Genomic DNA, 144,179 nt, shown 5'->3' with positions numbered 1-144,179 from the left:
CCATTTCCAAACATGAAGGATAGAAAGGTAATGGAGACTAGCCATCATACAGTTATGAAGGTGAAATCAAGCCTGACCAATCTGATAGAATTGGCAGCTCTACAGAGAAGGAATTTGGTTTCCTTGTGGATAAACAAGCAAACCAGAAGCCAGCAATGCACCCTTGCAGGAAAATAATGTCAAAAGCCTCCTGGGGATGCATTAGGACAAGTGTTTCCACCAGGTCAAGGAAAGTGATCCTTCCCCTCCACTCAGCACTGATAAGGCCACATCTGGAGGTCTGGGTCCAGTGCTGGTTTCCCCAGTACAAGAAAGATATGGACTTACAGAAGTGAGTCCGGTCCAGGGCCGTGAAGATGATTAAGGGACTGGAGTGTCTGACATAAGAGGAGAGTCTGAGATTGCTGCGAGTGTTCAGCCTGGGGAAGAGAAGGCTTAGGGGGGATCTTATCCGTGTGTACAAATATGCAAGAAGGGAATGAAGAAGAGGGAACCACTGACAGGGCAAGAGGGCACAGGGCAAAGGGCACAGATTAAAACACATGAGATTCCATCTGAAGACAGGAAAGCACTTTTTTACTTTGAAGGTGGTCAAATGCTGGACCAAGTATCCCAGAAATGTTATGCAGTCTCTATCCTTGGAGATACTCAAAACTGGACTGAACACGATTCTGGGCAACCTGCTCTCACTGACCCTGCTTGAGCAGGGGTATTGGACTAGATGACCTCCAGAGGTCCTTTCCAGCCTCAGCCATTCTGTGATTCTGCTTCTTTACGTCAAAACCATCTTAGTATTTGAGTTATTTTCAACGGTGTTTAAAATTCTTTGAAAAAGGTCTTCTGGCATTATGAGTGGTGTGGGAGGAAGTTTAAAACAGGAAAAATGTTCTGATAGCAGTCTTCATTTGCTTGTTTATAGTAGCTAGTATTTTGTTTATTTTCTCCCTTTCTCTATAATTTCTATCTTGGGAGACAAAAACAATTGGAATTTGGTGTATTTAGATTGCAAAAATTGACAAAGATTTCCTTTGACCCTGGCATGCCTATAAGAATATTGGAAAAAGTGGTTAAAATACATCTATTAGGACTACATGAATAGGTTTTAAACACTAAGGATAGACATCTTTATCTAAAGTTGCTTATGATTTCTTGTTTTGCAGGAAGGATTTGTTTGATCTGTGCTAGAAATATTTTGGATATGCAAAATGTTTATTCTAACCATGTAACAGCATGTTCTCTGGATGTATGCGGAATTTAAGTATAGTGAGTTGAAAAATGAAGTCTATTCATATCTGTGTATATATCTATCTGGGTGTGCATGTGTATGCTTCATAACAAAAAATAAGAAACTGGATATCATGTGTATTTTAATGTCTATAAATACTTATAAATATTTAAGGTTACATTTTGCCACACAACAGAAAGTTACCTCTAGGCCAGTGATAATGAGAGGTTTATCTTTCCCTTTAAAAGAAGCAGTGAGAAAGCTGAAATATTACTCTTTTCAGACAATAAAAAATAAAAATAAGATACAGGGGAAAATATGATCATAGCAGTACTTGAAAGGTTAGTTTATGGTTTGAGCAACTACAAATACCTGCATGATACCAACAAGTTGACAACTCATTACTGCTGCAATCATATAAAATAACTATAAAAACAAATGGCATGATTAGTGATTTTTGCAGTTAGGTGCACACGAAGAAAAAAAATAATTAAATAATCATGTAATCAATGACACAAACCTACAGTAATATCACTGCCAAATCATCAAAGTAAGTTTCTGCTGGAGGCAAAAAGGTCCTATTCATAACATTCATAAAATGACAACTTCTTCAAAGGAGCACTAGCATATGTGTTAAACCAATAACTTTAGTCTGCGAATACCATTCTAAGTTTCTCACTTGGTAGAATACTGTGTAACAGCAAAATCTAGGCTATTACCACAGAAAAGATGCAAAGCCATTTAGAAGTGGGAGACATTTTTTGATGCTTCAATTAAGTTTATTTTTGTAGCTAAAATGTGACAATAAGAGTCATTGGTTTATAAAACACTTACCCTGATGTGTAAATGGTAGCTGAAGTCCCAACTGCTTTCAAAGCTGATCGACCTTTGTGTAGAGATTTTCCAATGCATCTTTCTTTCTATTATCAACTATTTTCATACATTTCTGTAAGAACATGCAAATTATAGAGATATAGCTTTCAGCAAATAACTCCTTTATAGTTCACTGAATTACAAGATAAAAGGAAAACATTCATAATCTAACTTGAATGTCATATGCAGTTACATTTTACTTAGTTATCCCTCTTTTAATGCACTAATTTGTATTTCACTAAGCCATGTCAATATAAAATAAAACTGATTTTTCAGAAAGTCATGCAGTGTTGACTTGAAGACCCCTTTTGGATAAGTTTTAATGAAACTGCTGAAAACATGTGTCTTTTTTCTCATTTGGATTTCAAACAATGGCTTTTGTTATGTCTTCTCCATTAAAACAAAAACCACTTTAGTAGTTGTTTCTTCTCTTCTCTCTAAAAGTATTTGTATACAGTAATCTCTTAATCTTCTTTTGAAAAACTGGACAGACTGAGCTTTTTATTACCCTTCCCATTAATTATGGGGTTTTTTTCAGTACTGGGATTGTTTTTATGTCTGTGTCTTCCCTAAAATAGATGTTTTGAGAACTCTTAAAAAAGTACAGACTAAAGCTAGAAAGAGTATCTCAGCACCTCAACAAGGATATATACAGATGCAAGATACACTTTATTTATGCTATGGTGTAGTGCATGCTAAGGACATATTTTCTGAAAGTGTACTGACAAACTTTCAGGAATTAGAGGCTGGAATGTAATTGTTATAATCCCCAATCTGCCCTGTTATATCCCATTTCATTAGTCATATCACATGAATTCTGGGTTAGTCTACTACCAAACTACCTCTGAAGAATCCACAACTTTTCCTTCGAGACAATTTAATCTGAAAATTCTCTTACCTTTGGGAAATTAACCTTTTTGAAGAACTAAGTGTATGCATTACTTGTTGAGGTGCTTCTGCTTTGCTGTATTGAAGGCAACCAATGCATGATGGCCTTTTTCTTATAGCACAAGCCGCAGTTCAAGAATTAGTCTTTAACCATCACAAGGAGTTCATAACAGTGTGGAGGATGTAACAGTGTATTTCCGAGATGAGGAGCAAGAATCAGTTAAAGCCTGGCCTGTCACACAGTAAGACTTGACAGAATAATCACTTCTGTTAAATGGGCTCTACCTGCTTTCTGAAATTCAATCGTAATAAACCTAGAAAACCAGTGTAGCTAAACTAAATGCTGGAGAGTATGAAAAATGACAACTGGAGAAAGAAGTGAGGACCAGAAGAGATTTGGGACTGAGATAGGAGATGTAACAGCAGAGTCCTTACAGAGCTAAAGCTCACGGGGAATGCTGTGGAACCCTGGGGCTTTGATGTCTGAATGGAATTGGCTGGGGAAGGGAGATTCTCAAAAGAAAGAGATTTTTCTGACTGCCAACAGACCTGAAACCACCAGTGAAAACAAGAAAATCTTGAAAATGAGATTCACAAGTTTGCAGGAAGCTACATTTCCAAGAGGGAACAGATACAACTGAGACTAGCAGGTGGCTGGGTCACTTAGAACAGCTCTGATTAATCTTAAGTTGGAAAAGTAACTGTGATACTTTGGCTGATTTTTTTTGCAAAAGATCCAACGGTTATTTGAGTCAGTTTTTCCAGGCAACAGAAAATATTACTGTAATATGTAGCGTTTTCTAAGTCCAAATCTGGCGAAGGTGTATCAACTGGCAAGAACTCACCTACCACCCAATCCCCAAACATTGCTCCTCAGAACCTGTGAAATGCAGGCAAAGCTGTTTATGTAGCATCCCAAACCATCCCACAGAAACACGGCTGAGTATTCCACCTAACAGGAAACTTCTTTCTCACCAGTGATGACACTGTTGGCTCATCTCCAGTGCTTTCTGCTTTTTTACATTTCGTCTGGCAGAGACAGTAGGAGGAACTCCAGAAAAATTTTGTTGATTTTTTCTTTGGAGTTGACCTTTATACTTCGGTAATTTCGTATAGCATTTATTCTAATCTATGTCATCATTAATGGAGACAAGCCAAAGGATTTCATACTGATGCCTAACCTAACCTTCCCCGCTTTGTCCCAGAAAAACACCACCAAATGCAGAGTCACAGACAATAAATGGAGGAACTTTCTTGATCGCTAATCTTGCCCCTGCAGTTCTTTGTTCCATAGTTTGAGACATTATTTGCTTGGCAGTTCATTGGTTTAAAGACACTTATGATTGCAGTCCATCTGTGGGAGCTAAGGGACTGACTCAGCAGCACTCCGACTCCAATGTTGTTTTGTGTCTGTCTGACTTCTAAGTTGTACCTAGAGGTTTTCTAGTTTCTTTTTAGTGTAAATAGAGTACCAAAACATGTCTCAAGTCTTTGATTATTCCTCCCTTTCCTTCCCTCTTTACTGCTTGTTTGGGAGAACTTACTGTCTTGCGGCTTTAGTCAGCTCTAGGAATCTGCAAGAATTCAGATGATGACTCCTTGTGCTTTTTAATTTTTGGACTTGGTCCCCACATATGGTATGAGAAAATACTAAATTTGCCAAAACTTTGAAGTAGAATTGTCTCACCCTTTTCCTTACACAAGGACAGTAAAAAAACCAAACTGGTGTCTTAAGTTTGGTTTTGCTATACCACAAAATATGAAACCTCCACAAGGTAGTTATTTACAAAGGAAAACCTCAAATCTCCTGGGAAAAGGAGACTGAAATTAAAAGTTTGAAAGAAACTGGAACCTGACAGTTGTGCCCTTGCAAGAGCACATATTTCTCTTCAGCCTTGCTGTCCATTACAGCAACTTTCAGTAGCTTCCTGGGTTTCCACAAACTCTACACAGTTACCTCTGTGTCTCCTGCCTTCTTTTGCTTCTGAATCTTAACTTTGGACCTACTTGTTGCTTCAGAAAAGCCCCTTTCTCTTTTCAGGAGCAAAACTGTTTATCTCAGTGCTTCATACTCCCATTCTACTCTCTGTCCTTGGCTGCTTGCCCTATGCTGCTATCCAAGCGCTTCTCTGCACTTGGTTATGCTCAGCTGCTCTCCAGGGAAGAACAAACTTCTCTTCCCTCTTCCTTTCTAGAAGACACATCATGAAAAACATGGCAGACAGGTCAGGGCACCTCTATCTCTTTTGCCTAGGCACAATCTTGTTACAAAACACACAATTTGCATTTATGTGGTACAGGATTGCATCAGGTGTCACAAACAGGCTGAAAGACCATCGTGGTTGGATCAGGTTTTGGTCACCCTGAAAACAAGAAGGCAGAGCACAGGAAGTAGATTCTAACTGATATTGCTAAAGATGAATATAATCTGGTTGCACAGACATAAGGGGACACAGTCGAAAAGCCTGGGTAAGTAAGGGTAAATATCAACTCAGGGAAGAAGCTTTGTTCCTGTGGCATGACAGAGATCTATTATCTTGATTTGACTATGTGCTTCATGTTCTTTTTTTTTCACTTAAAAAGTCAACTGTAGTCAGTAGTACAGGTGCAGGAGAGAAGAAAATGTTTATGCTGCTTCAATAAGGGAAGAATGGGTTATGGAATAGCTGGATGAATTGCAAATACTTTGAAGGCCTATCAGAGTAATACAAATGTGTCTAATAAAAGCAAGGAGCTAGTGATTTCTAGGCTAGTCCATTTAATTTCAGTTCCAAACCAAACAAACTTGCTGAAACCCAAAATACAAATATTCTCAAGCAAATAGAATATAACAAGGAGATAAGTAACAACCAAGATGGACTTCTCCAAACATGCTACTTGTTTAAAAAAAATTACTCCTCTGCTTTGACTAAGTAGCAAACTTTTTTGGAAGGGGGGAAATTGGCAGATATTATCTGTCTTGTCCAGTACTACTTAAAAGGCATTCTGATGAGGAAGCTAGGGAAATGGCAACTGAATCACGCAGTTGCACAACTGATTGGAAACATATATCCAGAGGAACAGTCATTCATGTTTCACCATCAGACTAGCAGCTAAATAAAGCAGGTTTCTATGGGAATCTCTCCTGCACCTATGAGTGTTCAACGCTTCTGTTAGTGATTTGGATGAATGGCTGCATGCGTTTTTGAGGCAAATTTAGAATTCAAGATCATCTTGACAACTCAAAGAAATGGTCTGATAAAAACATGCTGCAATTCAATAAGATAAATGCAGAAATCTATCTTTATAGGGAAATATTTGTCTGTACAAATATAGCTTGAGGGAAGATGCACAAATACTTCAGAGCAGAATGTACAGTTATAGTAAATGACATGCTCAAAATGAGGTAATTCTCTCATATTGTTTCAAAAAGGACTTTGATAAATAAATAAAAGTCCTGTGAAATGCATGAAGTAGGTCTGTGCTATCTGGTGCTATATGACTGAAGTTTAAAAAAAATGATCTGCAGTGAATTCTTGAAAGAAAATTGTATATTTAATTCAGAGAAAAATATGTAGAAGAAAGCAGTAAACAATAGTAATAATGAAAAGATTTCTTTAAAAAATATAAACTACAATAAGAGCAGACACCAATGAAAAGTGTCGAATAAAAAAAAAAAAAGGAGAGTGAGGTTCAGGGAAGTTCACCTCAAGTTGTTCATTTTCCGTGGCTGCAAGATATTAAAGAAAGATTGGACAAATGTTTGGCATATCTGATTTTATCTTTGGCTGGGGAAGAAGACTTACATGAAGGCGAGGAATAATTAGAGAACTACACTGCTTTCTTTTCCCACGCACTCCATCAATAAAAAGTTGGGTTGGAAAAAAATGTGTGTAAATATCAGGTATTTTCACTAATTGAATCCATTTTGCGCAATGATATTGCAGGTCTTACCCCCTTGAGAGCTTATTTTGAAATGCTCTGCAAATATTTGAAGATGAAAGGGGAAGCAGTTCTCTAAGTACAGAGTATCACCTACTATCTGGAAGGATTTATACACACAATAGACTGTACTGTCTAATTAAAAATTTGTGATTGTTAATACTTGATCTCAGAGCTCCGATTTGACTACTTAAAGGTTGTTTCTGGATGAACGTGGAATAAATGGGCAGTCATTCTCAAAGGAAACTTTCTGAAGTCACTGGGCTCCAGCTAAGCACTCTAGCAAATAGTAATGCTGAACAAACAGGCAATTTTATAATAATTTTAACCTCAAGATAGCTTTTGGATATCAAACTTTTTTGGCTACTATAAACCCAGTTGCCTCTAACATAAATAAGGTGCAGTTAATTAACCTGGTAAGCAGATATCAGCTAGGTCCACTGGAACCGGTCAACGGAAAAAGACAACCATTTCTGATTAGATTCAAAGCCTCATGTGCTGTAAGCAAGCTAAACCTGAAAAAAAAATCTAGAAATTAAAAGAATATAATAATTTTATAGAAGGAAAACAATGAACATATGAAAAAAGCCTGGATTTTGGAAAACAAAGTTTTTAATGTAACGGGGGGGTCAGGGATTTATTGTTATTGCTCATACCTTCAGGCCTGGTTCTGCTGTCTTCCATTTATGAGTTTTGGCCATTCTAATAAATCCCTTTGTAATAAAAAATGCTTTCTGTTGACCAGTGACTCATATTCCAGTGAGTTTTCCATTTTATAATATCACATTGAAGCCCTTCACAGCCTACTGATTTATTATTAGTTTTTATTTTTGTAAATAATTTTACTGAAGTATATCATTAATTAAGCCAATATGGCATAAGCATCATTGTTCTATTGCTAATTGTATCACACATGTCTGTAGTGAATATCTTTTGATCTCATCTTTCCCTAAAAACAAGATTCAGTTTAATTCCAAAAATTCTCTTGTGTATTCGTGATTAAACTTTAACTTCTCTACGGTGTAATAAGGACTTAAAAAGTGATATTTAGCATAAATTTTATAGAACAGCGTCTTGTAACATCAGGGAAGCAATAAAAGAGCACTGCTTACAAAGCAATCTATATCTCATTCTTCTACTTAAAAACTCACATGGGGATTGTTAAATAATAATGTATTATTAGGCATTCATCATACTGGATTCCCAGTAGAGACAATTACCCTTTTGTTTCCATTGGAAACCAAATTATTCTTTGTGGTGATGGGTCTTATGCCTTAGCTATGTTCCCATGTCTGATACAATTTTGGAATAACTCAGTTTGCAGCAGAAGTTAGGAAGAGTATGAGTGGCTTTGGCATGACACTACAGTCACTGACTGGGAAGCAAAAGCTTCCTGACCTGCTTCACTGACAGTAGTCAAAATCACTGACACAAACAGCTTGATAACATCTCATAGCTTCTTTTCTGTTTTGTTCTGTCTCTTAATCTTGTTTTTCATACTAATATTTTTGATCAGTCCCTATGCTCTATTTCTGGAAAATAAAAATTGTCTGGGATTTTATTTGACAGTATTGTCAAAACCCAGGATATCCTGCAATCAGGGTACCTTGGAAACCAAAGGTGAGATACAAAGTCTTATGACCAACTGTCTGTTCCCTTAGCGCCTGGAGCTACGTATAGTCTGTTACTGTCACGTGGGTTTTGGCCTTGTGGCATGTACAGTCACAGTCACAGAAGGGAAGAGGGATAGGACAACAGAAACAACTGTCTGTTTCCTACGTAAGAAGTGACATGGCACACCTTGGTTGAATGGTTTCTCAGCTTTGCTAGGAAGTGCTCTTGGCTGTGATTTTCTCAAACGCATCTGAAGGAGCTGTTCAGCTTTGCAGAGAAATATTCATTGAACCAGGGAAAAATTAAGAAAAAAATAGATTAATTGAAGCAGACTTTGGAGTCCAGTTCCTCTCCTTCCCAGGTGAATGCCCTCAGGATTTCACTCTTTCTTCCATTCTCTTGTCTCATGAATATTTAATTCTACTATGTAAAGTGGAACAGCTTAAATGGATGATAATGAGAAACCTAATTTTCACCCAAGATGGTAGACACAATCCAAGTAAATCAGTTCTCTCAGAAATGGGTGTTCTGAAAGTGCAGAAGATAAAAATGTAAATTTTAATAGTTAAATCTACAGAGCGGTGAGGAAGCAGCCCTGGGCAAGATGCTTGCCTACAAAAGTCTTGAGAATTGCTTGTTTGGTGATCTCTCTGGGAGATAGTGATTGACACGTAATAGAGAAAGGAGCAGACCTTTAATCTCAGAATCTCAGAATCACAGAATAGTTCGCATTGGAAGGGATCTTAAAGATCATCTATTTCCAACTCCCCTGCCCTGGGCAGGAACACCTCCCACTAGACCAGGCTGCTCAAAGCCTCATCCAGCCTGGCCTTGAACACTTCCAGGGATGGGGCATTGACAGCTTCCCAGGGCAACCTGTTCCAGTGTCTCACCACCCTCACAGTAAAGAATTTCTTCCTGATAGCCAATCTAAATTTCCCCTCTTGCAGTTTGAGGCCATTACCCTGTGTCCTATCATTACACTTGCATCCCAATCTCTTGCATCCCAAGCAATACTGAAGTTAGTGGGTGTACTTTCTCCCATTGGATCTACTGGGGTGCAGTGAGACTGCCTGTAGGATGCACAAGGGAGAAGACAAATGTCCTGTGTCTGAATTATGACCAGGCTTAGACATGAGACAGATGTCTAGTAGAAGGTGAAATACATCACTCCTGATCCCATCCAGAGTCTGAACTTCAGGTTTCTTATTTGCAAAAACTAAGTGTCCTCTGTATTTTGTTGTCTTGAGAATTGGGCAATAAGTGAAAAGTGATTTAGATGGCTTTGATCTTGATATTTACTTCCAACTTTTGCCATTTACATCTTTTGTGGATATAATCCCGTGCCTATGCTGTGTGTTTTACTTTGCTCCAGCTCATGAGACCCAACAGCTCTGTCTGTATGCCTGTAATACATTTTCAAGAGGAGCACCAAATGTGAACTGCTTTGAAACATCCTGCTTATGAGCGTTTTTGATAAATGGCATTTAATTAAACCATTTGTAAGGCAAAAGTACCATTCAAATAAGAAACATATCTGGCTTGTTATATAATTATTTTGTTGTTATATTTATAGAGTTGAAAATTCAGAAACCTGAAAAATGTTTCAAAAAACATTATTGTTATACCAAAAAGGGACACTTGCTTTGACACAGTTGTGTTTGTTATGATATGTGTTGATCATACGGAGTATCATTAGCAACCATAATATTTTGCATAGCTTTGACACCATTACTCCATAAAGAAACTTCTATTTTTTCTCCAAAACTTGCTTCTCTTATAAAGTGAAAGTACAAGGAAAAAAATATAAATATACTAAAGTTTCTTATTAACTTAAGGGCCAGTTTTCAACAATTTTCGCTTATAAGAATTTAGAAATAGGAGTAATGTGAAATAATTATCCCAAATTTCTTTCCTTCTAGGCCTGCCTCTCTTCACCTACTTTGGGAAAAGGGCCAGTAAGGACTGGAAGCACATTTGATCTGTGTTTTGCATGAAAGAAAATGCAGTAGAGGTTTTGGAGCATAGAGCATACAATTTTAAGTTGCTTAGTGAAAATCAGGCTGTGTCATGTTTAAATATGGCCTAAGGGAATTTGGTTGTATTCTGTATAGCTGAAACTGATGTTTCTGAAATTTCTCACACCTCCGCAAGAAGGGAAACCACTGAATAGCCAAACCATTCATATAAATCTTGTTATGGTCAAGTATAATTCCCATCTCTCTCTAATTTAGAGGTAGAACTTGAAGCTGGGTCTCCCACAGACTGAAGGAGTGGCCTTGCCACTAGTTAATGAAACTTTTTATTTTGTATATATGAAGCAATCAGTCATGAAAGTGGAGCAGATCCAATTATGAATTTTAATTTGTATAAAATGCAGATAGAACAAATGACTAAATGTAGGAACTGCTAGAGTCTAAACAGTTTCATAGCTATATGCTGAGCTGCTATAGTCCCTATGGGGCTGCTATAGGCCCGATCCATTCTAGTTGGATTAGCTGTCATCAGCTATCTCATCTCAGAACTCAGTAAGTTCATAAAAATTTTGGCTTCAGTCAATCAGCATCTTTCAACAAAAGTTATTTCACAGGAAAATTCCTGTATCAATTTTAATTATGACAGATTAAGTCTGCTAAAATGTGATACTTGTTTGGTTGACTAAGTGAAATAAGTCAGCATGTTTGGTAGAGATTCAAATTCTGTCCCTGATTATCTGTAGGATAATAAGCTACAGGATGTTTATGCAAGTTTGGGCAAAGTTACATGACAGTCCAAGTCAAGGAAGGAAGGGAAAAAGAAAGAAAGAGACAATGAAAAAGACAGTGCAAGAGAGAAAAAGAGAGAAAGACAGAGAAAGAAAGAAAGAAAGAAAGAAAGAAAGAAAGAAAGAAAGAAAGAAAGAAAGAAAGAAAGAAAGAAAGAAAGAAAGAAAGAAAGAAAGAAAGAAAGAAAGAAAGAAAGAAAGAAAGAAAGAAAGAAAGAAAGAAAGAAAGGAAGAAAGAAAGAAAGAAAGAAAGAAAGAAAGAGGAAGATAGAGAGGGAGGAGGGAGGGAGGGAAGGAAGGAAGGAAGGAAGGAAGGAAGGAAGGAAGGAAGGAAGGAAGGAAGGAAGGAAGGAAGGAAGGAAGGAAGGAAGGAAGGAAGGAAGGAAGGAAGGAAGGAAGGAAGGAAGGAAAAGAAAGAAAGAAGGAAAAGAAAGACAGAAGGAAAAGAAAGAGAGAAAGAGAAATATGATGCAAAAGTTTGTATTACTGGCATCAGTTCTAGATAAAGTATGGATTGGTAGGTAAAGCTGAAATTTCATTTCCTAAGAGGTGTGACTAGGGAAGGATCTACATTCAGTATGAATGTGGGTTTTTTTCCAAGGGAGAAAGGAAACAGGCTCAAAGAATAATGATATTTTTGTGGCTTCTCCCTACAGCAAATAGGAGGTTCCTAGAAAGAGGAACAGAAAGAGGTTAGCAGGAAGAAGTTATTTCAGCTGACAATTCAGAAACTCTAAGGTGTTCTCAATTGCCCCCCGGAGTAGCTCATCTCTTTTCATTAACAAGAGAAAGAATGTAGCGAGACTTGTCTGAAACTAACCTCTGTTAGTGCAGTGCAGTAATATATGCATTTGTACACAGTCTTTCTGACTTCTGGAACCCACCACACATTCAAAATGATGCAAATTTTTATAGGAAGAGAATGAGATTTACATTATATTCACTTTCCAGACCAAAAACATCAAGGGAAAAAAAGTATTCTACAGAAATATTCAGGCTCTCCTTCAAACAATACTGCCCTTCCAAAATACAACCAGAGTTGCTTACAGCTTGCCAAAATTTCAAGTGAAGCCTCAGCCTGCACAGGATCCCATGTGGGAACCATGCACAGTTTTGCAGCCTTCCTGTTGGAGCTTGGTAGGGCCAACTGACCAGAAGCTAGTGGGCTGATATGGGCAGCTGGAGGGTAAATGTCTGCCTCTGGCAATATTCTTCCTTCTTGGTTGGCTTATGGCTGCTGAAGTGAAGGGGTGGGTTTCCTTCGTTTAGTGTTTTCACCTATTGAGCCAGCAAAAGCAAACAGATTTATCAAAGACGTGCTATTGGTAATGTAGCATCCCTGGTAGTATACCATAACATAACATCTATTCTTTGTCACGTTATGGGGATGAGTGGGGTTATCACTGATGCATTGCTGTTATCTCCTCCTCTTAATTTAGGAAGAATACTGATTTGGAAGCCTGGCATGTCTAGGTAGCAGTGTCTGAGAAGGCAAAGTTGTATTCTCACAGAATACAACCCAGTAAACAAATCTCATCTGGTTGCTTAAGGCTGAAGCCCAGCAGCACTTCCCTTCTACAAATAGAATATCTAGGTAAGCCCTAAGTAGGATGCTATGACTTAAGACCGGTCAACCTGTTACATCAGTTGGACCACTGACACCGCCTACACTCACCCGCACTAGCCTCCCGTGCTGGGCTAAGCCTACAATACAGGCTCTCCCAATTTCAACAGTCTTGGCTCCAGTAGTCGTCATCTTTGTGAGCTCTTGGGAACTGTCCTTCTCAGGACTCAAAATAGCAGGAAGGCTCCATGCACTATGAAGTCTTTCAAAATATTATGGAAGCCCTGACTGCAGGCATTTCAAAGAAATAATGGAAATAATGGCTTTCTTATTGTGGACTTAAGCCCATTTTTTTTAAGATGGTCTCATGTTTGTTCATTCGTCCACATGCTCAGCTGGTGTAAATCAGCTACATGCTTTTGAAATCAGTGGAACTGTGCTGAGTTATAGCGACAAAGAATCAGGCCCTTCACTTCATAAATACAGTTACAAAATCATTTGTTAAAAACAAGGCACCTGAGGATTCTGAGAATTCCCTGTTGGATTTGGCAGAAATATAACCACTTGGCTTGTCTGGTATCAATCTGATTCACAGTCCGGTTAAGAGAGTGTGCCAACGGAATCCTCAAACATAGAGGCCATTTGTCTTTTCTCTCACAATAAAGGTGTGTTTCTTCCTCCTGCTTCTTCTCAAATGGATCCCATCAAGTTTATTCCCATGTTGTAGAATGTCTACCTTTGCTATTATATTTTAAAATTAGCCAGTGTATTAACACACCATTTCAGGACTGAAGCATTTCAGGAAGTAACAAAATAATGAAGCAGATCCACTAAAGGCCATAGGCTGCCAAATCCCAAATTATCATTTGAAATGCTCAGCAACAACCCAACCACGAAAGTGGATAAATAGGTGCTCTCTCTCCCATTTTGACCTGGCAATTCCCTAGGCATATTTAACAGAATTGTGTTGTGGACATCCCATATTGTCTTTACCAAGGCAACAGCTCAGATGCCTCTTGGAGTGAGTTTCCAAACACTGGATAGAAGGAATACAGTGATGGGCCAGTCTGGTAGGTGTGTGTGAGTAACTTGTTTTGCTAATCTTGGATTCTTCTCAAAATGAGTTTATAGATTCTTTTCTTCCTTCCTCCTCCTTCCACCCCCCCACCTCCCCCCCATCTAGAAATACAATGGTAGGAAGGAGTTTATTTCTGACGTAATTAAAATACTTGCAGAGGAAGTAAGAAGTCAAGGTTTATTTCTCTCTTCCACTTGAGGGAAGTCACTTCTCTCAGTTTCCAGGAGAAGCATCTTCCTTCACTCTCCGAGCATAAGTTCATTGTTAGATCTAGTCATAGATCTGTGCTTAAAAAGATAGCACGTGTTTGCCAGGGAATTCAGGTGAATATTTCTGGCTTTCCACAAAGACTTCTCTTTCTAGGTGAATCATATACGCTACAAGGAAATAATCTTATCAACATTTCTAGTCAAAATTTGAACTCTTACATTTCTGACTAACTACAGAGTAATCAGGCAAGATTGTTAACAAGATACTTACTCTAATCAGATTAAAAGTCCTACTGTTACCTTCTTTAGTCTAAGAAGCCCATTAAAAAAAATGAATTACTAACATTATCATTCTCAGTTAAACATGTTTAACTGAAAATTTCCCTCAATTTTATCTTCAGTTTCGATTTAAGTCACTGGAAATTCTTACTAACTCTTCTGATCAGCTAACTACTGTGAATTTCACGTGTAGGCTGATATATTCTCCGTAATTACCATTGACAACTCTTCGGTTGGTACCTAACATCATTGCAAACGTAAGCAAATCTTTTGTCTTTTAGCCCAGCTAATCAGATACTGGAAAGTCTCAAAATACATTTAGATGACATTTTACCATATACTGGAAGTGAGTATTTTATTCTTTTGGATAGCTTTTGTAAATATTAGCTACATAACTTCTACTTCCCATTATAACCAGTCTTTTTCAACACGACATCTGATAGTTGTGTTATGTATTGTTCTGGATATGACCTGACACACTCAAACTATCAGTTATCCATAAGATTTTTTGCATACCCAGTCTAGTGGGGAATAAAATGTTATATGATATTTCAATGACTCGGTTGCTCTATCAGAAGAAAAGTAGATGATTTTTTTCTCTAACACATTTTGGAAAGGAACATACTTTAATGGTGTTTTAGAAGATCAGCCATATTCATTTGGAGCTAAGCTTATTACTAAGTCAATCTTTTAAATCCTGGCTTCTATGCATCTGATAACAACATAGACATAGCCCTTCAGTATAAACAGTGCTCCTGTTTAGACATACTGATGCACTGAAAGACATGTATGTCTTTCAACTTCTCTTCACAACGTCTCACCCTATTAAAAGTATATGGATTGACCTTATCTATAAATGATTTATTTAATCTTCAAATTAAAACAACGCAGTCATCTTATTTACCTCCCTTGACTTCAACAGTTAGACGAAAGCACTGGATTGCATACAGAATCTATATGCAGCTTTTTGTAATGTATTATTCAAGAAGTCTGCCATTAGCTACAGCATATATTGCAGTACCAGCTGCTGTTGCAACTTAAACAGGGAACTGCCACTTCTCCACTCTGTGATCAGGAGCACGCGCTGGATCAGTTTATGTAATAAAGGAAGGATCTGGCATCAAGCTTTGCTCAGGTCTCTTCTAGTAGGGCTGTTATAAGCTCAGAAATTCACTATGTGATATGCTTCTCAGCTGAAGTGCAAGGCCTTGATTTCTCCTGTGTATCACAGTCCTGCAGATCAAACTGTCTGGCTCATGGAAGTGACAGAGTAGCTGCGAATGTGAGAGAGAGAGAGAGAGAAACATTCTACCAGACTGAGAATAGTGCCACAGCATGAATGTTGTCAGATTAATAAGTAGCACAAATGGGAAGGCTGCAGACTTCTAAACCCTTGACATTAGCATCATATTTACATACTGCATTTTATAAAATCAGCCAGACAGAAGTGGCTTCTGCTACGCTGTTTTATGCAATGACAACATGCTCATCCTAAAGGATGACTCCTTGACCATTCCCACTTCCTAGCTCTTGGAATGCCTTTTGTAATATGTTGAGGGCTAAAACATCACAAGGGATAAAATATTAGGACCACTTAGCTATCGTGTCCTCCACAGTATATTTAGAAACAGTTTGGACAATGGATACACAGTTTTGAATGACCCCACTTACATCTAATAGCACTTGTCTCAAATGAACATGTTGCGTGTTATGAATCTTCAAGGAGGCACATACCTTCCTTTCCATGGAAAGGGAAGGATATAAAAGGCTGAAAGGCTCTTTACAGCTATTTACGTCTTTGATCAGATGGTGAGCTGTGTTATACGAGGGTAGGAGATCAGCAGTGGGTGAAGATGAAAGTACTTTTGCAGCAAGGTCAAAAAAGGGAACAACAGCTTGGAGGTGAGAGACAACAGAGACAGAGGAAGAACAGACAAGAGGAAACTCTTCTGTCTCAAACAGGACAAGGTCAAGCAGACCTGTAGCAGGAGTCATGAGGGTTAAAGGTTCGTAGAAGGGAGGTCTGTGGCAATGCATTTTTGCTTCTCGGAAGTTTAGGAAGATAAAAGAAACTCCATCTCACTGCAAAGAAGAAAGGATGAGGCAAGAGAACACTTAAGGTTCTGACTCTGATGTGGAAAAGGACAACATGCCTAGGTCTCATATTTTTGTGACACCAAACCAAGTGAAAAGTCCACCAGCCTGAGTACAACCATCATTCAATAACAGCAAGATGCCTCTTTCCAAAGACATGTAACTTAGCATCGTTCTAGCAGCATTCCTTATGATCAGGGCATCACAAAATCATGCCACAGGACCTGGTGAAAGAACAACCACCTTGTCTCACAGTATCAAAGGGCACTAAGGTGGGGATTTAGAGGACTCCAAGACTCCATAGGTTCCAAATATTTGCCAATCTAGTCAGACCAGAGCAGTTGTTCTCCCTACTTCTAGCACACAGAAGTCATTCTCACAGATTCACTAAATGGGCAACTCCATAGATGCCCATGCCTGTGTGGGCCTTGGCCTGCAGTCAGAATGACAGTGATGCTGGCAGAGGCTTCCTGACGTAAAGAAATGTCTCTTGTAACAAGCAGGAAGAGACAAGGGAGTGTTTGAGAATGGTGCCTGGCAGGATAGGTCTACAAGGCATAAAAGGCCCATCAGGTTTTTCTGTCCTTTCCCAATGGGCAAATTTTCTTGATGGCTTTCATAGAAACCCCACTTCCCACTTATTAAAACTCGTAATTTTAATTCATTATTATGAAGACAGAGGAGAAGCAACCCTTACTTTTATTAACCGTTCTTTGGACACAGGTTACTGTTGTAGGTGAAAATTTATTCTTCAGCTCCCTTGAAAGGCCAAGCAGGGGCGTTGCCTCTATGTGTATGCCATGACTTCCTCTGAGCAAACTCTCCAGATCACAGCCTGAAAAGGGCCTCCGGGCACATAAATCTCAAAGGCTTTGAGAGACTCCAGATGGCCTCAGTAGGAAAGGGTGGCTTTTCTTGATGTATTCTCGTTGCACTTTAACTAATGTGTCCTGGCCAGTAAGAAGGCCTGGCCTAAATGTAAATCTTCTCTGCTGTTTTCTGTTAGTTTTCCAAGAGGGCAGCCAGTCCTTGAAGTTCTGTTAAGTATGGACTGGTTTTCAAAGCCAACACCATTTGTACTTGCCAAAAGAAAAATATTTTCATCTTGGACAATAAGGAAATATTTCTGCACTTTAAAACATCATGTTTGTTCTCCTGACTTCAGAGAGCTTTTAGCTCCCCAGCTTCCACCTATCCTCCCCACTCTTGGTGGAGTGCAAGAGCCACTGACCTGTGCCTTGACCTGGGCAAGGAGGAGCCCTGCTGCAGCTGGGGAGCATTTCATGTGACCTTCGAGTCATATGAGGAGAACAAGGACAGTGCAGAGATATGTGAGTCTGGGCAGCGAGCACCAAGGGACAGAAGGCTAGCCAGCCCCCACAAGCCTTTGGTACCATGGCAACCAATAGTAAAAAATTCAGAGGAAAGTAGGTGGGATGCTATATTTTAGTCACTTACTTACAAACAAGAGATGTTTTTTGATAAAAGAGAACAGGGAAGACCTGCGTGGGCTGAGCAGCCTTAAAAAATTGTGATGGCAACAGAGGGAAAGCCTCCACAGGCAGATAAGGCAGAGAAGGGAAAGGAAAAACTGTGTCAGAACAAGGAAGCAGAGTTGTTTGGGAGGGGTATGGGGGATTATGGGGCTTGCATGCTGCACATGCATGCGGGAGGGTCTGGGACGAGTGCTGGAAACTACCATACTCATAGAAGCTCCAAGGAGAGTATGTGGATTGAGCAAGGCCATAGCAGGCTGGAAGGAGCTTGCAATCCTCCCTGGATTGCAGGGAGGGAGCAGCAGCACTTGGTGCTGGTCGAACAGAGCAGCTGCGGTGTGGCCATGCTGGGGGAGGGACACATCTCATTCTGCACATTGGGTAAAGTGCAAGACCTTATTTCTAATTTATCTTTTTTTTTTTCTTTTTGTATACTTTTGGTTGCTCACTTGGGAAAGTAACTAAATAAGTCACATGAAAGCTATGCTGTTTCATGATTACAAACACTGTCTTCTGTTAGCATTGGAAGCACATTAATGTGAAGTAGGGTGGATATTTGTTTCAGAACTATCTAGTTATCTGTCTCTAGGATCTTTTTACATTGCCTGGGATTAATAGCAAGGATCATATAAAAATTAGTCATTAAACTTTTTTAACCGAGTTTTAAATTTGAAGATGATATTTTTGCATGCATTTATTTAAATTTATTTCTGCTTTGACTCTTAAAATAAGTGGTTCATTTTTGTGACACTGGTGGCATCTGTTTTTCTAGTCATGATGCTTTGTAAGTCTTTTTTTAAAAGTTATATTTGGGACAAACTTCTTCACATTAGGGATGGAGGTCTTTAGTGTGTGATAATTTCATTACTGGACAGGTGGTCTGTGCCAGTCTTTGTTTGTCTTTCCTCTTTGATCAAAACCAAAATTATTTTGTTTTTAAAAACCCCATATATGCAGCTGTCATGTGTGTCCCATTCTTACAAGCTCTTTAAACTATCTAAAGCACTCTTTTTATCGCAGTATCAAAGTACACAATGTTTGTTGGGCAGCAGGGATGATAACTAGAGTCCCTTTCATAGGGCCATTGTCAGTGAAGAGTATTCCCAGAGTGGTTTTGCAATAAAGTATATAAATTCAGAAAGCAGCTTCCAAAAGTTACTATATTATCTTGACCATGTGTCTGCAAATTGAGAACTAATAGGTTATTCCTTATTATGACAATTCTGGTAACACCAAGTGGGGCTTTCTTCAGCCATGTATGATACAAGAAAAGCATATGGTGTTTTGGTTTTTTTTAATTCTATTTATGGTAATGCAAATATGAGATACTAAAGTATGCAAGCAATCAAGGGAAAGTGAAATTAAATATAATGCAAGTACCGTTGATGGCAATTTTATTATATTGCAGTGGTGGACTAACTTGCATTGACAGGCTAACACTGCACTGAGTAACACTTGTGTTCATCACAATAAATCTGAGGTGTAATTCATAAAAGAAATTATCTTTCGGTAGAAATCAAATTACATTAGCACCTCGCCAGAAGAGCCTCTTTTTTTCCCAGATAGCTGCATTAGCGTCTTTAAAATCAGCTTGTTCAGCTTAAATGGAAGTGTGCTTGTACTACTCTTGGATCCTTTAGTGAAACGCACTGGGGAACTGAATGTTGTCAGCCAGGACCTGGACCTGCTTTTAAGCTCTTTGTGTCAGTAACCATGGAATGCTGTGAGGTCAGACAGCACACTTAAATCGGATTTATCTCAAACCAGGCTAAATAAGAACAAACAAAAGAAGTATTTATTTACCAAATAGAAACACATGATGCTGTTTGCAAACATCTAGAAATAAAAAGAAGTAAACATGCATCTACCTAGTGTTTTAGCTTCAAGGTCCATTCCACCCTGCAGAGGTCAGCTTGGCAGCTGAGAGATGCTTCACAGCCTTCCTGTCTGAAGCCTGTTTTCTAAGCAACCCAACTTTGTCCAACTGCATTCATGGAAGTAGACCCTGGATTTGCTGTTCCTACTTCACAGATATCGTAATTCTCCTGCTGAGGTTTAACAGAATGAAAGTTGCCTCTGCAAGACTCAGGATTTTGGGCAAAGTTTCAACTTTCCTGCCACCAGAAAAGTGTCTGCTTTATCTAACCTGGAAAAGTTAATGTCTCTTGGGTATGATCCAGGGCTAACCTTATTTTTCCATACAGCAAATGAAGGATTATTTTCAAGGTGAGCTGAGCGAGCAGCTAAGTCATTCACTATAGGGCAAAAGCATTTCCTGCTTCCTAAGTCAATGACTGGTTTCTCTGCACAATGACCCTGATATTTTCTTGAAACATATAACCGGACAACCACACATTATACTGACATATACATTATACTAATACTGCAGCTTTTTTCTGACTTTTTATTGAAAGACAGTTTCAACAGACATGCCTTTGGATGGTTGTGGATTTCAAATGTATTTCTTTGAGCAATAGTGTAACACCAGAATAAACTACACACCGTGATAAGTCTGTTAATAAAGTAAGTTTCTAATGAGAGATAATTTGTGCCTCATTCTTCATTTCTGGTTATCTATATAGAACTTTTTAAAGTTATGGTTCAGTTGTCCTTTCAGGCTATGGGAGACACTTTTTGTAACATTGTCAGTGAATTTTTGAAAGACAAGTCAATGAAATATGAGGATTTTCACAGCAAACAACATTAGCCTAGTTCAGACTATGCCTCTATGAAAAAGAAAGGACCATAACATATGAGCAGGTAAGATTTGTAAACATTTTGGTTGCACAAAAAAGGTGACATTATTTGTTTAACTTAAAAGTATCAGCTTGGGTTAGAACCCTTTCTGCTTTCACAAGCAATTGATCTTCACATCTATCACAGTGTGCCTGAATGCTTGGCTACAACCCCGCGCTTAGCAGCTTATGCACAAATGTGTTGCATAGAAATGAGAAGTGGCAACCTATGCAAAACTTGCATCTACTTTTCCATCTGCTTTTCTTCTAATTTGTGTCTTTTTCCTTCCTTACAAGGTCTGAGCAGATTCTGCAGAACTTCAGGCAGAAAGCAGTTTGCATACGCAGGTGCAAGCAGAATGACATTGGAGAGAAAGAGCTGCAATTCAATTATCTCTCTTAGTTAAATGCTGAGAAAATCTGTGATCTGCGGGGATTACTCAGAATGCCTTAGGAGGCTGTAAAAACCTTACTCTGATAAATGTCGCTTTGAATATACCATCTAACCTTCCTGTGTGAAAAAAAGGTTTTTCTCTCGCGTCCCCCTGCTAAATTCTGGCAAGCTCTTATATTATCTAAAGCCACTAGCATTTCTGCAGCTTCAGGAGACGATCTACAGAATCCCAAGGAATCTATGCTAATGCACCTCCGGGGTTTGGCTAGGTTTTGTGTTCCTTGCAGACTGCTCTGGGGATTGTATACGCTTCGTGCCAGTGTGTTGATGGATGTTTTGTGATGCTATATAAATATTTCCTTACTTTTTCCATTATATTAAACATTACAGGTGGAGAATAGGTATTCCATGTCTCAGCTAGGGTGATTATTGTGACAGGCCTTATCAGAAAGGCCAAGTTGAAAGAGCTGCTTACACTTTAAAATTCACTTCCATTTAGGACACTAAAAAAATGCTGAGAATGCCACATCTACTTATTCTTTGTTTATACACTTCATGGCTGTGCCGCTTTCCCTAAATATTCCATTATTAAAGCATATGGATGTATGCAGAGAAATCAGTATCACACTACAGGACACAGCTTTGTTATAGCTCATTTTCAGTAGGGTGCCTGGTGTAATAATTTTCAAGTTAAAAAAGGCACTACATTCTATTTCTGTAGGGCCACAAGAACGGGATTTTATAGAGAGCTATTCCCAAGGGCAGGCCTGTGGGAAAAGTTGTAAGAAACTGGCTCCCACCATTGTATTGTCCAGCAGACCAAAAAAAGCAAACAAGCAAGTCTCTTCCTTTCTTTTTAAAGAAACATGTATCATTGTAATTCTGTTATTTAATCTCTATGTATTAAGAGTAATGTGCCTGAATAAAAACCATGCAAATCTTATTGCAGACAGTTGCAGCATGGCCAAAAATGAGATTGCTTTCTCCAAAAAGAAATGATATAACACTGTCCCAATTCATTGTGAAGAGGCCAACAACCTCGGTCCCTTTAAAAATCTTTTTGAGTGGCCTTCTAGTACTTCTTTTAGTTACAGCCTTCTTTTAAAAAGCAGTTCTATTTCAAGATGCCCATTTAATAACGCATCATTCAAAGCTAATGACATTTTGTATTGCAGTAGAATTTTTCACGTCAGGATTTTGAATCAGCTTACAAGTACTTGCTAAAGCAGACTGAGAGATTGTATATTAAATAGATGTGGATGGAAGAAAAAGGAACTTTGAAAGAGATCCGCCATCTCATGTCTTTCCCTAACTTCTGGTTGTGATTATTAGGGCTAGTGAGAAGAAATTTATTTTCTAAAGGTTTTAGATTATTTAAGGGTACCTACATAATGTCTTTCAAAATGCATATTTTCCCATTTACTAGAAAAACATACAAAAGAAGAAGGACAAAGAAAAAATATTGCATTTTTTTCACAGATCACATTATTTATATGTGTTTTTTTATTATGCACTTTTAAAAATAAATACATAAAAACACCACCACCACCAGAGCCCATGCAGCTATGAAACCTAGAAAGACTTAAATCTGCTTCTTTAGAAGGATTGCCTGGACTAGGAGAAATGCCAATTTATTAAAAAGGCATCAAAACCACAGTCTATGCTGGGGAAAACAATGACAGAAAACATGGCTCAAAGAGAGGCCAGGCTGATCCCCCAGGTACAAATGCCAGTTCATTCCTGTGGAGCAGGCACAGACCTCGGCAGAGGTGGGGCATGGGTCCGAGGGATGTGATTTACCCAGCCTAGAGCTCTGGAGACTGAGCAGGAGCCAGATTTGTGTGCCTTTTACCACACAGTCTGAGGGCTCACGCAAACAGGAAAGATACTGCCCAGCCTCAAATGCTGACAATCTAAGTATGTACAAGAAGGACTAAGCTGAGATCAAAGGATATTTAGAGGATTTCAAGGGTCTGGACGCAGCACCACCTCTGCTTTATGCAAGAATTGAGATAAGAAATCTAGTCCAGGAATAAGATTTCGGGACCCAAGCCATAAACAGTGCCAGGGCTCTCCTGAAAGCCAGTTGGCTTAGAATCATAGAATCATAGAATTGTTGAGGTTGGAAGGGACCTTTAAGATCATCGAGTCCAACCTTTAGCCTACCCTGACAAGAGCCACTTCTAAACCATGTCCCTAAGTGCCCCATCTACCCTTTTTTTAAACACCTCCAGGGATGGTGAATCCACCACCTCCCTGGGCAGCCTATTCCAATGTTTAATAACCCTTTCAGTGAAAAAATGTCTCCTAATATCTAATCTAAACCTCCCCTGACGTAACTTGAACCTGTTTCCCCTCGTCCTATCACTTGTCACCAGGGAGAAGAGGTCAGCCCCCATCTCTCTACAACCTCCTTTCAGGTAGTTGTAGAGGGTGATGGGGTCTCCCCTCAGCCTCCTCTTCTCCAGGCTAAACAACCCCAGCTCCCTCAGTCGTTCTTCATAAGGTTTGTCCTCCAGACCCCTCACCAGCTTTGTAGCCCTTCTCTGGACACGCTCCAACACCTCAATGTCCCTCTTGTAGCGAGGGGCCCAAAACTGAACGCAGTACTCGAGGTGGGGCCTCACCAGTGCCGAGTACAGGGGGATGATCACTTCCCTAGTCTGGCTCACCACACTATTCCTGATACAGGCTAGGATGCTGTTGGCCTTCTTGGCCACCTGGGCACACTGCTGGCTCATATTCAGCCGGCTGTCAACCAACACTCCCAAGTCCTTTTCTGTCGAGCTGCTTTCAAGCCACTCTGCCCCAATCCTGTAGCGCTGCATGGGGTTGTTGTGTCCCAAGTGCAGGACCTGGCATTTGGCCTTGTTGAACCTCATACCATTGGTCTCAGCCCATCGGTCCAGCCTGTCCAGATCCCTCTGCAGAGCCAACCTACCCTCAAGCAGATCAACACGCCCGCCCAGTTTGGCTCACCCACAGGAGCCTTCTGAAGGTACCGAGCCAGGCTGTGGTATGGACGATGGTGGCTTTTTTCATCCCCTTTTTGCCCAAATCCTCTTGGATAGTTTTTACTTCCTTGCTAAGCAGTAAAACCCATGGCTAAATAAGACTAAACGGAGTTGGAAAAAACACCCTTTTCATTATCCAAGTCTGCACAATAATTATTCATTAAAATTAGTTTTTCTACTTAAAGGGAAAACTGTTTTTCATATTCTCTTTGGGCAGTCTCAGAAGACTACTCCTTACGAAAAGATCCCTCAAGCAAAGCAAAACAGTAGACAACAGAAGCCTTTCTTCGAACTTTGGTTTTTATATATAAATGTAATGTTAAAAGTGTAAACGTAAGCAGGAATTGTGACAGATGATGCAAACTGTGTTACACAATGCCAGTGTTTTGGCAAGGTGAGAGACAGGTTCAAAAATCCTCTTCGGAATTTGGACATGTTACCTCCAGCTCAGAACAAGCAGACATCAGGGAAGGAAAGCTGAGAGTAACTTCACTCTCTGGTTTCTCCTCAGGTTCCATCTCATTTAGCACATAATAAATATTTTAGTTCTCTCCTAAATTCTTTTTTGAAACGAACGAGTCAGTTCTCGCTCTGTGACATAGCTCAGGAAGAGCTTTGATCCAGTAATGATTTCTCAGAGTCACTCTGGACAAGATCTGAGTATCCCTGCTCTGCACTGCCTTTAACGCTGCCTCAGCAGGTTCGGAGTCCTCAGCTATCTCTCCTCACCTTTACTCCATACCTCAACAAATGCATCAGCATCCTACCATGCTGTTGGCCTCTGCGGCATTCTCTCTGTTATTTTAGATACTTTCAACAGAAAAACCACAACAAAGTGATAGCTCTTTCATGGTTCAGAGGGGTACCACAGGAGATTCAGAAGACATTCAGAGGAGGGCCGTGGGCCAAGTGTTATTCAGCGTGCACACAGCTTGTGTGCTTCAAAGAGCATCGCCATCTGCAGTGAGAACGTGACCCATGCTGCACAACTTGGCCTGGGCTTCAGGGAATGCTCCCAGGGGACAATGTCACTGACAGCGTAGACATAGTTACAGCCTAGTAAAGTAACATGCGCTCTAAGTGAAAACTACTCCTTAAAAAATTGGGTGCTGTTTCATGGGCAGCTTCAGAGTTTCAGCTGATATGGGTTGCCCACTACAGCACAGCTCAAAATGTCAAAGTCATAGGTTTCAGAAACCAGTTGCTGCAATGCAGGAGAACCCCTATGCCTCAAACACAAACGTAGCTCTTTGAAGTCTGAAGCCCTAACCCTGTACTGTGTGTGGCTGGATTAATTGAGGCCAAGAAGAAAATTCTCCAAAATTTTTTAATCTCTTTTATTAATCTCTTGCTTTCACACAAAGAATAGACAGACTGACAGACAGACAGACAGAAAGAGGGGGAAAAGTTAGTTCTGATTGAACTATATAAAGGCATGAGAGAGACAATTTTTTTCAGTGAAACATATCCCATAGGCTAAGGTGAATAATTGCATTTAATACTCCCTTCCCCAGGCATTAATAAAATGGATTTGGGGCAGCCTGTTCCCTCTCTCTTTCCCTTTCACTTTCAGCACCGCTGATGTGAAATTTAATCTTATAAAACTTCTATGGATGACTATTTCTTAGATTAAACTCAATGTGTATGCGAATACCTGATGGGAGTTCTGAGTATTCTTGTGATTATGAGGAAATTATTTCCGTCTGGCATCCTTAAAATAATAGCTGATATACTCTAACAGGAAGTACATTTTGCATCTCAAATGCAGAGTAACTCAAGCAATTAGTGAAGCGCTGCTAACTTGATAGGCCGAGCTCATGTTAATTGGTACTTCTGTATGTTTCAATGTAAGGTTCATTTAGTGAAAGAGGGTGTCATTTTTCATTAGCACAAAGTGGAGGGTTTTTTTTTAATCAGATAAGACCCTGTGAAAATTAAAGGAGCTTCAACACAATCCTTACACTCCTTCTGAGGAAAATGATCTGATCTAGCTTGTTAGCAAGTAATGCTTGAATAAAAGTTACTTCTATTTGAGATCTAGTTATTTTTAGTCTGCCTGCACTCTAGTCTAAGTTTATACAGCTTCATTCACTCAAGAGAAGTCGTTAAAGGTTTTTTTTTTGAGGGGGATGGGAATGGGAGGGTGGGAACAGTGTAGTAGTAATTCCTTAGTCATTTGTGGGCTTCCTTTCCTACTGAGTAAGATATTTATACTTTCTATCTGTAGTTGTCAGTTTAACACATTATGGATTTGTAGAACAATTTTGTTCATTTAAAAAGGATCCAGTTATGAAAACTGGAAGAATCACCATTTTATAAATTAGAATACATTTATTGTGTTGACATACCTAATCCTTGAGATGAGCAAGGGAAAAAAGAGTTAACAAGCTAAATATATCTGAAGTGGCTACTGCTGGCTGTTCCTTGCAGTATTCCAGAAATGTTCCATATGGAAGGAAGCAGATCTGATATGTTTTTTCAAGAGGGAACCAAAAAATAAGAGGATGAAAATAGACAGCGAATCTTCTGTCATAATTAGAAGCATTTGGTCCCTCAGGTCTGAGAACTAAAGTTTGACACGAGAAAAAGACTAAGTTTCCGAGGGAGGGACAGTAGGGACGAAATGGAGATGACAGTAATACTATCAGTCTAAGACAGGAGAAAAGGTTGTCAGTCAGAATAATGAAAAATGTGAAATCAGTCTTTAACGGTAAGATTTTTGAAGAATAAATATGATTGTGGTTTTTAAGTTGCCTTCATAATTATTATTTTTTTTAATTTATTTTGTAGTATTTCTCCACTGGAAGGATAGAGATTTAACATTTATGTACAGAGTTTATAAATAACTGAGTAATTCCGTATATGAATGGTCTCCTACAAATAATTGTAATCATTTGCATTAATGCCATATCTTAATCCAATTTCAGTTCCATTGCAAAAAAAGTTTGGTTTTGATTTTCAACAGAAGGCTGTGTGTCATGATCTCAGTTAATGGACCTGGATATTCCTCTTCCACCTAGCCTATCATGGCTCTTTTTCTCTATTTTTTTCCCTGCTTGGCCTCTTGATGTCACACACATCTTGCAGCCTAGGGAAAGTCTTGTGAAAACCTACACTCAGACCTTATACCTGCATCCCCCTAGGCTGAAGCTGTATGCCTGCAAGCATGGACATTGCAGCCTGCCAGAGCAGATGGAGGTTGGCTCACCCAGCCCTCCTCCTCGTTCCCGGGTCCTTGAACCCAGCTCTGCCTGGGAAGGGCCCTTGTGCCTCTGGGACTTACTGGGTTCTCCTAGCAGCCTTCCCCTTACTGACCCGGCTGCTCCTCCACTGTGGAGAGGAGAAGCATTCTGGGAGCCAGAAAGAGCTAAGTGGAAGGACATAATGGAGGCATTGAATGTTGAACAGCTTGGTAGGGATGAGCAAAGGAGATGAGGCTAAGGGGAGGAGTGGAGATGTGCAGGAACATGTGGTTAGGGGCAGTAGGAGATAGGGGGGAGGGCTGAGAACACCACCATTGAGGACAGGGCAGAGGATGGTCACTGAAAGCCTGCCAGAAACTTGCTTGTGGAGACTTTTTCAGTATTGCTTGTGGAAGGGGGAATGCTGGGAGCCTGGGGCACACTGTGATTTATGATGCCTGGTGCCCCTACCAGCCAAGAGCTGTGGCGGCTCTCTTCTACCCACTCCTATGACCTGATTGCCACGGAAAGGTTTCCTTTTCTCCCAGCTTTCACTGAGATCAGCAAGAGCCTGAACACCAGCTGAATGGATATTTCTCTCTTTCTGTTTGAAGTCTGCTAACTGTTAAGCTGCCCTGAAATGTACTTTTGATCCTGTAAGCTTAGTGAAGGCAGGAGATAGGGCAGGATTGCAGAAAGGCCTTGATTTTCTCTTGATACTTAGGTGTTACCTCACTAAGTAGATTGACAATTTGTACATTCCTTGGTCTACAATCTATCTCACCTATAAATGTACTGGCATTTCAGATTTTGCCATACTTCAGTGCTTGTTGTGGCTTCTAGCAATAGGTGATCTGTACATATTTTGTATTTCAATCAATATATTCTTCTTGCCTGAAAAGTTTCAGACTTTAAGTGACAGATGACTTACATGCTGACAAATACATTGAGATATGAATAGAAGGAGTTAAGGTACACAGCTCAAAATCTCAAAATCTCTGCTTTGTGTCAGGGTGTGCTTTTCAGAAGTCATGGAGAAGAATGCTATCTGTGGTCTTCAGTGGGTGTTTTTGGTGCTCAGTAACTAAGTGAGGTTATAAGTATCTAAAGGATGGGTCTTATGATCAGTTAGGATGTAGCAAGTTTAATCACCTTTTAACCCAGATATTGTAATTTCCTATGTCTGTATCTATAGATAAACTGTATCCATAAATGTGTTTCTACTTCACTTCAGTACAAAATAAAATAGTTTAATTAAATCTTTTGTGAAATAAGATTACACTTGAAAATTTTGCTGAAACTTTAATACTAATAACAAGTTAATGATTTTTAAATACATTTACATTATTAAAGCCCAAAATAGGGCCCTGCTACTTTTTTTTTCAATTAGGATGAAAAGTTTATTACATGAAACAGCTATGCTTTTAGTAAAATCTTTATTCACAATATAAACACAGTGTCTTGCTTGCCTAACCAGAGAAATAAAAAAACAGCAAGAAAGTATTTTTCTTGCTCAGAAATACTCAGGTATGCCACCTGAGTAAGCTTCTTGCTGAAAAAGCTTTGACTTTCCTTCTTCCTAGCATCATGTTTTAAATCCATCTGCCCACTCAGAAACCCACAGCTGGTGCTGATACCGTCACCCCTACACTGTCTCCTAGATTAGATTTGGAAAAAGCTCATGATTAGATGAACAGTAGCGCTTTTTATCTGCGGCTTATTTTATTCTGGGCTTGTTGTGCAGTCATGATGGAATACCAAACTAAATGGAGACTTATGAAAATCCTCATCTGAGTGTTAGTGTCTAACATCTCAGTACTCTGGTATTTCCTTTCAAATTAGTTGTTGTTATAATATCCAAAAGAGCTTAGTTGATCTTTTGTTGAGCCTGATGACATGTGGCTGGGAAACTCACTGGCTGTATGAGTTCCTTTTGGTTCAAGACTTGTGTCATATTGCAGCCGTTTGCTCCCTTCTGCAAAACAAGATGTTGTAAATAAACAGAGACTTCGAAATACTACTCTGAGTCTTGTGTAACATAGTAAAATTGATCAGAATATAAGCTTTGTTATGAGCTCTTGCATGGTAGCTATCCTAAAGTGGTTTTCTCTACAGGCACTCTCTTTGAATATTGGAAACTCCAATAGTTTCCACTGAGGAGGCAGGACATTCACTTTCATATTGAACATATGGAATTTCTGGTATAGAAAAGATAATTTTCCAGTGATTATTCTAGGAAATTTCCACATCACATAAGCTATACATTTGCTCATTTTTTCTTCTTTGGGGATCACTCATCTCAGGCAATTTTGGTCTTGCTACTTGCAAACCAGTAAACAATTTCACTTAGGTCTTCCTTTTCGTTCCACATCACATATCTTAGCACTTGTTTTCAATTTTCATGTGGTTTTGTGTGGTGTATTTTTTTTTACTGACCAATAACTAGTAAGGAATGGAAAGCAAGTTCCACAGAGATTAAACTCATACAATATAAGTGTAGTATATGAGTAATTTTAGAGTAAGGCAAAACATATATTTTTGTTGTACAGATACAGACTAAAACTTTTCTATGCTTTCTACACTATGATGGGCCAGGAAGGAATGTTTGCTCCTTGGGAAAATTAAGGTAATATTTGGAAAAAAATACAGGCTCTCCAGGATCAGGTTTCTGATTCACTGCATGTCTACTCACTGGTCATACACACAGCATAATGCTTCACCACAATGCCACATCAACTCACTCTCTTAAAAGATTGCGAGCCCTTTCTTTTCTCAGTCTCCCTAGTAAATTACAGAAAATTATTTCATGTCTTAGTGCATATGCAAAAGCAAAATCCCAAACCCCACAGAAAATTGACTTCAGCATAAAGCAGATTGTGCGTTGGGTCTGAGCCTCCCAGCTATTCTTCTTAAGCTTCAAGCAAAAGTATTTATTTAGTGAATCATGACATCATGTTCCAACAAATTTCCTATTAAACTGGGGGAATGTAATTACTGCGTGTATTTCATTACCCCACAATTAATGAAGGGCACAGGGCCACACAGTATGAAGCAGAGAGCAACAGGTCCTAAAGAAAAGACATAGTGTGGTATGGTACCCTTCAGAAAGTGTGAGTATTGTTCTGTATTTGTTCCTGCATCCCATTCTATTTCCAACTTCCTGTCTCCATTGTGTTTTTCATTTGTTCTTCTTCACATCATTTAGGTGTGCCTTCCCCTTGTGGTTATCTTGTCTATATAACTCAGGTGCTACACTTAAAACTCCCACTTCCCACAAAAAAGTACTCTAACCTTCTCTGAAAGGTTAGAATACCTTCTATCACTTTGGTGGTAGAGGTGCTAAATATCGGCAAGTGTTGGACCAGACAATCTCCAGGCATCCCTTCCAATCTACATTCTTATCCTATGGTTTTGATTTGATATTGTGGTTTAAGGATGGACAAGGCAGCATGTACCAGCCAATTCTCCCACTTTGGGGACTAAACTGCACCTTTTATGGGTCAACTGCTGGCTCTCGGTTTTTTTATATGTGGTAACACATGCCTGAGAAAATAGATGTTTACTGTCTTCCTGGCTAATCTTTCAGCTTGATGAATCTACTATAGGAAAAAAAAATCAAAAGCAAAATAATCCACATCCCTCAAGCACTATGCAGTGCCTCTGCCAACAATGGAGAGCTTGTTCTTTCATCCTCTCCTAAAACCCTTTACATGAGACACTTAGCTCTGCCTTTTCTTGCCTTCAGTTGAGACCAGTCCATGTGTCCAGCCTTTGGAAACTGGCGTCTGCACAAGAATGTTTTATGGGGCTGTACATGACCAGATGAAATATGCTCCAGTATGTTCTGCTGTGCTTGTGTGTCTGGATGGGTGCGTGCTGGGGCAGGAGGAGAGGAGAAGGCCACTCACAAAGGGCAAGCTTGCACTTACCTAACACTATCCGAATTTTGAATGCTGGGAGCTGTGTACTTGTGTCTGTGGGTATAGCTTTAAGCTTGAGTTTGACTTTGCATAGGCTGGCAACCTACAGACTATAGACTAACGATGGATACCGAACACGTCCCTCCTTCCTGTGTTGTCACTTAATCCTGCACTTGCTTTCTCCTTATCTCCTTTCTGCACTGGAGCTATTAACAGCTTCCCAAATAATCTCTTCTGCAATAGAAGAAAGCCCTACAGTTTGGGGGATTGTATTCCCGAGAAAAAAGTGAAAAATAAGGAAGTCAGCAAGGCACGTTCTGAATCAGACTACAATCCTAAGAGGCAGTCTCATTAATGGTGCTTGCTGCCAAACGCTGTTTCACTTGCCTTCAGAACTGTCTGCACTAATGACTACCTCCACTTGGAAGTTATTTACATAAAGTATTGTTCTCATGTCACTGCTACAGATAGTAGCTCCTCGCTAGGTGAGATGAAAAAGAAGCAGATAGAGCAGGTTGCAAATGAATTCAGAGAAAATTGGGTTTAACGTGGTGGTGGGAAGGATGAAGTATTCCTCCCATAATGTCCCCACTATGCACAAGGGCAAATACGTCACCACTGGGGATGTCCTTACGTGAGACCCTCACAGGTAGGTTTCCACAGTGAAGGTGCTGATCTGTGCTAAGGTAGTCTGTGCTTCGCTAGTTCACATCATTTGATGTGTTTACTTGCTTCCCAACCTTTCTTGGTAAACATGGGTGGGTCTATGGGGCGAACAAAGAGGACAACCAGATTCTTGAGGAGAAGTCATAGGAAAGAGGAAATCACAGACCTGCTCAGTGTCTGGGCTGGGCAGTAGTTTTCCATAAACCCTGAAGGAAAAGTGTGATGTCTAACCTTTGCGACTGGCAGTGAAGGACTTTGTACAGCTAGAGATGTCACCTGCCCGCTGGCAGATAAACAAATACATAATAGTCTGAAACGTTGCATCCTCACCCTTGAATTTAAGTGGCTTGCCAGAAAAAAGGAGACCATTGAAACATGTAATGATACTTAGGTGTGATTTAAATTCTGCTCAAAATGAGTATCTTTTGTGCTTTTGACCTGTGACACAGAATTGTCTACAGACATTTTATCTGAAAAGCAAACCTTATCATATGCACGTCCATTGGTATTATAAGCCACATTTTACAGACAGTTCTAATTAATAGACTTTGAATAATCTAGTGCTCCAAAGGGTGCTAGGCTGATGCTATCATTTGATAGTGAGTGACTCTTCATCTAAGCAAGAAAGAAACTGAGTGTAAAGGCTATGTCTAAAAACATAGATTTCATTGCCGTTTGTTGCTGAAATGCCAGTGGCCCACCGGTCTCATTCCAATATGACTCAGAGAGCTTTTTATTCTCTTTATTGTTTTGATTTTTTGCCCAAAAATGTAAAACTTGATGGCTTTGAATGACTGGAGCCCAAAAGTTGATAGCACTTTTACTTAAATGAACAGATATTTAGAGACATGATTACTATATAACTTATATAATATGCATTTATTGAACGTGGTGGAATGATATATACTAATATTTTGAGAAAGTCCTGTAATAATCAAATACATTAAAAAGTTGGGTGAATAATTAGTTCCCAGGTGATGTATGTTCTCCAGCTTTGTACAAGCTATTTGTCTAATGGCTTTTGATGCTTTTCCATTGCTGGCATTTATATTGCACCAGAAACATGGTTGGGTTGGTGACTTGTTTATCAGTAAAACTAATTTTGTATCAAAGCAGGGTTTAAATTAAAGCAAAAAACCCTCTTCCTCTTTATCTCCGTTATGCAGTTAATTTGTACATGATGTTGGACATCCTAACTAAACATGCTTGTATAAAATCTCTTAAACTTAATCCTGTTTCAGAATGGGTTAATTTATTTGGAAGCAGACAGTATTAGCTCAGATTTAGAAGGTCCACTCCTGTATTTAATCAGAAGTAGCTATTCTGGAGCAAGTCCCGTGTAGGCAAACTTTTATTTTCCTTCAGAGACAGAGCTGGAATTTCCTTCTTTCGGGAAATGCTATACTATCTGAAAAACATTTATGTTTTAAAGTCACATACAATTACTATTTTTCAGAAAGCCCAAGGAAAACATCTTCTGAACATTTCTGTTCAATATGTATAATGGGTTCTTAACAGAGAACTTCAGTAGCACATCAACAATTCAATGTTTGGAGAAGCTGTGGCATGGCTGTGGGCGGTCACAGTGACTTCATAGCTGAAAACCAGATCTGAAATAGCTATGTCTAATTTCGTCATAACACACTCAAAAAAGAGAGCCTCTCAATATACAACATAATTTTGTTGATCAAAGCCACTATATGGTTGAACTCACTTGTTGACTGTTGATTTAGTTGTAGTATTTTCTCATTTGCAAAGTTCCCAACTTGTTTTGTTCTGGACCACTGCTAGTTGTAAGACAAAAATGTTTCCATATTTTGGACAACATTACTTTAAGTAATAAAAATAAACAGGAATACCTACTGCTGTGCTCTTCAAAAAGTGATAGAGTCCACAGAAAGTACTCTGACCCAGAAAATATATAAGCAACAGGAGCTAACTCATACCTATGTCGTACCAGAGAAAAGTAAACAGAGGGATTCTGTGCTAGTGTTTTGGTATCTACTGATCAAGCCCCAAGCCCAGAGAAGTAATAAATACTTTCATCCTATTTCAAATATCACTTCAAGATACCACTTCAAATACCACTTCAGAAATGTACTGCTAATTTATAGACACTACCTTTCGGATATATTTGAACAAGTTGGAGAGTTCAGAGGAGAGCAGCAAGAAAGGAGAGCTTGCTGGAAACATGGCCTGTGAAGGACTGAAGTAAGCCGGGTGGTTTAATCTGGAAAGACCCTAGTTGTTAGACTTCAAATGTATAGAAGGCTTCTGAAGAAAGGGAATAGCCTGTTCTCCATTCTTTAGGGGGGTAACACAAGGGAAGTAACTGCAAGAGAGCTATAAGTGAGACAGTATATGACACTGTTTTAAGGACAATCTTTTAAGTAAAGATTGATGTCCAGTTGAGTAGACCCAGGGAGACCGTGGGCTCCTTACCACTGGCAGGTAAAAATGACTTGCTTCAGGACTGACAAAGATACCAGTGACTCTGTACTGGGTAGGAAGACGGGTTATTCTTCTAGCCTGTTTTCCTAAAATACCAAAGTAAGAAACTGATCAAGTTTAAAGCTTTACAACATAGTAGGAACTTCTGATAAAACATTTCAGTTCCTATTTCTAGACACATGGGAGAGGAGAAGTTACAGATAGTTGTAAGTAGGAGGAAGAAAACAGATTATCTCTCACAAGCTGAAATGCTCGTGTTTTATTACTAAGAGGCTTATTCATCTTTGTATCTTTGTTATGCTACCTACTTAATATAAGGACATTTATGTATACCCACCTTAACATGCTAAACCTGAGTTAGATCCACAAAAGATTAAACACTAGGTCTTTCAAAAAAATTAGTTAATAGGGTTTTTTTGCTGAAAACACTTAAGTATTTTTTTAAAGCTTCCATTTGACAAAATGTTCTAGATCGTTATTCCTAGAGGTAGGTAGAAAAGGTCAAAAAGAGAGAAATAACCAGAAGTGGATGAAGTTTAAGACCAAAAAAAAAAATGCAACAGATTGTGAAGAAAAAAGAAGACAGGAAAAGCACAATATTCCTTGGAATAAACAATGCAGATACTATGCTTGGATGAACCCTAAATGGAACATTTTTATAGGCAGTAATCAATTTCGTACATGGTAAAGTAAATATTCCCAATAGACAGATAAAATGTAACTCATGTTATTTTTCTACAGAAAAAACTTGAATCTTTGTCCTCAAGGTTACAGCAGGAAGTAAATTCTGCACATCACTACTTGCAGCAAACAAACTGTGTGATACAAAGGCTTTTTTTTTCAAACCCAGAGAAGTAATGTTTTTAAAAAGCACTTTAAAACTCCTTTATCTTCCGTATCTGTTTCCAGCTGCAACAGCAAGTTGATTTGGCTATTTTTGTCCCACTGGTACTCTGATGTCCTGGCTGTCATTGAGAAACACTGCCTGGAATGAACAAAGTATGCCTCATATAACTGGAAATTAGGCAAGAAGGGAGGGTTTCATCTTCCTGATTATCGTAAATCTAGTACTAGGGAATAACTTCAAAACCGAAGCTTGTGCTTTGATGTTTCTGAAGATCATATGGTACAACCAAGAATCAGCTTTTGTGCTAAGTCAACATGCTTGTTCCCTGGGTGGGTGATTTGCCAGCTCAGTCTGTTGGCACGTTTGCTAGTTTATTTTTAGTAGCAGACTGCAGTCAAACAATTGCCACTGGCTATGATGTGATTTTTTTTTACATTTTCAGGTGTCCATTAGCAGTCCTTTGCTGGATGTTATCCCTCCTTCCAGAGCTGGCAGAATGTATGATGAGAGAGGTCCTCAACCTTTGCAGTGCTGTATCATCTACATCAGTTTCATTTATTAAATAGCAGTGGTTTTTAAAGTGTTTCAAGTTGGCCTGATTGATTGATTTTGCATCAAAATGGGTGAGAAATGCTTACCTGAGATGTTCTGCCAGCTTTGTTCTGAAAGCAGTAACCTCAGGCAGAGGAGCTGTGATAAATGGTGGGAAACTGTAAAACACACAACCTCTAGAGACTTCTCTGCAGATAATTTTTTACTAGATTTGTAGCTTTGATTGATTTCCAGAAATGCTAGGATCCAAAACATGTGTTGAAACAGAAAGAAACTTATAATGAGACTGGAAACAATTCATGAAGAATCAGTCACGAATTAAGTTCAGTTCAGAAATGTATTCAATGGCTTTGAAAGCAAGTTACACACATTACTGATAGAGCAGAGAGGAATCTAAGGTCATAAAAATGGTTGTGAACAGAAGGGATATCTTACACTCTTCAAAGAAAAAAACTTGTGTTTTCTTGTTTTGCTGCCTCCTTCTCGAACAGATTTTTATCTTTGCAAGAAGAGTAACATCTTATCAAGTAGATGTCATGTTCTGATATTTCAAGTGCTTTATTTAATTGCCAAAATCATATGATGGCTGCCTCTGTCTCCTGCAGTTGAACTTTGCCCTTATTAGAGCACTGTTATCACTTTATAGAACCACACAGAAAAGTTTGAAGTGGAAATGAAATTAATTTTTTACATAATGACATTTAATAGTTTTCTGCATAATGAATTTGATTTCCTGTCTCTTTCAGTTCAGATTAAATGAATATTTGCAAGGTCCATTATAAATTGGCAGGGTGAGTTCAGGAATATCTGTGTGAAATTCTATGGTTTATATGCAAGGTTTTCATATAATTAACCGGTTAATGTGAATTCATAATTTGCTACGTTCTCTTCTTTTATGTTTATTCTGGCCTTCGGAAGAAGTTACAGAATTCCAGGACCTGGAATTAATATTTTCTAAAAAATAAATGACCTGCAAGCCTCCAAAACCCGATCTCTTGAGTGCAGAGCTGCTGTGCAACATGACTTTTTTCTTTGATGTTGCTTTCTTAATTTTTTGGGTTGTTCGCTTTCATTATATACAGAGTTAGGCAGACTTAGTATAATTTAAAACATCACCATTTTTGTGAAGGCTATTTAACTTTTTGCTACTGTGCTGTTTCTCAGAGTTTTTTAATTTTTCTAATTTTAAAAAGGTAGAAAAGTCAAATATTGCAGTTTATTTTTTAAGTCACTGTCATGATATTTAGACATGATATTTACAAAACCATCAGAACAACAATATCAGGCTACAGTTAGTTGTACTGACTTCCCGCATTGTTGGTTATGTTCACATTTTCTTTAGAAATATTCTTTTCTTTTTTTTTTTTTTTCTTCTTCTTTTAGTATTGGGGATCAGGCACCTGCCTCCCCATCACTGCATACAGGGAGAACAAAGCATATTCCTCCTGTTACTCAATAGTTTAATTGTTAAAGTATTTGCCTGGGAAGGAGGAAAAATGAAATAAAGGGATTCTCAACCATCTGTTCACCAGGCTGGGAGCAAGGTCATGCTCCTTTCTCCCTTTGAGTCTGAGTTGCTGTGCAAAACATGGTGCAGTGCTCCTGGGACCAGGGCAGAGGAAAGCTAAAGACAGGCACGGCATGGCTTCCCACAGCCTGTGGAGCAGTGCTGCTGGGGCAGGGTAAAGAGGAAGTGGATGCTGTTTGCCCCCCAGGGCCATATGCTTCCCTCTTGGTGTCTGATGGGTCAGAGCATGTAAGCCTGGCTGCTGGATGGCCATAAGGAGGTACAGACGGTGCTGGGCCGGGTGCGTTGCATGTCTTGGATCAGGAAACACACGCTGCTCCTCAGCCTTGGGTCAACACAGCGAGGTTTGGTAACGGACACGTAGTTAGGGGTGGGAAAAGCACAGGCATTGCATCCACTCGTGGTTGGAGAGGCAAGGGTCACAGGAGGTGGTAGGGATACAGCAAAATGAAACCCATCAAAGTGAACTCTGAGCAAGACCAACAAGAGGTTCACCAGACGGAGAGGTTACACTTCAGTCAGTTTGTCAGCTTTAGCAACAGGAACCCTATGACAACCGATTGCACAAACAAGAATCTGATTAACTTGACCAGCTGTTGCTATAGTAAATCTAATGGGTAGATATTTTTAGGGGAAAACAGGGTTAGCATATCTATGCAGCGTAACCTTTTTATTTTTTCTCTCTGAGGAAAAACTCTCAGGGAGTTTCTGTGCTCACCGCCTGCATGCGTACAACTGCGCAGTACACTTTGCAGTCAGACTAGCAGTATCCCAGTTATAGCTGCACCATGCCCATGTCTTGATGGGCCTGGTGACCTCACCCTTCATTAGAGTTACAAATACAGATTAAGCCATCTGGGACAACTTCAGAAGTCCAGTCTTTTGCTAAACAATTTGAAGTGTTTTCTTCCTAAATACTGTCAGATGTTTACTGCCTACATAAAAACTGCTAATGGCAGGGCTGCTAAGTGCAACTGGGATCCATGAGGCTTTAATTGCAGAGTGCGACTCAACAGGACAGCAAGGAGAGTCGGGGTGGGGGATGAAGGAGGGACTGGATAGCGACAGGACACAAAGGTGTATGTATGCAAGAGAGGAAACCTGGGGCTTTGGGGAGTTTCCAGTTATGGTCCAGGCTGAAATGCAGAAGACCTGTTTGAGTCACGCAACGCAAAGCCAGATTTTGACTCTTGGTGAAATAACCATGGTGGTCTATATGGAGATTTAGATGGATTCATTAGAGGTGCCCCCAGGAATGCGGTAGGTACATTTTATTCTGGCACAATCAGCCATGGAGCAGGAAGGGTGATGCTGCTGAGCTGCTGATGGCTGGGGAGCGCAGCGCAGGGTGGGGCACCCAGCGAGCCTTTTGATCAGCCCATGGGACTTGGCAATCCTGAGGCTCGATCTTTCCAAGGGTTGGATTTATGAAGAGATTCTGCAACGTGCAGCCATTCCTTCAGGGTGTATGATTGAAGTTCATGGTAGTTACCTGTAAAGTTTGCTAAATGCAAACATTGCCTCCTCCCCCATCCCGCTCCCCCCCGCCCCCAAACCTCCCATCCAACCCACTTGCACACAGTACATTACAGGCACATTAATAGGACAGCTTAAAACTTTGCTGTGTATCAGTGATTCTATTTGAACAGTAGTGAGTACCCAATTACAGCACATAGCAGTATTGTTCATTTGCACAGCTCTTTGTTTGATCCAAAGGTTAAAGCATTTAAAAAAAATAAATCAAGAAAATACAGCGATTACTGACTGAGGCAATTGGATTCCTCTGGAACAGTATGCAACAAGACTTAACAACAAACTGCCGAGTGGTACCACCATGGTGATGGGATACTTTCTTCTCAACTTCTGGCAAAAGAGTAATTGCCCCAGATAACTCACTGTATTATTCTCAGGGATGCAATTCAAAAGATTTAGATGCTATGTCTCTGCCTTCACTGACTCTATTAATTGGTTTTAAGACACATCCCCATTTTGTCATTTCTAAAGGTGAAGGCTGTTCTGTGTTTTGTTAATGATGACAGCATCGCTGAGAAAAAAGAAGGTCTAAAATATTTAACTTTAAGAACATGACAGATTAAATAACCTGTAGGGTCCTAATAATCATCAATCACAATGTAGGAGATGACAAGGTGAAATTTCTAAGATGACATTTTGTCACTTGGGGTAGTCACTTAAACTGACAAAAGCTATACATTCTGCTCTGCAGCTTCTTTACTCTAATTGGGCCAATTTTACTATCATGCTATTATCCTGCACAGCAGAACTGGTGACAAACAAAGAAGCTTTTGTGATCTTAGTCGACTATTTTTCCATGAGCTCAAGAAAATATCTTCTTTGCCAAAAAAGAATGAAAATTGTCCCTGTATTTTGTGACTGGCCAGAAGCCCAAGGCTCACGTCTGTCTGGAAAAAGTCTAATCTGTATTTTTAGTTCCTTCTTGCTTATCGTGGGATCTTGCAGAAAGGGGCACAAGTCAGGGGAGCTATAATCGCATTTGGGATTTTTCCTGTTACGTGTTGAAATAACTTTCCTCAGGCTATGGTGGAGGAAAAAGAGGGCTAAAATTCCATTCTGTCACTCTTCACGCTTTTGGCAGTCTGCTTTAATTTAGCCTTATTTTCTACTATGCACCAGCACATAATAATTCCCTTTAAGCATATAACAACATGAAACTTCATTGTGTTAGCGTGTGCTTCAGTGTAGTTATTGGGAAACTTAACCCATTTCAGAAATGTTTGAACTTTGGAAGAAAAATTCTCATCAATGGCTACATGAAGAGGAGTAAGGAAGTGGTTCTATAAGTTGTTAAAGTCGTGTGAAATCTGAAAACAACCCACCTCGTTAAAACTAAAAACATCTTATGTATTACCATTCAGAAACTTTGTGCAAAAATACATTTAGTAACGCGCTTATGTTAACACGGAATAAAATTACACTGGAGTGTAACGTGGAGTGGGCATCTATCCAGCTGATCTAAAATACTGTCATTTTGGGGAAGTGTTAAGCTGTTCATATGTATTGCTATCAACAAACAGTAGTTTATTTAAATAAGCTTTGTTTTTCTGCATGACAGAAGTAGGAAAATGCTGTTATTAATGCTCTTCATGTCTTGGACAAAGATTGCCTTTGTTTTTGACCATTAAACAAGATGTTTATATTCATTGTTTTGGAGACATAGAAATTGGAAAACCAAAGGTAAGTATTTCTCTTGATCCTTTAGCACATTTAAGTTTCCAGGGTTCAGATTAAGTGGTGGTGGTGGTGAGGAGTAGTTAGTCAGCATTACGTAAGGCACCAAAAATTGTCAGACAACCAAAAACTTCATGGTGGTGTCTCTTTGGCTGAACAGTTACATCTGTTTTAACAGACTTTCACTCTTACCCTTTATCCCATCTATGTATGTTACAATTCATAGAATCATAGAATAGTTTGGGTTGGAAGGGAACTTTAAAGGTCATCTAGCCCAGCCCCCCCACTGCAATGAGCTGGGACATCTTCAACAAGATCAGGTGGCTCAGAGCCCCGTCCAACCTGGCCTTGAATGTTTCCAGAGATGGGGCATCTGCCATCTCTCTGGGCAACCTGTTCCAGTTTCACCACCCTCATTGGAAAAAATTTCTTCCTTATATCTAGGCTGAATCTTCCCTCTTTTAGTTTAAAACCATTACTCCTTGTCTATTGCTATAGGCCCTGCTAAAAAGTCCGTTTCCATCTTTCTTATAAGCCCCCTTTAAGTACTAAAGGCCTCAACAAGGTCTCCCAGGAGCCTTCTCTTCTTCAGGCTGCACAACCCCAACTGTCTCAGCCTTTCTTCATAGGAGAGGTTCTCCATCCTTCTGATCATTTTTGGGGCGCTCCTCTGGACCCACTGCAACCAGTCCATGACTTTCCTGTGCTGAGGACTCCAGAACTGGACATGGTACCCCAGGTGGGGTCTCACCAGAGTGGAGTAGAGGGGCAGAATCATCTCACTTGACCCGCTGGCCACGCTTTTTTTTATGCAGCCCAGGATATGGTTGGCTTTCTGGCCTGCGAGCACACCTTGCTGGCTTATTTCCAGCTTTTCCTCCTTCTTGGCAGGGCTGCTTTCAATCCCTTCATCCCCCAGCCTATATTGATACCAGGGGTTGCCCCAACGTAGGTGCAGGACCTTGCACTTGGCCTTGTTGAACCCCATGAGGGTCACATGAGCCCACTTCTTGAGGTCATCCAGGTCCCTCTGGGTGTCATCCCGTCCCTCAGGCATGTCAACCCCACCACTCAGCTTGGTGTCGTTGGCAAACGTGCTGACAGTGCATTCAATCCCACTGTCTATGTCATTGATGAAGATATTAAACAGTACTGTTCCCAATATGGACCCCTGAAGGACATTGCTCATCATCAGTCTCCACCTGGGCATTGAGCCAGACTACCAACTGCCAGTTTCTGACTTCAGCAAGAGCTTTTTTGTTAGCTAAGAGTTCTCACACTTCATTTCCAGGTACCCTGCTGTTAATTCTGCCTTCTTGAACTTCCAGGTCAAGTCTGCCTCCTTTTTTTTACATTAAATGCTGCCTTCCACATGAAGCATGGTCATCTCCAACATCTGCAGCTACGTGGTGCTCACCTAGCCCTAGCTGAACCAAATGCCCATTGACCCACCTGAGCCACCAATGCTCCTCCTCAGTGCAGGGCTCCACGGCTCCATGGCCTTCTTCAAGCCCATCAGCTCTGAATTTCTTGCTGTGTCCACACCAACACCCACAGCTCTCATTCTTGTCCATGCCCTAAATTCTGCTATCCCCAAATCCTGCTTCTCTTTCTCCCAGCCCATTAACCCTGTTCTCTGCTCTTTCTCATTAATCCTTTCTGTACCCCACTCGTATTTGTAAACCCCCTATATCTCCCTACTGCCTTTTTGCCTCTCTTTCTTCCAAGGCTCCTTACCTCTCTCTAAGGCAGGTTGAAAGCCTCAGCAGGTTTATCTGTTCCTCTTAGGCTGGTGTCCTTTCATTGTCTCTCAGAAGTGGAGAGGTTCCAGAGCTCCCTGAGCAGCTCATTTTTTTCCTCCAAATCTCATCCCCTGTCCTGGGCTTCTTACTGAAAAGTCACAATAAGCTATTGAAACCTGGAAGGAAGGATGTTACCCTTACAAGATAAGCTCTGGTCAGAGCTGAAAATCCCTGTTATTGTTGGTAAATGCCACTTACTGCAAAAGATGTGCATCAGCAACATTCAGACTTTTTAGTGGTAAATTAAAATAAAATCCCAATATGTGTCTAATAGCAAGAATGGAACGTTAGAAACTGCCTAAATCAGGGCACAAACAAATTTAAGCTCATTAAGGACCTACAAGAAACTTTTAATTTTGAAGTTGGAATAATTTTTATAATCACAGATATACTATAGATCAGCACAAAAGGCTGATAATGAGGACGTATACTTTGGTGGCACAAGACTTCAAAATGCATGATTAAGAAATGAAATGTATTATGAAGGAGTCTGCATCAAGTAGCATATATTCCGGCAGAAAATTCCTCCAGGAGATGACAGAACTTAAAAAAAGGTTTTAGTGGGACCGACACAATGCAATGTACTAATTATTTGGCAGTGCATAATATCTTTATTTAGAACAATAAAGTATATGTATATAATGTAAATTCCAAATTTGAACTGGTATAAAAAAGGATCTGGGAAAACATCTATCTTTAAGAGGACACATATATACATACACATCACATTTTATAAACTTTGTTGATTACCTTCAGTCAGAATGTAACTATGCAAGACTGTGCTGACATTTACATTGAAATAAATGAATTTGCCCATGATACAACCAGCAAATGTCTGTGTCTCTATCACTAAAGAGTCTGAAGTTTCCGCGTTCCATCAATTTGATAACATAATAGCAACATGCCACCATTACTGTAGATCTGCATTTAATAGACAGTTGAATCAGATTCCTGAATTGAAGAATGTTGGATAGTTCTTTAATGTAAATCTAACTCGAAATATCTGTATTTTATATATACAGTTAGCTTTTCAATTTAATAGTTGTATTGTGTGTACTGAACAGTTTCAGCATATTACAGAGAGCAACAGAGAAAACAGAGCTGGTGAAGATCAGAATCTAAAAAATGTGCAGGTTGTACACATAATCCATAGTATAGCACATTTTATAAGCTTACTTATAAAATGACCTTGTGATGAAGTAAGTACCATTAATTTATTCAAGTAAACACACATCTAAAGTAGCACATTGAGATACTCAGTATATCACTATCTGCTTTTTATTGTCACAAGGCCACTATTAATTACATGCAAAGTTCAACTACTCCAAAGAAAACCTAAAAATGTTTGTTTCGCACAAAACCACAGACATCTGAAAAACAAATTTGGTTGACCTTTATATAAAAAATACAACACTCACTTTTCCCCAATTTCAATTTTAAGAGAAAGGGCATTCATTTTCTAACTGTGTTAATGCATGGGCTCTGTCTACCTAAAAAGACGACTGAAAAACTGTTCACTCTTCATAAGTTAAATCGCTTAAACTGGATAAAGAAGGAATTAAAGGACTATTTCTGCCATCCCTACTCCCACTAAACAGTAACTTATTTTAATTGATTTCAAAGATGCCTCACAAGCCAGTAGTCTTTCAAAATTTCCTACAACCGAAGTAAGGGCCCCCTCAGTGGGTAGACAAATTGGGCACAGAAACTTTCAAATAATTTCACGATCATATTTCCAAGAGCCGAGTTATCCACTGTATCAACAAACATCTAGAAGTGTCTTTCTGCTTTGCAAAAATGATTGAGAACACCCAAATTTTGTTCAGATCTCTCAAAAGGTGCAGAGAACAGGAAATCCAGGAGCTCTGACAACAGTTCTTTTACTCCTTGTGTTGAGCAATTTTGATGCATATTTAAAGAACAATGTTTGTGATGTGAAGCTGGAATTTTCTTTCTGTTCTCATGTAGCCTTAAATCTGCCCTGCTCCACGGAAGAGATTAAAGTGTTCGACACCACTGGAAAGTGACTTAGCTACTATTTCAAGATGTTACTTTTGGAGGGTGAACATTTTGCAGTAGTCTATCTGGATTTAATGTATGTTTCAATTTACAACTGATATTTTCTATAGTATTGAACAGTAGACTAAAGAGCCTAAAACATCGTGCATTTTGAACATTAAAGTATAATTCGGGGGACACCAATGTGCAACATTATTGTGTATTCGATTTTCTGGAAAAACACATTTAGGAGAACTAACATTATTATGAACAAAGAACTTGAATAAATACAAGATTTTTTTTTAACTGAATTGGAGAAAAAGACTGTAAAGCATCAAATGCATAAGCTTGCTTTGAGAACATATTGTATAGCAACATGAAGTATTTAAGGTTTTTGTAAAATGTGTAAGGATAATTGCTTCTATTTATTGTGGATACGTTTCCATTCTGTCAAAATCAATACACAGTTATTCTCCACATTACCAATAAGGTGCAAATTTCTCATCAATTAGGTCATGCTGACATTTTTTTCAGGCTAACTGTTAAATAAGATTGAAACACAAAGTCTGAGGGCCTTGTGAGTAAAGAACTACACAATGTCAAATGAGACTGAGCTGCAGATGGGTAATTCTGTTGTTTGACTTTTGCAGAGCTAAAATTTGGGATGCACTTGCTTTTTAGAAGTTATGAGCAACCTTGATTACTCTTTATTAAGTGGTGAGTGCTCCAGCATCTTCTGAATAAAAATTAAGGCCTAATTCTCACACTAGGCCTCTTTAGATCTAGACTAAGAGAAGTTCCTCAGATGATCATAGAATCATAGAGCCATAGAATCTGTTAGGTTGGAAGGGACCATTAAAGGTCATCTAGTCCAACCCCCCTGCAGTAAGCAGGGACATCTTCAACTAGATCAGGTTGCTCAGAACCTCATCAAGCCTGGCCTTGAATGTCTCCAGGGATGGGGCCTCCACCACCTCTCTGGGCAACCTGTGCGAGTGTCTCACCACCCTCATTGTAAAGAACTTCTTCCTAATGTCTAATCTAAACCTACCTTGCTTTAGTTTATAACCATTGCCCCTCGTCCTGTCGCTACATGCCCTTGCAAACAGCCCCTCCCCAGCTTTCTTGTAGGCCCCCTTCAGGTACTGGAATGCTGCTATAAGGTCTCCCTGGAGCCTTCTCTTCTCCAGGCTGAACAACCCCGACTCTCTCAGCCCGTCTTCGTAGGAGAGGTGCTCCAGCCCTCGGATCATCTTCGTGGCCCTCCTCTGGACCCACTCCAACAGGTCCATGATGATGCAAACCCCAAAGCTCAGTTAATGTTAATGGAACTGTGCTAATTTATACCAGCTAAGCAGGGCTTGAGGACCCTTTTCTGACACTCAGAAAGTGCAAAAAGGCCTCAGTATAAATAAAAAATATTTCCACATGATCAAATCCTTGGATCAGTGAATTCATGAGAAGTTTCGATATTGATCTCAGTAGGGTCAAAATTCCATGCAGAGTGGCTACATGCACACATGAGCTCTGTCATCAAACATAGTAAGGTTTTGAGGTTTTGAGGTTTTTTCTTTTTGGTAAGTAGGAAAGACAAATCAGTTTTACTAATAGTACACACACACACACACACACACACACACGTATATATTATATGTATGTCATATTCCTTTTATGCATGGTTCTCAGAAAATTCATCAGATGATTAAAATTTCCACAAGAATTCTTAAAAAAATGAAGTAACTATACACTTTAAAGACAACTCCAACTTTATGGAAAACTTTAAAAGGGTGGTGGGTTTTTTATTAAGTTTGCAAGTTATTTAAACTAAAACTTGTGCTGACTTGGTCGGTTTGATGACAGACGACAGATTGTCATCAGAAGAGCCACCTTTAGCTTCTGAAGTACAAACCCCTAATACAGATAAATAATTCATACCCATTATCTGGAAAGAGCCAAGACGATAATATGCACAACTACACTTATAACTTTTACCATGTTATTTTTAGGATTTACTTGAAAATGCATGTCTGCAGATCAATCCTGTACAGATTCCATGGATGCTATAACAGCAATAGATGCAGAAGACAAGTGAGAAAAAAAGCCTTTCTGTTTTGTTTTGAGAGAATTAACTTTGAGTGGAGAATGCCAGGATATTAAAGCTTACTAATCACTTAAAACACAATGCAAACATTAATTACAGCTGATGTAAATAAATGCTAAATACATTCTCAGGATCTTTCAGATTTTCTATGCTATACATTTAAAGACAAGGTATCAATGGCATGCATCTTCAGCGTTTAAAATGCCTTTCATGGGTTTGTCTTTATTCTGATGTTTGAACGCAATTCAGACTCCTTACTTTCACTTCCCTTGGCATGGCTGGAAATTTCACCAGTGTTCACACACCCAGCAGTTACTCTTAATGCTTCGAAGCTCCATGAGGTACATTCACCTCCTGTTTACTTTGTCTTCATCCAGTATTTGCTCCTCCTGAACAGAGACCACCAACACTGATGAATTCTTGAAGCTTTCTGGGGTGGGCAAGCAGCCACCTGGCACCCAATAGAGACCACATGTTGCTGTACACACAACCTTTGCCAGGCATAAACACAGCTCCTTATAAGTAAAAGGCTAGAACACGGGGCCATGGAATGATTTTGCTTTCAAGTTTTATATACAACATTGAAGAGTATGTTATCTGTATCCATTTCTGCATTTTCTGTCAGTTCAGAGAACTCCATCTGAAGACACCAAGGTAAGGTAGAGGACACAGAACTTAAATTAAGGATGCAAAGGTATTTATGACTTTCAATGATTACACATAGTTGGAGGCATTTGAAAGATGCTTTTTGTTCAGGATGTACTTTGTTTGGCAGAGTCAGCTGCAAAAGCTAATGCAATTGAAAATCCCCAAATGCCACACAAGGTAGATATTCACATAAGATACAGTCCTGCTAAGTGCACACTCTTCTTATCGTTGTTCAATTCAGTGTTGGTTTCACAGTAACAAACACAAATTGTCCTCATTTCTATATCATGTCTATGGAGTCATGGGCAGCAACAACAGATGCAGACTCAGTCTGTCACTCCAGAAGGAATACGAATGTGCTTAAAGCTGCTTCATTTATGAAGCGAACATGGAACTGTTACCTGCCTGAAGAAAAAAAACAGAAATTACAATTTTGCTGATTAGTTTTCCTCTCTGTATTACTAAACAGTAGAGCTTTTCAAAGACAGATGACATAAACATTTTTTCTTATAATTTTGGAAATGGATAAATTCAATGACACTTGCATAGACATTCCTTTATTCTGAAAGAAAAAAATATTGTTGTAAGATGTATTTTCCTGGTCCAAGAACACACTTGCCTGCAAAAGGTCATTGACATCATCTATGGTGATGAAAAAACTCTCATGGTTTTACAGAACTGTTACATTTGTGCATTTTGGTATCTGGCAATCTCTGGCAGCAAACTTCCCTTTGAAATCGTCTGGACAAGCCAATATCACTCTGAGTTTATTTACATTTTGTAAAAGTCAAACAACTTGTCCACTGCAGAGATGATTTCCCTTCTCAGTGAGCAGATGTTAGCATAAAGCACTTAGGGAGACTGGAAATCTCTCGAGTTGTAGCTAACGAACTCAGCTCACTCACTAGATCACAACGAACACTCTGTAATACACCTGAGAGTGACCGCTACAGGATGACCTGCAAAACCTGGACTGCCTGTTGTACTCTTATGCTGCTCTTTCCACTCATGTTATAAAATGAAGCATTCAGTGCTGCCTGCATCTTCCAGACCCTTGCCAGAGATGCTGTGGTCCTGCAGAGATTCCTGCGGTCAGAAGCCCCTTGCCAGAGACGTGCAATGTTGTGCAGAGGACAGCTGGGAACGAGAAGGCCCACTCGCCTTTGCTGCTCACTCTTACATATGAGAAGATGCAAGAATGATGTACCAGATAAGGCTACAGAGACTGCAAGCTGTGACGAGTAAGCAACAATTAAGAGAAGCTCAGCTCTACTCGGCCTGTTCTCCTACACTCACCAGCTAGTTTAACGATTGTGTTTTTCAGGTCACGCTGCTTTGAAACAGCTGTAGGACAACAGCCGAAGACTTCTCTGTACCGGTTCTCATGCCAAAAAGGAGAAGCAGTAGCCGTCCTTCATTTTGGAATTCGGGCATATGTCATTTTGTAACATTCAGGCTAAAAGTCAAACACCTAAATTAATGATACAGGATTAATTACATTAGCTGCTAAGGATCTTAGGGACAAATGAAGCCTACTGATAGCAAGTTTGTTTTGTTTTTTTTTTTCCTAAAATGGACTCTGACTCACTTTATATTTCAGCAGCCAAAAGTTGTTAAGCCTATGGTAAGACTCTCAACTGCAACAACTTACCAGTACACGAAACAGTAACAGTGTTGAGGGAGAAAAAGCAACAGCTACACTTGTAGATGTTCCTTTTCTTTTTGCTGCAACATACTGAAAAAAAAAAAAAAGGTATTTTATTACTACAATGCTAGTGTTTCAAGGAAATAGAACTGAATGGTTTATCAGTTAGTTACAATAAAAGGGAACTGAAAGTATTAGAATTTATGTTTCCTACCTGGTCTTCCTAGTTACAGATGAATATTACAAATTTATGAGGGAAGAGGGAGAAAAAAACATATGCCATATATTTAAGAAGACATCTGATGGAGAATGTAACCTGTTTGAATTTCCTTTTAAGGAAAATTCTTTAAATGTATATGAAGTGAAACAATATACCTTATCTCATTTTCCTCTTGACAGTCGTGACACTGTGTAGTTTCATCACTTTCTGGTCTGGATTTGGGATGTGTTTTCTAGGCAGAAAATGCATTAAATATAAGTATTCTAAAGCTTTCTTTAACAACTCCCTAAACAATTGTTGTATGTTTCAGTTTGCTTCAGATTTTCAATATCGAAGTCATCTTGCAAAATGTAGGCCAAATCTTGTCCTCTAACATATATCTGCTACTGGTATAATTTACTATCAAAGCCTTTGTACTGTAGGCAGGGGCACAAGGGGCAAAGGCAAAAGAATCCTCTTCTCAAGATAAAATAGGAGAACCAGGAAACTGGGGGAATCCCATGTTTTTAATTTCCAATTAGACAGCTATCATGCTGATAAGATAGGATTTGCACTTTGGTGGTGGAATCCAAGAATTTGACAACATAGATTTATATTAGCATGTCACACAGTTCAGTGAAGATCAAAAGAGATGTCTCGCTTTCAAATGCAGAATGGTTCTGTTCTTCCTGCCTCCCCATAGCTATGAAATGTAGTATCACTAAATGCAGTATTTCTTACCTTCCAGTATATGGCTCCCAAAATAAAGCCAATAAGAAGAGACAGCAATGAAGTCAGTGCTATGCTGATCCCTTGCAGGCTGGAGCTGCTAATGAAGCCAAGTGCCTCTTCTGTAATTACAGATGTTCTTGTTAGTGAAGACAGATTTATAGCAGCAAACTATCTTCAGGGCAACACTACTATTAGCAAGAGCACTTTTATGCACCACGTACCCAACAGCATCCTAAACAGCAGAACAGATACTTCAAAGTGCTGTGTACACGAGGCACACTTCAAACAAAATCTCATAGGAAATTTTTGACCACAAGGATGCTCCTCCTATTTCTGGAACAGCTGCGTTGAATACTTCCAACACTAATTCTCTTTTTGTCATTTGTAGAGAACTTTCTCTCTCCAAAATTTCAAAGTTTGAGGTTTATCAATTTTTAAAGGTCTTATTTTGTAACACAAAGTAATTCTTTGGAAAAGAATATATCTGTCACTTTGTGCCTTAGCTTAAGTTGTATAAGGTGCATCCCACTGACTGCAGATAGACACTTTGCCTTGCCACTAATGAATGACCAACACGAAGTCTCTTGAGGGAGGTTAATTTAACAAAATAAGCCTGACTTCACTTCTAATGTGTGTCTGAAAAGGTCCCACTGACCTCAGTAAGACCAAACCCTTGTAGCTTGAAGTCCAGCTGTGTGTTATTTTGTTGCTACTGTTTCTTGATATCTTTTTACATTTTACACGGAAGAGCTCCATATGTACATAAGCAATTCTATTCCCTTCACAGGGAGCTATACGCATGCTGAGACTAAAATGTGGCCCTCCAGTTATTTAATAAAGAGCAGGATGTGAAAAGTCCTACAGAGTCACCCTGGGATCCACCTTCTGAAATGCAAAGCGAGCCATAGGAGACTGACAGTTTAGACACCATCCACCCAGTTTTAGTTCATTTCGTGATTTGGTGTCTGCAGCTCGAATGGTGGGTGTATTGTCAGATTACAGGAAAAGAACCAAACTGTAAGCACTGAAAAAGTGTAGGTGATTAGATACAGAAATGAAAATGGACTTATAACACTAAATTTGTGTGACTCATGCAAACAGCAAATGTCTAAGCATGTATGTATGATATACTGGGTCAGGCAATGTGCATTTAGTACATTATTAAACAGCCTCTAAGAAAACACTTTAGTTTAGAAAGGAGCAATTCTCATAACTAGCAACTCATTTTCAACTCTCTGAGGTTTTCTGGTTAACTTTTTGCAAGCTTCTACACAAATGTTCTTTTTGTCCCTGAAATTCAGCTGTGCTTTCTAGGATCGCAGTAGACAGAACTAAAAAGTAAGAAAAAAAATAGTCTGCATCTTATATGCTCATATACTACATGTATCTCTGTATCTCATACACTGTTTACAAACTCTAGGTTCTGTCTATAGGAGCTTCAATTTTATTTACAACCAGTAGACCCAGCACACTAACAGGAAACATTGGTCAAGCAGAACCAATGCTAGCTTACCATGACAGAAATCTGTCTACAGAGAAGGGAAAGATAGCAGACAAAGTTCTACACAAGTGAACACCATCTGAAGAAGAGAGGCTATCGATTAGTCTGCCTCTGTCTGCTCAGACATTAGAACTAAGAGCAGAAATTAACTGGAGGAGCATATCTTTTCTCAAACTGTCCATCCCAGGCTAGGCAGAGAGGAGGTTTCTTGCAGGACTGACCTTCAGGAAATCTGGACAAATTCAAGCAGGGCAGAGCCAGCCTGAGCATTTAAAAAAAAAAAAATCCTGTCGTTACTTTATCTGAATTGTATTCTCAGAAGAAAAATCCTATATTGCTCTTGTGCTCTAGTCAAGAAAAATGCAACTCTGCTTTGCCTAATACCATTAGCCATTCTTCCCAGTGACAGACCGCTGAGTTATACAACTGAATTATGTAAATACTATGGGGATGGTCATGTTTTCTGGATTATGCCCTGCAAACTTCAGAAAAAATGGAAAAGTGAAATAAAAATCAAAGGAAAAACTCTTCAGGTCATATAGAGCATAATTTATTTGATAACATGTTATGGTAGAGTATGTAACCTCAAACATCCTCTGCCTACTCTGCAATGCTGGGCAGCATGTCATGGCAAGCACGCTAATTTTTATATTAACTTCTAAAGAAATGTTCTGTATGCGGGGCGATCAGTGACAGCCCTCATTATACAATTATTTTTCACAAATTTCAGAGCGTCTTAGACGACAGAAAAGCTCTCTTAACAATGAAGTATCTAAAAGTGGAAAAGTCTGATTTCTGAGAAGATATGTCCAATGCAGATGCTTTCTATGGAAAACTGAGAGGAATTCATTATTAGCTTTCTACGTGGGGACCTGTAACACAGGGACCAAGCCTAAACACAGTCAAATTGTGACACCCTTCCCAGCCTACCTTTTAAAAATTGCAACAGATTTTATTTTCATAACTTGATAGTGTGTGAATTAATTTGAAAGTTAAGTAACTCATAATTAACTTAAAAAACAGCAACAACGGATTATTTAATTCTACTTTCAAGTCTAGAAAAAAGTCTCAAAAGATCTGGAGAGAATGAAATGAGTCATGGCAGGTTTCTTCATGTGCCTTTTATTTATAGTAACATGTAAACCAGAACAGGTTGGAGAATTTTCAGTCTGGAGAACCTCCCAGGAACTGGTGTCCTAATGAAGAAAAGGGAGTTAAGGAAAGCAAGCTGGCTGCCAATAGTTTGATTTTTTTTTCCTTCCATAGGGACCTTTTTCTCCGTTAGAAACTTGAGAGCTCTACACAAAAAGAGTCCCACTCCCAGCAGTTGTAAAGGCGGAGTAGGAGAAGGAACAGGAGGAACCAGGTGTATCAGTAACTTTGTGAACTCCCTGGGCAACACCAGAGGAACTCCTGGCTTTGCAGTTAGTTTATTATTCACTTAAAATAGACTCTATCCAGCACGGTGCAAAAGGGGAGTGGAAGAAGGCCAGCATCTCTCAGAGCTCTCACTCTGCACCTTGTGGAAGATTCCCTAAGGAATTGATCTCATCTGATGTTGATTTATGTTTTGTCTTCATGGACATTGGGATATTAAGCTGTGAACAAAATATATTTACATTAAAAGCCACTTAGCCACACAATGAAGTTATTGAGCTGCTCTCTACCTTGAGCCATGTGTGCAGGTTTAGCAACCAATTATGATTCAAGGCACTGGCTCAATTTTTTTGCCGTATATGTCTCGAAGGAATTTTCATTTACCTCTGCTCAGCTCCAACACAATTACCACAAGATCTTATCTATAAAAACGCAGAACAGCTTTCACCTGTTCATTAGAGTTTTTCATTAAGTATAAAGATGAAACAAAGGCACAGAAGGCAACACCAATTGCATTAAAGCCTCGAGTGAACATTTGCACACTGTTGTGCAATTGCAGATTTAAACTATGGCATTCTTTGTTTAATTATAAAAGTAGGCCTTCTTCCTAAAAACAGTTATAGAGATGCTTGTGTTTACACATTCTTTGAGCTATTCAGTACTGAATAATAAAGCTAAATTACTGTGTGGAAATTATAGGCAATAATGGAAAAAAGCAACACTGAACTTTCCATGAAAATAAGAATAACACCATGGCATTAAATTGAGTGAGAAGTGTGAGTAACAGCTAGTAAGTTCTAGCTGTTGGAGCTTTAATCATAGCAACATGAGATTCATCTGATGGGGGGGGGGGGGAAAGATTACTATTTATTGTTTGGTTCAACCACTGAAAGAAGAGATCAGGACTCAAGACTTCTTATCCAGACACTTGTTCTTTACATAGGAACCATCTTATCTGAGTTCTCTAGACTATGCATGCTATAAAGATGCAGAGAAATATCAATGAGACTGGGACTTAAACAGTTAATTGGAATTTAAATTGGACTGCAGTCATGTAATACAAACAGAAGAAAATAAACCAGCCTAAAAAAATTGTGGGTGGTGGTGTTTTGAGAATTTTATGGGGGAAAAGATGGGAGTAGGAACATGCCACAAATCTACATTCAATATTACAAGGATGAAAATAGCACTATTGCCATACAAAAAAAAAAAAAAACCACCCAGGATAATTGTTCCATTTTACACTTAGTTGGGGTAAGACTTTTGGTGTAGATTTAGTAAAGATTCTAATCTATTATAGTAGTTTAATTTTATTGTCATGTAATAACAGTGAAGTCATGAAATACGCTGCAACATCATGAAAAGTAACAACATAATGAAAAAAAGTATTTTAGCTAATTTATATTACATAGAATTTATATGATAATTATTTCACAAATTACTTTATTAGATGATGCACTTCAGGTTTGTCTCAGTTTAATTTAGAATTAGGAGCAGTTCAAGTCATCTGACTACAGAGACTTTATTAATAGATTCAAAATTTATTATTAATCTGGAGGGGTTCTTTTGCAAACAGTGAAGGCTTCTAAATGGTCTAGAAACCCTAATTTTAAATAGCTCAATTTAAAACCTTTTAAAATTAAAGACGGTAATTTAAAAAGAAAATACTGCAGTAGTTTGTATCTGGAGATGCTTTTGTCAGGTTTCTCCTCTTCTCCAAATGTTTTCCTTTTTGAAATTTCAATCTAGTGGTGCTGTTCTGAGAACAGTACCGACACCAGGAGACAGGATCCCCTGTGCTGGGGATTCTTCACATGGGAAGTAATAAGGTTTATTCACTGTTGTTCCTTCCAAGAAGGTAGGGATTAAGTAAAAAAGAAAACTTACTCAGCAATAAAGCCAAGACAAAACTAAAATCAGTACTGAAGAGCATTTTCAGGGAGTAAGACAGATGCCAATAAAGATGCCACAAGTCCTTCCCCGCAAAAAAGCTCCAAACAAACAGCTAAAGTGTAACGAGTCAGCAGCCAATGTCCAAGTTAATGTAATTTAAGCTGATTAAGAGTTCAAACTGTCCTCAGCCCAGACATGCAGTCCTCATGTCATTTCTACATAAAGCTGTTAAGTGATATCCAATTTTCCAATAAATTGCTTAAGAGAACGATAATCAGTTAAAACACACCTGTACAGCATATGGCCAGCCAAGCAATTTCTTTGACTTACTGCATTATTTTAATTAGGCTTTTTTCCTACTTGATTATCAGTTCCAGTTTTAAAACAAGATTAATAAACCTGCTTCTGTTCTCCCCCCCAGAGTACAGACACAGGTGCCACACTCCACTGTGCTGCCTGGCATCCCTCCTGTCACTGTACTGGGTCAAAGTCCTTTCATCTGAATGCTCCTGTAATGTATCTGTCTTTCTTTTGGCTCCTTCATCCATTCCCATTGCTTCAGGCTGCAGCTGAATACTCTTCCTCTAACAGTGACAGCAAAAATTATCACATGTTCAGACCTGAGAGAGACAGGTCTGCGCTCTTTAGTCCCCTCATAATTGGCCCTGGGCTCATCACATTATTTGCAGCCAGCTCTGTGACCTCTTGGCACGGATTTTATGGCAGTGAGACTTCTCTTTTCCAGAGAGGCAGGCTGGCAGCCAGGAGCTGAAGGTGGTTTTTGTTCTAACCTTCTACTCGGGGGGTTCTGGGGAATGATGACTTAAGAACTTCTCTTAATTAGAAAGCAATCAGGAAGGGCTTAAAATCTGACAGCAGCTGTGAGGCAACTAAGAGGTAGCACGCATAGTGATAAAACCCTAGAGAATAACTAGATTACACATTCCCTAGAGAAAAAGCATGAGAAGAAACTCAATCTTAGCAGTATCTGTCCCATTGTCAGGAGCTACCGTTGTGCCCACCAGGCTACATCCTGCTGCCTCCTTGTCCATATTTTCTTAAGCACAAGGAATGCCAGCCACACACTTCATCATCACACATTTAGACAACATAGGTACTTGTGAAGTGAAAGGGGGAAATTGTAAAAGAGATACACATTGTCATCCTGATGTGTCTGGGAAACAGGAACAAGGGAAACAGTAACATGGTTAAGCTTTAATCACCATTTCACAAACCTCTAAGGAAAATCCCCTTCTTTTGTTCACATGGAAAGCTCCAGAGAGTATTCACCTTGTTGTACATGATGTCACTAAAAGCCCCTGAAACTTCACTGCTTCTCTTCACCTCAGATTCCTATACCCCTTTTGACCTCATGACGGGTAATGTTGAGGCTCTTACAGCATCAATTCGGGGCTCTCTTATCTGTCAGTGACCAGTCGTGTAATACACTGACAAAGACAGATGAGAAACATGGAGATGGCCATGCCAGAGAAAGATTACAAACTGCCAAAACTGTAGTGACTTTGTCCTTGACCTCAAACGAAATCACACTGACTGTGAAGCTGGCCCTACTGTGACTACAGCAAGCAAACACGGGGACTGTCTTCAGGTTTGGTGTCAAGCTTGGGATTGACAGTGCTCTCAAAATGCAACGTACAAGCAACCTCTTTGCCCACGTGACTACCCTGGGCCTGATTTTGGACAGCTATTCTGATCGTTTGGAGCAACTTCCTTTTCTGAGAGTTAAAATGAAGTGTTTGGGACAGCCAAGTTTGCTGAGGCCATATGACTAATGAGACCTCATGACAGCCAAAACGAAGAGACCTGCCCTCTCCAAGTTGTAGAGAGCTGTCACATCATTGTAACTTGATAGCATCTCTAAATTTTGATTAGATAAGTTCATTGCATTTCAATATGACAGCTGAGAAACACATGGTACACCATCCGGCACAAGTAACTTCCCATTAATTTGCACAATTAATGACATTCTTTTCCTCTGAGCTCTCATAACAACCAGCTACCAGAACAAAATGGAGACACATATATTAATTCAATCACTTGTACTTACTGTTACTGCTAGTGTTACTGCCAATGCTGTCATTCCTAAGGGAGCTGGCAGCAACAGGAGGAAACAAAAATGTTTTTGTGACAGCGACTCTGGAATCTAAATAGAAAATCAGTGTGTCAGCATTATGTAACTTTAAAATACAGTTCCCTCTATATAAGATGATGGGCTATAGGGCTGCTGTGATTTGGCCATAGGGCTGTTTTAAAAATCTGGCCACAGGGCTGTTTATAAAGTGGATTAAGACCCAAAAGGCAGTCTTATTAAGAGGCAAACATGTCTACACACTGAGCTGCTGCTGAATAGCTATTCTGGAAAAGCAATTGCTTTAAACAAGTTCTTCCACTAAGGCACTGATCTACTAGTTACTACAGGTGTAACTGTGCAACTGGATACGTTGCCCTAATTAAAAAGCTAATAGCTGTCACTAGAGAGAGTAAAATAAAAGATAATACAAACCCTCCATTTACTGGAAGGATGAGAATGAACTGCAGGAGCCTGGCTTGAGCCTGATAAATTTTATAAATGAAGTAAATGTGGCCCTTTTCAGGGGGGGTGGGATGAATATGGAGGTGACTTGAGGCTGCTGCAATTTACAAGTTGTCCTAGCTTCCTGTCCTGTCAGTAGTGCAATCTTAGGCTCCTTTACTGCATTATAAAAATTAAATAGAGCATTAATGGAAAATAAGAAGAACAACAATGTAAAAATACAATCCAGGACATATTTGGGATGAAAAGAAACAGAGCAGAGTATTGTGAGGTTATTTGGATTACATTAAGGAATGATGTCACTAGGAATGACAGCACTAGTTTTACTGTCAGATAGAACTCTGACTTAGAACAGAAATACAAGCTTCGGCATTGGTAGTAATTTTAACTGGCAGTAGGAAGGAGACATGGAGATACAGCATCAGATCCTTAGCATCTCTTAAATCAAAGGGAAGTCACCCATTTATATCTACTTAGATTCTGTTCCCCAAAATGAGAGCCATCTTACCATTCTCTGGTGTTTCTACTGTTGAAGGCAGAATGCAGTCATTCTTATCCAACCTGTCTGCAAACTCCTTGTAGACCTCAATAGTACTATTAAAGTGCCTAAAAAAATCCTCAGGAATGAAGCGATCTTCTTTATAAAGGTGACCATTTTCTTTTACAAAATCCTAGGGTAAAATATAGAATTCCGCTTGAAAGAAGGTCAAGAGAGATGCTCATTTCAGCACCCCAACAGATGATCAAAATATCCAAAGATGACACAACAGAGTTTAAGTTTTTAACCTGCAGAAGACCAAATTTTCTGTATACAATCTTCATAAAACATAGAAGTCCTCTGATCTGAGAATTTCAGATTAGCTTTGCAAATAGAAATAAATTATTAATCCAGTGTTGTAAAATTGCCAAGGAATGAAAGACATTCTCTCATTCTACGCTGAAAATGAAGAAACATTTTTTTTTTATTTCCCTCATTGAAAAAGTTACCTTGATTTCACATTACTTTGCGATGTTCTACATGATCCTTTTAATCTGAGCACAGGAACACAACATAATCATAGCTATTGTCATAAGAGTACAGGGAAGAGAATACAATAGCTGGGATAAACTACTGCACAGAAACAGGCCGAGATCCCTGATAATGTACCTAGAAATAAGAGCAGGACTACAAACAAGGAAGCCCAATTACACTGAGGTCTCACAAACAAGTGTGTTTGTTATGCCAGACTAAACAACAAGACTGAGGTCCGTGTTAAGATCATTGATGGTTATCTTTATTTCTTTTTACCTGACTCTGGCTTTCATAACAACTGTTTCATGTGCCAGCAGGTTGAATTTGGCCTGTGGTTACTCTGTACTCCCAAGGAGGACAGTGGTAAGACCAGGGGTTAAATATGTACTAAGGAAAACTTCCTAGTTTTGGCTCCAAAATTCTTTTATATTTAATGCTGAAAGTATTAGACCTCATTCTTCTCTGAGGAAATCAATAGCTAGTTTTTTCTCTGAATTACAGGATATTTACTTCTTCATTCTACAAAATAAAATCCCTCTTCCCCAACCACATACCAGCTGAGTGCTTCGAATCATCAGGACAAGAATAGAAAAAGAAATATAAAGAAAGAGATACATCAAAGATGGGACAGAATTCAGTTTGAAATGGAAAGGTAGGGAATGCCGAAATACTCTCAGCCATATAATGCCAACATATGGCAAGGTTACAAGGTTATGCCATTCTGAATTAGCTTGAGTGTTTCAGTCCATTTGATTCATTCTGGATGTTAAAGAGGTGCAATTACAACAGCTAAGGACTTGACAAAAATAAACGTATATGGTAGATTAAATCCTTGGCCTAAAGAACATGATGGATTTTGCCCATTTTGTTCAGTGGGACAAAACCTTCAACTACAGAACTTCTTTTTTTATTACTGATAGACTGGTTAGAGCTAAGTAAGGGATTAGAAAGTTAATTTTTTTTTGCCCCCATCATTTTCACACCAGAAAATCAGACATCTCTTGAGTGAGACTCCTGGAATCCTTCCAGCTGCCGTTGGCATCCATAAACACATGGGAAAAGGACGATATCCTCTAGTCTTTGCTGTATCTTTGTAAAAAAAAGTTTATTAAACCACGGTGAAGCTTTCAGAGCTGTGATACATACTAAAAGTATATTAATAGCTTCAACCACATCATCTTTAAATTTACATTAGGATCACTAGCAAAATGAATAATTTAAGCTGGATGCACAAGGAAGATTTCTGCCAGTTTCAAACAGACCAGAATGAATTAATTATCTTAAGGATGATGGTTACATTTTTGACTACTTAAATAACTGTATACAGGTCATTGTATATACTGTAATTCCTTGTAAGCCACTTTCCTTTGAAACAGGAGATAACGACTAGCCAATGTTAGCACAGTGTACTCAGCTCATTACTAAACAAAGTAGGATTTCAGATGTACAGGAATAGAAATGAGAACAAATCTAATGAAGCTTTGGACATTTTTAAACTATTACTGAGTACTGTGCAACAGAAAGTTTAAATAAAAATATCCAGTATGAAAGTAGGAACTCTGCATAAGATTACCTTATTTTTATCAAAAGCTAGGCATGCCATAAGATCATTAATTATCCTTGTGAGATTATTGATGATTGAATAGTTGCTTAAAACATCAGACATATCTGAAATATCTGAAAATTTCTGGAGAAGATTATGTAGACTCCTTGAAAACTCAGGCACCATCAAATGCAACCAACAGTGATTAGGCTGTCAGAGGATAAAAAGAGAAACAGAGAGGTAGATTAAATATCAGACTTTTGCAAAAACTGGTTAAGCAACTCAATGTGCAAAAGTAGATTAGACTGTCCTTTCCCATTTAAATTATCTTGAAAGTCTAAATTAAAATTCGTCTTCTTTAGTGTGGCCAACTTTCTCTTCAGTCCTTTTGGTAAAATTTCTATTCTCACTCATACTGACATATTTATGATTGTCTGTTAAATGCCCTCCCTTCATTAAATTCTTAATGAATGCTAAGCATCAGTCTGTTGAGAATTTGAGCCTTGAGACATACTACCACGAACCCTCTTCCATGCTTTCATTAACCGATTTATTTTTTTTAAATAACTATTACTTTAACAATTTTCTTCAGACTCTCTTTAAACCAATCTCAGTTTTCATTTATTATTCTTACCCTACATGACTCAGTTAACCCCAAAGGTCCTTGATGTAAATCTCTTCTGAGGAAGGTTTCCATAAACATTTTGCGTGAAATTCATGTGTGCTTTTATCCACCTTTAAACTAGTTAGCTCGGTTAACTCCTTCTCTTCGGTTTTTTCACTAAATGCCATTCCTGGGAACAGTTTCTAGATCTAAAAGTCTTTCTTTGCCTGAGTCTTGGTGAATAAAAGAGTTCTGCAGAGCCTGTTCTGGTATCTGCCGCATCTTTGCCACTGGAATAGAGTTCAAATCCTTTCACTGACACCTAGGCAGTTAGTTTGCAGATAAAGTTTGTACAGCTGTCCTTGTGATTGAAACCTGGTCATTCATCTTGCTTCCTTATAGGGAGCCATTAGCTTCCTTTACTTAGATTTACGTAACAGTAGTCAAGTAAATAAAAAAGCCACGCAATCCAGGAAAAAAACATAGCCCAATATGGTCAGCAAAAATACGGGTAATGTATTAGTCACACCGCAACATGTACCTGGAAATCCATTCCCAATAAATGCTGAATTTTTAATGGTAAATGTTATGGGAATTTATTCCATATGTGAAGTTTTTTTTTAGTGGTAAAAAATGTCTTAGGATCATTAAAGCCTGCCCACTATGAAGATCTTGGCCTGGCAACCCCTAAGTACTCTCAGTACCACTAAATCAGTTTCCAGTTGCTGACCAGTGGATGGGCAGCATCCACTGAATCCATCCATTCCACCTTCTGAAACATACGGGAAAGATTTGGTGTTGTATCTGCTCCTAGGCTTAATCTCATTTTACTCAATTTCTGCCATAAACCTGCAGACAGATTCTTTATTTAAAACCCCCCCACCTTATTCACTACTGTCAATACCATCACTTGGTGAGAAATTACTTTCTCGGTGACACAGGTGTTGTTCTGCCTTGATGTGTCAATGTTTTTGATGAGGAAAAACACACTTCACGCTTTTGAACATTACCCACACTGTTAGGCTTCCAGGCTTAGAGAACCAAATGGAAATACATTGTTCGGCTCCACCTGACTTTTCACTTTTGCGTACAACTCTCACACACTGGTAACAAATGGCAGGTCAGTATTATCACCTTTGGTAATTACCTCAAGAATGACTTAAAAAAGAATGAAATAAAATGTGAAATGGATGGCGTTTGTCTCAATTCTGCTTCCCTTTTCTCCCTCAAACACAACAATGGGAAGGGAGATGCAGAAGTAAATAAATCACAGAAAGCTTGTTGAAAGGTACTCCGTTCAAGCAGCATGCCTTGTGCCACATCCCATTGCCCTCACCGGACAGACAATATGTTGTCCTCTGCCCTCGTGTAGGAACATGGACACAGAACTTCTGTGCTTCCCTGAACTACAATCTGGAAACCCTTTTCTCTCTGAGGTTTTGTGGGTGTGCATACTCCTCTGGCAGGGACTAGCAAAACCTTGCTGCTTCTCCTAGTGAGCATTTGGTGATTCCAGCAGGGAATCTATTTTGTTGCTCCCATGGTTTAGCATGTGCGTGGGAGTCTCCTCACTGAACCGTTCTGACCTACAAAGCTGTATTTCACGAGAGCTTCAAGTTTTCTTTTCAGTAATATCAAGCTGTGCAATCACTTGTTTCCTCAATAGCTACCAAACACATGGATGAAACTGTTGAAATTGAGAAATGTGATGTTGTTTGCAAGGAGAAATGGGGGCTTATCTCTGCTTTTTTGTGTAAATGTTGACCAAGATTTACGTTTTAGGGCAACCGCACACCTGACTTGCCTTGTACTTCCAGGTAGTCCTCATTTAGCTTTTTCTCTCTACATCTATCTAAAAGTTTCAAGTTTGTCTACTTTTCTGAGTTCAGTCTCTGCTACTGCTATCTTTGCCTTTTAACCTTCGGGTTAGACTACACAGTTCACTCTATGCGAGACTACTTTTAAAGCCGCTCAGATGCCTTGAGCTAGTGCATAATGCAACAACCCTTCTGTTTAATGGATCAGGTCAGTCTGTTCCTGTTATATGCACTACACTGGCTTCCCATCTGCTTCGCGTTCACCCTGCCTTCCTACCTTTAGACATCTACATTTGAGTCACGCTACCTTGAGTACATTTCCCACCTTATGCACGCACTGAAGACTGAAATCTATTGGAAAAATATTGCAGAGCACCATTTCAATCCTCTCAGAGCTGAACAAAGAGCATTCGCCTTATGCAAAGATGTGGGTCTCCCAGCTTGCAGGGGCCTTGTAGAACCCAGAGCAAAACCTACTTATTCAGCCAGCCTTTGCTGTGGTATGCATAACACAACCTGAAATCCCCAGAGAGGAATTTGGCAAAGTGGGATGTGAATACCGCTGAATACTTCCTCCTGCGAAGGCATGTGGCCAAGAGCTGCACCTTCCATCACCGTGACTGAAAGTGGTGTACAAGCAAAGGGAATACGGAAATCCCAGCTCTAAGCTTCTTTTCTTCCTATTTATTTCTTGGCTGCTCGTTGTAAATGTAAACTGGACCTAAGTTTCTGGATATGATGCAGCAAGATGACATGGCATTTAAACTATAGAAAGGAAACTGTGTACTGGCAGCCAAAACTGAACCATGGAGTGAGGTAAGAGTCAAGCAGTGAGAACGACCAGGACCCACCGCTCAAGCAAGCTCCCTGGCCTTCTTCATCTGCAGTGCCAACCTCCCCAGGAGTGCAGTGAACAGCCCCGATCCAGCCCAGCTCTGACCCGTCCGCTGCTGGGCTCGTCCCAGAGTCCGGGGAGCAGCGCTCTGGCTATGGCTGCCCTCCACAGATGTGAATCTTATCATATCAGACACCAAAATAACTGAATTTCAAAAAGCACCGCAGCCAGGGGATGGTGGCTGCCAGTCTTACTTCCCTTTTCTCTGGGTACCTGCTATTTTCACAAATGGAATTTTTTCCATAAGTTTTAATTACATTATATAGGATCTTGCGCCTGACTTCCATTGTATTTTTTCTGCAGTTTTTCTGCCTAAGGAATCAAGTTTAAACTGAGTTTCCTAAATTACTCTATGCTCTAGTAAAAGCCTTGAGCTTCTGACAAAACTCATAAGAACACTGCCAGATCTGCCATAATACCTCATAATCTCACAGTTTAGGGCACTTCACTATCCCTCAGCCTCCTTTTCCTCCAGCCATCTTCTTGTTATTCAGGACTGAGAGAATGTTGCTCCTGCCATCGTTCTCCAATATCAATACGGAATATTGCTAGATTTGCTATGATGTTGTAGGATAGGATGCATTTTTATATATGTATTGCACACAAATTGAATTTTCATAATGAAAACTTTGTACAGACACAAAACAGCTTCTTAGACTTACCAGATGATTTCCAACTACTGATGTATGTCTACAATAATTCATTGTTAACAGGCACAATATTGTTCAGTTTTATTTTCAAACTATTGCTTTTCTTACCTTTTTTCTTTCCTTAAATCTATTGTTTTAATATATTACAGTAGAGCATTCAGCATAATTCCTACTTTCACCTTGTTTCCTTCTCTCCTTTTTCTTGCAGTGTATGCAACATTCAAGAGAGTATTTTCAATACATCATTCTAAACCTATTTTTTTTTAATTAAAGAAAAACATTGAAAGTATGTAGTGGAATAAGCTATAAGATAATATGAAAAAGTTTTTAATACAAAATGTTATAAAATTTTAAAGAACGTAGATGATGCTTATTTGAAAGTATCACTATGTATTAGCTGTGGGATTATATAGAAAGAATAATACAATGCATGTTTGAATGAAATAATGTCCTCACTTTCTAATGGTTTGTTTAGTTACTGGTGCTACCATTTGCTGAACTTGAGGTTCTCTCTATTGGCTCCTCAGTGTTTGTTGTGCTTTAATGGCATTTCCACTGGCTGAAATGAGAAGGACATTCTACACTATATTCCAAAGTACAATTAGAAAGAAACTACTTCCTTAAAAAAGCAACAATTTTCAATTGACAGCATGAAATAATACCATAGTTTGACTTTTTCCAGAGAAAATGTTAAAAAAATTAAGATGAAAAAACATTTTCCTAAGATTCCTGTAATTAGAAATGTTTTAAGTGACTGCAGGAATCTCTCTATATTTCTTTTAAATGAATACTTTTGAAGCATATGAAAAGTGAAATAACCATTATTTAATTGTAACTTAAGAAGTCATAGGACTAGGTATAAACTGTTATGGCCATCACTGGTTCCAGTGGGCTATTTTACTGGGATTAACTTGAAGTGGTTGTACATACCAGACTATCCATCTTCGGGACATATTTAAGGGTTATCATATAATCATTTGGGAGATTTCCGACCTACAATAAACAGATAATAAAAATGTTATTACTGACTTTGCAAAGTAAGATTTCATTTCGATCACTGTATTCAACAAAACCTATAAAATATTCAAACAAATTTTCAGTAACCTACCATTTAGAGCTTACAGTCAGTTTCCTGTGGAACTGCTACTGACTCTTATTTGGTCACAAGTGAAGCATCTTTCCACACCTCTGTAACATTCCCAGATCTGATGTGATCATGTTTAATGCTACCCCTTCCCAGCAGAATTAAAGTCAGTAATGTGGTGAGGAGAAGCAATCTGAGGTTATTCATTACTGCAGAAACTCCATTGCATTTTCATTTTTTAATGGCATGTCTTGAAGTGTTTATGTGACAATTTGTATGTAACACCAACTACTCCAAACAGCAGAGGACCTAGTAGTTTCTAAGCCTTTTTCCTTCAAATAACTTGCAACTTCAGCAAGCATTTGAACCTAAAGAAATACTTGCCTGCCTTGTGCTTAGTTACGTATCAGGTCATAAAAACGCTTGAGCACAACTTCAACTTTGAAGCTGTGCCTATTACTAATGATAAGCAATGTAATTATACCACAACAATGTCCTGGGGCAAAGGAAAGCTTCCACAGACGTAAGCTGAGCGCAGCTTTGCAGATGTAGGTGAGTATGGGGCGTGCTGAAGCAAAGACAAGGAGTGGAAGAAGGGTTCTCACTGAATTGTACAATGCAGTATCCCACAGATGGGATCCAACACTACCATGAGACATGGCTGATCATCTAGGGAATGTGCTCAGTGGGGAGATGAAGAGGGAGGTGCTGCCACGATCCACAATCTCTTGAAGTACTTTTTTCAAAAGTTTTACCAATGCTATGATGCTTAGTGATACAGCAAATCTATTTTCTTTTGTATCAGTGAAAGATTCAATTTATATTGCTCATCCTGGTTTGAAATACATTTAGTCAAAAGACAATAAGCACTTACATAACTCCTTTGGTGATCCACAATCTATACTTTGTTCAGCAAAATATTTCTACTTCTTCAGGTTAAAGATCATCCTGTTATGGCTGCTTTTGATTCTGCTGCTATAGCAACCAGCACAGGGATATTTTTTTTTCCTGTGCAGTTTTTAGGTACTATTTTGTTTGACACAACAGAATGTTTTATTTGTTAATTAAAATTTAGTTTCAATTAAAAATTAAAACAGCAATTTCAAAATGTTATGGTTCTAGAAATAATCAAGGACAATACTTATGCACAGTCACTAGTGAATTCCAAACATCTTTTTTATTTACCACGTGGGCTGAGTGACAATCTTGCAGTTCAATGACATCTAGCTTTCTCCTATAGCTTTAAAAACCAAGTTTTATACAAATGATCCTGGTACATTCCTTTCCATAGACCAATTTTCTTTTTTCTTTTTATTTTTTATATACACATTCTGAAAGCAGCAGTTGCAGAAGTGCCACTAAAATTCTCTGTATCAATTTCCATTTACTTGGCATTTTGAGAGTTGATTCAAGAGGCTATAAATACTGAAAAATATTGCAATACATTCTTTCTTTCTTTACAGCATCTGATTTATTCTAAATCCCTATCCACAATTTTTGTATGTTTTTCCTTCCTCTAAAAACACCCTGACATCATGACACATTAATAGGTAATCCAGTTTCTTTTCCAGCTTCCTTTGCATGCCTAGAGAGGTAGGATTAGCTGCACTTTAAGCAGCAAAGATAGCGGAGACGCTACTGTATGTGCAAAAGTTTCCCATGCTCACTCTAGAGGGATTCAGTACTTAGCAATGTCAGCAAAAGCACCATTCTTTAAGAAAGGTCACTGGAAGATTACATTTGTTCCAAATCAATGAACACTACAAGAATTGATATGCATTATGTATACAATCTACTTTACTGGCATTAGAGCCTGTCAAGCACTTTTCATGCACAGTTAAAAAAATGTAACTGCCCACGAGCTCTTACAGTTTCTCAAACAAAGCCGGAGAATACAGCTCAGCCTCAGATATTTTTCTCCTTGACAGACTGTGAATCAGAAAAGATATTTTTGAATTTACTACTAAAAATGAAGATCGCTGGGGGGGAGGGTGTCAAGCACAAAATATATGCCCTGCCTCAAGACGAAACAACTTGTTAAAGTTTTATTGATTTTTTTATTAAACTCCACATGCCAGATGCTCTGCTGATGGTAAACGATGGAGCTCAAAGTGAGGGAGTTATATTTGTGTCCCAGTTGGACTTCCCAAATCACGCATAGAAAATAGGGTAGAGCCCCCAATGTAAGAGTGAAGGATGTGTTTGTACTAAATCTGTGCATTTTGTACTGTCTTGCTTTCCTGAAATGAATCTTGAAATTTCCTTGAAGACTAACCACCAAGACTCTGATCCAAAACCAACCACTTGATTTTCAACTGCTCAAATGATCCTGAAAGGAACGAAAGGACTCTGCGTATGGTGTCTTTGACTGCTGTGGGTGTCAACAAGGAGCAGAGGACAAGAGGGCTCTGAGCTGCCTGAGCAAAGGGGGATGGAAAGTGACTGTCCCTTGAAACTCTCTGAGTCCCAGAATGGCTTTTTTGGTTCCTGTACTCAACTCCTTGACTACAGTGATAAATCTGAGGGCTACAAAACACCTGCCTGCATGACTTTCCTTGGTTCAGACAAAAGTAACCGTTTTGATGATTATAGAGAACGTCAACTGATAATCTTGGAAAGTAATGTGTGGAACTATAGAACTAAAATAACCCTGCATTGCAATTAATATGCCACAAAAAATGTCTCTGATTTAGTGGGTGTGTGTAGTTGTAGAAATCCTATCAAGGTTTGAGAAGAGGTGAAGAACAGACGTATGTCTTTAAATCCATATGAAACCAACATTAAGTGCTATATTCCCAGTTGCAACAAAATCTCAAAGTGGGGAACGTAAGATTCCTTTTGACATACAGAGGTCTGAATATTTAATACAGCACTGCTAACATTGCATAACCCAAATATACTTTTAAAATATGCTGATGGTCACATAGACGGGGAGATGAAAAAGGGGTGTTGTAAAAGCAATTTGGGTTCCATACACTACTCTTTCATCACAACAGCGCAACAGAAATTAGATGATTTATCTCTGCAGCTTTGAAAAGAGAGCTACTGCTTTTGGAAATTCTCTTTATTGTGACTGTTCTGAAAATTTTAAGAAGACAAGCATAGATATCATGATTATTATTTTTTTTTACAGACCAAAGATAAAGTAAGTCCTTAAAGTAAAAATTACCATTTACCATGGTCAGTGATTTCTCTTTTACTCCGAGGCATATGATGGGAAAACCATACTTTCCTTCCTGCTACCATTTCTACCCCGCATTTCTCTCTTCCTCATCCTCCTTTCCTACTCTTTAATGTCTCTGCATCTCCCTTCTTTGCATCCTTGGCTTTTTTTTCCTGCAGGAGCTTCCACTTTCTGTCCATCATCTCTGCAATCTACTCTATCTATCTCATCTGCTAATGAAGCAGTTAATAAAATCTTCATCATTTGGCTTACGACAACATGCTAACGATTTCCGTTCACACTTCTTACAGCCATAGTGGCAGATTATCTGCAGGATAACAACACTGGATCATTTTTTATAACCCTTTCACTCAGGAGAGTTAGATCCATTTAAAAATAAATATCAAATGTTGCAGAGAGTGTAAAGTACACATTTACAGCAAAGATGCAATGTGAAGGCAAAGTGTTTGAAACAGCGTGTCTCCAACAGGCAACCTGATCAGTAAATGCTGACTGTTGTTTGGGCTTCCAACATTCAAAAGAAAAAAATTACTTTAGAGAAGTAGATCATCGTATAAGAAGTATCTTAGATTTTGTTAATGGATGGAAACAAAATATGTAGGTACATTCTATAGACACTGCACAGCTCAGTGAAAATGCTACTCATATGTAAAGTTGATGTTCATATTTAACAAACATATATACAACAGATTCCCAATTCTTATGCAAAATCAGACTCACAATTACAGCAATGCAGCTTTCTGACGACTTACTGTGCTGAAAAGAACAATGGGGACAGGCTTTATTGACAGGTGCTGCAATTACAGTTTCATAATACAGAACATTTGTTCATCAAGTAATGTGTTTCCCTCCAGACATCTTCATTAAAAAAGAAGCAGGAGTTCAAGCAATTGGTAATGCAGAATGAATACTCTTTAAATACTTTCATTCTCTATAGGTATGAAATTCTGCTCTTTTAAAGTTCACGCTATTAAAAAACAAACAAACAAGATTATTCTTTGCTTCTTAAAATCATTTTACTTAGGACACATTCTTCATATGACAAAATTATATTGTAAAGATTTGAATAAATTCAATCTTACAGAAAATACAAGTTTTTTTGTATGAACAGATACCTGTGTGATTTGGTCTTAATTTGATTAATGCTCTTTGTTATTGATGCTTATTGTTACTGAATCCGCTCTTTCTTTCCGATTCTAGCTTCTGGTATGAGTCTAGTATGATGCTAGTGAAAAGCCAGGTTAACACCACTGAAAGCAAGTTACACCATACATCTGTCCTCAATTTATTACTCAACACAAAGTTGATTGGCAAATGACCCACATTTTCAGGCACTGCACTGTGTGCCTTATTTATTCTCCAACAGCTTAGGCTTAGTAGACATCCCTGGTCTATATTCACAGAAAGAGTTGACTAAGGCATGTTCTTCTCATATTCCTAGAACACAATACAGTCGAGCAGAACACAGCCACAGCCATGCTCAGGGGTTTTCTGCCAGTGATATAAGGGGTTTATGGTACTTTGAACAAGAAGCCCTGAACCAAATAAACAAATAAAGACTAAGATGTACAAAGCTACAGGCAAAAGAGGTTGGTAGGTAACTGTGGCACTGTTTTGCAAGCTGTAGGTGAACTGCAGTAGAGGTAGGGAAGAATAGAGTAGGAAAAAGAAAGAAGAGGGATATGGATTCACGCTGCAAAGAATTCTAGCATGAGATAGGAAGAGGATGAGAATGTACCTGAAGCTCATCAAGGAGCACCCTTCCTGCGGCCACAAACAGAGTAGCAGATACCATGGAAATAATGAGGAGAAGCAAAGAGGGCAAACTCAGCATGTGTTAAGACATCACAGGCAGTGTTAATAGTTAGAGCCTTTGAAGACAAAACCAAGAAGCTTGCCGTTGATAATGAAAAAAAGGAGGAACAGCTTGAAGGAAAAAAGTAGAAGATACAGGGTCAGAGCAGCAAATTAACAGACAGAAGGGCAAAATTACAGAAGTTGAAGCCAGAAAAAGACTTTTCAGTAAACTGGATTTTTATCCACCAAGGATTTGAAAGAAAAGTGAATTTTTATGGACAGAGAGCTACAAAAACTTTTTTTTCCTATTACGACAGAAAAAAACCCCAAACATGGAGGTTTGAAAAGTGAACATACAAGGATCTGTGAAGCATCAAGAGCCAAAATGGACACCTTTGTTATAGACCCGAATTGCTGGGGGGAGATGGTGATATACATTTACAGTGAGGAGAAAAGGCACAGAGAAGACTAACATTTTGGGGAGGTGAAGAGATCATAATCTGCTTCAGTGGAGGATTCAGGCCATACTGAATCTAAGCTGATGTCTGAGCATTTGTGATGAGACAGCAGGAAAAGAAGCCAATATCCTGAACTAAATGATGGGACTACTGCTGAACGGCAAGTTTATTGCACATAGATATGGGACTATACTCATGACTATGGACAAAAGTGTTTAAAGAACATGACAGCGTGGCTGAGAATAAAGCCGTTAGAAACAACTATCATACCACTCCCAGCAAGTGTGATAGAGCTTGTCGATAACATCACAATAACTGTGGGCAATAACTGTACACGTAACATTAGCTTCTGTGAAATCCTCGGTGCTACAATTTGTTCTCAGTGTGAAAGGGGAGGACATTTATTAGACACTGTATGCAGCGCACAAAGTCTTTGGATCAGTGGAGAACTAAGACTTTTAAAGGCCAATAGGATCAATAACGAACCCGACACCCTATGGGTGCTACATCTAATTTTGAAGATGTAAGTCATCAGAATATCATTCCTTAATTCAATGAGCATATTTTGTTTCAAAAAGGAGAAGTGATACAAAAACATTTAAAGTAATTTATAAGAGTTGAACAGTCTCCTGAACTATATTTTTAAGCAAAATCATGTTAGAGTCCGGATTCTATGTACTAAGACTATACTCCATATAGCATAAAAAAATTGTACTCTTTAGCAAAGTAATGTGATCTGTCAGGATTCTCTGTGAACTTCTCCCTTCCCGTATTCATACTGTCAGCTAGTGATATTTTGTTTTAAAAGTACTGTAAGCCTTATTATATTTTTTTTTCATTTTGTTCTCAATGTCATGTTGTCATGGTGTAGCATTTCAAAAGAGAATAACTAACTTGGAATATAGTCAGTTCAATTGAAACCAAGAGTTCTTATACTAAATTTAAGATACTAAACTTATTTCCATGTTATCATTTTCAATTCTCAAGTGGCTTTATAGAAATTATTTCCATATGAAAAATCTATGCAAATATTAACACAGACAAAATGGGGATACAGACTTTCCTTAAAACATTCTCAGATGCACAACTCAAGACAGAGAGAATCCAGGTGTCTGGGCTTTGTATTTTCTGCGTCTCTCTGTTATTTCTCCAGCCCAAAATATCTTTAAACTTGCCAGTTGACTTCACCCAAATTTTGCATTTAGTAGTGAGATCTGAAAGGTATGGGTGACAGTCAGAAGAAGGATCGTACAGCATCCTCACTGAGGAGTGGGAGAAGCTCAGTCCTACCCGGCTGAGTCCTACCCTCAGAAGCGCAGGGCAAGCTGGACAGTTGGCAGAGGTTTTCTTCCAGGACAAGCAGCACATACACCGCAATAGTCGCCACACGAAGTCCTTCCCGCCCAGCCAGCAGCCCAAGCAAACGGGGATACAAATCCGGCAAGATCTCAAAACATTGCTCAGGCAGGGATCGTGCCTACGGGGACACGGGAGGGAACTAGTGACCACGCTGCATGTGGAGAACTAAGAGGGAATGTGGAGGAGGGTGGGCGTATGGAGACATAGTGCTGCAAAAACTGCAGTTCCTGGACTGGTCTGGAGGAAGGTGTAGGAACATGATATGGAAAGTCACAGTCAAATTAAAGACTAACCTAATTTTTATGATATTAGGTTTCTTTCAGAATTTATTTCAAAAGCAATTCTGATTGCTCAAGCTGCATGCAAATTTTTGTAACCTGCTTTTATACATTCTTGAAGTTTAAGTGGTACTAAAGGGAAAGTTAAAGCATTTTTTCTGAGGATACATAATTGACAAAAAGTTATTGCTAACCCCGTACCAGACAATTTCACCAGCCCTCACGGGATTTCAACAGGTTTAAATCAAAGCTTAATTCTCTTTCAAGAGATGAACTATTATCTTGAATAAACATGCCAACACACCAGAATTCTGCCTAAAAGGACTAATGCACTAAGCATTTGAGTAGGACTATAGAGCACCCCAGAGCTTCACACTATGTGCCAATGTATGTAACAATGCCCGAAGAAAACAAGTTAAGAACATTACCCTGGCAGAAAATGCAAGGGACTCCAAATTAAGTGCTTGATAAAATTAATGCTGGTTATTGCAACTTTTTTTCCATAATGAAGCCATAATTTTCATCTACATCAATATGTAGATGAAGGTATGCTTGTTAAGTTTCAGTATATATTCTTTCTTAAAATCTTTGGTGTTAGATCCTGCACTACTGCAAGTTAGCATAATCGCTGACCTCAATAGAGTGGAGTAAAATACCAACTGACTTCACACACGGACATGCAGTTTTTCACGTTAATGCACTGCTCGATTAAGTAACAGTTAAAATGTACTTAAATGAATTCAGTTTGTGAGTCCTTCAGACTTAAACTTCTAGGTACAGCAAGTAGAGAGAGAAACAGACAATAAGTGTAGCCCACTCACACCCAAAGACTGTGAGAGCTGTTCAATTGTTATTGCCTTGATTGCTACAATGATGCCTAATACTATTTTTATATATGGCACAAGTTTCCCATGTACCTAAGGTAAAGACTTCTGGTTCATTTCAGTTGTGTTTGCTGCCAGTCTGCTCCACACAAATCAGACACACAAAGACAATAATCTTTCATCTACACGGGAAGCAATCTGATCCCATACAACATTTGAGGAAATCAAGAATTTTGATAATTTTTATGGAAGTCTGGAGGGAGGAAAATACATATGTACCTATGCTCCAGCTTATCAAGAAGGTCAACTCTTCAATGAACTCTGAAACTATTCTCTAGTCTCTGCAATAAAGATTTTGGTTTTGATCAAGTGACAGACATTGATGGATTTATTTATCCTTTTTTTCATATTCCCCTGGTTCTAATATAGATTTACTAACTTTGCTTAAAAATTTAAGTGCCATTATCTACTGATTATTGTTTAACATAAAGAATAATTTAAAATAAAAGCTACTTACCAATTTTGCAATGTCATTCACATCATCTGTCACTGGATTCCCGCAGGAACTCTGGGCTTTGACAAGAGGATTAAGTAGGAGTAGTTGAAGACAAAAGCAAGTGATAATCCAAGTCTATTTATTAAATAAAAAAAAAAAAAGAAATCCCAAGTAAGTGATCTCCAAATGTGAAGTAAAATATTGTACTGATGTTTTCATATACAAAGTCTAGATGCAACAATACCCTTCAACTTTCATGAGGACATAGTCGTACCATTACAGTATAACATTCACAGCAGGGATCCACAGAAAAGCACTTAATTGATCTTTTCTGGAGGCAAGTGACTTCAGAGTAATAAAGGAAAAAACCTGGTATTGAGCCATCGCTTAGGTGAGTTTCTGCAAAGTTCACAGATATTAAAGAAGAGAATGAGACAAACTTTGCAATATTCTTCATCATAAAGCTAAATACTTGCCATTCACCTGATAAGGTATTTGATAAACCTGTGCCTCTAATGTGATAATGGATGATAAGGAATAAAATGATACCACACCACAGCGAGATAACAGGAGAAAGTTCACAATCACAGCCACTACATTCGGGTACTTTACACTGCAAGCTAAACCACAACTGGACTCTGCCCAAATACTGAGACCTCAAGAAGCAATACAATACGTTTTCTCTAAGTGACGTGCCCTGGCCTCTCAGGGGCGTCAGCCTGGCTTTGGCACTACGTTCCCCTCCTAAATCCTATTAGGAACGGCAATGTAATGTACTCACACAGGCTTGTGAGACTCAGCCAGAAAAGCACCAGATAACTAGCTGCGATGCACCTGGGTGTCTCCTTGGCTACACTGCCTGAACTTCCTCGCCTTCTGTTGTTCCTTGTGCTTCGCTGGTTTCCCACAGAGCCCTGTGCCAAGTTGAAGCTGCAGATCTTTATTTCCAGAATGTTAAAGCATTTAAGTTATGGATAATCAAAAGTTGCCTCGGGTTGTGAAGCTTCTTGTGCCAGCTGTCAGCAGGGGCCGATGATGGTGTACATTCACTGCAAGTATGGAATTTGCCTGTGCAGGCTCCCGAGCCTCCATGAGGGCAGGACTGAGACCAGAATTTGCTTTTGCACAAACCAAGATGCATCTCAGCCTCATCTGATCCCTGCAGCAGGCAGAGAGCTCCCGTCTCCAGCCCTGCCTTCGAATACTTTCAATTTAAAATCAAAGCAAATCAAACAACACAGACGAGGCTCTTTAGGAAAGCAGAAAGAGAAAATCACAGATTTAAAAGATTAAGTATTATTATAGTAACCTAGAGGGGCTAAGAAAGCATGATAATAAGGAGTGCTCGGGAAACATGACAGAACTGTGCCAGGTACTTTCCCTAGAGCTGTTACATGACAAGTAAATCTCTCTCTTGTACTGTCTCTTAAATCTTATATGTATCTTACATCTCAAGGAAAACTGGTCATTTGCTCTCTTAGAATACGATTTCCTGACTCATTTAGGCAAAAGCAGTGTGGGCTGCTACTGCAACAGGCAAACCAGCCTCCTCCCCCTGCCTCTTGCACTGGCGAGATGGTTTAGCCAGCTGTACCAGGCAGGCAACTTCCGTCTTTGTTTTCCTGTGACATTTTTTCAGGCAGACCAGCTTTCTGATCCAGGTAACTGAGACAGCAGAAATGGCCTGTTACTGATGGGACAGGCCAGGACTGCCCGTTTTGGTGGAGCCTGCACTTGGCTTTCCCTAAACTACCTTCAGATGCCACAGGTTCATGATGATGGGTAGACTTACACACAAAGAAATCAAAAATATTCTGTGCAAAGTACATATTCAATATGCAGCATGTCTTTTGAGAATGCCTCTTGCTTCGACAAAACTAGCATTCAGAAATACTTTTAATTTACTATTTGTACAAATAATTATTGAGAATAATTACCTCTGTGAAGAATTGAGAATAAGTTCCTAACTTGAAGTTAGGTACTTAGCAGTCTTTCTTACAAAACATCTGTATCTTATGCTATATGAAACTTTACAGTTTTACATATATGAACAACTCAAGCTCTGGGGAGATGAAACAAAGATGCTACTAGTCTCTGAGAGGACCTTTGAGAGCTCCTTGCAGTGTGTAGGAGCTCCGAGTTGTTTAAGAACTAGCTTTAAGTGGTCAAAGAAACGTCTCCCTCGCCTCACATAAGCTCCACAATCACAGAGGAAACCAAAGGGGACCTTAAGTTAACAGACTACTTTCCCACTAGTGATTTTTGGAACAAAATTGTTATAAAAAAGGCAAAAAGTTCATAACAGCTGGTTCCAAAATGGCCTAACTATACTGCTTTCAAGAATTAAAAAAACGTAGTTCTACCTTCAGCGTTAAACAGTACACTAGCAGTTACGCTCGCTGGGGTTCCGGGACATTTCCCTGATGTGTTTTTTGGAGATGGAGTCCATGCCAGAAACTGCCAATTTCTTTACTGGGTTCCTCAATACTGAGTAGTATGTAAAGGAAGATGGGATTTGTTCACTGACTTGTGTCACTGCCATAGGATGATGTTTAACCTAACAGTCTAATAATCAAAAAAGTGACAAAACATTTTAACTGGAAATACTTTTTTGCCAGATCAGTCGAGCAATATTAATAAAAGCAGCAGCACACTCTAAATAAATCTTGTCCATTTTCATACTTCTGCATCTAAAAAAACCCCATACATCAGCCTTAAAATCACTGCACACTATAGTGTGTATATATGTGTATATGTATATATGTGTATATATGTATAGTGTGTATATATATGTGTATATATGTATAGTGTGTATACACTATACTATAATTATGCAAATCAGTAAGAATACACTTTTTTTTCTATGTAAATAATGGGATTTAAGAATATAGTATTTTTTGTAACTGCTATTAAAAACAAAGGCTTTGTAAATTTTGAGGTGATTTGAGGCTTTTCTTGCTTATTTCTTCCCTGTGTCATACAACAGGAACTGAAAATCTGCAAAATACTGCTAGTTTCAACACACTTATTATCCAAAATCTTTTAATTATTTGCACTTACAAAATATTTATATTACACATGCCTACAGGCACATTGTATGTAAGGACTGTATAGATCAAAGAGCTAAGCTATTTTTGTGTTACTTACTAATGACGAAACCTGCTGTCTGAACAAAACTTGAACAGACTGAATTAAATCAAGGACAGAACAAAAGGGAAGGTTAACCAACAGCTTTATAAATAGGGATTCCAGTTTTACACTTTACTAACCATAAATGAGAGTTACCCACACAGTACTCACAACAGATTTCCATACATAATTACTTCTAAGCTAAAATGGGATTTCAAAGCTGGCCACAGGATTTAATCACACATCATCTACCAGCTTCAAATTGAAGATATATGGCAGACAGGAGGCAGACCTGTACACAAGAGGGCCTCTTCCTGGTTTTGGCTCAAAAATTATTCAATTGCTTTTACATTCTGAAATCTCTTAAATACTGAATATTTAAGTTGCTTTTGTGAAAGGGGAATAATAATTATTAGACTGGAAAGGATAATTCAAATTAAAGATTTCAAGTACACACTTTTTGGTCATTTTGCACATTATTTTTACGATTCCTTATAAGCCGAAATCTATTTCAGTTAACAGCATTTTAGAGACTTAGCTAGCCATCCAATGTGTTGAAGGCCGTACTTTCAGTTGTAAATCAACAACTTTTTTCATTTATGATCTGGAGTGTTGACAAAGGCTGCTGAATGTGTGCTTTAGCATCTTTTTCACAGTATGCTATCAAAACTCCTTAATCACGCTGGTTAATGTTCAGCTAATTCCTTAAGTGGAAAGCAGCAAGGGGAATACCATATTGCTAAATAAGCCAAACATTGGAAAGTCTGGACATTTCCAAATATCTAGTTCATACTGATAACAATTCTAATCATAAGCAGGGAGAAATCACCCCCCACACCCCAAAAAAAAGATAAATAATAAAACGCAAAAAAAAAAAAATCATTAAGGACAGGGAGAGCTAGTAACTACACAGATGAGAGAGTTCGTCATTATAAAATTTCTTGCATTCAAATCATGTTAGCCACGGAATTTTTCAGCCCAGTTTCTTGAGCAAATCATCCAATTAACCACAACCAAGTCCCAGCTGTAGTAGGGTTAGCTGACAATGTGGAACAATATTCACCCTGGGCTAGGCTTCCCAAATTTATTTTTCACTTCTGCTAATGCTGGGGTAGGAATATCTCTCATTGTTGGTTCCTCAGGCAGTCTTTGCGTGCTGCTTTGCTGAGGAGCAGCTTGTGAACTTCTGACATAGACAACATTGGCTGGTCAGTCACGGATAGCTAACTTAATGTTCATACTTATGCCTTAAAAAGCCTTTTGTAAAAAGATTCAGAGAAAATGAAAGCAGCAAGAAAAGATATTTCTTGACTTTTTTTTTTTTTAACCAGAAAACATCCAGAAGCATAAAAGCACAATAAGTCTTTCATATGTCTCCTAATCTGTTTAGTTATGTAGCTGCGCTAGAGATAATTAAAGTCATAGAAGAAGTGTCTTTAACTAATTAAGAAATTTACTGTGATCGTGGAGAAATCTTGAAGTGAAAGAAGAACATTTATACAGAGTGTAATCCAATTCTCATTTTCATGGTGTTCAGTGATACCTTCACCGATGCAAATGACAGTGCTAACTTTAGTCCTCTAAATGGCTGTGCCTAAATAGTACTTAAATGCTAAATATTGATCAAGCCCAAAAAAAGTGAGTTAATTGTGGGAAAAAAGTCACCCAGACATGACCACCTAGTCTGGAAGCAGTGAAGTATTTCGGCAAGCACATTTGGAACTGGAAAGGTCCTTAAACGCTCTCAGGTACCCTGGAGATGACTTCAATGCAGTTGGAGGAACCACTCCCTGATCCCTGAATAACACATAGTTGAAGCATTAAGCCTAGTGTACGCTCATCATTGTCCTGCAAAAGACTGGCTAGTCTAACCAAATATAATAGCCTATCAACTCAGATGCTCACTAATGAGTGACAGATCTGGGTTAAATTTCCTCTAACCAAGCTAATTCCAGCTCACAGGTATCTATATTCCTGTGATATCTACCTTGCAATTACCACTGCAGGCACTGCCCCACCTATGATGGCTTCCTAGCCAGAGGGTCCAAATTGGGGGTACTCTGGTATTCCTGACCCTTATTTTTCAGAACATGTATGCATTTTACACTGGCAAGCCATTATGTAGAAAAAAAAGACATGCTTGCTGCACAGGCATGAGAACATTTATGTGTATCCTCCTCTCGCACATGCTCCTCCATCTGGGCACCCTAACTTCTGGGAAGCTCCCCAGTCAACATGTGAGTTTTCTTGAACAACCTTTTGTCAGTCCATTGAGCAAAACGGAGGCTAACTCCAGCTCAGTGAGTCACCCTGCCGGGGCGAGACACCTAAAAATTTCTGGATCACACCCTCCAGGCTTTGTTATGATTACAAAAAGCAGATGCATATTTTTCTAGTGACTTGATACTATTCTTTCTTTTTTTTTTAACAATGATGTGTAGTAGGGAGAATGATGATAAAAGTAAACAAAATTCATCAGGGAGCATCGGAGTGATTTATTTGGATTCTGATTTAAACATAGACTACAGAAATGCTGCTCACTTTTTCAAATTAAGTTTTGAGTGGTTTAGATATGAAATATTTGAACAATTATTCAGTTATTTATAAAATGCAGGATGCTCTTCTACCCAGTTCCGCATATAATATTTAAAATACATAATACAAGGGTACTTCATGGGGAAAAGGGGAAGGAAAATAATAAGTTATTGTTACAAATATAAGCAGTGAGAGGTGCCACTGCCCCCTACGTTCACATGAGTTCAATGGGTAACCTGCTTTCACAGCTGTTTAATCTTTTTGTGACATTCTGGATCTGCCTTTCCATGATGTTCCCGCCCATAAAATCTCTTCCCCCTAAACCTTTGAACACTCACTTGCTTTCCCTTGAGGGACTTCTGGAATGCCTAATGACAATTGACAAGAGCAGGATTTTTCAGCTAAATTTCCTTTTGGTGGCAGAATGCTAAATAAAGTGGCGCTTGCCAGACTCCACCAGCCACATAAGCAAAGAAAAAGCCAACTGCTGTATTCAGATGCTTACAGACCTTGTTCCCTTCTAAGGTACACTGTTAATGAATCAAAAATAGCTCTATTCAGGTCAATGGATAAAAATAGTTCCAAACCTGTTAGATGCTAATGTAGAACTACTTTTTCTTCACTACTTTTTTTTCTGCTGAAAGAAGAAACCATTCTCTAGTTCTGCCAAGTTATGCACATCTTTTTCCTGAGACAGAAAAATTTAAGATGCATAGTCTTACTGTGCTGAGAAAATGATAAAACACACTATTCTTTCCCGCCATCCAGATCTTGGGAAAACTAGGAAGCTGCTTAGACTATACGCCAGCTTCATTTCATGCAACCTCAGGCCAGTTGCCATCATCCTCTACCCCTTCCAGCTCTCCTTGACAGATGCAGAAGCAGCAGGCTGCTCCAGCCAACATGCTCCTGTTGCACTGAATAAGGTGCAACCAAACTCCTGCTGTGTTTGGTTTGTGAGCTTCAGCTGGAAACGACAGGAACATGATAAGCAAGAGGAAGTGTAAATTGATATAGAGTTTGCCTTGCAAATCCATGCAATCCAGGTAATTTGTAATTACAACTAAAACCAGTGGGTTTGATGTGTAAATTTATGTATTTATTTTCCATCCCTGTAAGGATACCAATGTGAAATATTTGGTTGTCCTAAAAATGCTGGCTTTGGCTCTTTAAAAATGTTATCTGCTCCATAATAAATTTTGCCCACTCCTTAATCTCACTTGACAGCCAGGGATTCAGGCAGCTTCCATGCATCCCAAATCTGTCCTGGATGACAGCCAGTTTGTTTAGTTCTCAAACACTGGGAAGTGAAGTTACCAAGAGACAGGTAATTATATATGGATGTTGCCTCTGGAGCTTGTGTTAACAACATTCAAATAAATATTTACTGATAGTCATCCATCAGGTGACATTCTAGGTCTGCAAAGAACCAGGAGTTTTATGGACAAAAACGTTTCAATTGTAAGAAAAGTTAAAAATAAAAAAAAAAAACACCAAACATAAATTTTGAAAGAAATCTTCCTGTTAAGTCATAATCAGAGACTATGAGGACCTTCAGAGGTCCTGCTCTTAGTACAAGTCTTTTTAGGACATACTTAGTGGCAGGAGATCTTTTTTTCCCCTCCTTGTAAAGTTTCATTAAAATCCTCCAGGATTGGTACTGAAATCTTACATTTTTTTATCCCACTTCAGGGTGATAAAGACCAATATTTACTTATTCTGTTAACAGAGACACTGAGATCCAAAATACCTACACAATCAAAATAGAAATAAGCAGAAGACCAGATTTCAGTTGACTCAACAAAACCTCCCACAAACTCCCAAGAGGAAGTTGTCTTTTTTTTTTTTTTTTTCTCTTGGGAACTTACGAAAGAGTTTTCTAGCATAAATCCAAAGGCATTTTTAAGTAATTGAAAGGAGAAGGCAAAGCAAGATACAAGATTATCTTGGCAGGAAGGACAAGATTCTCACACTGTATGGAGGTGGATGATTTGACTTCCTCAGGGAATGAAAAGACATTCTCTGAAGTAAAATACTTTAAATTAAAGATTGTTTTTAAAGATTTATTTCAGACGCCTTGCTTGTTTGACAAGTTTGTGCAAAAAAATGCACTATCTTGAATATTCTTTTGAATTATAATGAAAATGCATACAGAGCCACCCTTTTTAATCTTAGACCTTTAAGCACCAGTAAAGGAAATGGATTATGAGCTGTTAAAGAAATTCTGTACTGGATCTTTAATTCTTACCATCTGCTACAAAGTACATGGAATTTGGGTTGGGAGAACTATTACACTGACAAAATAAAAAAAAAAAAAAAAAGAACAGTGAAAACATCAGCTATTTTGATACTTGGCATATGATAAAACTTATGTACATGTACATGATGAAAATGTCTCTGTCCTCCCTAGTATTTCATTTGTAGTATGAATTAAAACAGGTTAAGTGTATTCTTACTCTTTCATGCACATAAACTTTGCTGAAAAGTAAGTGGTATTATAAATCTGAAGAGTTTTCAGTTCATGCTTGAGCCCGTAGAAAGAGAACCCCAGGAAAAAATATTCTTATCTGAAATTAAGAAGTTTCTAGGCATTTTTTTCTTTTTTCCTCTTTTTTTTTTCCTTTTCAATCCTATTATACTTTCTTGTAAAAGCAGGGGATGATTTTTGAAATATAAATCACAGACTGGTCAACTTGGTCTTAAACTAAAGACATGTCCTCAGCCAGACACTGTTCTGTTTCTGAACTCTGAATTTCTTTGACAACATCCCTGACAGGTCCTGTATTTTTATAGGGATATAAATTCAGAACTAATTTCTCTGACCTGCTCAATATGAGAGACCTCATTACAAAAGGATAATTGCCAAAGACAGACTAAAACTAGACGCCAGTCCAGTCCAGATGAAGTGTGTTTCATCCACCTACCTTAATTGTATTACATCCTTACAATTACAAGCTTAGATGTGATTAAAGAACAGTTTGGATCCCTCGGATATGCTGACACCAGTATAAGCTTTGACAGTGCCGAAGGATGATATTTTTTCACATCAGTATTGTACTATATATTGTGAGACTATTCATTTCCTGACTTTTTCAAGCTGCTGCCTACATTGGTGGTCTACAGGAGTTTGCATCATGACAAAGACCACGGGATTGAACTCCAGCAGCTTTCCCTCTGCCATTGTGAAGATCTCATGACCAACATCAGTCAAATGCAGTACTCTGCAGCCCATCCAGAAAAGCTCTGGCATCATTTGCTACTAAGGCAAATGGTATCAGTAACTCAAATTCCAACATACAGGGATAGGTCTGGGCCATCCTCCACAACAGGCAATCAAAAAACTGGTATTCCTGGAGCATAAATTTCTAGACTGACTTTATTTGCCCTATTCAACAGCAGGTATCAGTTTTCAAAGTCACTGTGGGCTTCAGCTAACTCGTGGGACAAGTAGGCTCCAGTTCTGTTATATCCCACTCCTTTGATGCCACAGACAGCTTACATTTAGAACAGAACTGGATAAAAACAAATAGAAAGAGTGGAGAAGTAAATTGGGAGTGGAGGGAATAATCATAGAATCATAGAATCATTTAGGTTTGAAAAGACCCTTAAGATCATTAAGTCCAACCTTAAACCTAACAGTACCGAGTCCAACCATGTCCCTAAGTGCCGTGTCTATCTACACGTCTTTTAAATACATTCAGGGACAGTGACTCAACCACTTCCCTGGGCAGCCTGTTCCAATGCTTGATAACCCTTTTGGTGAAGAAAGTTTTCCTAACATCCAATCTTAATCTTCCCTGGCGCAACTTGAGGCCATTTCCTCTCAACCTATCACTTGCTACTTGGGAGAAGAGACTGATCCCACCTCACTACAACCTTCTTTAAGGTAGTTGTAGAGAGGGAAAAGGTCGCCCCTCAGCCTCCTTTTCTCCAGACTAAACAACTCCCGTTCCCATAGCTGCTCCTCATAAGACTTGTGCTCTAGACCCCTCACCAGCTTCGTTGCTCTTCTTTGGACTTGTTGCAGCACCTCGATATCTTTCTTGTAGTGAGGGGCTGGAAACCGAACACAGTATTCGAGGTGTGTCTTGGGAAATTGCTCCAGATCTTCACTGTTCCGATGGTTAAAAGCCTTCTTGTACTGCCTAGTTTAAGTGTACTAATAGCAGTTTATACCAATGTGTTCTCATGGCAACACTGCTCTTGTTTATGTAGTTATACTCCCATCTTTCCGGTTGTTCTTGTGACATATTTATGGAGATCAGCCTTAGTATCTGAGTCTTTGTTATGCCCAATTAAAAAGCCCATCTGACTTCCAGGGCTCCATGACACAGAAGCAACAGAAAACCCCCAAAGCTCATGGGAAATAAACAAAGCACTCCCTTTGTCTCACCTCCTCTCAGATTACAAATTGAATTCACTTACTCTCTATAGTTCCTGAGTTTCACAGGCTCTTCTCTCCAGCAAAGGTAAATAGATTATTACCCTACCTCTTACTGAGCATTGTTGTGGCCATTACAATGGATGCAGTATCCAGCCAGGTGGTTGCTTCTGAAGTGAAGAGGAGCAAACAACTTAAAATCAACACTTTAAGTCATGCAACTTTTAACAGGGAGAGCTCCTCATTAGTCAGAGCAGTTTCTCCCATTGATAAATAACAGCCAACATAAAAGGTATTCCCAATTTATAAACACAAAAGCTGGCTTCTCTGGATATATTCCAGACAGTAGCACCTGCATCAGCTTAAAAAGGCTTGGAGCAGGAAATCACAATGCGCCAGAACTGAGAAGTTTTCACTTTGATCCCCCAAAACCTCCGTTGATAACTGTTCCAATTATGATTATTTTTCTCTTGTAAAATGTTGGTGAGGAAAGTGTTGGTGAGAACCAGATATTTAGCTGAGCCTGTGGTTGAAGTTTTCAGCACCAACTACATTGATGAAAGAAGGTCATTCTGCTTTTCAGCTATTTTAAAACTTGGATCTTTTGAGAAGCACTTAAGGGATATTTTAGGTTTCCTTCCATCACCAGTAGTGACACCTAGAATTATGAACGTAAGGAATAAAAGCTGTTACTCATTCTTTTGGAATTCAAGAAATACTTTTATAAGCACTATCCTAAACCTACATGATTACCCTGGAGCATTTAACAGGCATGAAAAATATTCTTCACACACTGCTCTACTGTAGGACGAAAGATTGCCATTACACAACTCAGCTGCAGAAAGGGGCCAGGTCATGATCTTCTATAGCTTTATTTTCTGCTCCTTCTCACTATTTTTCATTTCATCAAGAAATCCACTATACTGGACACAATATCTATTAATGATGTACCTGTATACCATTGATGATTTAGAAATGTGGCTTTACAGACTTAACGCAGTGTTTTACAAGCATCTTGTGTACAAAACCCTATGCTAAGTCAATAGAAAACCTAGCATGCGCCATAAGTGAATATTCAGAGGAAAATTTACAATAATAGTGCCTAGTTTGTTAGAAACAGTTTGAGTTTTAAAACTTTTTTTTTCTGGCCCCATCAACAGCCACTGCGGATGTTTTAACAATAATCTAGAGTCAATTTTTGCAAAAACTGCAGGAGGTTTCTGGAAGAGAACTTTTCAGGGGAAAAGATTAAAAGCATCTACAGGCAAGCCGTTCAAATGCCAGCACACCAAAAAAAACCAGCAAAAGTGAAAAATGACACCTGCATCTTCTGGCTTTGGTGCTAACTTTTCATCTTCCTTTATCAGGAGATGCAGGAGAAACCCTAAGGACTTTGAGCGTGTTGAATTTAAACCTTACCTTTCAAAAATTTGGAGCAGAAGACTTCACATTTGTCAATAATCAAACCAAGTTTCAACGAGCCCCTCAGAAGCAACATTGCTAGGCTGAAGTTCTTCCTAGACCTATTTAAAACTATTCATTTTCCGTAGATCTAGATTTTGTACTTTTTCTTACCACTGTACCTGACAAGCCGAACTGTGAGTATTAATAGTGCGCCAGGAAATATTTGTGAGAATCATGCAAGTTTACCTCAGCTGTTTCCAAACAGCACAGAGTAAAGAAACCACCAGATTTAAATCATTTTCTTACTGGGGAAAAAAACCCCAAGGACATTTAGAAGGAATCTATGTTTTTTTGTGAAAAGAATATTTATCCAAAGTGATAGACTGATGGATGAGATTAATCTCAAATGCCTTGAAGTTACAGCTTGTGGGACTGCAGACAAATCAGGTAACTGACACATCAAATTAGAAACTAATCTTCACAACATTTAAGTATGCTTGCAAGACAATGTAAGCACTGGGCAGGCAATAAGCCATTTACCTCAGCGAGCTGGAATTACAAATACGTTATGTCTTGCCTTAAAGCAATTAACGTGGTACATTAGTAAGAAGAAATCAACTAAGTTTTTTTAAGTTTTCCATCGAAATTGAAAATATTACCATATGTCAAAAATACCTAAGTGATTATTATTCCAACTGCACATCAAGCGAACATCAATTCCTTTTTCAAGATTTACTAAAATGCATTGTGCCATTGTTAATTTTAAAAGTTCTTTCTGAAATTATTTTCATGAGACATATGCATTTTTATTTTTTTTTCAAGAAAGCAAATTGCCGGTAAGGCCATTTTAAGGAAATTGAAACAATGTATAAGGTTTTTCCAGGACAATGTGAGTTGCAGATGGCAAAAAATGGTACAGTACTCATCAAAATGCTTCCTGTAACGTTAAAAGCCCGCGACAGCATTACTGCGTCAGAAACTCAAGTATATTTTGAGTTCCTATGCACCCCTAAAAGGGGAGGACATACTTTTAAGCGCCTTTTCCCTTTGATACTGAAGTACTGGACAAGAGTATCTTTCGGGGATGGTCCATGGAAAATACACTGTCTTTCAATGGTTAGACCTATGCAACATGTCAGCATTGAAAATAATTTCATGAGTTCTAACCATTCATACTCAAGTGCTGAAAGAAAGATCTTTCTGTATAAATGTCTCAGCTGTCATTACTTTCACATGTAACTGGAGTTCAGCTACAATATATTTCAAAGGGTTTTCCTTTTCTCAAAACTAAAGGCTGAATTGTTACAGATGGTAATTTTGGCAGATGGTTGTATATGAAATTGAGTTTATAATTAGGCCAAATCTGACTCGTGCAATTAAGGCAATGAAGATTTGGAAAATAAGAAGTGTCAGATCGGTACATGATCACTCTGGTAGCCACAGAAAACGGAAGAAACCCGGTCATTCACATTCACAGAATATAATGCCTATTTGAAAATTTCTTCTTAATTGCATGAATTACAAGATAAGCAACCTCTCATGCTCAGAGTGTAAACTAAAGTAACCATGGCTTTTTACCTACTTAAGTGTATAACCCTTTTTTCTTCATTCGAGGTTAATGAGATGGTCTGAAGCAATCTAAGGGCTCCCTGCTGCTGAGCGAGGGCTCTCAGTGTCTCCTTCTCTGTGGCTTCCCTCCCTCTGACATTCACCCGACCCCTCTGCAAGTCAGTAAATTCACAGTGACTAGCCAATTCAGCTCACAGACAGAAAACTAATCCCTGAGGAATGAGTGGAGGAGGAGAAGAGATATGCAAGGATGAGAAGACTAGGACTACCTCTTTCAGTGGAAGTGACCTCTTGGGCTCACTCTGACATTTATCAAGCTGCTTTTCAAGCCATATTATACCTAGTGTCAAAAAGCTTTCCAGACTGGTAATTGTGTGTGAAGGTAGCATTGCCTGTTTTAGCATCTTCTGACTTTCAGATGTGTTAAATATTTCTTTGCTCTTACACCAAGAAAAGATCAGTAATGTCCAGTAATCATTCTTTCTACTACTTCTTGCATATCACTCAGTATTTCTTGCCCTCTGCTTTCAGTCCCCCTTCATATGCACATTGGTTCCATATAATACTTTTGCGTACTTTAGGACCACTATTTCTGTTATATTCTTTTTTCTGATGGGGCAACCAGGACTTTTTTCAAGATGACTGACTATCACCATCATAAAAGCATTACAGTTTTTATGTTTCTCCTTCTGCTGTACTGCATCCCAATATGTTGGCTAATTTGTTCTACCACAGGTACAGCACAGCGATTTTTCATCGATTTTTCCCGAACAAGTGTTGCCACAAGAACACTAAAAAATGAGCTTGTAAGTAGTTTTTATAACTAATGAAAACTGCTGTTATTAATGTAGTTACGATTAGTTCAAAACATTCCCTCCAAAATGCATCCCTCTTGCTCTTCAACACCATGAACTCCACTTGCCATCATGCCATCTGTTCTCCTATCTTCTCTAAACCTTTACAAAGTTCCTCAGAATCTCTTTTAATTTCAATTAACCTGAGTAATTTATGTAGCTTGCACATGTTGTCATCAATCTGTGAACCCTTTTACCAGATTGAACTATACGAGGCTGCTGACAATTAGAGAACATTACCTCTTAGGTTTTTGCCATGTTACAAATTAATAATGTATTCCTACACTTTGCTTTCTGTCCCTAAATCATTTTTTCCTCAAACTATTACGATAAGGGAGATACAATATGGGACTATTTCATTTACTTCTTCGACTTTTTCTTTTTTAATCTAAATAAGTAATTTCAATGCTTTTGCTTTATTCATCAATTTTGAAACACAAAGAATTTTAGTACATTGAAAGCATTTCTTTTACAGGAGCTGGGCTTTTCTATTCCTTTCATTGAACTCTATTAATATAGAGTTCCCACCTTCCTTCTACTGACTGATTTAAATACAGCAAGATCTGCTGACAACACAACAATAGAGGCAAGCTGTTAAGAAAAATTCTTTTTTAAACTCTGGACATATTCATTAACTCTAAAGGCAAGAATTAAGAGTTAATACATTAAGAGTTACTATATATTTAAGAAAATGAAGGGAACACCATGATCCCTTATTGTTATCAAGTTATGAGCACTACTGTAAAGCTAATCCAAGTTATAATTTATACTCTGCCCCAAACTTTAGACCTGTCCACACAAACTGTAATTCTAATATCCTGGTGGTTTTGGAGTGGTTTTAGGGGTTTTGTTTTGATTTTTTGTTCGTTTTGGGGTTTGATTGGGATCTTTATAGGCTAATGACTACAAACACCATCAAAGTGTTTCTAGTACTTCAGTCTTTGTCCACAATTGTCCTACATTTCCAGGAAGAAGAGGCACATTCCCATGTTGTATTTCAGCGTGCAGGTTGTCTCAGCTTAGAGCAAAGAGACACGGGATATACCCCAGCTAATTCCATTGTCACAGAATTGTGACCACAGAATTAATACGAATGTCATTCAAATGCTGCCTCAATTTTTTTGCTTCCGTTATGCTAGCTGGAGAGAACTGTAAAAATCTAGTCTTAAACCTGAAGCTTCACTGGCGACTTTCCTTAAAAATTGCAGAAATTGTGGGGTAAACATACCAAAAGAAGCAGCTGAGTCTGTCAGTTTGTGGCTTGGTAAAACTAAGGAGATGCAGATACAACTGGAAGAAAAACAATCTGAGAAAAAAATCTCCCTAAGTCTGCACAATTTTGGACAAATATAAATGCCTATTAAATACAGATGCTTATAAAATGTAATTCTAAAGACATCAGTAATGCAACCCTTTGAATTCAGTAAATAGGTATCTTCACAACATTTGCAACGATGCGACAGAATGCAACCCTTTGGGAAAACACCTACCTTACCTTAATTTTACTGATGATTTTCATAGGCGTTACTTATAAACACCATAGTTGTAAATTGTATGCATTGCATTTACTTCCTACAGAGCTTTACATTTAGTCAAAAGTACTCATATGAATGAGAAAGAACCACAGTTGTCAGTAGTGAAACTATTCTTCTGATACATGTTCTACAGCATGTTCATTACAGATGTGCTGATAAGAGAAACTCATGCAAATATTGACACAATATAATATGGTTTCTAAGGTGATGTATACACCTGGTTCTCACAAGTTTCCTAGGATTGCTTTTCTTAAAGAGGACACGTTAAGTTGCCTTGCCTATCATGAAATTTCTTTGGCTTCCGTAATTAATCTCACAGAAAATATATACCATCATTGAGAAGATTAGTGCAAATCCTCTCAGAATATATATACTTTTCAATGTCTACACTCTAAAATTCCAGTAAGATGTTAGGTATTTTCATAAGCGATGCAGTTTCTTAGCAAGTTTACTTAAGTGACACTTGTCAACTTGTAAAGGAAAAAAAATCCTTCCCAGTTTCATAGGAATTGTGCCATTTGCTCTGAAATAAGTAATGGAGCATGTATGTTAAGAAGAAGAATCTACCATAGTGAATAATGCCAAAAAGCACATCATAGTTTGACAATTAGCACTTTAAACAGGTACAAATTCAACAGTAACTGAAATAACGTTCTTGGACGCAAAGCAAGAGGGACTTGTTTCAATAGGAATAAACCAGTAGGCTGAAATCAGATTAACTTCACGTATGTCTCAGACCATTTGTAAATGTCAACAACATTCTGTTACAGTGGGAAATGGCCAAAAGCACTGTAGACAATCTGACTATTATCGACAAATGTCTACTTGATCCCGAAAACCTGTGTGTGAGAAGAGATTTTTTCTAAATGTGCTGAGGAGAAAGAGAAGAAAGACAGGGAATTCACTCCAGTTGATTTAAAGAATGTTTTAGGCCAGTATTTTTTAAAGGCCAAATGAAAGCACAGAATTAAATATTTCTAACACGGTTAGGTAACAAAGATGAGAGATACAGCAGAAAGCAATAACAATTACTTCTAAAAGGATTTCCTTTGATCTCAATAAGTACCTGACTCTTGCAAAAAAAAAAAAAAAGGCAAGAGTTTTCTTCGTGTATTAAGAAAATTACTGAAGTTACAGAGGGAAGGGTATTGTCACTTCTAGAAATGGCAGACCAGGATTTCCAGAGGGCTCTTCATAACTTTATTAATAGCTTATGAGTGTCATCATATAAATAAACAACATATTCCACAGAACAGCGGATTCATTCTAATCCTGAGATGCTTACTTTTTACAGGCAAGACGAAATACAAAAAAAACAGGTTGTTCAGAGGATTAATATTTGAAGTGGGCCTCAAAAAGATTGTGGGAAATAAAAATGGCCACCAGACAGGCTACTACAAAAATTGTAGAAAACTTTCAACAGAGAGGAAGCTTAGATTTTGTGGAAGGAAACAGCATGGTGACGGAGACACCTTCAGTATTTTGGATGCCAGAAATGCTGAAGTTTAATTGCCAGAGGTGAGGATGCTGACCTAAACATAGCAGCAGCTAGGAAAGGTACACAAAAAAATGAAGGCTGCCCTGTTCGTTTTCTGTCTGAAAAGGAGAAACTTGTAGGATCAATGATCATTTTTAGATGTGGACTTGAGATATGAAGATAGAAAATGAAAAAATCCAGAAATCTTGGTCACAGATGTGGGGTGGAAGAAAATCTTCCCGCATTTGTGGCAGAAGAAAATTGATGGAGGATTATGAACACCACCCTGCTTGGGAACAGAGCCTAATTTTTTTTAAAAGCAAGATTTTCACTGGATTTAGTAGCCTGAAAAGAGGGTTTTCACTACCCAGCTTTGCTCTGTTAAAGGAACAAACACTGAAGAAATTTATCAAAACAGTTTGGAACCGACTATGATTATGGCCAGAATTTTTAAAGGACACGGATTTAGAGAATGCATGGCAAATCTAGGGCACATCCTTTGCCAGGGATTATAATACAGAAGATCAAAGCAGCTTCAGTGACAGTATTTAAACTTACAGTTTATAAATAAGGTTCATATTTCCTTGAAAATAAAGAATGCAATACCCATCAGAACCATTTAAACTGGTGTCAAATACAGCACTGATAGTTTTTGGTATTAGAATAGAAATGCAATCCACGCGCTGCAGAACCACAGCAATTTGAAAAAGACAGCAATTACAAATATTGGAGATATTATTTTTTCCTCCTTTTTTTATTTTAAAATAACCACTAAAAAGCTCTGTTTATTCAGGAACATATTTTTAAATCCAAACGAAAGAGAGTGCCAAGCAGTGTTACACAAGCTTCCTAAATGTGTTTGGTTGACTAATGTTCCTATTCCTGCATGCTTCAAAGTAGTAGAAGAAAAACAAATCTCAAGAAGAACTGACTTTCAGATCTATATCAGTGTAAAGACATAATGCATAATATTGTCTGCTCACCATTTAATATAAAAGACAAATTTTGCTGAGTGCACTTAATAACGAGCAAATGGAGGCTGGAAATTAGAGGGCTGGCTCTTAGGACTTCTTAACAATAAACCATGTTTAAATTTCAACCTCCCTAAATTTCTAAGCACTTATTTTCATTTAGTGAATTATTTTGCATATATGCAACACATTATTAAATTAAATATATCATGCCTGACTCCTTACTGCCTCACTTCAGTCCATTACTGTAGTTAGACCACAAAAGTCAGCCCCTTGATACCCTACTCCCATTTTATACAATTATGAAATCTCCATAAACAGAGAGGAATTTTTTGGATCAACATGAAATGGAGGAACAAACTTCCCTACCCACTTTAAAACCTCCACATTTACGGGCACGTTCCAAAAACACACTTTAAAATAATGACCCTTGTATATCAGTGCATTACTCTGCGTTTTCAGTACGTGCTGTAGACATCGTTAAGTTCATTCTTTTGCCCGGGAGCAGCTCTTAGAAAAAGAGTTGCTGTATGATTTACAGACTTCATTTTCTGCTCTAAACGGAAATAAGATTGTCAGGACATGCACAACGTAGTTTTACAGTCTGACTTACATTGCCAGAATAACTTTTTTCCAAAAATAATTGGAGGTCATGTGTCACTAAACAGCTCAAAGAATCCATCCAGCGATGACAAACCTTTATTCTGAGAAGGTTCTGTTGTACTGTCCTCTGCCTTACTTCTTTCATGAAGTATGGTATAAATTCACCGACAGATTATGTCTCTACTGTAAAAGAAATAGCCACCGTCGGCAGGTACTTCTGCAGACGTGTTACTCTAGGCTGAAACTGAACATCCTCAGGGCTCAGCTGTGCCCACATTAAATACACATTTTCAAACGTCCCGGGCAGAAGGCTTGCACACCATGCTTAGGACCTTGATTCTGCACAAACAGAGGTTAGCATCCAAATAAAGAATACTGGATATGAACAGCTGGTTTTACACAGTGTGTGTTCCTCTGTATGCACGTGGACACTGATTCAATGAGGTGAGATATTTGGATTTCTTCCCACGTATGTAATAAAAATTAAAAAGTGACGTTCATTTAGGAGGGAAAACACTGGAAGGCTATCAGTACAAGTGATCCTGCCTACATCAAGTAGAGAGATTCCAGCCAAAGCAGATGCAGGTGCAATGATACTGCGTAGACATAATGTATTCCTAAAGCTATTTAGGGTGCTTCTAAAAACTTCTTAAGGTACTTCTAAAGAAGAGATGGTAGACAGAACTAGACTACGCTTATCCTTGGCCTTAGCTGTCAGTGAACTGATGCCCCTGGAACGTAACGTCAGCAGAACAAACGAAAGGCAGAAGACCAGCTTATTGTCACTGAGACTGTTAATGTGATTGCACTGAAGCCAGGTTTGGTCACATGGGATGGCCATGCCTGGAAATACCAAGCTACAAGAACAGATAGGCCTGGCAGACTGATGTTCTCAGATTCTGATATGCAAACACCTAAATCTTTCTGAATGGAGGTTCAGAGGTTGGCATGATTCGCAATCTGTGAATTTGGACTTGGGGCCTGAAATACAGTCCCCTCTACATTCCTAGTTCATGTGTCAGCCACCCTCAAGATTGAACAAATAAACCTGACAGCTCACTTAATTTGGTCTTAAAGTATGATTTAACTCAGGGGCATTAAAATCTTAATCTGCATAGACCCAGTTCAGATTTGGAGCAACACTGAAATTACACTTCAGATTCAAAGTCTGGACTTGATTTTTTTCTTTTCTTTTCTTCCCTCTGGCACAATGCATCATTACTTACACAAAGCAGAACAGCTTCAACAAGACAGACTGGATGGTTAGACCCTTCTTGGAGACCTAAGTTCCTACCCAAGAACAGATGTGAACCTGTGTCTCTCTCACTCCAGTGAGTATGCTCAGGTAAATTCTTTTAGATTAGCCTTTTTCTGTCCGGCCTGAATCAAGGTTGTTTGCAAACGCAGAGGTAATCTCTGTAGACCATGCACTCATCCTCTTGTGACAGCCCAGCTTAAACCTGCAGGCTTTGCAGAACAACAGACTGAGCTGAAGTGGGCAACCCACCCCTGCCCCAGCCCATGGCTACCAGCACACTTCCCCCTCCAACTTCCCAGCTCTGCTGCCCAAAATCAGCGAGAAGCCAGTCAAGGTGGAGGAGTACCAAGATACCCAGCCTGACTCCTAGAAACTTTTCACTGGAACATTGAGAAATACCTTGCGAATGGCTGCTACAAAGAGGCACCAAATCACAGGGAGGAGAAGAGGTAGCTCTTGAGGCTGGGGCTAAATATCACCTCGAGGGTCATTCCTGAACCTGATCTTCTCCATCCAGTAGGTTTTGCAGCAAAAATGAAGAAAAAGAAAAATAACCAAATGCTTCAGTCCCTGCATGCTTACAAGGGCTCTTTAACAGCAGTGAAGGTTTGGGGCCAGCAGATATCTGAAAGGTGGGTCTACAGCAGACCTGCTTGGGAGAGCCTTCCAGGAGCCCTGACTGCTGGCAACGAGCACTTGTTGGCCCTGCAAGGGGGAGCCTGCGCTCGATCCTCCCAGCCTGCACCACCTGGTCTCACTTCTAGCAGTGGTTACACTGGTGATGGAATAGCTGGAGGCTCAGGAATTACCCACTTTGCAAAACCGTGTGCTCCAAAGCCTGGCTGCAAAGCAGTGAGTACCACAAGAGCCTCCTTCAGGCAATACCTGCAGTGACATCTTAGACCTGATGCTATTTTCGCCGTGCACCTAAACATAAGTCTGCTCTGCGCAGCAATGATAACGCAAAAATATGTATAAAGCAGAAAATTCCTAAGCAGATTTAAAATGGTTATGACATCCATCTACATTGTATAATTTAAATATTATTTAAACAGATACAACAACCAATCGTTCACCCAGTGGTTATTAGATAACAATAGGAAATTAGAGGCTAATTTATTTCCTACATTATTGTGAACCAAAGTGTTCATTAATCTGAACTCCTAAACTGGCTTTTATTTAGACATACAGTAGAAATAATGCGTTCAATAGCGTATCTACTTTCGTTGACCTCAGACACTATACATGCTACCGGCTTTAATCAAATAAAATACTTAACACTATTTTTGTTTTCTCTGTTTGTAACTGTAATGTATTTCCAATTTTCATTCTCTTACTAATAAATGTCACATGCTATTTACATTTGTCAATAACTAAAGCCATCCAGCAAAGAAATCAATATTTTACGTGCTCCCCGCAGTCAGTTATTTCAGCATCGCTAATATTTACGAACGGTTTTGCAGGTTTACATATGACTCAGTATGCAATGCAAACATAGGCCAGTCAAGAAAAATAAAGAGACATACTACCCCTCTCCACTCACCTTACATTCGTCCATCTCCTTTTTCCACAGGGAGAAAACAAAAACAAAAACAAAAACAAACCAAAAAACAAGCGGATTTGCAGTGTGTTTAAAAGGCTGACTAACCTCAGGTTTGGCATACCAAAGACCAGGGCGAGAACAAACACTTTCGTTTTCATCTGTCAGCTCCCACACCACTCAAATGCAATTGCGTAGGGAGATTTTTCCTGCCTTGCTTCAAATAAATGGGTGTTGTGTTTACATACTGCATACTGAGCATTGCCCATCTGAAGCCAAGGGCTGCATCTTGCCAACTCTTAACTTTCGTACAATATGGCGATTACATGAGCCAGCATACCATTAAGTCACAGAACAAAACTTGGGAGAATGGCACTGTCAGCTTGCAGAACTGTACCTGAACGACTGACATGCGGTGCACAAAAGGAGAAACTGGATTTCAGTGCGACGGCAGAACTGGGTCAGAAGCAGGCTGGGTTAGCGGCCGCAATTTAAACTACAAAGCCAAGTGCCGCATAGTTCACGGAGATAAAAACTTACAGGAGCACAATACAAGCAGGCGCACACAAAAAAAGAAAAAAAAAAAAAAAGATCACTAAACATGCCTTACAAAACTCTCCCCCACCCTAGAGTCTTCCAGGTCATCTGCTGTTTATTCTCCATACAAGACTTTATTCCAGGATGTTCTTTCCAGCTGCAGTACTTGCAAACTGCCCTCCCCTAAACAGAGTCAATCCCAGGGGAGAAAAGAAAGAGACCTTGGTCTATTACTCACTGTGAACAGCAAAACATCTTTCTGGCTCCAGCAAGTTCTCTTTTTCTATCTGATGAGCAGCAGATCTATGCCTACCATGAGCTCCAAATGTCTTCCAGTGCCTAGCATTCATCTTTTTGCAGAAGGAGCAAGAAAGATTGGAGAGCGGAGCACGCTATTTCCCTAAAAATAATGACTCTGCAAGCTCGCACCAATGTATTAGGTATCTGCTTTGCGTTTCTGATTTAGCCTGCCAATATAAGAGCCGGGTGGACGATTTGTGTACTAATTCTTTTTCCAGGTACCGTTCCATAATAATTTCTACAGAGGCTCCTGCTTCAGTGACACAAATGTACTATGCATAGGACAACCTAAGAAGGTCATTTAACTACCAGCAATAGTGTACACATTCAGAGGTAAAAAGCCGAGCTCAGATCTAAGATCCTTCTAACACTGAGGTTTCTAAGAGGTTGTGCTCCTAACCCACTGCTGAAGATCAACTGTCTGAACCAAGTAGCTGTGATACCTTAACATCAGCAGCCTTCTCAGATAGCCCCATGGGTGACCCCTCCTTGCAGCATATTTCTTAGTAACTTAATCCTATTTAGATTGTCTTCAAATCAAAGAACTGGCAAATCAGAGATCCGCTACATGTTTTTGCAAGATTGTATCGCACTAGCACCACTCACCCGGTTTTATTCAAAATGTAAAAGGCTGTCCAGACACCAGTGGTATTTTATTTGTTGTAATATTAGCACGCAAAATTACATCAACTCACTTCTGATAACAGTTTTAATTACTAAGTACATAAGCCTGCAAATCCTCTCATACAAGTAATCCTTCAATACGATTAATTCATCGAAATAGCCCCGTTGAAAAAGGATTTGTATGACTGGACCCTAAATGTTTAATCACTTTTTAAAAGGCTTTATTACTTAAAAAAGTATAGCCAGAAGCTGTTGGTATGTTTAAAACAGGGGGTTATATATTTATCAAACTGTATAGTTTCAGAAAGAATCCTTCTAGGACTGCCACTGTTGGGGAGGACGCTTCTGCAGTTCCTGTGGTTTCTCAGGTTAAGACTGATTTAAATAAACTGACCAACCTGCTCCCTTCCAGCCTAGCGTTCAGCACGACTCTTCTCTTTCAGCACTGTGGTTGCTCTGACGTATGACTCAGCTGCTCCTTCAGCTGCACTAGTTATATATTATCCCTGTGTAATATCACCTCAAACATCAAAACCCCTGATTTATTTTAAGCACTATCCAGGTGTTACTAAGTGTTTTCAAGGCTCGGTGATGTAGTGGTTCTCACTTTCTGTACTATGTCTATTGCAGAATATTTTGTTGTGAGAAATGTTAACTTCTTTCCTGGCTTCCCAATCCTGTTCTTTTCACTACGCCACTTACCAGTCTAGACAATGGCAAAAGTAGCCACAGGAGAGCATAAAGATTAAAATTTACTTTAATGTGCCAAGTGCCCCAATGTGCTTAAGTCCTCCTTCTTGTACCCGCTTCCCTTGCTCTCTCTTTGCACGCAGGTCTTCACGGTTTTAGTGGAAAGTCTTTCTTGAAGTATCTCCTGCGCTGATCCCCTCGAAATGATTAATGGTTTGGTATCACATTTGTTTGCTAATCCTTAAAATGAAGGAAACAATCCTTTGGAGAGCTAGGAGTCTGTCACTGTCTCCAAAAAGCAGGAAGCATAACTGCTTGAAGGCTGACAGATGCTTCACCACCATGACAAGAAGCTGTTCCACAGGCTACAGCTCGTGAGCCCCTGAGTCAAGCCATATGGTCCTGAATGCCAGGACTGCCTGTCTTTCCCAGTTTATTGGGAGAGGGATTATTCCTGCTTTGCTCTGAATTTGCAAAAGTACTCTGTTGGTTTTAGAAGTTTACAGTTCGTATGAAATAAAATGCTTGACCGCTTGTACTAAAAAATCCTCATTTGCTTGCTGAACACTTCTTTCTTCTCTGAAGAAACAGCCCTACGTGTATGCTTCTGTGGGCTAGGATAACATCTTGTGGCTTTATTGCTATCCACTCCGAAGTTAAATGAATGCATATAACTAAGCACACATAAATATGGCTCTTAGGCTTTAAGAGACACTTCCCAACTAGTAATCTATTCAGCGTATTTGGCCAAGCTTGTATATAGGGTCTGAAACAACAGCTTTGAGGTGCAAGGCATCTTTAGTCATCTAAAGGGAAGAACAGCAATGGATATACACTGTCAGAATTCGGAACTGATCATTTAACACAATGCCTCACTGTACTGCAGCATCACAAAAAATAAATCTCCAAGTTATAACTCCTTAAGCACGGGTACACCCTCCAGTGCTATGGCCAGCTGAGATTCAAGTATTTCAGAAAGCGAGTCTTTCTAATTCCTGCCGTCTCTTGAAAAACTATTTAACTGCCCAAAAGACTTCAGTAAGGCCTTTCCCTTTTTTTTTTTTTTCAAAATATATTTTTTTGTCTTTTCCAACCACTGTATGCTGAAGTGTATTCAGGCTACTGGCGTGTGGGCAACCCAGCAATCGCCAAGAAATAGACGAAGGCAAAAAAGTATCTTGCTTCTAACCAAGAAGCGGAGGGGAAGGCAAAAGCCCCCAGCGCAGGACCAGCGGTGTGCGTGTCTGTGCATTGTTCTCCCTCAGAGCTCAGTCTCGGCACCAATCGCCCTGGTCAGCCAGGATGGAGGGGACTGGCACCTTGCAAAAGTCAAGCCTTAAACTTTTTAGAGACGGCTTCTTCTTGTTACGAGATGTTTTTTCCACTCGTGTCTGTCCCCATCCTTTTTTTTTTAAAAAAAAACCAACAAAACACCAAAAAAAACGCGCAGCGTAGCCATTGCAATCTCTACAGAATTTGGTGAAATAATGGCAGGGACCCCCACAACGGTACAGAGCGGCTCTTCACGGCGGGGTGAGGGAGGGCGAGGGGCGGAATGCCGGGGGCTACCCGCAACACCGACCCGGCGCCGCACGCCGGAGCGGCTTGAATGGAGGCACAGAGCGCAGCAGCCACGGACGGCACTGCTGCCTCCGATGTTTTCGTGTTTGCCCACTCCGCTCGTCGGTGTAACACAGGCAACTGATTTATTAAGGCAATTTTTCCAAGTGCCTTCTGAGATCTCCCACGGCTCAGCCGCCGATCCTGCCGCTTGCCGTAACTTTTCCAGGGGCTGGCGGGCGCCGAGGGCAAGACCGAGCGGTAATTTTTGTGTACCCCCACCCCCAATCCCCAATCCCGCTCCCCCAAATCGCTCATTCAGCGGCAGCAGTTCCCATCCCGGGCGCCCCTCACCTCTCGGCTCCCGTGGGAGCCGCCGCCGCCCGCGGACACCCCCACGGGACGCGGGTGCGCACCCCGCGCCCGGCGACCGCCCCGAGCCGCGCATCCCCCTCCGTTCCAGCAGCCCCCTTCCCCCGTTCCGCGGGGGGACCTTCCCCACGGGGGAGCCGCGGTCCTGCCCTGCGCCGGCAGGTATGTCCGGTCGCCCCCGGCCTCCCCTCGCCCCCGCCGCCCGCCCTCACTCACTTGTGCCTTCTTCATAAGGAACGGCAGCGCTGCAGTCCAGCCCAGCCGGCTGTGTGCAAACTCCCTTCAGCGGAACTGTAGCTCCAGCATAATGCAGCAGAGGATAGTCCACGCATTGGGGTTGCCCACGGCCAGCCCCGCGCTGCCTCTGCTTGCCCCGCTCCCCCCGCCGCCGCCGCTCTGCGCGCCCCGCTGCTCCCCCCCCCCCTTCTCCCCACGGCCTCAGCGCCCGCACTGACTGAAGCCACCGCCGGCGCCCGGCCAGGTCTTTTATATCCCCGATCTGCCTCCAGCAGCGGCGGCGGCAGCGGCGGCAGCGGCAGCCCAGGCAAGACACGCCTTTCCCCGCCCTCCCTCCCTCCTGGAGGACCGGGAGCCCAGGCAGACCCCGCGGGGAGGGGGAAACCCGAGTGAGTAAACTTAAGGGAAGTTGGAGGCAGGAACGAGCCGAGCCTGCCCCTTCCCAGCGCGGGAGGGAAGGAGCGCGCCCGACGCGGGACCGCGGGCTGGCCGCCGCCGGCGTGGGGAGCGGCGGGCGGGGATGCGGGGGGGGGATGCCGGGGGGGATACGGGTCGGGGCGCGGTCGGTACCGGCCCCCGGCGTTGGGAGGGTGACAGAGGGTTTCTCCCGCCCGATGCCCCGGGGGCTCGGTCGTGACCGAAAGAGGCGACCCCAGCCGACCGGGACGGGGCGGGAGTCTCCGGCCCCCTCCCCGGTGGGCTCCGGCGACTTGCCAGGGAAGCCTCCTGCCGCCGCCGCAGCGAGGTCAGTTAGGGGGCCGGCGCTGAGCCAAGCCCTTGGACTGGGTCCCCCCCCACCCACCCACGCTGGTGAGAACGGGGAGGGGGGGGAGTCCCTCCCGCCGGGTCCCGCCGCCGGGGCGCCGCCTCGTCCCCCGGCGGTGAAGGCAGCGGGCTCGGAGGGCTGGCGGCGGGCTCGGAGGGCTGGCAGCGCTCCCGGCAACTGCGCGGTATTGTCAGCGCAGCACCTCGCTGCGGCGCGCACAGCCCGGAGGCAGCGCCGGGTTCTGCGATTTCCATTTCGGCGCTGCCTTTCCATAACCGGCCAACACAAGTCAGGCACCGGAATAAGCATTTCAGCTAGAGCTTGGAAACTCCTTTTACCTGCGCTGCAGCCACAGAAAAGTTGTTGAGCAGTGCCTCCTAATGCCTGCGTAAAGGTGATCCTGCAGGTCTTTTAACATGCTGTTACAGTTTGCCTATTGTGTAAATAATGGATTGGTGTTGGGTGTGGAAAAACGACGCGACTTTTACTGCGTGGAGTCCTGCTGCCAAATCCATCCCAGCAGCAGTGACAGAATTTGAGTCCTCTTCAGAGAAGACAGCTGTCAGGTTAGCACAGAATAATCTTGTGTGTGCATTAAATGGAAAGAAGAGCAGTTTATGGAACTAGCATTTCTGAGACAGCAATCTTTGGTGATGATGAAGCAGCACGTTAACACGGAATGAAGAAAGAATAGTCTGCCCAAGTCAGCGGTCATTTCCTAAGCGAGATTAGATGTGCTCAGAGTACACAGTAGGATATATCATTCGAAATGTTTATCTAGTTTTAACCTAGGACTAATGGTACGTTTTCAGAAGACTAAGTTTCTGCCAAAGTAAAAATGAGCTGTTCAGATACAGAAAGATTTTGAACTCATCCCCAACTCTACTATATATTGGGGTTTCAATGTAGGGCAGGTAAACATCTAATCTCTTTGTGCCTCTGCATCCAATCCAGAAAAATGGTCCGATAATTTTCTTTTGCAGCATAACACTGCTGATGAATTAATTACAGCTTTTTGCATTTCTTGATTATTACCATACTGAATTACCTTGGACTTCTTGTGTTACCCTCTGAGCTTTGTTAGACCATTTTATTTGCATACTGTAATAGTCTCTTCCTCTAAAAGGTTATGATTCAAGCAATAGACAAGCAGTGAAAGGGAGGAAGCCTGTAACAATAAAAAAAATCAAGGACCACACTCACTGAAAGGATATTCTTTTATATCACCTAGCGGTGATCAACCAAAGCTGCTTCCACAGGCTACGCATTTAGCAAATAGGGACAGGAAATTAAAATGCTATGGCATATTTCCTCCTTAGAACAGATGAGACGTTTAGTCTCCCGGGGAGAAGCCCTGGAAAGTGTGAAAGAGCAGTCTGTCATAGCAGTTACTTACCTTATGGAAAACACTTCTGGTCTTTCTCTACCTTGAGCTCCATCACAGTCCATCGTTAGTCATGACAGGGAAGCTTTAGTGGACGCCCTGTGTCCCATTACCTTACTGATAGTCGTGCAGAGACAATAAGACTCTTGGGCCTAATTAGGTTTCTTTGCCACCCTGGCATCATGCATCTTTTCTCTCCATCCCCCAATCTGAGTTCTTGAACCTGCCCTTGTGTTTAACCAAGCCCAGCTACAGTGGAATAATAACCTTTTCATCTCTTTCTTTACCCTGGCAATTTGCAAGTGTATTACTGCTGACATGGGCCTCAGTATGGTTTGGGAAGTCTTTTCTATGAAATTCAGAATTTAATAATTTAAACTTATTAATAATTTATGTCCATAACACATCGGAAGGCGTGGTTTTATTAGTCTTGCCCGTTTCTAGCATCCAACTTTTGATTTACCAGGTGAGAACTGGTTAGCCATGGGCCGTTAGCACATTGAGTGGTAGGTTTCTAAAGCACAACTGCAAACCACATTCAGCCTTTTATGGCCTACCTCATTTGCATTTCTAAATGCTTGAGGGTGAATCCAGGCTGCTGTCATAGTTCTGTGAAAACCTGTTTCTTCACCGCGAAGCTATGGAAAATAGTGTTGGTCATCCCAGCTCTTCACAGGATTTGGTTCCACCCACTCAGCAGGATTGTCCTTCACCGGGAGTTCTGTTCTGTGTACATGGAAATGGCAACAATTGAAGCATAAATGACGCCTTTCCAGTCTAGTGTGAATCAAAGAGTCTCACCATCTTTTGCAGGTGAGAAATGGCTGTTACGTGCTGTTTATTCTGGAATTTTACAGAATATCTGTTGTGCTTTCTATAGCTCCAGTGACAAGAATGACCCTGTTCAGCGTGTCAATAGCTTGGCTGCTGGCTGTAACAGCCGGAATTCGGGAATATGCTGAATCAGATCCATTCTCTGAGGCTGCTGGGTTAAAAAGTGCGCTGCAGCAGCTTGGAAAATGGAAAAAATTCTCCAATGAAACCATGTAAGCTGTGAAGGCCAACACCAGTGTGTATATAACAGAAAGATAACACACTGATCCCATCTGAATGTGTGGAGGCCTTTGCTGTCACAGAGGCCCAATCTATACCGTTAGCTCAGTTAACTCCATGTCCCTTCATCTGTTTTGTGGACATAGAGTAACAGATACAAGCTTTCTTAACCTACTTCAGGCAGATAGAAATAAAAAATGGAATTAAAACTGAAGTATATACAACCAAGAAACTGGAAAGGTGCCCTCAATCTTCCTTAGGTTTAAGAAGTACTTGATGGCAGAGGAATCGCTTCTCTACAGAAGAAAAAAAAACCCTTGCAAACTTGCAAGATCTACAGAAAATTACATTAATTACTTTGATATTGAGGAAGCACAATGAAATAACTAACTTTTTAGGAGATCTTCCCTGTCTCTGATACCACAAAATGTATTAGGTGTTATTCCATGACTGAGAACTCATATATTCAAATCTCGTAGCCCAACCACAAGTGAGTATTATTACTTTAATATTGGATCAAAGTATGTATTTTGAATTTCTAATTGAGATTTCTTATGCTTAACAGTTATCAAAGTGACTGTTGGTTTCTTTAAAGCACCATACATCCTTTGTGCTTTGTACAAATGACAGGGAGAACTTTTGTGGTTATTCAATGTTACTGATCAGCAAGTAAGTGAATGACTCAATCAAGACTTAGGTCCACACGGACACCTACACCACTACGGAGCTACTTTTATTTCCTTCAGCACCGTAACAGCACAAGATTCAGCTGCATTTTTTTCACTCACATGATCTGGCTCTAAAGATTCATTTGCCAAAAGCAGTTTCTGTGTAACTGTTCCGTTCTTCATAATATGTTACTACTGACTGGGATTTTAGGGATAATGATGTTATTATGTGATAAAATCACTAACTGTCCAGTTAATTTGGCACACTGATTGGCAGACCAGCTGGGGGTAAATGAAATATTCTCGATAAATAGAGATACCTCCAAATTAAAAAAAAAATATATTTATTGCATTGAAATTCAATTATTTATTGAAGTGACAGTATGAGTAGCTTAGTACCTTATTATGATGCTTCCTTAAAAACAGCCAGGTGGCTTCAAATTATTGGAAATCTGTTCAAGAAGTGCCAGTGAAGGAGGCCAGAGTTGCACGATTGTGCGTGAGATTCGTTTTCGCAGAAGGAGCTATGGACACAAGCAGGTGGACAAAGCTGGAGTGTAGTCTTTGTTTTCCCTGGAGGGAAAGTGGGCTTTGTTCATCTGACTACCATGCTGGTCTGAAATCCTAATCGAGAGAAGGAATAACAGATTTTTACTGAAAGCCTAAAACTGCTTCTGACTATTGGTGTCTTTGCTGGTTTACTTTGCTGCAAAATAGCAGTTTTGTTCCCATTAGGATTTTACAGCAGGATACTTAGCATGCGAAAGATACTTCATTTTACTACGGAAACTTTTTGGGAAGGAAGACAAGCCTAAAATAGGAAGTTGCACTGATGCTGTTAAAACTCGATCAGAGCCTGTAAAAATATAGTTGTAGCTGCTAAAAAGTAAACATCCGTTTCTTGACTTAGATGAAGGCTTCATGCTACTCTTCTTTCAATATACAACAGTTTTAAAGCAGTCTGAAATGAACATCTGAAGATCTCATTGGCATGAGGGAATTCTCAGCTAGAAAAAAAACGGTTCATGGAGAACATAACTTGGGAACAACTGATGCTGCTGGAGGTCTGTGATCCTTGGCAATCCCACTTTGGCTTCTGATGACCCTCCAGATGTTAACAGACATTAATAGACATGTGAGGCTCCTTGAAACTCTTGTAAAGTTTTGCAGCCACTAAGGTTCCAAGAAGATCAGAGGACAGCAGCAATTCAAAGGATTTTTTTGGTCCTAAGTCACTTTTTTTTTCCCCATGTGTGCTAAGAGGAGTCTCATTCATCTGGGATTGCACTCAAAAACATTACATGTGCTTTTGAGGAACTAGTCACATGTGTGATCTTGAAAGTTATTCAGCTGTCCAGATCAGGGAGACCTGCTGGAGTACACTGCAATTGCTCTGATGGCATGCCTCTGTTTCCTTCTATGGTGAGGGAAATTGCAGGGATGAATGGTGCCCATCCAGCTCTGGTCTTGCCATTCGGTCAGAAAGAGACCACCAGAGTACGTACTGGGATGGACAAATTGGCTGTTTTCCAGGCCTCGAGTTTGCATGTAACCATGGTACACCGTGCTGTGGTAGTTGCTAGTGGTTGTGTTCAACAGTGTTCAGCATGGCTCAATTTACCAGAGTCCAAACAACACCTTTGTCCTGTTTCTGAAACGATGGAATACCCAACCTGCAAGGACAACTTATTTGCAGAGGATTGTCTACTGGGTTTGGTTGGAGGATTGGAGAGCGGTGCTCAGCTCTCTGTTTGACTGATGCAGTTAGAAGTGCAAACTCCGAATTACTCTTTTCCTGAAGTCTGACAGCCATCTACCGTGGAGTGCCCCCTAAGATGTTAGATGACAAAAGAGCATTTATCCTACAGATACTGACTTCTTCAAGATACTGTAGTTGATTTGACTTCTCGGGATGGAATTCTATCCCCGCATTTACAGTAGGGGATATTTGAGTATCCACAGGCTTCCAGTCATGAAGGAATAGGGAGATTTGTCATTAGTTCATAAACAGGAATAGCAGAGGCACTGGCATGACTACTCAAAAGTACTGGAGCTCACGCTTCCAAGGAGCGTATTCACAGACACTGTAAAACACACTGCCTACAGTGTTACAAAGAATTATAGTTACTGTATTAAATCATTGTTTCCCCAACATTCATATGATTTTTTAACTTTCCTCCCATTTTGCCCTGTTTTCCACTTTGAGAGAAGAGACAACAATTATACAGTACAGTCAGCAGGTCAGGCAGTGTTGGAGGTAGGCAGACTCAAGCTGATACGTCCTCTTGGACACCTACAGTATTACTAGGTGTTTTTTACAGTACAAAACAACCCCTGCTTATTATGTCTAAAATTCAGTTGTTTACCTGTCATGAGATCGGTTTGTGTGGCCTAATGTATTAATTATAGTTACATAAGCTCAAAAAAACCCATGTTATTTTGCTTGTACAATTCCATTTCCAAGGGAAATAACATAGTTTATCATTTTGACCGTACTTAAGTAGCTATTGTTATATTCATATTTTCATTCCAGTAATTTAGAGGTGATAAATGTATGAGAAATAAATACCTCTGTTCCCAGATTTGTTGCCTGCATCTCTCGATTTGCATTAGTCTGTGTCATCCTAGTGACAGTAATTACAACCCTAGGGAGTTTCATGATAAAATGGGTTCATTCGAAAACAAAAAGCTGTGTAAGTGGGATTGGATATAAATATTCACTGTTTACAGGGAAAACTGAGACTATTCCTGTTCAATGAAAAATGGAAAAATCGTGATTTTTTTGTTTTTATTTTCTTGTATAGTGCATTTAGTCTGAAGAAAGGGAGAGGTACAGTATTAGGTACAGTGGCTTTAAAGCCATATTCTGTCATCAATTTTTCTTTGTTTGATGAAGTCTGATTGCATTAGGAGTGTAGGAAGGACTAAAAGGTAGGTAGGAGTAAAAGGACTTCCCAGGCTGAGCCCCCTGACATCAAGAGAAACCGTATCATTCAGTCCTTTTGAAGGTTTATCCATCTCCAGCATAAAATGAGTTATGCTGGTCTTCTATGGGAATGTTGGTTTAGAATTGGACTCGCTTCATGGTTGGAAACCTTCTTTTAATTTGAAGCATAATATATTCTTTGTTAATTTACACGTGTTTATTCTTGGGCCAAAGTTATCCTTTACCATAAATAGCTCTTTCCTTACCCTGATGCTTTTTGATCCTCCTGCCCGACCTACTGGCAATATGTACACTAATAAAACAGAGACGAAGCACGGGCTCAAGTGCTGGCATGCGCTGGTCTCTGGAGTTTAATTTTTAGCACTCGGTTTGGCACAGTTTTCGTCCAGCCAGCTTGTGTTCGCCAGATCTGAGCTCAACCAGAGGAAGAGTACAAGCCAGGATCCGTTTCCAGTAGGCAGTTCTCCTCTGTTCTGGGCAGGAAGAGAGCTGAGCTGTGTGGATGCAAGCCATCCTCTGCCACTTACCCTGGGGCCAGAGAATGGGTCCAGGCCTAAAGCTGTGGTTTGGGTTGCCTGTTTTAATGCACACACTAAAAATATTATTTGCAAGTTATATTGGAAAAAAAAAAGTTTGGTAAAACAGGTGTTCAGGAAATCCCCAACCGCAGCACCTGTGCAGTAAAAGTCAACTTTAATTCTGGAATTTCCTCCCTTTTGAGGTTTGGAAATGCAATCAAAGCATTTTATTAACATGAAAAAAAGTGAGAATGCAGAAATGGCCTCATGCTAAAGTATTCTCTCCTGGACTAGAAGGTCCTCTGCTGTTGGAGCTCACCGAGGGAGTGATATCTCACTGTGCCAACAAGAGGTTATGGTGCACTGAGAAACTGTCGACTCTTGTTATCCCTATGTATTGCTGCAAGGAAACACTCAGATAAAGCTTTTAAACTGCTGAAGACGGGAGGATGGGGAGACCAGGCAGTGAGTCCAGACCTTTTGCAGAAGACCTGGATTTGTTTTAGATATCCCTTTAAGGATAAAGATAGAGGAAAGGTAGGAAGTTAATGATTTTTCCCCATTTGAAAGGACTCAGTGTGACTAGGTTGTTTTCGGTACAGCTGTAGAGGCAGGCCCTGTTCAGAACTGGAGTCCCAGTTAGAATGCTGAGAAATGTTTGAAATTGGTTTTGTGCCATAGTTTAGATCCCCCCAGCTGACTGTTCGGTTTACTTTACTACGTGTTTACTTGCATAAGAAAATACAGAATTAAACTATTTTGCTTTGATTTTCAGTTTTGTTAAGATGGCAGTACTAATCCACGCACAAGCCCTGAGCTCTGACAGGGTAGATAATCAAGAAACTTGAAGATGAGATTTCCCCCCCACCTCCCAGCTTTGGAAATAATCCAAAATGGAGAGTGGTGACACAAACATAAGCCCGAGTCATTCCTCAGACTGGTCTCACGTGGGATTAAGCACTACATTGCACTTCTACTGGACACGAAAAAAGTACCACCTGTATGGTGAAAGAATGATGTATTTTCCTGTTCTTTTTACTGAAGATTTTGTAAACAGTAGCAATTTTCATTTAATATATGCAATCTATTAAGTCATTCACTAACGTTAAAGAGTAGTTATAAAATGGAAATGTAGTTCAGTCTGCTTTCATTTATGAAGTAATATGAATTCAAAGTATTGTTTTTTGAAGGGCAGATTCATGTGACAGCTCTTTCCCCTGAGTTTCCAGCTCTGGAGGACTGTGCTTAATGCCTTTCATTTTCTTTCTGTTTCTCTGCATCATGCAATATTGTCTAACAGTCATCATCCTCAGCTGTTTCAGAAGGATGATTTGCCATATTTTCTCCCTTAGTCCTAGATTTATCGAATAGTTATTTCAGAAAGCATTAGGAAAGTGAGTGAGAAAGAGAGATAAAATGTAATGCAGATATTTTTGTTATCCATTTAATTTTAATCTTATTTAAATTTTCTGAAGTTATTCGTCAATTATTGTATTGCTATCAATGTCACAAGCTAACTATGCATCTTGTAAAATATAAATACTTTTTTATTTTAAACAAACTGCCTTTCAATATCATTTAGTTACCTTGTGTTCTTTAATTATTGTAGAATTTACAAAAGAGCACTTAGTATATCTTGGGTCCTTCATTATTTGTTACATATCTAACACGTATCTGCTTATCTTTTATCTAGACTAACAACTTAACCTTTTTAGTGCCTTTTAATAGGAAAATCGTACCATGACTTAGATAAATTCCATTATCTGTCTTTTGCCATAGCTTACCCTGTTAAAAAGAGACTGAAAGAAGGCGCGTTTGTTCTGATGGACGGGAGCCGAGCTTACGTAGTGATGCAGACAGCACACTTCAGGCCAGCACTGGAAATGACGTGGTTAAATCTGACAGGAGCCAGCTGCTAAAAATTGCCATCAAACAATTCTGCTGCCCCTAATGGCAGCCTTTCCCCAGGAGCTTTGGCTCTCCGTGCTCGAGTGGCCCTTCCTCCTCCTCTCTTAGACTGGGTCCTTGCCGTCCCCCCTTCCCTGCACGTCCGTTTGTCTGTGTAGGAGGAGGAGGAGTGTATCCTTGCCAACTTCTTGCCTCCTGGCCCTGGCCCTGAAATTGGTTGCTGTTCCCTTGGCAGCGCGTGATCCTGGAGCTCTACAGCTGTACGCTGCAGCTAGTGACAAATAGACAGCTTCGAGCTGCCTGCTTCATCTTCTCTCACACATTTACTTTCTCAACACATTTATTTTCTTTGTAAAACGAAATATTAAATCCAATTGTAAAAAGCAGAAATCACAAATGTGGAAGAGAGCGGTTTTCTTTAGTGCTTGAAATAACACTTTTTCAGTGAAAAGACACTTTGTAAAGGAAATAAAGCAATATCAGCTGGGCTTTTTAATCCTTCAGAGACACTTGTAGCTGTGGAAAAGGTAGATATGGTAGTCGGTCCACCATATACCCTGCAGCGATAGAGAAGTGTTGAGGCACAAGGCCCTCCTAAGTTCTCACCTTTAATAATGGATGAAGAGTTCTGTTAACCCTGGCTTAAGAAACGGTTATTCATTTTGAACACCGGTAAAGAAGGCTTATTTTGGAGAATGGAGAGTCTGCTTTGTGGAAAAGGATAAAAATACCTTGGTTTGTTTGGTCTGGTAGGCCAAAGGCTAAGACGTGCTTTTCTGTGGAGGTCAAGGAATTAAAGAGGTAAAGCAGGAGCAATAAAGCAGTAATAGTCACACAAGGATGTGTAGATATAAACTGGCCAATAGCTAGCTTAACCTGGAAACAAGCAAACCATACAGGACTGATATTCCGGGTGGACTTTCCCAAAGGAGCAGGGGGAAGAAATCATACCTACATGGAGTTTAGTCAGTGTGTGAAGGGGATGACACGCTGTGCTTGTAGGAGAGAATAGCAAGTGACAAGAACTGGAGACTAAGGCCATCTCTTGCTGGCCTGTCAGAAGAGGGATAGTAATCCTAAGTGTCTGGTCAATGTTAGCGCATGAAATTCTTTAATCTCTGGTTTTCTCAACAAATGAATATCCAAGTATGCCAGGTGTGTGATGCCTCTCTGAAGCGATGAGAAACGTTACCCTCTCAAGCGTTGCCACCAATGTCCTTTATAATGTCCTGTTTGTTCTTTCAGCAATAGAACTGCCTTTACATGATTTTTATGTGGGATGTAGTGGGTGATACAAAGGAGATAAGGACAAAGGGAGTTTTCCCTACCCTGCACAAGGTAGTTGCACATCTCTTCATTACTGTAAGGATCAGTAAGTGTTGTAAGTTCTTCATAAGTCATACGTTACTGTGCTGTGAATCAGGAAAAAGATTTCATTACATAGTAAAGGTAAGATACAAATGGAATATCTTATGTTGGAAGGCATTGGGCATATCTGAAACTTGTCATTTTAGAAGACAATAATGCTGACAAGAAGCGATCTTTCAAAACGTGTATGAATGTGTCCATACTTTTATAATAAGAGAGACTGATCCTTTGCTGGTGCTGTGACATAAGCTAGATCCTCAACAGTCTAAAACCCTTCTCTTTCTCCTTTCCTTTTGTCTAGGGGAGATATAACGTGTGTCAGGCTTTGGATGTTTCAGACATGTTCAAGTATCTTCAAGCAGGACTGCCTACTTCAATGCCCTGAGAGGGTGGAAGGGTACTAGAAGGAAAAAGAACTAAGAATGGTCTTGGAAACTGATCCTATCTGTGACCCAGGGTGGGGAAATTATGGGACAGATTTAGTAATGGGTCTCACCTCTGTTCATTTTACAAAACCTGCACTAACTGTTTGCCAAAGCATGGGATTAAAAAGGACTGCAGTCAGTTTTAAGAAATTTGTTTGCACGATTGCCAGTTTTCCTGGGGTAAGTGGAGTAGTGTAAAAAGGCTGCAAAACTAAATGGATTAAAGCAAAATATATTTATCCTATTGAAAAATTCCTTTAGCCAACTGAAGCTCTTCTTTCAAGCAGTTTTGGCTCCGTATAGGATTTTCTTGTATGGTAAACTAATGGAAAATCCCTTTCCATTTTTCATCTTGTCCCATTTGCTTTTTAAGAGAAATCTAAATGTACAGATACCTGATATTATATATTCTATTCACTGTATGTGGCTCCATGTGTTTATTTCTAATTGCTATTTCTGTGGGTGCCACAATAATAAATTAGGTCTGTAGCCAGCTATTCCAGCAATTTCATTTTACTCGGTGGAAATATTCTTGATTTATATACATAGTCACATGATAAGAATTTGACCTTCTGTTTAGTTTTTTGTTATGCTGTATGTACAATAACAATATAATGAACTTGTGCCATTTCAATGGCTGCGCTGACATTAACAAATGGTCCTGGAACATAGCAAAGATTCCTCAGCAAGATAAGATACTATAAATTTAGCTACTGGAGCACTGCAAGTGACGATGCCGAGGTTTGATTTTTAAACAGAATAGCTGCGTTAATCCAATCTCCATTGAATGCACAAAGGAAGAAATCATGGTAATTAGGAAGAGACAAATGGCAGCATTCACTTCTGGAATTCTGGGCCCACGTAAGCGTCCAGTAACCACTTTAGGTCTTTAGGTTTCTCTCTTGTCAGAAAAGGAATTATATACAAGGGGAACTTGCATACTGGAAGAAGGCTCCACTCTGTCTCCAGACATACAGAACATCTACAGGATGAGTGGAAACAGGTTTATAATAATTATACAGGGAGCTGGAGACAGCCTGGTTGCCTAATGTGTTCCATTTTCCTTTTACATTTTTCTTGTATCTGTGTTAAACGTTCTAATACCTCCTCTAAGGCTGCTACAAATCAACAATTTAGCCTAGAAAAATGTGTTTTCCTTTGTCTTACAAAACTCTCTTTGAGTTTGTCTAAATTAGAAACGGCAAAAAATCCATTTTCTTTTCTGGGACTTGTATTCCCAGGAAAACTTTAGCAATCTGCTAAAATACTAACTGAACACGAACAACCTGAGAGTGAATCTGTTCTGCTCTGTAAGAGGTACACGCAGAACTGCAAATGCCCTAAAGCTTTCGGGGCCACGACAGTGGAAGCGGAAGGTGAAAGATGGGTATATTGTCTCTGCTTTCCAGACTCAGCAAAGCACAAGCTTCTCATGGTGGGAAAGAAAAGGAAACAGGATGGACTTGGCTTTCTGGAATGGTGGTGGTGGTGGTGGCTCATTTTCTGCTGTGGAATAGAAGCTGGCCTTAGCTGTTAGCTATTCAAATGAGACCAGCAGCTCAAGCTCAGGTCTGCTTGTATGCTGAAGAACTGAGTTTAGGGGTTTTCCCTGGACATGTCACTTAACTTACAAATCAGAAAATTCTCCACCCACCCCTCCTATCTTTTTTTCTCTACAGGAAGTGTGACCATTAGACTGTATTGTATGAATGTTCCAGAATTTAATAAATGGTACATATTCTGTGTCTGTTGAAACCACACTTACGTGTCTTTTATTAATTCATTGCACTGAATGTCTAATTATATGTCCATCTACCGTTTCTCCTTTCATTTAGTATGTGGAACAGATGCATAAAGAGATAAAATGTCTGACTAACCAATGCACAACTAAACATTAATTTGGCATTTTCTCAGATTCTTAGTCCTTGCTTTTGCATGCTAAAAATATTTATTAAAAGCAGAACAGCATTGGTTTTAGTATTTCATAGGCTGGAAAATGCATGCCAGAACAGCTGTAATCTCTGCATATGTTTTAAAAAGATAACTCAAGCTTTGTAACTCTGGAGGTTCCTTATATAGTGACACTTTATATTAGAGTTTCTTGAGGGAGCAGAGATAATAAAGATGCTTAGCCTAGAACATAGTTTCCCTGCCTGTGTGTGTATTTATAATATTTAATCCCGTCTCTAAGTATGTATCACTCACTACAAACAAAAAAGTTAAAGTATGTTAATTATCACACAGATTTATTAGTGTTTTTGAGCTGAGTAAAAACAGAGGAGAAGAGGAAAATAATCACCTTAGAATAGGAATCCCCAGGAAGCTAAGTTAAACCCTGTCATTTTACAAATTTTGGAACAAGCAGCTTTTTTACCACAGTGAGTGTCAAAGAGCAGAATACGATAACATAAAAACACCAAAAGGAATTAATTGCCTTGTATGTTAAATGCAGTTTGAAATGCCTCCCAAGCACAGAAAGGGTGCTCTTTGCAAAAGATCATTCGACCAATGCGTTTTAAGTCTGGCTTGTATGTTGATATTTGTGTCGTTGGTTTTGAATCCTATATTTTGATCCTGGTGTAGAAATTACTTGATTTTTTTAAAAATGCAAAACAATAAAACTCAACATTTTAAAGAATTCTATTGAGGGCTTATATTCAGGTGGCCTGAATTCCAGTCCCCAGCCTCATGCTTATCTCAGTTTGTTTATCTGCTAGGAATGACTCTTTATGTGTGGGGTATAGACCAGCTTAATGTTTGGCCCTGCTTGCTGCTAAATTTGGAATTAAAAACCTCTCAGACAGACAGGAATGGAGTATGGGTATTTGTCCCTATACTTTTCAACTTTTATTCATTGGGAATAAACCCTATGTAACTATTATTTTATTATTCGGCTTCTATTAAGAGTAATAACGTAATGAGGGGTTTTTTGTGTTAGATCCTTGAGTTGTGATTAGAAGTCAGTTCTGGTGTAGAAGTAAGTTAAAAACTTACTGTAACTTAGTTATTACTTACGTGCACTGAAATGGGAAAGAAAAGGTGAAAGAAAACACATTTCTTTTGACTTATGTCTATAACACCACTATAATCACCCGAACATACCAGTTGTCCGTATTTAGAAAATAAAGTGTTCTCACATGAATATGCTCTTTAAACTCGGCAGTGATTACAGCACGGGAGCAGAGAAGAAAAGTGAGATTCAGAAACCCTTCTTCTAGGTCTGCAAATGTCTTCTTGGGAAGCACTGGGAAAATGATTAAAAGCCTGATTTTAATAGCAAAATTTTATAATAAGGACCTGCTCATTTTGTTCATACTGTTTTTCAAGATGCTTTATTCATGAGGAATTTTAAATTAAATGGTACCTGCTGAAATTACTTTAAAAGATACTCAGTTAAGGATTAAAAAGAAGCCTAAGTACTTGATGCTGTTCCTGTTGAAAATTTACTTCCTTGACTTTCATGGAAGCAGGATTAGGCTGATAATATTGATTTTGTTTGCTCTAGTGATCAGGTATATCCTTGATTTGATTGACCTTTGGATCAGGTCTTAAGCAGCTTTCAGATCTGCCCTAGCTGCAGATCTGGAAAGAGAGCTCTGGAATACCACTCTGCTCTTTTTCATCATCATGGCAAGAGTCAGCAAAACAACACCCCAGAGGTGAATTGTAACTTTTTTAGAAACGGACAAACCTCTTCCCTGAAGTCCCAGAAGAAGCACTTTGTACACGTTAGAATGAAAACAGGGTAATTGGTATCATATTATAAAGTCAGCTTTAGGAAACTCCTGATGTAGTTCTTAGGAACTCCACGCTGCTGAGTCGCTGCTTCTGTCCAAGGGACACCACAGGGCTTCTGAAATCTTTTGAGAACTACTGTGTCAGAGGCATGTGTGATTCCTCTCAAATGACTGTCAAGTCAGGACGCTTACTGGAATTAATGGAATGTCATCCTCAAGCTATGGTGCTCTTTGTGCCTCAGTAGGGAGCTCCTGCATGCACAGCCTGGCTCCCTGTTGCAAACCTCAAGAAACAGTATACCTGTCGTCACAAGAACTGGACTTTAACTGCTTTTTTTCATTGTCTTGATTTATGGTACTTATGAGTTCATTCCCTCTGGCAGAGAATCAAGCAGGGAAATCTGCATCTCCTCTTTCAGGATATATTTCTTTAAAAACACTGTAATCTTTTTCTCCTGGAATTTTACAAAACAGCAGCCAGAACCTCAGCCAGTGTAAATTGGCCTCCTGTACTGACTATGATAGAGCTCTGCTCATTTAAATTCACTGATTATCTGGCCCATGTTTTTTTTTTAACTTTCAAAAATGCAGAGGGCTTTTTCAGGGACCAAAAAAGCTGTGCTTGACCTTTAAAATTACTTACATACAAGGGAGACATGAAATGCCTGTGTTTGCTCTTAATCCCTTACTGCTTTAAAATTTAAACAAGTGCTTTAAAAATAGGTTAGGCCAATGTTAAGCACTTTGATGGGACTAACAACATTCTCAGTTTTTTTTCGTTTTTTTTTCTGAGACCTTCTCCAATATCATTTTGCCAAGGTTAGAGCTGTAAGTGCTAATCTAACTTTGCTCTGGGGAATAGAGGAAGTCATATACCGAGAATGACATTTTGGTGTTTGTCTTATTACTGTCTAAATGAGGCTGTGAATGAAAAAAATATTAGGGCTCTTGACCTGGAAAAAGATTCACAGATAAATTGCAAGTTTATCTAAACATTCTACTCAACCTGAGAAACAAAACTGCTCTACAGCCACGCTGTCTTTCCCTCCCCCAGCTTGCATTCCATCAAGTCTTCCAGTTACAGTCATTTTATCGCACAGATGGCCTTTAGCACCCACCTGTCTTCCTTGACAGCGGCAGTGATAAGCGTCCGAAAATTTTTATTGCCCATTAACACAAATTGAGTTGCCAGACTTGGACATTTGGGGCTTTCCCTTCATTACCTTGTACAGCATTTGAATTGTCTTCCTGGTTTCTAAGTCAACCCTGCTTGGCTAGGATCGGTTGTACCCCAGATTAATTCTGCCTGTGCCTTGTTTCCACAGCACAGGTGGCTCTGCAGCATGATTTCTGCAGTCCAAGAAGCACAGAATCTTATCACACAGTAAGCTAAGGAGAACAGGCAACACCCTTCCAGTTGTTTCAGGAGTAGGTGCCTGGAGCTAGCAGGAGCAAAGGTATCATGGATTGCTACAGTGGAGTGATTCTCCAGACATTCTCCTCCTTAGACAAGCCCCAAGTGACTTTCCTTGTTCCAGTAACGGGCAGCCATAGCCCTGCTGCTTGCAGGGATGGTCCTGCACTTGTCTGATCACTCACTTCTACCCTTTTCCCTCTGTGCTGGAGGGGGGCCATGCAAATCGTAGGGAGCTCCAGCAGTGGGAGGAGGAACATGAGGCATGGAAGGCCAGGTGATTCCTGGCTATAAGGCCTCCCCCCTTCTTCTCCCCTGCAGATGACCGCATTGCAGCCACACTGGCCCTTTCAGCAGGGTTTGGCCTCCACCCGCCAGAAGGGCGGTGTCAATGGAGTATGTCCATTTCCCGTATGAGGTAAATTTTCCTGTTCTGAAGATGAAGGTAGAATTTGGTTTTGCCCATACAGATGAAGTTTCGATCTAGTTTTTTTTACCAACAGAAATTTTACTTTATGTACAGCCAGATGAAAAGACCGTTGACACTCCTGTATTGGATGTAGGTTTCATGTGCCTGAATGCGTTGATTTAGTGCAGTAGTGCGGTTTTGAAACTAAACATCCCCACTTAATGCATGTTGACTTGGCTTTTGGAGATGCTTTTGTGCCTGGTTACTCATTTCCATCTGTGTGAAATTAAACCAGAAGCTTTTCTCCAGGAACTTGCTGATATATTCTAACCCCTAATGGGAGTCCAAAACACTGACCAGTCCTGGAGCAGCTATCAATCATGTGTACGGTGGAGATGTTCAGTTCAAAGCATCAGACCAGACCTAGTCTGAAGGACAAGCCCTGAAATGTACGTAACATGGATGTAGGGGCACCAACAGCTTCAGTGTTCCAGTCTGCTTTTGTTTGCTGTATTACATGTTAATATAGATGTAGCTTTAGCTGCCTGAAGAAAGATTTATGAGCTTGTAAGACTTTCCATGGAACTAGCTCAGAGCTAGAAGGAGGAAAGGCTAAATAGTCTGTGGTAGATGATGTCTATGGGAACACCTAAAGGCTTATATTTTATAGAGTTTTTTGGTGGGAATGCATGTTTCATGCCATAATTTCCTGGGAAGCAAAAAGCACTCCACTAAACAGATGCATTTTTAGACACTCTTCCTTCACTTCACAATTGGAGCTCTAACTTGGATCAGTTCTTGAACTTGCCAGTGGGCATAAAATGCTCAGAGGCATAGACTTTATGTAACTTTTGAATCTTTTTTACTTGTTCAGCTCAAAGTGATGAAAGTGAAGAAATCCACGTCACAGAATATAAAAGACAATAAGTTTTAAGACAATAATTTTATTGACTGGATAATTAAGGTCTGCTGCTTAGCTCTTGAATAGCTCTCATGCTTCGCTCCTGAATAGTTATATGAATACTGCCATTTTTCTATCCGTATCTAGAACATAATTTACGTAATATTACACAAATATATTACAAATGTATTAAACATATACAGAACCAACAAATAGAATTTTTCACTTACATTATTTCTCTTATAATATAATTATTTTATAAAATTCTGGTTGCATAGCCCATGTAAGATATAATACAAGACCAAAAAAAAAGAAGCCCAGATGGGGAAAGAATAGACCTACTTTTAACTTTTTAACTTTTTTTTTCTTGTTTGTTTTGATGTTCTGTTTTGCCCAGTGAATGTATTCCAGATGTTTTCACAGTCTTCCCACTTATTTCTCATAGTATGCTATGTATTTAATCAGGCAACGTTTGCTGTGTTTGAAAGTTTTTTCTCAGTTTGGGTCTGTTTTAAATAATTCACACGAATATATAAACACATATCATATTACATATTGAATAATACATATTATATTATTACATATTATTACATATTATGTATTATATTTATAGGTTGTATATGTTATACATTAAACATTATATATTTAATATGTATTTAATATATTTTTAATATAATTTTCATAATTACAGTCTGACATACTGTAATGTCATGTGTCACATATGGCATAAAATGTCAACCAATGACATGACTATAGCCCAGCAAATTGTGTTTCCTCTAAATGGATCTTTTCCATAACAACTACATAGTCATTTCAAAATCACAAGAGAATCACAAGCCTTTTGTAATCTATTTCAATGAAGAAAAATCACACTGTGTCCCTAGAACAGTCAGTCATTTGGGGAAAAGAGATACTTCTCTTGCATGTTCTTCACAGTGTTTGACTTAGCAGCCTGCATTTTTTGTAAAAAGAACAAAAGAACATGAATGCTACCTGTGAATACCTAACTCCCTGGAAGCGAGAGAGATGTATTCCAATGCATTATTGCTTTCTCTATTTGAACCTTAACTGTGCAGATTTATCCAAAGTAATGTAATATTTGAGTTTATGAAGAAGCTGATGAATTTACTAGTAACACTCTCCATCGCTTGACGCTCAGTGAAAGCATGAACCTTCGTATAAACTCCTTACGGATAAGGCTTTGGTTTTAGGTCATGGTGAATACTTTCCCTTCATTTTGAAGAGAAGCGCTCTTTGATGTTGGTGACACACATACTTTAGTAAATGCGGTACCAGTATCTGCCGGAACTGGATACGCAGTCTTGAGGGCCACGTGAAGAAGGCGAGTGAAACTGCTGTAGTCCTACTTGTTGCTCATTTTCATTCTCAGTGGAGTTCTATCTGAGAGCTAAGACAACTCTTTAATTTTTTAAATTATCGCTACACTAATAGAAGGACCGCAGAGAAATTATGTTATAAGAAAAAGAACTATATAGCTTTACTTCTAAATTCTAAGTAGAATAGCTTAATGCTTTAATGTTCTTTTATATAGAATTGGTTTTCACATGAACTCATATTTGATAGATTTTGTAAAGGCTTTGCGCTTCTAGAAAAGCATTTAAGCAAGGTAATTACTCATAATTAGCATAGAGAAAAAGGAAAAATAGTTACAGTCTTGGGACAGAAATGCTGACCTAAGTTTTTGACAAGGCACCGATTCCTGCATTTTTAAATGTCGTTAAAGAGCTTAGAAAGGGCAAGGAGTAAGTGTGCTGTGTTGGCCTGTTCCTGACAAGATCAGAAGCCTTCCTTTTCCTAAACAAGTGTTTACAGTACTGCTGTTTACAGTACTGCATATTTTATATTTAAGTGAGATCTGTTAGGCAGAGTAATGACTTTACAGAATATGTTAAGATTTTGCACTTTGAAACATTTTAATTGCTAGACTCATGTACAAAGGAGGTATTAAAAATTTCAGAAAATATTCAACTCCCATAAAATAAATGTGAATGAAAGACTTGTACGTGCCTGTGAAGTAGACCACATGTGACTGAATGATAGTCATGATATACATAAAAAAGTCCCATAATTAACAGTACTGCAAGTACAAACAAAATATAGACTGTTGGATTTTGATGGAGTCAGTGCAATAATTTCGGTGCCAAACATATCCTTCTAGGCCCTCACCAGCCCAGGCTACTCTGAGCAGATAACTATTCAAGAGAACCCAAGCCACATTATTTAATTTACTGTGCCAGACATTGATTCTGACTGGATCATCTTTCTGCACAAAATGGCAGAAATCCTGAAATGGCAGAAAAACGGCATATCCTTAACATGGCCCAGGTTTGCAGCCTCTACGCAGCTCCTGAGTATTTGCCCATCCAAGTTCTTATTCTGCACAGCCAATTTTCTGTAGGATTGGGAGTTACAGGATTCAAACTCGGGCAGTCCTCTGTTGGCCTTCCTTTAACGCCACGCTGCTTCGTCTTTTAGCACTGCTGCTAACTTCTTTCTATTCTCATCCAGCTCTCTTCACCTGCTACTTCTCAATGTCTTAACAATAGCATTTGATTTACCCCATGCGCTTCTGCGGTTCCTTTATACCGATTCTTTCTGATGTGCCTTTTGTCATGTTCCACCTCTTGAATGATTCGTTTCTGCTTCAGTTGTGCCTAATGAAGCAAAAGCCATTCCTCCTCTCTTCTTTGTGTCTCAGACTAATTGTGTGTTTGATAAGGTTTCTTTCAGTAAGTACTTGCTTTCCTTCTTTACTTTCCCCTTCCTGTACCTTCCCAGGAGATCAAAACCACACAGTCCTGAGTTAGATTTTATAACATCTGTTTTATTGTTGTTATTTTGTTGCTTTCACTCCTTCCCTTCCTTGCTCTTTTTAGAGTGGTGCTGCAGTATTTTCTGATCAGTTGCGTACAAAAGATGGTCCGTTTTCATATTCTCAACAGCTTCCTCTATCTGTTAGTCTTCTCCAAAGCAGTGGCTCCCTAATAATTCCCTCTACCTCCAAGATAAAAAAGTGAGCCTGAGTGTATTGCAATATCCTACTGGAGAGTCTGGGGAAAAAAAGATTCTTCCAAATGAAAGTAGCTATAGTAGTCTCATATCTTGAAAACATACACATTCTTTTTTCTCTTTTATTGTCATTTGTGGACATTCTCCCATTCAGCTTCTCAGCTCTTCCTGTATATCAGGTAACATATTTGATACATCTGATATTTTGTACATCTATACAACATATAGCAGTCTAAATTTACAGGAGAGTGCCTTCTCCCATTTGTCCTTGCTTATTCTTCCTGAACATGTCACATTTTTGGCAGCAATATGTCAGTCCTGTAACTGGCTTTTAAATTGCCATTTACGCTACTGTCTTCATTATTTATTAAAAACTGATAAACCTTCAATTTATGAATGAGTTTCTCGCTGATACTGATTTTCTCTTACAGATCTCAAATATGATATTTGAATCTAGGTTATTTGACTCCAAAATTTCTTTCTTTTTGAAAGCATGAAGGTAAAACTCTGAATGCCAGTTTTATTTCTGGAAGCTGCAAATATGAGTGACACTTGGCGTCATTCAGCTTGCAGAGATGGTGAGTTGCTACTCAGCTTGAGTTTGACCTCGAGTTTTTAACAGTGTGTTGTAATGCATACATGTGTATGATGAGAATTGATATACTGGATTGAACCGAAGCCCAGCCAGCCTAGTAGCCTATCTCCAGCGGAAACCACAGAATTACAAAATCATTCAAGTTGGAGGGGACATCATCTCAGTAGCCTCTTCTGAGGTATTGGAAGACCTCTATTAGGTCCATCAGAAGTCTTTTCCAGGACAACAAATACAGAAGTAGAGAGAGCCTACAGTATTACTTGCCTAGAATACTGTCCTGACTTCCAAGAATTTGTGTCTCAGTGCCTAAATTTCTGTGTTGGGGATGATAATTTTTTAATGGCCCTTGATCATTTTGTCTTTCATTAACTGTTTGAAAATTGTGGCAAAAAGTTTCATAGCTGGGCTATGTTACCTTGTTTGTTTTGACCCCAGACAATCACTAGTTTTATTTGATGACTCCTACTTCTGTTGGAAGAAAGAGGGTTCAGTCTATTCAGTGGCCTAATGATGCTCTCTGTTTTCTTCTTAATACTTTTAATCATTGTTTGTTTTTCTGACAGTTACTCAGTACTGAGCATAGAAACATCTGCTGTAATCCTTGAACTCATCGCTGTGGGGTCCATGCTGCTCCAGTAGCATTTTTGTTTTCTCTTGTGCAGCACTTCACCTTTATCGTCACTGAATCTTATCTATCATTTTAAAGTCCAGTCACTATGTCTCATGCTTTCCTTCTACACCTCATAGCTGATGCTATCTTTACTATCCTTGAATAATGTAATAGTAGTGGGAAACACTGTCATCTTGCTATTTTCTAAAATTTTAAGCAGCGCAGTCTCAGCATGCAGACGTGTAGACCTTCCAGAGATCAAATTAATCCTACCCAATGTTTTCTATCTTTATCCTGTCTTTAATTCATGAGTAAATGTTCTCTTATTCTAAGTCCCCACAAGAGCTTTTGATGAAGCGCCTTGTTGGATGCTTTTGGGAAATCCAGGTAGACTGCAGCAGCTTATGTCCCCTATGAACAAGTTTGTTGCCTCCTTCAAAGAATGCCAGGAGGCTTGTAAGGCAAAGCCTCCCTTCCCAATAATGCTTTGAGCTCTTCTGCAGTATATTGTATTTGTTCATATGTCCACTGATTCTGTTCTTTGCTGGAACTACTATCAATTTGTCCAGTGCAGACAATAGGCTTACTAGTCGCTAGCTCATTGGGTCTGTCCTGGAATCCGTTTTAAAAACTAGCATCACATCTGCCACCTTCCAGTCCACAGGCACTCAGTCACTTCTAATTCAAAAGTCGCACATCACACTTACTAGCTGAGCTATTTTATCCTTGAGTTTCTTGGGGAATGACATCAGATCCTGGCTGTTATTATTCATTTTATGTGTTTCCTCCATAGCCCCTTCTACCAACACTTAAGTTTGAGTCAGCTCTTGTAATGAGTTCCCAGTAAAAGAAGGTTTCTGGGCTGAGAGCCTTTTCATGTTCATCCACAGTGAACACAAAAATAGAGGATTGATTTTGTTTCTTTTTTATGGCTCTGTCTTCCCTGGGTGCTCCTTTTAACTTCTGAATATCTGCTAGCTCTTTGGACTCCCTGACAGACTTCCTGTGCCTGACGTTTGAAAAAATATTTATTGTTGTTTTTCACAAACTTTTTTCAAGTGGTCTTCTGGTTTGCCTTACTGTATTTTTATATTTAACCTGCCAAAGTTTCATCTTCTCTAGTTTCCATATTTGGGCACCACTTCAACGTTTTCAGACTTGCCTTCTTGCATTTAGTAATCTTTCTTGCACTGTTGTTTAGCCGTGCTGGCTTCCTTTTGCTTTTCTCAAGTCTTTCATGACAGGAAGTATGCATATCCTTTTTACCTTCAGTATAGTCTCTAAATTGTGCTCATGCTGCTGGCATTTAACTATTTTAGTCAGCTTTTTATCATCTTTTAGCTACCCCTTTTAGCATATTTTTAACAGGCTTCATTATTCTTAGGTAATTCTTTTTGGAGTTGACCACAATCATAATTACTTTTTTATGGGTTTTTTTTTGTTGTTGTTGCTGCTGCCAATGTTTTAAAGCGTATTGTGGTCACTTTCACAGAGTTGTTTGTTGTCAGTAAATCATGGTAAAGACAGCTGAGTTGAATTGAAGCAGAACATATCTCCAGAGGGTAAAAATACACAAAATTTTTGTCCAGTTTCCTAAGTACCATTATTTCCCCTAAAAGCTTTCCTAGAATTCTTCATTTTGGAATTGACCTTCCCTCTAAGCTCCAGACTGGAGACAGGCTAAATGGTTCTGTGTAGTACAATCTAATGCATCAGTGTCTATCTATTTAAGAGTGTGAGTGAAGTATACAGGCAATTATTTTTAAAATGCTTTAGTATATCTGGTTAGACTCTGTTGCAGAAGCATCCTGCCTATGTCTTGGCACAGTCATATGCTAATAAATGTCAGAAGAGCAGAATAAAACAAGCTGTTTGAACCCTGGGGATTCACCTAATCTGGAGGAATCTTCATGAGACTCTTTAAAACACAATTATAGCCCTTTTGTCTCACAGCATTCAATCAGACTAATTTTATTTTAATATCATTAGTAACATATGTTCAAAATACATAAAATAGAGTGCACATTTTTCAAATGGACTGATTATATCTACCTTTACTCTCTCTTTATAAATCTTCTCTTATTTCCCATAATTGACATGGTGAAATAACCTGCTGAATTTACTCTAGGAAGTACTGTGATATCCACCAAAATAGCAATTTTTACCATTGTCTCTAATTAACCAGAGAACAGATGTGTTAGTAGTGCTGGACAACTCTATTTTTATTATTATGGGATGTGACTCAGTGGTGGCTGAACATACAGTACAGAGTACATCACCTTGTTTTGCTTGATGTTTCTTACAGAATTAATAACCTCTGCTATTTTTCTTTAAAAGGTAAACTGCACAGCTTCGTCTTTCTCCAAAATATGTTCCCAGTGCATGACACAGCAAAATAAATCCATGTGGGTATGTTAATACTCTCCTAGTCCTATTGCTCTAAAAATTTTCTTTTTCAGCTAATCAAAGTTTTTGATTTTTAACATGTCTTTGATTTTTAACATTTAACATTTAACGTGTCTTCTTCAGCCCAGCTGGAGCCCTTGCTTAGATAACACTGTATAGCCCCCCAAAGGGACAAAAAGTAGAGTGTTTATTCTAAATTAAACTGTTTTAAGCATTTCATTCAGAGCACTTCAGGCAGAAGCATAAGGCTACAACATCACTTTTAAGCCAATCTGTACTGGCACTGCCAGGATCCTACTATTCATGCTCTCCCGCTCCATATTCCACACCTCTCAAGTCAGGACTTGCAGTCGCCTGACTCTGCAAGAAAAAAGTCAGTTCAAAAAGCTACATTGACAGATGGACATTTCACTAAAGTTTGGTTTGTTTTTTTTTTTAAAGGAGTTAATTTTCTGCTGGGATGGCTCTCGGATCACTATGGAGTTAGAAAAGAATGGGAACTGGTGGTAAGGCCAGATGAGGAACCAGAAAAACCAGAAGTTTCTGAAGCTATATCTCACATATATAGACTTTGACTTCACTGTTAGCTAGATACTGATGGCAACAGGCATTGGTAGAACCTTTGAGATTGCTTACTGCTATCTTCCAAGGCACCATCTATCCATCCTTAATGACACTTGCTACAAAGGAAGAGAACCTGAAACAACAGAAAATAGCTGGGGTGAACAGGAAAAATATTTGCCTTAGTGACTGTGATAGAAAATTGTATTTTGAAGGGTGGAGAAAGAGGGGTTTTTGCAAAATGAGGAGAGGACTAAGCAAGTTTTCAGAAGTACTTTGCTTTCAGTTATGTTTTTTCCTACCTTCTTAATAAAATTGGAATTTTCCCCAATTTCCACATTCTCTCACAACCTTGCTGGAACCGATATACTCACTGAGACACCACAGTTATTTTCCCTGTATCTGCAGTTGGCAGAAGACATTTTTAAATAAATCTGGGTGAAGGGATTGGCACTACAGTGGTTTACACTGCATATTATATTTTTAGGAAAGAAAAAATAAAAACATATTCTTTCAATGAAAGGGCAAGCTCTGAGAAAACCACCGGAAGTTGTGCAATTCAGATGATTATGAAATCTTCACATTTTTGCCTAGGATCTCATGTATGTAGCTGCCAAGACTGGAACTCATGTCTTTTTGTGTCACAGTAGGCTAACTCCCTATTTACTGCAATGGCTATCCCACAACTCACTTCAGAAAATGGAGCCAAAGCGGGATTGCATGGTCTACAAATGATGTTAGTTAAGACGGGAAGCTCAGCGAGTAACTACCAAATCTCTCATTTCCTGTCATGTACTATCTTCATAATAGCGTATGACAATTCTCTGAGTTTTACTTCAACATATTGCCTGTTGACTTTGTCCCTTCTCTTTTTAGGAAAAAAAAAGCAAAACCAACTTGTTAATTTTTTTATTTTCCTAGTTTCAGGGGCTGGACCACATTGGATCAGAGCATGCTGCAGCTGCAGCTGCAGCTACTTACCACCAGCAGAGCAGTGCTTGAGAGAAGAGTTTACCAAAACTTCTTCCTTCCCACTATTCCCTCACGACAGTCAACACTTATGGAGGCATAGTGCATGTTGCTTCTGCTCTTAGTGGATGATTCCTTTGTCTTTCTTGATGAATGGTGCTTCAGCTGAAGAACACTGTGGTGACTGAAGAAAAGGACATAAGCTGGTTGCATTCAAAGCACTATGCTCCCTCCTCTGGACTCTCTCCAACAGGTCCATGACCATGTTGGGAGCCCCAGAGCTGGACACAGTACTCCAGGTGGGGTAAATTAATGACGGCAATACAAGGAGTCTGAAGGTGTTAAATGAAGGAAGCTAATGGGGAGATGCATTAAAAACCTTCAAATCTCTTAATATGATCATTTGTAGTTTCATTTTGAAAGTGGGGCAAAACTGACAGAAAGAGGAACAATATTTTACGAAACACACAAAGGAATTCTAAATTCTAACAAACATTAAGTTTTCTTAAATTTCAATCAGTTAAAAAAACTACTATTTATTTATTTATTTATTAGGTACTAGATAGTGATCACATTTCTCTCATGTTGTTACTTTAATACCAGTATTTCAATCAGTTAAAAAAACTACTATTTATTTATTTATAAGGTACTAGATAGTGATCACATTTCTCATGTTGTTACTTTAATACCGGTACCCTCACAAGCAATTTCTTTGTCCAGTTCCTCTGAAAAGAAAGAATCGTTTCGGCATCCTGCAATTCTCTGGCCTGGCCAAGCATCCTGCACTAGGGAGCAGGCTGTCCCACAGCAATCCCACTTGTCAGCGGCGGTGGAGCTGGCTGTTGTCCTCAGTGGTTTCCAAAGAAACCCTTGTCTTCTGTTGGTGGGAGCTGCACACTTGGTTTCAGAGGTTTCATTGGACAGATGTCTGCTGGAGGAGAGGACAAGTGGAGACCTTCCCAGGCAAGGACATGGCAAGTGGGATTTATGCGGCAGGCAGGAGGAATTTGGGAAGCCGCATGGTGGTTTTGAGGAAACGACTGGAAAGGATGGGGGCTGCGGTGCTGATGCATAGAGCTTAGGGCAGACCTGAGAGGTAGGAGCCTGGTAGATTACAAGTGTGACTCCTGACATTGTGGGGAGTGAAAAAGGGGTGAAAGAGGAGAGCTTGGTTCTTGCGAGAAGTATTTTTACAGCCAGCTAATTGTATGACCAGTCTTGCTAGTGCGCTGAGCTTGGCTTTTAGTTTGATGATGTCACAGCTAGACATTCATCTCTATCTGTGATGCCTATCGTCATAGACAGAGAGGGATAGAGAGCACTGAAAATGTAATTAACAATGAATGGTGCTGTGCACATAACTAATAAGATGCAGCATTACAAACTGATCATCAGGGTAGGTTGTTTTTTTTCTGATTAAGCTTAAAAGCTTGTTCTTAAATGTCAGTTCTGGATTTCCTAATGTTACTGTAGAATTACATTGACATTAGTTATGTTGTTTTACATAACCATGTTCAAGATATTGGTAATCATATATTTTATTATTTTGTATAACTCACAGAAATACAGAGTCACGGAGACTGGTGTTGGAGAGATTTGTCATTAAAATTAGGCTGTTAAAACAGCACACTTACTCCACGCATGTGACTTCTGCATATTAGGAACTAATGTTTATTTTAATGTTAAAGCCAATTTTTTACACGCTTTTATAACTGGTGATGTGCAAATTAAATATCTGGTGTGTTAATTGAGTGATGGAAATTTAAAGATAAAATCGTGTAATATATTAACATCTTGTCATTTCCTCTGCCTTTCATGGTTGTTTTGCTATGATTGTAAGCACTTCTGCATGGGGGCTATGGATTGGATCGCGCCCCAGGCTGCGGGGCTGTGTGAGGACAGCCAAGACAGCTCTAAAGAATACCAGCAGCAATCTGGCACAGCGCTCAGGGTGGTTAAATCTCTGACATACAGAGCATAGTGGTTTACACTGGATCTTGTGACTGTGGCTAGGTATGTTCTGATTCTTGTTTACAGCTAGCTCATGTATCACATCAATACACTGCCATTTATGTAGTATGTCAGGCTGTTTTTCTGTGTTTATTCCGGACACTTGGACAGCTTGTTGAGATCTATTCGGGTCCTAAGGGGATACACACGCACACATATTTAATATTTATCTTGTGCATCATGGCAAAAAAAATAATTCATGTTCCTCTGTGAAATTCTAAGATTATTTAAACCTATATACTCCCCTGAAAATGCTGGGATTAAGATGTAAATTTTATCATTGGAACCTCTAGGTCTAGGCTTAAGCCTGTTGAATATATTTCAGTGGATATATTTCTACTAGCTTCAAATCGTGTTTGCGCCAGTTCTTTGACATACACATGAGAAAGCCCACAGTGTGACATTTCAGAATGAGTATGCATGGCTGGCACAATTACAAGAACATTTATTATTTGTAAACTGAATAGATACAACACAAAAAAATTAGAAGCAGAATGCCAGTTACACAATTTATTTTTTAAGAACAGAATCATACTTTTAAGACCAAAGATCCACCTTTGTTAATAGACTTAGATAGGAATAAAATAGGTCTTTCCTTTCAGATGTGTGCAGATGTCTGAAGTGAATTTTAACAGCTTCTGTCCTTAACTTTCTTTTGGGGAGGGTAGACTGGTAGATTCCTGATGTTGTCAGTGTAGGGAATTACTTCAGTTCCTTCCTCCTAAGACAGGAATGACAAAAATATTATATATAACCTCCAGATATCAGAGGAGAAGGAAGTTACACCTATTAGTAGTGTGAAGAATAATATAATCATCCTTGGCTTTTCCTCCCTGGAAATGACTTCAGGGACAGAAAACTGTAAAAGTACTTAGGACTCTGTGGATCTCTCCTTTGGCCATCTTAGAGATTAAAACAATGTTTAGTTCTACCTCTGTTATCATGCTGCTCACATAGAGCCGTGCATTTTGTAGTAAAACTAAAGAAAACCTTTAAGATGCATACTAGCATTTATTGTATAGCCACCAGAGCTGTGTTGCTAGAACTGAATCGCTTCATTATGGGATTTTATTTAACTCTGGCCAAGAGTATAGCAAAGCAGATTGTGCAACATTCTGTTTTTATGGGTTTTGTATAAACACATTAAATAGATTTTTAATAAGAACTTCACGATACAGTCATTTATTAATAACAAACAGAGAATTTATACATCTGTTTTCTTAGTGACTTTTAGAAATTCTGATTGTGGGAAATTTGCAAGATTAAACCTGAAAATTCTAATTCTAAACATCACCAGGATTAAGTTGAGTGAGACTCAGGCCGTGCCAGCTCCACTGCAGGCTTTCAGAAAACACGTCTCTTGTGAATGCATATGCTTCTGTCCATTCATTCAAAGCATGGTCCCTTTTCTTTTTTTTTATGTTCTCTAACTTGAAGCCAGGACCATTCCTATCTCTTTCCCACCACTGATTTATCTTTCCAGTCCCATTTTTCTGGCACAGACATCTCTGTTTCCTTCTTTCTGGCTTTCTTCTCATCTACATATCTCTTCCTTACAATTGTCTTCCGCTTATAGTCTTTGTCTCAGAACTCCACGTTACTCCCCATCAACCCTTCTTCAGCTCCTCAGATGACCTTCCTAGTCACCACCACATCCTGCCTTATCCCCCTTGCTTTGAGAGTTGTCTCCCTCTTATTTCCAGGCTCTCAAACCTTCCCATCTCTGTGCCACGCTCCCCCAATTGCAGCTGTAGCTTTCAACATGTCCCAGTGCCCGACTTCTAACAGTCCATAGATCCTGCTTCCAGTTTTCCCTTTTTTACTCACCTAGAGGCTCACAAAAATGTGGGTACTTGCCCAAGCACTCTCCCAGTGGGCACATAATGAGCATCACCTGCTGGTTAAAAAATCTGTGTATTTAAAAACTGCATGTGCTTACATTTCCCCCTTGCTTACGTTCCCCTGTATGACGTTCCTGGGCACCAGTCCTTTAGAATTGCCACAGCCTTGACAGGACTGAGTAGCTGGTTGCTGTGCTCACCTGAGATCATCTGTCAAAGTGTCCCTCTGCACTTCTTCCCTGCAGAGTCCAGCTCATTGTGGGTGCCCAGACTACACCTCTTGAATTTAGCCCTGCGCATAATGGTACTTCCCGCATTTTCTTGCTCAAGGGCAGAGTAGTCCAAATTCTCCTCCAGGATGTGGGACACCTGGATTTCACTCCCATCTCTTTCTATGTCCCAGTCTCTGTGGAGCCCTCTGGAGTAAGGCTGTCCTTGCTACTGCACCAGTTGGCTAGCACTAGCCTTGAGCCCGTGGCTTGATTCAATGCATAAACAGTGTGCACAAAGGGAGAATTTGAACTCAAATGTGAGCTGGAATTCTGTGCTAACATGGCAGCCTGGAGGTACCCTCTCAGTCTCTCCTGTTGCATCTGTTCCATTTTGTAGGGAACAATTATCTTTTACAAGGGCAGAGAGGGAAGAAAATGAGTGAGTGAAACAGGGAATGTCTTCCAAACTTGAGTCTGCCAGCTGGAATGGCAGCATATCAAAAAGATCATAATACATATGCAACACAATATAAAAGACTAAAAGACATGACTGTCACAATGGGAGAGTGCCCTCCTTTTTGGATGTTTCAGAATTCAAATTGTTGCAAACAATAGCGCTGCTGCAGAACACTTCCTACAGGTATCAGACAATGCTGTCTAGTGAGGTTTTGAAATACTTTCATTGAGGTTTTCTAAAGCACGATCATCTGTTACTGTTTGTATCAATATCAGAATAATAACTCCACAGACCACAAATCTGTGGTGTTTATTGCCATCTAAAAATGTGTATAAAAGTAAGGAAAACACACCACAGCCTTAAAATCTTCTAATTCAGTCTTTTTGTTTAATCCCACAAGTTTGAAATAGGAAAAGAAAAAGCCACAGTCACATTGACATTGGTCTTCATCTGTGACATTAAAAATTACAATTTATAACACTTTTCACTTTCTTAGTCATAGTGGCTTCCATTGTTCCAGTTCTTTTGGGAATCTGCTCTAAAATGTAATGGTTCTTTATAGGTTTTTTTTCATTACAATGTACTAAAATTCTCTTATGTCCTCATATCAACTTAAATTTTGTTTCTGTTCTTAGTAGCTTATGCTCCACTAATATAAATCAACATAGATACTCTGTTCTCAAATAAACTGCACAGATTTATACTAGCCAAGGTATGGTTTCCAAGCATTTGGACATAAATAATAACTATGAATATCAGTCTTTTTCTCTAAACATATCTTAATAAAGAAAAAATTAGTTCCATCAATTTCTTCTTGTAAGTCTTCCTCCTTTAAGAACTTTAAAAATTCATGGTTCTCTGACCACTTTCCAGTTTGTCCATGTTTTTACTTTTCTGACAGACCTTTTATTCCACATGTAGTGTCACTACAGTAGTGGAGAAAGTAACTTTTACTTCCCTGTAGAGTGATTTGATTTTTCTCTGTGTGAAACCTAAATTGTGCTAGCATTTTTGCTGCCAAATCTCTCACATTTAATTTGTTGAACATGGTGTCTTTCAGACATACAGCACATCTCGACAAGTATCTTGTCTCTATATTTTCTTCTCCAAAATTTATTATAGTTATTTGCATTTAGATCCGATTCTGATAGTTCTAATAAGGCTGGAATGACTGATATTTATTGCAGCAAGTTTGATTGAATATAAGATGATATTCAATGTCAAAAAGTCTAGCAGTCTGTTTCTTGATGTACTTTGTCCATGTTTCTACTCTTATTCAGGTCTCTATAGTAATCTATTATTCCCAAATGTTTTGGAATTCCTGAGTGAGTATAACCTGTGACATTTGTATTTTAGCTTTTATATATTGCTGGTATTCCAGTAAATGTTATTTGCAGTGAGGTCAAAAGACTGAAAAGGATGTAATACACAAAAGCTAGGGAATTAACAGATATATCATTATATATTTTTATATGTGGTCTTTGCATGTGTAAGACAAAATAATGATATGAATGCCCTTTAACCACTTCTGAGTTGTCCTCCTGAAAGATATAATGAGTCGTCTTAAGGAAAATAGTGACGGATTCCTTTAAGAATATTTTGGTGTTGTAGTGAGTTAAATGAATTTAAAATAATTTTTTTTTTTTTTTATCTGGAACTGTAGAAAACAGAAAGACATCTATAATCAAATGTTCTGCTTCTGGAAGAGCAGGAGGTGTCTTAATGTGCAGCTGAATAACTTTCAGGACACTAGATTAGTAGACAGGAATAAAACCTTTGATGCTGAGAAGCAGCAGCACGAATTTTATTCAATGGAGATTCACAGTAGGCGTGGGAAATTCAGAATGGCAGATAAAAATATGTATCTGTGTTTAGAGTAGATTGAGCAAGGTAGGTTTCATAAAATTCAAAAAGAAAGGATGCTTGTTTGAGTAAACAAGTTCAGAGATGAAGACTTGAACAAATCTCCGTGCATTCAAAAAGAAATAAAAACTGTCTTTTCCAAGGTAATTGAAGCCAATGTGCAGTAAAAGAACAAGACTGTTTTAGTAGAGAGCAGTGGTTTCAGCTGGACTAACAAATTTTGTTTAAAATTTTGTTAAAAATTTTGTTTTAAGAATAGCTAAGGTGACAAAGTCAGTGCTCGTAAGTTATGACATTATAGATGCAAGTGTTCCTTCGAAATTTAATTCACCCTTCTCTCCCCTTATGACTGCACATTATGACGTAATATACATTTGTAGAACAGTATGCCTTTTTTTGCCTCTGCTGCTTGTCAGCCAGAGGTAAGGGTTTCTGCAATTTTGGCAAGGCAGAGAACAATCCTTTACTGAGGGTATGAAAACCTAAAGTAGTATTAGCATTCCTAAAATTTCATGGAATCGTGTAAGAAATTGTAATTTGTGCTGCAAAAGTAGTTGAGGGCAAAAGATACTGAAGAATGTGGGTGACTGGCACTGTCAGGCCGGCTGCTTGAGTGGGTGTCGCATGGAGACTAAGAATGAAAAGGTGCAACTGTCTGTCCTGTCATCGCTGCTTTTGGTTACTGATGATATCTAACAAAAGGACAAGACTTGATGTAAGCAAAAAAGAGCTTAAAAATTAATGGATTAGCGGATAGTGGGAGATACACTATGAGCAACAAGGGAGCTTTGGCAAAGAATGTAAAGAAAATTCTGCAGAGAAGCAGAAAAAGCCAAACCACAGGTTTAGCATCACAGCTAATGATGACAAAGATTTTCTTAGCATGAATACTGCATCCACACAGATACTCTGAGTGCTTCATCCTCCTTTCTTTCCACCCATTCCCAATGCTGGTCTTCCATCTGCTTTTGGACACACAAAAGGGTTTCTATCAATGAAAGCTGGAAATAGAAAACTGTCTAACTTGCCTCCTACTCAATCTCTCAGGAGGCAGGGGTTAAAATACCAATAGCATAAGTTAGATTGGAAAGTATTCAAGAGTATGTGACATAATCAACAAAGTGTAAATGATGGCAAAGCAGTAAGAAGGCTAAATGGCAAGAAGGACCATTGCTGCACAACCTCAGAAGGTGAACCAGCTTCTTGACACGGAGGGACTGGTTACTAGCCACCATTTGCTTGTCACCATCCCTGGTGACAGATGGAAAAGCTCCAGGAGCAGACAGGCAGAACCTAGAGTGTGAATGTGACTTCTTAGATTATGGTACTGGGAAAGGTTTTGGTTTTCTCAATCAGGAGAGAAATTCTAAGAAAAGGAGCAGAGATAGAGGTCATGCCATGAAGAAAAGGAGGAACACCTTTGACCACAGATTAGCTAAACTTGTGAGGGCCACTTTAAACTAAGATTAGTGGTTTCCAATAACACTACATCAATCAATATTAACTAGGCAAATGTGCAAACATGACTAAGAAGTAGGGGAGCTGTGGATACTCATAATAAGGTAATAGAAGACACTAACTGGGAAATCGTATGAGAATCTGAAATATCCCCAGTGTTCAAGCACCACAGGCAGTAAACAAAAGGATTTAGAGATCTTGATACGTTATTTAATTGACCAAGAAAAAAGACACATGGAATGTCTCACATGACAACAATAACATAAATATGAGTACAGCTTGTTTAAGGACTCTTTATAAGGAAACAGAGGGGAGGTATGTTGCTTCTGAACTATTTTCTCTGAGGTGTAGAATATAGAATCATAGACTGGTTTGGGTTGGAAGGAACCTTTAAATGTCATCTAGCCCAACCCCCCCTGCAATGAGCAGGGACATCTTCAACTAGATCAGGTTGCTCAGAGCCCTGTCCAGCCTGACCTTGAATGTTGCCAGGGATGGGGCATCTACCACCTCTCTGGGCAACATGTGCCAGCGTTTCACCATCCTCACTATAAAAAATTTCTTTCTTATATCTAGTCTGAATCTTCCCTAGTTTAAAACCATTACCCCTTGTCCTCTTGCAACAGGCCCTCCTAAAAAGTTTGTCCCCATCTTTCCTATAAGCCTCCTTTAAGTTCTGAAAGGCTGCAATAAGGTCTCCCAGGAGCCTTCTCTTCTCCAGATTGAACAACCCCAGCTCTCTCAGCCTTTCTTTATAGGAGAGGTGCTCCATCCTTCTGATCATTTTTGTGGCCGTCCTCTGGACCCACTCCAAAAGGTCCATGTCTTTCCTTTGTTGAGGACTCCAGAGTTGGATGCAGTACTCCAGGTGGGGTCTCAGCAGAGCAGAGCAGAGTAGAGGGGCAGAATCACCTGCCTTGACCTGCTGGCCACGGTTCTTTTGATGCAGCCCAGGATACGGTTGGCTTTCTGGGTTGTGAGCGCCCATTGTAAGCTCATGTCCAGCTTTTCCTCCTTCTCGGCAGGGCTGCTCTCAATCCCTTTATCCCCCAGCCTGTATTGATACCAGAAGTTGCCCTGACCCAGGTGCAGGACCTTGCACTTGGCCTTGTTGAACCTCATGAGTTCTTGAGCTTGTATATATTGAGAAATAGATTGTTGAAAATCTCTGGATATTGATCAATGAAGAGAAAAATTAGCATACTCATGCTTAGTATGAGGAAGTACTACACATCCACAAATTAAGAAGGTGTTTATTTGTGTGTCTGTGTGTAGCAAACCTAAGACCTAAGACCTAAAACCTAAAGGATGCAGGAAGATTTGTTAATTGTTAGAAATTCCTAAACTATAGGACTGTTTGTTAGCAAAGGAAAATGTATAACTTGAAGATGTTTGCTGTGGCAGGGGTACTTCCTGGAAAATCAGCCTGTGGTAGTATTAGTAAACTAAACAGTCCCAGGAGCACTCGAAGACACAGGGATCCTGTCTCCTCCTCTGTGAAAGGTCCTTGGCATGGTTTTAGTCCAGAGCATGGCTGGAAGTGCTCTTGATACCCATTGGAGTGGAGGCCATTTGGTGACACTAGTCACCCCTGTCCTGAATCCTGTCACAGATTGCCATGGAGTGGGAAACCCCCAATGCATGGCCAGGACTTTGCCATGCAGTGGGAAACCCCCAATGCATGGCCAGGACTATGGGAAAATATTTCCTGTTGAGGGAAGGGAGGTAAAGGAAGAGGTTGCATGCTTCAGTCAGCCACTTGCTGCTATGAGAAGAGAGAGAGACAGACACACACGAGGAGCATGCTGAGGAAGGACTGGGGTTACAGTCACCGTTGTATGGCATCATCGTAGCAAATAACAACCCTGCCAAGACTGCTGTTTTGGAGAACACACAGTGTGGTTACATCCAGTGCCATTGGAAATCACCCCTGGATGTGGGTGGCTACTGACAGGATGAATCTTCGAGAGCTGCCCAAACACATTTTGATGGCATCCTTCATGTGTGGACGGTGTGGTCTGTGATTGACTGTCTGTGGCTGGGGACGTGGCATGTTTGGTTAGAAGGAGGAAGAGCCGGGCGGTCCATTTGCACCAGCCCTTCTCCGGCCGGGCCTGAATTTCCATTTTGGAGCTGGTGGTGAGAAGGGAGTGGGGGGGAAAGGCAGAGGGGAGTGAGGTGTACCTGAAGCTTTCTCCTTCTGCCAGGATGTTGCTGCTTTTCATCTCCTGGCTGCCAGACCTCTTCAATGACTCATTTAGTGGGTGTCCCTGAAGCAAAACTTACATGCCATCAGCTTTTTCAGCTTCTAACAGTATTTACTGCAATGCACTCACCAAAACTCATTTTGAAAGAGTCTCATATATCCACACTGTCCTACTTAACCTGAACCCCTTCTTGAGGAGAACAGAGTACGGAAAGGGCTCCAACTTGGCCTCTGGTCATCCCAGTCTGCAGGTGTTGAGGAAGACCCATCCCTGGTGTCCTCAGTCCTTTCTCATGCCATGTCCGCTAGTCTTACTGTGGAGTGGATGGGGAGAAGACAAATCAGGATTTTAGAAAGTTGTCAGTAAAAGGGGCAGGTGTGTTGTTGTGGGCTGCCTCAATGCAAGTGATGTTGCCCATGCAGCTGTTTGGGCTTTATGTCTTTGGCTTTCTAAATGAGCAGTGGTGTTCCCTGCTTCATCTGCACTTCCACTATAAACAGATCATAGTTCTTACTCAATCCCAGAGACCACCTGGTAGCGCACAAGAATTAAAGACCAGCAAGTCAGGAAGCAGGAAGATTTGTTAATTGTTAGAAATACCTAAACAATGGGACTGTTTTTTATCAAAGGAAAAATTTATGTCATTGACAATTCTCCTAAACAGGTTAGGAGAGAATGTTCTTAAGGATGGTTGGTTCAGCCTTGTGATAGTGGACTGAACTAGACAGTACTTCAGGGTTCCTTGCTCTTGTTTCTTTGATATCGGTTGTCCTATTCTAAATACAATGTATGCAAGAAAAAACATAGATTCGATCTTTACTTTAGCGTTATTTTATTTACACAGCACCAAAAAGTACTAGTAGGGAGCAGCTAAGAACACTGATTCCTTCCAGAAAGACCAAGTCCTTGTGTGACAGCAATATGAAAACTGGCAAAAGGTAATAGAATCATTTGGTATCGAAAAATGTTAGAAAATAAAGGGTAGAAAGATTAATTGAGAAGCAGTCACTATTTGCTATCAATAACAACCAGAGGAAAATATTATGAAACAAAGCTCTGAGTTTTGTTTGCATAACCAAAGCTGGCTGTCATGTTCAGGATTATTAAATGAGAAAAGGCTTTAAAGTATATAACACCAACACCCTTTTTAAACAAGTTCTTGCAGAACCTTTGATAAAGAAGTCAATAAACCTGTATAACCTCTGGACATCTACAATTAGCTAAAATGAAGAAGATCAAATAACTAAAGAGCAACAAAACATTGCAAGTATTTTTATGTGTTTGAAAATTAACTCTGTGTTTATTTAGCATATACTTTTGATGCTAGACTATTACTGTTATCATATATCTAACACTTATCCAAGAAGAAAATATGAAAACACAGCAGCATTTATTAGCCTCTGCATGTAGTATCTGGAGTAAGGAGCACATAAATCAAAAGGCATTTTTATTTGGAAAACCATTTTTTCAACTTCTTTGGCTTTAATAACCAAAGAAGTAAAAAACTTGTAACATAAGTTTCATGGAAGTATGATATGAATAGGAATAGCTAAAGCTTCATCTGCCTTGTTCAATACAACTCAGTCCCTATCCTGATCTGCAGCAACCTTGCTTTCAATTTTAACTAATTCTTGCTTACTTGAGGAGAAAAAGTCCATAATTAAAATCAGGAATATAGTTTTGTGAGTTGGACAGAGATGACGTAAAGCAACATCAGGGCCTCATTCATGGTACTGAGTAAAGACAAAGCTAGCCTTCAGCTGGAAAGTTCAGTCATGAACACTGTGCGCCTCAGGTCTACAGCCTGCAAGGTTCTCCCTTACATCACTTTTTTTACATACATCTGTGTGGCACATGAGGGCATTTCTCAGTCTATAGCTAGCAGCTAGCATATGGTAAGCCATATTTAATTTTCTTCATAATGATGAGAAATGTATCAAAACAAATGTCAGAGGTGAAAAAGGTCTTTTATTTATGCAGTTTATGAACACTGTAGAAAGAGAAGTGTTTATATTCTAAGAAAGAACTGGATTTAAATTAAAAATATTTTCCACATACAAGTCTGAGCAGCGTTCACAAAGATATACTTTAAATAAGACCCTCAAATATAAACATTAATACACTGAACTAATGTGTCGTCTACTACTCTGTCAATGAATATTATCACGATGGAAAGTAGATGGTTCTCCTGCTAGGAAGAGACTAAATCAGAACACTCCAAGTAGGAACATTAAGAGAGGCATGAACACAGAATGACCTTGAAACTCTGATACATGTGGCTGCTTTCTCACGTCACACAGGGCACTGCAGAGCAGGGCTGTTGGCCTGGAGTGTCGTTCTCTTCATCTTCCACAGTATGTCTGGACTGCAGTACTCTCCCCAAAGCGGGGACTGCGATACCTGACTCTTTTGTGACTGGATTAAGTTAGGGATCTTTCAGCTTCCGCACAAATTCTTTTGATTTGCTGGACAGATAGCCCAGGGAGGTATTTAAGGTCAGCAATGTAAATATCTCCGTTATAAGCTGCTGTAAAAAGAAAGCACGAACAGGCCTATAATGTTAGTTTTTTTCACACTTGTGAATCAGTATACGTAAAGTGTAATTCCCATATATTTGGTTTAAAATATGTTGAATGAGTTTCTAGTTAACGTTAACTACTGAGTACAGAGCCCCATCATTGTCCTTAAGCAAGGAATTTCTGAAGCGCAAAGCCCTGGCCTATGCTTTAAAGCTAAATCCAACCCAAATTTGGTACAAGGTTGAGTCCAGCATATAACCTACTCTCTTATCGAAGGTGACAAACAGAGGAAAATGAGGCAAGAAGCATTGCCCATCTTGAAATATATTTTTCTTGGAAAGCCATTCCTGCTGATCAGCACCTGCTCCCGTTTTGCCTCATACAGAATCACTTTCTCTATTTAAACAATGTGATCTAAGAGAATAACAGCAGATGTTCAGTGAATTACATTTTCTGTCTATTGATAATTTAATTTTAAAAAGGAAACAGGAAATATATTCTTTTGTTTAAAAGAAAAACACTGCTTCACACACCCCCCCAATCTTTTTATTCAAATGCCACAGATTAGGACTCTTTCCCTACAGAAAATAATTTCAAAATATCTGATGCATGTTTTAATTGATTTTTTTTATCTCTCCTTTTCTACTAGGACAGTTGCATGAATGTATTTAAAGACATGCATTTAAAAAAAAGAAAATTTACAGAAAAGAAAATGCTAAGATTAATAGTTAAATAATTTATTAACGGCTTTGTCTTAGAATGAAATGAAAGGAATTGCAGTAGGAATCTGGAAAGCATACCCTTATTGTTTTTATAAAATAAGATTTCCCATTCATTTTAATGGTTTCCTCTCACTAAATGCTTAGCCCTGTATTCCAATGCTTTTAGATGGAGAGAACAAATGACCTAGTCAATTTTGAAATGCATTAGTGACTGCCAGACTCTCATCCCTGCAGAAAATGATATTTCTGTATAGTTGCAATGGAAATCTAAGTACTTTTTCAAGTTTATATCTGAGATAATGCCATACCTACAGAGGCTCTAGACTGGCCTGGATAGGGAAGGGAGCATAATTAAATGTAGGCTTAAAAAGTTAATGGGTTACAGAAATCACTACACAAGTCAATGTACAACAGTGTTGAGCAATGGCTTTTAGAAGATTGTCAATGTGATCTTTTAAAAAAATCTACCTGTGCTAATAACTAACACATCATTAAAAGGTAATTAATTTGCTTTATAGCAAGTAAGAATAATACAGAAAATTCTACTATGTTGGAAATATGTTAAATTAAACTTAGAGACTTTGCTGTAGACTTAGCTAAATAAAGTCTCCAGTATGTCTCAACTTGCTGTGTTTAGTGTGATTTTAATGGAGCAGATCAAAAGTATTTTTACAGAAAAGTAATTTGAAAATATCTTTGGTATTTGAAGAGTATAATTTGCATAGTTGTCTTACCTATTTCAACTTAATCAAAAGTGTAAATCTTTGAATACATAGTAATCTAAGCAATAAAGGGTCTGCCATCAGTCTTTGTCGTAAAAATAAAAAAACCACACAAATCCACCTTCTGGGCAATAACATGCTCTCTGTGAGGTAGGAGGCCAAATGAGATGGTAGTCATTACTTTTCAGGATGTCTAATTTTATTTTTATTATTCAGGATAAAACTTCTTTTTCACCTTTGACTGGATATTAAGTGTGTTGGAAGGCTTAATAACCTTGTAGATGAAAGGCTTAATAACTTTGGAAAGAAGATAGCATGTAGAAGAGGTAAGATACAAGTAGCTCGAACTTGTTATTAATGTTCCACAACTTTGTCTAATCCATCATCTTTATCAGAGAGTCATAGTGCCTGCTCCACCTCTACCCAGCTGACCTTTTCCTGTGAAACCATGAAAGTGCTTCTTAAAGAAGGTTGAGGTTCTGACATTTTCCAACTGTGGAATGGGAAACTGGACAAAGGCCAACAACTCACTTTTGCACAGCTCATTGATGCTACTTGTGTGTTCCCCCCTAAATGTCTTTCTATCCTCCCAACTTCTCCCTGCTTAGTCTTTGTGGACTCTAAGCACACGTAAAAAATATTTTCCTAGCCGCTTTCATCATATTTATATTTCCTCTCTGTACATCTTATAGTTTTCTTTTCCTATATCATATTGATACATAGCTATCAACATGATGTAGAAGAATGCTCAAATGCTAGCCAAAGCTCTGCACAGGCCACCCTCACTTTGTCAGTCATGTCTCATTTAGTCCTGAAAAGCTGGTTCTTCACTCTGATCAGTTTACGTTGCCAGCCTCCACTGTACAGTTGATCAATTTTTTGGGAAGTGCTTCTATTTTTCTTGGACGGTCACACACATGGGTTGTTTCTTCGAAATTTCTGAATATCCAACTAATTCTTCCTCTTCTCAGTTCACTTCCAAATTATCTTGCTATATGTAAAAAAGGCTAGTCAGACGTTCTGGAATGAGTTGCCAGCATGAAAGTTAGGGGAAAAAATCTATCTCTAGAAGTAGAAACTGTATGAAAAAGCAGCAATGAGTTGAAGAAGAAATTTTTTTTACAGCATAGTTGTGGCCCATAATGGAGTACCGTATTCAGTCTTGTTATACATTTAAAACAATCATTTTAAAATACTGTAAAAATTACAGCAGCAAACCACAAAAAAAAATTCTAATATCAGAAAACTGCCCTATACTGAGAAGCTCAGTCTGTTCACATTAGTAAAAATGAGATCAAGCAATGACTTGATAAGACTTCCCTCACGTGGAAGAGACTGCTTCATGCTATGCCTATGACTGAAACATTAAGTGATGTATTTTCTAAGTAAGAATAAGGCTCATGTTTTTAAAAGATAGTGTAATGAACTACTTAAAATCTTTCCAGCTCTTAGAGTTTTTATTGCCAAAACTGAATGCCTTTATCAATTATACTCTGGATAAATGCCAGTTATGATACCTGTAATGGAGATCTGCAGTCTGTAGAACTCATCGATCTAAAAAGATTATATCATTTACTTAATTTTGTAAGTGAAGTAAATATTTCTGTAGGAACTGTATAATGATCTCAAGTATTTATTGCTGATCACTGCAGTTTTCTTTGTGTCCCAGTCATTTCCATGTGACACAATGGTCAAGGTATCATTCTGTTAGAAGACAGACATTAATTCTTCTGCAATTGTGTTTTTCCACATTAGTTTTTTTCTTTGCTGTGAAAAGTGTATTTGATAATTTAATTCTAAGAATATGGGCAGGCTTTCTGTTTTTTTTTTTTTTTTTCCAAGTGAAGCTATGTACTAATTTACAACAAGACCTTTCCACAGAAACAGTCTGCATTTTCTCACTCTGTGGAAACACGAGAGAGCATATCCTTCGGAGAGAGAAGAATAACCTCCCTAGCATTTACCAGCATGTGCCTCAGGGTAAGAACATTGCATATGGGTAGTTCCTGAAGAGAAACCGATGTGGCACAGATTCAAACATTGGTGTACCTTGGAATAACTTGTTTGTCTGCTCATGTCTTTGATTTTCTAATTTCAAGAAAGTTTTCAAATGCATTTGTTCAGGAGCGATACGATGGCTACCACACTTACATGAATTTGAAGAGTATAGTATGAAAAACGAGATATAGTATGAAAAATATTTCTGATAAAATAAGAGAACAATTAGTACTTTTTCATGAGTCTGTAACAACTAACCTAATTTAAGAATACCACTTTTGTGTAAAACAGAAAGAAAAAAGAAAGCAACTTTCTCCTTATTCCCATGTAAATCCCACAAAATCCATGCAAAAGTTGGTGTGAGAGCAAGATTTGCTCATCAGCCTCCTGTTGCTCAGGTAAGAAGCTTCCGGTAAACAGAAGCATCTTAATTTCTATTTATGAATTTAAAATGCGTTCTGCTATCTTGCAGTGTTTCATTATGGTGGAAATAATAATCAGCTATTCACCTTGAAATCAGAGTTGTGTAAATTTCTGTGGGTTTTTTTTGTTTTTGAACAATACGTTCTGTTTGGGCACCTGGAGCACTCAATTCATATACTTCATCTGTCTGCCTCATTAACTCCTTTTGATTTGTGATTTTTTGAGCTAGAGTATCTTACATCCTTCTGTTGTTGCTAAGCAGTTTCCTTCAGGCTTTTTTCCCTTTTAATGGACTTATGTACTACAGATTCAGGATGTTAAGTGAATTTTTATTTTAAAAGGGTGGTTGGTATTTGTTTACAATTGTGCTTTTAGGTAGCATTAAGGTCTTCACTGAAGTTGCTTGTATCATTCATTTCAATGTTTTCATTAATTAGTGTCCAGGAGATATTCTTTCCAGTCTTGTCTGCTGTAGAATTTTTATCTCTAAAATTATGACCTCTAATATAGTTTCACTTGCCTTATAGCTTAGGGTTTAGGCATTTAATTAGATAAAATAGTTTAGAAATCATAATTTTCTAAAACTGATTTTAAAATACCATGCCGATAACACAGTTTTCAGCATAATACAATAATACTGTTGTTATCCCTAATGCCAACAGAACTTCAGTAGTGTTAGGGAGTACAGCAAAGGTCTAAGTTGGGAAAGCATATCTCTGTGACCCTGCTTCAGATTATTTTTTGATGTAATAATGGCCTTTCAAATGTAAAAAAGTTCCTGGGGAAATTCTACAGATATTGCAAGAGGTGAGAGCTCATGGATTTCTTTGGTTCAATGGACCTAGTTTGTAAAGGTGTAGGGGAAAAAGTTTACTAGGTTGATGGTTCAAGGGAGGCAGTAATATAAGGAATATCTCGCATAGGCCACAGGTTATGTCAAGGCTCCACTGAGCAGATTTGGAAATGCATTTTATAATGATGTTTTGCTTCAATAATCTGTATAACTGTATACTGTGTAATAAATATCTCTTTAACTTTTACTTTTTTAACAATTTGGTGTTTGATAAAGTGTTTTGTTGACATTCGAATTCCTATTTATAGCCAAGGAATGAAAGTAAATTGTGATTTCAGCAATTGATTCAAACCAGCAGGAGGGCTTGTTAAAAGCCACTGAGAGTATTTTTCCATGATCTGAGAGGGAACACCTGGTTAGTCAAGTCCATCCAAGCCGAGCTTCCCTCATTAAGTAGAAAAAGAAAAAAAGTCTGTGTTAAGCTCTTGTGGACTATTTTAGAAGTATTATTGTTGAAGGTTATTTCTAGTAATGTAGTCTAAAACTTCACTTGCCAAAATGTGTATTGTTTAATTTACTTTATTTTTTAATTTGCTTTTTTTGCACTTAGTTAATAACTCTGTTTTCAAATGTAAGCCTTTTAGTGTTAATTGTTTAAATGTCTAAGAGGATATAAGCTTGTTTTATGACATCAGTTTTCAAGTTGTTCATATGCCAATAGTGTAATACTTACAGTTGGCTTACTATGTAAGCAGTATTTTTTTTTTTCTGATACAGCAATGGCAAATCAACAGACCTTTTGATATCTGTCCAGGGCATTACAATGGCTGAACAGATAAGGTGTCCTGTTTAAGAGCCTCACTTGTGAATCTCAACTGCCAAGTATGTCTCCCATGATTAAGATGAGTCATTAAAGCAACTTCCATATAATTTTGTTTTCTTGTCAGTAGAGAAGAAATGGCTGGACTGGAGAGACCTGAGGAAAGATGTGAAGAGAAATGACCGTTGCATTTGGGGACATTTTGCCACTTTAAAAGAGGCATGCTAGTTCTGGCCTGGATGTGAAGTCAGAAAGGCAGATGAAAGCTTTTCCAAAAAGACTGAGCTGCTGAGGTCTAATGAGATGGCTGTGGGAAAGGCACTGATACCATAGGATGATGGTTCATCTTCCTGTCCCATTCAGGAAAACAACTAGGTTTCAGCCCAGTCAGTCTTCAAGGGAACAGCAAATAGTTCCTCTTATCAGTCCTCATCAACTCATTCATTTCCTAGAGGGGCAGGAAAAGCACTAGCAACTGCCAAAACTTTTGGGGCATCCTGGAAAGAAAATTAGGTCTCCAGGGTATAAATGCAAAATCTCAGACTGTTTCAACCAAATTAAGAGATCGGGTTGGCAAAGTAATGAACATTACCTATGATTATGGATAACAAGTTAATCCATTTTGTAGCACAGGGAATTCTCACCCCACATCTTCGTTACACTTTAGCTTTATTAGTGTTTTAAATTCAAAATTTATTTAACTGTTTTTCTTTTTCATTTTGATCAAAGGACATTAAAATATTTCTCTTAGACAATAGTCATGTGTCTGCATTCCCACGCATACTGGAAGCACTGTCATTACATTCCCATCCAGCAATGCCTCTTCTGTGTTCTCATGTGCCTTAGCTACCATTAGATACATGTCTGCCAATGCTCTGGAAAGCATTTTTCAAACTTCTGCCTTTAAATTATTTTCTACTGTGCCAGTAATAATTCTTATCCTACCTACTCCAATAGGTATCCCATCCTCAGCCCTAGTATGGGAATGCCTGCTGCTAACAACGGCAGCTATCAGCTGGTACAAATGTGAGTTTAAACATCTGTGAAGTGTAATACAACAAAAACCTTAAGAGAGAGTGGATACCTTTTGAAAAGTTACTAAAGAAGGTATTGCACCTATCTAGGCAATATCTTTAATTGTCTTTTTGAAGTGTATTTATGTAGAGAAATGGAAAGGATAAAATTCTTGCATAGCTTTAAAGAAAAAAAAAAAGTCTTTTATAAGTATACTGTGAAATGCCAAAGGTAACTTGGAAGGAAATTCTTTCTACTTCAGTATCAAGAACTTCATCAAACATTTTCTTGATTATTGTGGCAATTATACCAGTTTACATGTTAACTAGATCTAACTCACCACAAAAAAAGATTTATTGTACCCATTTTGACCTGATAAGAAAAATTGGGTGGCACCTAAGTGTAACGCATAGCAAGAAAAAACAGAAATGTGATAGGAAATCTACAGGTAGAGAACTTACATATCTGTGCTGAATCGCATTTTTTTCATTTCAAAACTGACCTCATCTAGGGAAGAATCACTAAAAGCACCACTAAAGTGTTTTAAGAATTTGGGGGGAGTGGGATGAAAAAAAATGTTTTAAAAACAAAGCAGTTTATGTCGGATTAAAAAAAAATCAGATCAACCAGAAATGAAACTTCTCAGTATTTTTAATTTGCCAGATTTCCTCTCCTCATTTTTCCTTCCTAGTTCAATATGAACACATCCTTGAATTCCTCTTTTTTGTTGTGATCTCTGTTCTATCAGTGATAATGCTGATTTCTTCTCTTGTTTAATGTCTGCATGCTCAATTTTAAAGTAAGATAATCAAAACTAGATGTTAATGTTTCTTGCTAAGCCCTTTTTCACTTATTCTTCTCTGTAGTTGTCAATACTACTGTTCTTGGATTCACATATATTTTTAGTTAAGGTATTTTTTCTT

General features: G+C 39.2%; 1 protein-coding gene across 2 annotated transcripts; it reads right to left on the bottom strand.

Annotated features, from left to right (window-relative positions):
• Window positions 1-42,891: 42,891 nt before the first annotated feature.
• On the bottom strand, window positions 42,892-98,699 carry KITLG (KIT ligand). 2 transcript variants are annotated; one of them, XM_063322826.1, is made up of 10 exons: window positions 98,508-98,699; window positions 72,974-73,087; window positions 64,403-64,465; window positions 59,537-59,716; window positions 57,460-57,622; window positions 56,466-56,561; window positions 49,636-49,745; window positions 49,071-49,147; window positions 48,702-48,785; window positions 42,892-47,455 (listed from the first exon to the last, which is right to left on the bottom strand). In XM_063322826.1, exons 1-9 carry the CDS (start codon window positions 98,520-98,522, stop codon window positions 48,746-48,748), a joined length of 858 nt encoding a protein of 285 aa, XP_063178896.1. In that variant the 5' UTR covers window positions 98,523-98,699; the 3' UTR covers window positions 42,892-47,455; window positions 48,702-48,745. The 2 variants fall into 2 exon arrangements, with proteins under 2 accessions (XP_063178896.1, XP_063178897.1); XM_063322827.1 differs by lacking the exon at window positions 56,466-56,561.
• Window positions 98,700-144,179: the final 45,480 nt, after the last annotated feature.

Source organism: Chroicocephalus ridibundus, chromosome 1, assembly GCF_963924245.1.
Source record: "Chroicocephalus ridibundus chromosome 1, bChrRid1.1, whole genome shotgun sequence".
Taxonomy (NCBI): Eukaryota; Metazoa; Chordata; class Aves; order Charadriiformes; family Laridae; genus Chroicocephalus; species Chroicocephalus ridibundus.
This window is presented reverse-complemented; position numbering and strand designations above follow the sequence as displayed.

Coding starts and splice junctions, on each gene's coding strand:
- KITLG (XM_063322826.1), bottom strand. Junction 59,717..64,402: donor TCCCGAAGATGGATAGTCTG/GTATGTACAACC, acceptor ATCCTCTGACAG/CCTAATCACTGTTGGTTGCA. Junction 48,786..49,070: donor CAAGAGGAAAATGAGATAAG/GTATATTGTTTC, acceptor TTTTTTTTTCAG/TATGTTGCAGCAAAAAGAAA.